The sequence below is a fragment of the Larus michahellis genome, chromosome 13 (genome assembly GCF_964199755.1).
Source record: "Larus michahellis chromosome 13, bLarMic1.1, whole genome shotgun sequence".
Classification (NCBI taxonomy): Eukaryota; Metazoa; Chordata; class Aves; order Charadriiformes; family Laridae; genus Larus; species Larus michahellis.
The window spans coordinates 417,849-556,355 of NC_133908.1; the positions used below are offsets into that span (position 1 = coordinate 417,849).

The following is a 138,507-nucleotide window of genomic DNA, read 5'->3' on the forward strand; positions in this document are numbered from 1 at the left end:
GCCAGCCCCCGCCTCGGGCCATCTCCGTCCGGGGACCCCCCGGCCTGCCCCTGCCCGGGGCGGGGGCTGCTCCTGCCCGCGGGAGAAGCTGCTGCACCTCCAACGCGCGGGGAGTGGGGTGGAGAGTTGACCGGCACCTCTGGCACCGGGCCCTCTCCCCACCGCGCCCGGGGGGAGGTGACACCACGGGGGACACCCCCGCGGGCTCCTTACAGCCGCTTCCTGGCGCCACCTGAGCCCCCCACCGCACACGGGCTGCCTGGGCACACGGGCGTGTTGCCCCACATGGTCCCAGCGCTCGCCCACGCTCAGGAGCTGCGTGTAGCGTCCTCAGCCCTTCCTGGCCCTGCGCCGTCCCACAGGAGCCTGGTTTGTCCCTTACCTCTGGCCATCCGACTTGTGCCGCCCGGGGACAGGGTCGTGGCCACCTGCGCCACCCACAACAGGCCCCTCTCGCAGCCAGAGGTGGGAGCAACGGGGGGTATAGGGGTTTAGGCAGGTGTGTATTCCTCCAGGCTCCTGTCCCATCCCAGATGGCGGTGCCAGAAGGATGGCCAAGCCTGGGTGTCAGGCTGGGGGGAGGATCCCACAGAGTCCCCGAGCTCCCCACCTGCGAGGCTGCAGCCCAGCAGATGACTTACTCGGTGGGGCTCGGTCTTGTTCTGAGCAAAGGCCAGAAGTACTCCCTGGAGAAGACCAAGCCTGACCTGCTCCTCCAGAGGTGCTGCGGGCTTTGCAGAGCACCCGCTCCCAGCTCCCGGGAGAGGGGGAGAGGTCCCTGTCCTGCAGCCCAGAGCCCAAAGGGCTTGCCCAGGGCAGGTCACTAAGATCCAGTTCACTGCTCCTCTAAGAGCTTCCAGCTCTCCGGGGAGGTGCGTGGGATGGAGCAGGACCACAGCCACGTCTGCCACAGGGGAGGACCCACTGCTGCGGGCCAGAAAAATGGGATGTGGTGGAGGTGCCTCGAGGGTCCTGCAGTTTCCATGCTGGGAGTGTTGTTGGTTCAGACGTCCCACTCCAGGCCCGTTTGACAGCGTGGGTCTCCAGATGGGCTGGCATCCCAGAGCCCTCTGCTCCCTGCTGCCCTCGGCTCCCTGGCAGCTCTCCGCGCTCCTGCCCTGAGCAGCATTGGGCTCCGCTGGAGCATGATGGCACCTTCCCAAGCAACTGCGCTAAAGCCATCCCCTCTAAGCATTGTGCCACCCAACAGGTCCTCCCTATCCCTCTGCCAGTCCCAGAAACGACAGGATCTTCACTTGCTGGACGAGCCCTGTGCTGTCGGGCTGCCCCGCGTGCCACTCAGGGGTCTCCACCACCTGCAGCTCTGCTCATGAGACAGCCCCTTGTCTGAGGTTGTGCCTGGGGAGCAGGCACCGGGCACGCTCCCACCTCTGAGCCCGCGGGCAGCACGGCTGGCAGCAGCTCTCCTGCCTTCGCGGCGTGTGGGGGACCTCGCTGGCAACCTTTGAGCTGGTATGGGTGCAACGGCTTTGTTCCCCAGCTCCTCTGCCCGCAGCAGCACTGGGGCCGCTTCACTGGATACTGGTGCATAGCTGGCAGCGTTGATGCTGGGCTTCCCGCACAGACCACCCAGCTGCAGAAGCATGCTGAGCTATGCTGATAAAGCAGCCTCAGATGCCCAGCTCCGCACACGCAGCGGTATTTATCCTGCCTTTTCTCCCACAGGTCTGCACCTCTCCTGGTTTCATTCACCCCAGGGGATGACCCAGCCACATCCTCCCGGACCCGCCACAAAGGGCCAGCGTGGTGGGGAAATCCACAGCCCCGCTCGGCTCCAGGCAGCACCCCCCGGGGCTCCCCAGGGTGCGTGCGCCCAGCTGAGCGCAGCCTCAGGGAAGCAGACCTCCATATTCCTGTGAAAGTGGAGCGAGGAGAGATTCGCAAACCCCCCGGGGAGCGCGGGGGCTGTGTCTCCAGGCCTGGCTCTGGGAAGAGCAGGGAGGGCCACAGGCGGCTGCCCGGCGTGTCAGCACTGGGCAGGTGAGGGTGTGATCTCACCCACTGCAGAAATCACAGGGCGGCTGTTGTGTGCTGGCGCAGGCGGGCAGGTTGCCCAGCAGACAGGACAAACCGGCACCAGGGAGCAGGGGCCTGGGCAGGCACAGGGGGGCTGTCCCCCAGCCAGGGGACAAGTGCAACAAGGGCAGGAGGGTCGGGAGTCCTTTGGGTTCCCTTTGTGCTTGTTGAATGTGACGTTAAACACCAGTGATGGGATTTCATTGTGTTGCCTGGGAGTGGTCTGGCCCAGGGGCTGGGGACACCTGCCTGACTCAAGGTGCAGGACAGGGTAGGGACCTGGCTGCAGTGCCAGGCAAGGAGAATTCCGTGGCCTTTCCCCTGGGCATGGCAGCGGAGAGGAGCACAGGGGCAGGTGTTGCCCTGCTGTCCTGCCAGCGCCACCCCGGCAGCACAGACCCACAGGCAGCGTGGGGCCGCACGGGCTGTTGGAGCCCCGGCAGGGGGGAGGGGAGGGTGCCAGGACCCCTTTCTCCTCCCTGCTTTCACCTGGTTCAGCAGCATGTGGGAGCTTTCCCAGCCTCATCGCTCCTCCCCTGGGAACACTGTGTTGTTCCCGCTCTCCCCACACCCAACAATTTGTGACCACTCCCAGGGTCACAAATTGGCTGAACCTTGCTGGCCCGGAGGAAGCCAGGGAGGGGGAACCTGCCACCACAGGGGGATGCTTGGGCCAGGCACCCACTCCCAGCTGACAAAAGCAGCTGGAGGCTCTCAGGGAGGAGGAGGAGGAGGAGGAGGAAGGTAGCTCTTGGCTTCGCTGCACCACGCTGTTTGCCCATGGCAAGCACACACGTAGCCTGACGCCGCCACTCCTCTGGGTGCAGGGCAGGTCCCACGGAGCCCGGTGCTATCACAAACAGTGACATCATGCCGGATGAGTTTCTGGGCTCTCACACCTGCTTCCCACGGCACCCCACAGCGGAGGGACCTGGCGGCGCCCAGCTTCTGGGCAGGTGAGAAGCTCCTCTGGCTCCCTGGGCTCTCTGTGCCTCCTCCTCTCCTTCCCGGGAATTGTACCTTGGGTGGGAGAATGTAGCAAAGATCTTCCCAGACAGCAGGTTCCTGGGCACCACGTAGCCCGGCGTGAAGACGGGCCAGAGCAGCAGGACCTGGGGGTGAATGTAGAGGTGTCCCCCTGCGGAGAGGTGGAAGGACCTGGGGGTGAGTGCACCCCCCAGAGACATGGCAGGACAAGGGACGGGTGAAGGGCTGGCCCCCAGCTCTCCCCCTCGGGTGTGGATGGAGGCTGGGCAGGGCAGGGTGGGTGGCCAGTGGGGACACACGGGAGGTGGGAGAGAGGAGCAGCATAGCAGCTCTGCTGCAGCCAGACCAGCCGGGACCGTCCACCTGCAGGGAACTGGTGAACTGCTGCCATTTGCTTAGGACAGAGCACTCATGCCTGAGCACTTGTCCCCGTTTCTCAGGGGTGACTCACATCCTGCTGGGAGCCAGGGCAGGATGAGGTGTGATGGATTCCTCACGTCCTGCTGCTGGCATGGGCACTGGGCAGCCTCCTGCCTGCCCTGGGGGTGCCGCATCACCCGGGGTGGGAAAGAGCCGTGTGACAAGGAAGGTCCTACTTCTGTGGCAACACACTGCCCGAGGAGGAGCAACGCTGTTGTGGGCACTGAGGACTCCGGTTGTCATACCTGGCTGGCACACCTGGGAGACAGCATGCGGAAAGCACGCACTGCTCTTGATGAGCTGGAAGCAATTTGCCCCAAGTGTGAATCTCCAGGGATGGATCTCTGCTGTGTCTCTCTACCTGCACACGAGGAAGAGAATGGGCAGGTTTCTCCACCTGTCTCCAGGCTCTGGCCTGTCTGCTCATGCTGCCCGCAGAGGTGTGGGCACCCCAGCCTAAGGCCGGGTGTGCACAGCAGGCGGCTGCGGCGCGAGGGCTTGCTGAGCATCGGCACATGTCCCGCGACTCCGCACCGGTGCCGTGCTGCAAGCAGGAGCAACTGCCGGTGAGCGCTCGGGAGGCTCAGCCTACACTGGGCTCACACCCTTACTCCTTGCCAGGAGCCTCTTACGGAGGGAGGATCCTGCGCTGCACACGCTTGCACTGGGTCAGGCAGCACGCCCTCCCTGCCTGCGCCGAGCCCACCCTTGTGCCCGCAGCCCAGAACCCCCCGCAGCCCGGGCTGCATCCCCAGCAGCGTGGGCAGGGGGGCGGGGGGGGGATTCTGCCCCTCTGCTCCGCTCTGTGAGACCCCCCTGCAGTGCTGCCTCCAGCGCTGGGGCACCAACAGCAGAAGGACACGGAGCTCTTGGAGCGGGGCCAGAGGAGGCCCCGGAGATGCTGGGAGGGCTGGAGCCCCTCTGCTGTGGGGACAGGCTGAGAGAGCTGGGGGGGTTCAGCCTGGAGAAGAGAAGGCTCCGGGGAGACCTTCCAGCCCCTTCCAGTCCCTAAAGAGGCTCCGGGAAAGCTGGGGGGGGACTCTGGATCAGGGAGGGGAGCCATGGGACGAGGGGGAAGGGGTTTAAACTGAAAGAGGGGAGATTGAGATGAGATATTAGGAAAACATTCTTTGCTGTGAGGGCGGTGAGCCCCTGGCCCAGGTTGCCCAGAGAAGCTGTGGCTGCCCCATCCCTGGAGGGGTTCAAGGCCAGGTTGGACGGGGCTTGGAGCAACCTGGGCTGGTGGGAGGTGTCCCTGCCCAGGGCAGGGGGTGGAATGAGATGGTCTTTAAGGTCCTTTCCAACCCAAACCATCCCATGATTCCAGTCCAGCTCACGTCCTGCTGTGGGGCTGCAGCGCCAGGGCAGTGAGCTCTGCCCTGCCACAGCCTTGGCCAGCAGGAGTTAAATCTCCGATGAGTGAATCCATTGCCTGGATTTTTCCCTCTCTTCACCTTTGGCCCTTGTCCTGCGTGGAGTCCCCTGGGGATCCTGTGAAGCAAGCACAGCCTGTCCTGCTCCCTGCCCTGCCAAAGGAGCCAGCAAAGGGACCAGGAGGACCGTGCAGACCCCTCTGCCAGGGTCTGTCCCGCGGCATCACACCCACCACGGGAGCCTGGATCTGCTCCTGCTGCAGCGCCTCTGACCCTGCCTGCTCCTCCCTGGGGACCTCTTGGCCATAAATCCATGCGCCCAGGAAGGACAGGAGAGGGAAACACAGTCAGCCCCCAGCACTGCAGGAGCCTGGCAGCCCCGGGACGGACCAGGGCACTGCACAGCAACCTGCAGTGCAGGACATGGCTGCAGGTGGGACACCATGTCCACCAGGAGGAGAGGGAGCTCGGAGGCAGAGGCTGGAACGGAGTTGGCATCTGCTCAGGATATGGCCCCAAGGTCGCCGTCTACTCCCTGGCAGTGGGCCTGGGGAGCTGGCGTGCTTGAGAAGGGTCAGGGCTTTGGTGTCAGCATCTCCAACACCGACAGGGCTGCCACCCTGTGAGGAAGAGTGGGCACCTCCTTTCCCTGCCGTAGGTTGGCATTTGCGGATGGACCTGCCCGCGGCAGCAAGCACGTCCTGGCTGCACAGCCGCCGCTGCCAGGTGCCCGCAGGGGCACTCTGTGGCCTCGCTCTCTGCAGCACCGGGTCTCAGTTTGCTGCAGAGCTGTGACCCTGCACAGCCCGCACTGCTGGGCTGCAGAGCTTCCCCCTTTGCCCTGCCCAGACCCCCAGATGCCACTTGTCTGCTTTTCCTCCTTCCTCCGAGGGATTATAACCCTCCCAAAGTACCGACCCACAGGGTCTCACCCTGCTGTGCTTTGCACCTAGAGCAGCTGCGGGAACCAGGGCCCAGGGAGACCATAGCTCCTGGCCATCTCAAAAGCCCTACTCGGAGCTGGAGACAGAGACTTTGGTGCTTTCAGACCAGAGGGACGCTCCAGCTCGGCCTCAGCCCTGGCTGTGTGTGATGGGGAGGGAGGCTGCTTCAGCGTTTCCACAGGCAGGACATTCCTAAGAGGTGACCCGTCCCTCGCCAGCAGCTCCCCGCTTCCCCCGCCTTTCAATTTCTTTGTCACACTGAGTGAGCACAGATATTTTTTCCCTTTTTGGGACACCTCTAGAGCCCACAAATCACAATGCTGACATCTGCTGCGGCCAATAAAGGAAGGGTTTGGAAAAAGGACAGGGGTTCAGGAAAGATGCCACTCCTGGTAACTTACCACTGAAAATCGGGCTCCAGACACCCCCAGACATGCCAGCCCTTCCAGGGGCTTCCCAGAAGACCTCACAGCAGCCACCTGCATCTCCAAGGACCTTGCCGGTCAGTTGGGGCTTTGGCCATTGGGATGCTGAGGGGGAAACCAAGGAATCAGTTTTTCAGACTGCCCTAAAAACTGGCTTCATTCACAAGCCGTGTGCTGAGAACAGGACAACTCTTCTCGCAGGGATGGGTTCCGGGAAGGTCCTCAGGCTGACCGAGAAACACAAAAGCAGCACCGCTGTGCCATACGCAAGGCCATACAGTCCTGGACAGAGGTGGCCAAGCCCCATGGACTCCCCAAGTCCTCTCCGCAGACTCGTGCCAAAGCAAACAGGTCGCTTGACTCAAAGCAGCAAAACTGCCTGCGTGGAGGAAAACGCAGCACCAAGCCCGGGGCCACCCCCGGCGCCCCGCTCGACCTGCTCTTGCAGCCAGGCTGCAGGCAACCCCGACGAGGGGCATGGCTTCTCCTCCGGGACTGGGGAGCTGGGGACGAAGCTGCTCCTGCGAACAGCCCCGGACTGGCTGCGGGGCGCGCAGGGCCCCTTCTACCTTGCGGCTCAATGGCTGCTCTCTCGTGGGCAGCGTGGAAACAGTGTCACAGGCACCAGCGCCACGTTGCTGCAAGGAATCTGGAAGCTGTAACGTTACGGCAAATCTGTAACACCCGTCCTGGTATTTCCCGATGAGCCAAATCCTGCGCTGGCAGAGGGCTGTTGGGTGCGCTGCGCTCAGCGGGTCACATCCTGTGCGTCACGCCCCCAGGCCTCCCTCGGCCTGACGGTGGTGATGGCTGACCCACGCTCCAGGACTGTTGCGCCCTTAGGCACGAGCCTGGCCTAAGAGGACGAGCCTTGCTCTGCTGCTGCCTGGTGACAGCTCTGCCTGCTTCAGCCCCCGTCCCAGCCACGGGCCCTTCCGTCTCCTTTGCCATGTGAACTATTTCAAGACCAGGCTCTTTTCTGATCATATTTTCTCCTTCCATTCACCCGATTCTCCACTGGGACAGTCACAAGGAATTAAGAAAACTTAATGAAATATTTCTGAGGTGCGCGTGCTCTTCAGGGCAGCTCCTCCCCAGGACCATCCCTCCCCTCTCCCGCAGCTCGGTACCGCGTCCTCCTGCACTGCCCGAGTCTTGCAGGCTCACTGTGAGGAGATATTTCTTGGCAATGCTGTACCTTCTGTGTGCAAAACATCAAATGTTTTCCTAGTTGTAATAAATCTCACTAGTTACGGTTCTTTTCCATTAATTTCTTAGCTGCTCATAGACTTTTGTCTGATGCGTAGCTGGCTTGGCTACTAACATCCTCCTCCTGCTCCCCCCCTTGCTTTGCACAATCTCAAATACGAAAGCTGTAGGTTGGAGACCATCTATGCAGGGAGCGATAGACTTGTGCCAGGGTTGGCTTCGTTTCTTCTTGTCTGGTCTAGACAGCTTATGTAAGAAAGAACCAAACAGCCGCCCGGTCAGGAGTCTTCCCTGCCCAGCTGTGACTCTGCCAAGTCTTGCGCTGACTCTTAATCCTTGTTGGTATGTCTAGTCTGCTGCAGGCAGGCTGAGCTCCATCGCATTAAAACGTCCTGTCCGCACACACCTTTCAGCATTTCATATGTGGTCTCAAACTCACTTTGGAGATGGAAGATTAATTTATCTATTGCGAAGCCGGAACAAACAGGTCCTTATCCCACAGCAGATGCTCCCACCAGTGCCCCGTGTTGCTCTGCCGGCTCCCTGCAATGTGCTTTCCTACCCTTTTCCTTTTCTGGAGGTCGTTCTTCGAAGTCCCAGCTTTGGGCACTAAATTGGGGTCATCTGCAGCTCCAGCACGTGTGGAGGTCACAAAGCAGCACTGTACTCCTTGTGGTTGGGTTACAGCTGACGGTTGCACCCCGATCCCACGGAAGCTCCTGCTCCAGTCACCCAGGCTGCAAAAAACTCAGATGCAGACGAGCACCCGCGTTCTCCACTGCCCCTACGCGGGGTGTCGCTGCACCCAGTTGCCAGTGCCCCCACAGCACCGCAGCCAGCTGCGTGCCCTCCGGCCGAGCCAGTGACAGGGACATTGGCTGCAGAGCGCAGCCAGCAGCCCCAAGCCTGGCCGTGCTGTGGGGGCTCGGACTTTACCCTGGCAGGACCCCCTGGCCTTCCTGCTCTTGAGCTCGTATGTTCTGTGTCTCAGGGGCCCTTCACTCTCCTTCAGAATAAAGACTCTGCCCAGAAGGGTACTGTTTCTCTGTCCTTTTTCACTACACCATGGGGACGTAAGAGCAGACGCCTCCCATTTGCGGTGCTCTGCAGTCTCTGGCTTCCTGCCTCTGCCACCATCACCTTCTGAAAATCCAGTACTGAGAGATGCAAAGGAGCAAGAAGGGTTTCTCTGGCACCGGGCAGAGGAGCGATGAGTGTCACTGCAGGAGCGCCAGCTTTCCCAGCATCAGTTGCCTCCCAGCACCCTCCAAGGCCGATGGACTTTTCCTAGCCGTATTTCCAGTTCTACTTGTAAAAGCCACTGGGAATTTTACGTTCATAGTTTTGAATGCTGCAGTTTGCTCTCTCTTGAGGAGTTTTGCTATCTCCACATCCCCACAGACACCTCTTGAACACCAGCCGTGTTTCACAGCAAAACACACTGTACAACCCAGCTAGAAATACGTGACCGCCAGCTATCACCTGCCACAACAGAATTTCTTCTCTCTGCTCATTGGTACGATGGCACATGCAGAAATTTTACGATATACTTTCAAAACTCTGACATTTCTCACAGGCCGTGCCTATGTTCGGAGGCCCCTCATGCTCTGGTCCCTCAGGGAAGCTGCTCTGCCAGGCACCCAAAACGTGCCCCATTCCTGTCTCCGCTCCAGCAGCTGTGATGCGGGACACAAAAAACCAGCTGTCACAAAGCGAAGCTTCTCTTGATCCACTTGCAGTGTTTACCTTTCATTCTTACACGCAAACACACTTTTGCCACACTGCAAATCAGCAAGTTACTGTTACAAGCTTCTTTTCTCCCAGTACCTGTTAAGATGTTCCCTGGCCCCAGGTCCACACGGTGAAGTGAACCTAGCAGAGTGGTGAAGGACATCAGCAACATTCACTGAGACCATGCAATGGATCATAGAACCGTAGGGTTGGAAGGGACCTCTGGAGATCACCCAGACCAACCCCTGCCAGAGCAGGGTCACCCAGAGCAGGTGGCACAGGAACGCGTCCAGGCAGGTTTGGAATGTCTCCAGAGACGGAGACTCCCCCACCTCTCTGGGCAGCCTGTGCCAGGGCTCTGCCACCCTCACAGCAAAGAAGTTCCTCCTCATGTTGAGATGGAACTTCCCATGGGCAAGTTTGTGCCCGTTACCCCTTGTCCTGTCCCCGGGCACCACTGAGCAGAGCCTGGCCCCATCCTCCTGACACCCCCCCTTTCAGTATTTTTAAGTGTTGATAGGGATCAGTTGATCCTGATAAGGATCAGTTGATCAAAGTCTATACTACAGTCAGCACTGTAAAACCGACGACGCTTTTGCCAAACCAGAGGGAAGACAAGCCCCTCCACTGGCTGTCCAGCTTCGGAGAGACTCAACAGGAGCTCGCAGGGACAAGTCCCAGGCAAGGCACACAGTCCACACTGCCTGCTCCCCACCTTTCCGTGGGCTCCTCGTGTCGCAGGAGCTCTGGGATTGTGTGGCCTCTCGTGCAAGGCACCTCCTTCCTGGCAAGTGCCCCCTTCCCTGCACAGGCCGCACGGGTGGGACAGGGAGGTTCGGCTTCTGCCCCCAAATTGTCCCATCCTCTTTCCATGTGCACTCTTCCCATCTTCCTTGTTCTCAGTGGAAAAGTCTGTCAGATGAAAAGCTATTTTTCAGGATTAACCAAGGATAAATTGCCTTTTCTCTCCCTTGCTATGGCAATGGTTGGATTAAGACCTCAGTCACGTGTAAACAGATGGCAGAGCGGGGGGAAGCCCTCGTCATGCCCAGAGCTTGAACCACGTAACCAGCAAAGAATCAAATCTCTGCGAGCGGGGGAAGGAAGTACTGTCTTAGAGCAAAATATTTAGATTCTGTGGAATATTGGCCAATTACAATATTTTTCTTGAAATAAAACATTTCTAAGAACACTGAAATAAATATTTGAGAACATAATATACCAAAGCCTTGAGTCACTCCTGATGCAAAAGTTTTCCCTCATTTTTCAGACAGCTTCCCCATGTAGGGCTTGGAGTCAGGATGGCTTCTGGTGGCACCAAGGTGCACTGACAGATCCGGTGGCACGCGTCCCTGCTGCCTGGAAATGGCAGAGCTCCTCCTGGCAGGGGTCACCTCCCAGTTTGAGCCAAATGCCCGGGTGCGCCGAGGAGCCTGTGGCGGGGTCTGTGAGGAGGTGCGCTGCCTTGAATGCAAAAAGACACTGCCAGCAGCAGCCTGGGGAAGGGCCTGCTGGCAGCTCTCCCCAGGAGGTGGGAAGAAGGGGCACTTCTTGACATTCCTCCTTCCTCCAGTCCTTTTGTATGGAGGACTCTGCAGAGGGATGTGGACACAAATTAAACTCCTTAGAAGGTCTTTTCTGAGATTCAGATGAACGGAGACGCTAATTTGAGCCACACACGCTTACTGCAGACACTGTCAGGGAACTCGTTCAGCGGCGCCAGGGGCCGCATCCCATCCGCTGGCTGCAGAAGCAAGGCAAACCCACCCAGCCAGCCACCGCAGATTTACTGTCCTGCTGCTGACTGCATCCGACCTGATGCGCATCCCGGCCCTGAACGGCCCTGACCACACGTGCTGCTTTGCCCTCTGTTTTGCCCCCATTTACCTGACCAACCCACCCCAGTTCTTTCCCCCTGCAGGCTCGAGTTTTGCTGATTTTGCACCCTTATTCAGTAATTACAGCCTTGACAAGTGATCCCAGTCAGGCAGCACTGCCCTTAGGCACTCTCTGCCCAGGGCAGGTCTGACCTCTCAGCCCTTTGTCTGGTTGTTTCTTGCTGAGTTTGCTTGGCCCCGGGTGAGGGTTGGCCTCTCTTTAGCCTCTCAGGGCCAGCCATCTGCCTGCGACTTTGCGCTACTGTCATCAATGCTGGTATTTTTCCTATGTTTCGAGTGCCGCCACGGCTGCTGTGGCATCTAAGCGGACCTTCAGCACATATTGGAGACAGTCTTTTTCCACTGGCTTTCGCACACCCGCTATCCCACATGCCTGTGGGAAACGTGCCACTACCACACTCCTCGTGAGCCTTTGCTCTTCCTTGTCAGATCAGGTCAGGTGGGGAGGGAGGAGAGAAATGGTTTGGGAGAGGCACACAGGCAAAGCCACCGTTACAGAGCAACGGTCTTTGTCTTTTTAAAATATTTAGGCTCATGTGAGAAAAGAACACGGACTATCCAGATCATCAGCACAGGACAAAGCCGGACCCCCCTGAAGAAGGGGAGCTCGGGATGTACTGAACAAGCATGGTGACATCTCCACGCATCCTCCAAACTGGACACTGATGGGATTACAGGATTGCTGAAGACTGGTCAAACCATCAATGCAATGATCCAGCTGTGCTGCCAAAACCTTTCCTGAGTTGCTTTCTCTTAATGAAAATAACCATGTCTGGGTGAAAGACCCGAGTGACAAGAACAAACAACTTCAGGGTGAAGTTCCTGAAAAAAAAAAATGCCATGGTCACCCTGTTAAGAAGCCTGCACACCTCCTCATGTTGGTAGAAGCCGCTAAAACTGTCACGCAATCACAGCTTAGAACGAAGGAAGCGTCCAGGCTCGGGTCCTTTTCAGCATCCCTGTGGAAAAACATCAAACCTGTAAATCTCTGGCAAACAATCAGTTCATGCCATTTGTAACTCTTCCAAATTTATCAGCTAAATTCTTTTAAGATGCCACCATCGCTCCTCTTCAACTAGCTTCTTGTGGGCTCTTCTGCATGTCATCCTCACACAGACAGAGACCTCTGGTTTAGGCCCCAGGTGGTGAAGTGATGCTGTACTGACATTCTGCTTTTTTTTCATGTTTGCTAATTCCATTTTTTGCTTAGTTCATTAATCAAGGCTGGACTCAGGACGGGGGGAGCCTGACTGGTGGTGGAGGATCCTCACCATCCACCAGTCCACTGACAATTTCCTGGTTCTCACGTCAAGATGGCTCCCCGCTCTCATCTGTTCTCACCCTTTCCATTCTCCTGCAAACTCATTCACAAAGTCGCTGCTGGCAGCCAGTGTCAGACTAAATAATGAATTTAAACCCATGGTGTGACTTTTCCTGGAGACAAAGAAGCAGGAGGCTGACACCTGGCACTACAGAAGAGGTCCCTGAGCTTTATGCCAGCGCCTCCCATACGCATTTCAGGGACTCACATTTGAACACCTTGTCTGCGTGTCCTGCAAGGACTGACTCACTGCTCACTAAATGACTGTTCCCAAGAGAAGAAAGGCGGGATTCAGGCCTCCCAACACAGCAGAAAAAGATATGTCCATGAAGAGAGGCCTCACTTCACGACTCCTTTGCATGTAGTCAGCAAACTGCTCTGCTACTTGACACGAATGACGGAGCGGCTGGACAGACGCGGCTACGAACACACGGAACAGGTCTACCCCAGGTCACATCAGGCAGAATTCCCTACTAGGAAAAGCCAAGGGGAAAACACTTCCTTTTTCTAAATTCTTGACTTCGTGGCTTGTATTCTTGTATTGCATTGAGTTGACCCCGAGATTTAACTCACGCCCAAGAAACAGCAGAACGCTTTGATGAATAGTGCAGCTCTTCTCTGTGAGCGAGCCAGGCACACTTCATTTAAAAATACCTCCTGCTGTTTTGAGGGAGAAGTGCATTTCCTGGCAGGAAGTTTCCGTTCTGTGCAGGGAGATAACCCGAGCAAATGACACGGCAGAGCCAGCGTGTGGCACAACACGAAGGAAAGAACCAAAAAGCTGCGAGCCAACATCATGACTCCACAGCTCATTAAGGGAAGGTCATGTGAAATTCCTACTAGAAATCCAGGGCGATGGAAAAGAGATCCACGCCGCTTCGGTTACCAGGGCCTGTAACTGCACCCAAACTTCTTAAGAGAAGTGTCTCAAAAGCGAACGCTCAGCAGAATAACAGCACGGATCAAGAATTTCAGCAACTTCCACCACAAGCCTTGGCCCTTGTACCCAGAGACAGTGTTGGATGCTATTTTTTGCTTGCAGAAAATGGAAGGGTAAAGTAAGGACCGGTAAGTCCCTGAAGATTATTGGTGATCTCGGACTTATTTTCCACTGCCTGCAGTGATTATTTCATTCTGACAGTGAAAACCTCGTTCATACAATGCAAAGGTTTACGTTTCTTCATGTGCATAAACACAGAATAAAGCCACTAACGGGTGACTCCGGAAATCTAACAGGAGTGTGAAAAAGACACTGCTACGCTCATGGCACTTGTCTGGCGCAGAATACAGCAATTACACCTATGGCAATTCACCCACTAAGTACTGGCTTGGCAGTCTGGTGCCTCAAAAATTAGGGGAGACAAAGAATAACTGTTGATCCAAGGCCCACACAGGTGTTGGAAGCAGTTATCTCCAATTTTCACAACAAGGGCCACATAAATAAACCGTTCAAGGACGTCAGGCTATGGCCCAGCGGAAAGAGGCTTAGCAAAATACTGTGCCAGACGAAGGACCCAGCAAACACTACAGCGGACGGCATGGGAACTCTCACTCCCCAACCTAGGAACACAAAATTTGACCAGTGTGGAATCAAAAGACTCATTTTACAAGGGATTTGGGGATTATTTCAGAGTAAGAAACTCAAGACACTGCTCTTAAAGAAGAGCAATATGGTTTGCCTCAAGTTCCTTGCGGACAGGCTGGACAAACCACCAATCCACAGGTGATTTATCAGGAAAGTTCCGTGCACCAGAGCAAACTGATGCTTTCAACTGCAACAAGAGCCCCCCAAGGGTGAGAGGGTATTGCCCGTGACGCTTCAGAAGCCAGACTTGTTCTGCTCCTACACATAAGATGGCTGCGGAGATGCTGGTGCTGCAGAGGAACTCGAGGAAACGGTGCTGGTAGCCGATGGGAAAGGAAGGGAAGTCACCGTGATAATCAGCATAAGAGAGATATAGAACTATTTAAACAAAGTCTGGAGAGGGAGTTTCTAAGATAAAATAGCTGCCCCAAAAGAGGATAAATGTGGATGTGCGGTGGGAATACTACAATCTCAAAAGCACTGAGGCACTCAGCAGTTTGCAGCGGTGGCACACGGGCAAAAAGAGCGTATCATCTCTCCACCTACCGACAGACAGGTCCCCACCAAAGAATAGCTCTGCTGTGGCCAAGCTGTGGTGTCATTCAAATGCTGTTCTGCAAAAGGCAAATTCATTTCCTTACTCCTCGGGATAACGTCTGGCAGCACAGAGGGACGGTGAATAATGATATAATCCTTTCAAGACTTGAGCAAGAGGGACCAAAGAGCAGAAGTCAGAAACATGTCTGAAACCTACTTCAGAACAGCTACGGAAAGCGTAAGAATTAAATTTTCATTTCACTTCTGTCAAAGAACATGAAAAGGACATGGAATGCAACACCACCAAATGGTGGGATAGGAAAGAGTAATAATAAATAAATGGCCAAATAAAATGGAACTGCAATGTCGTGCTCTTGTCCCAAGGGCCAGGCAGCCAGGACTGCCACCCAGCCTCAGGAGCAGGTCAGGCCCCACAGGAGCAGCAGGAAGGTGTCCCAGCTGCTCCGTTCCAGAGCGTTGCGGTACTCTGTCCATGTTGCCAACCTCTCTGGCATCAGGAAAGGAACACTGGTTCCTCCCCGAAGGCAAGATGGTACAACAAAGTTCCCTGTTAGGAAAAGAGGAGACACCCAAAGAGGGCTGATGAGACACACAAGTGCAGGTTCATGTTCCTTAGGAACACGTATTCTGCATAGTTACTTTGCTGGGATTTGTATTGAACATCTACTTCTGATATTGACTAAAATATGATGAAACAAAAGCCGAGCACAATAGATGAAACTACAATATTTAAAAGACTCAAGCAGATGCATTATATTCTATCATAAACTTAATGACACCTAAACACAGCTGTTACCAGTAATTTTCCTAATTCCTTCATGAAGCTTTGATGTTCTGGTCTACATAGCTTTTCAGAGACATGGCCTTCAAGAGTCGCTCCACGCACCTATGCAGCGACTTTCTGATGACCAGAGATGTACACAGAGCAACCCCTGTCAGCGGGAATGACGTGACTTGCTGGCTTGAAGGACTCTTTAGGCCTGAACAGGTTGAACTGAGGATAAACAGAACTAAATCCTGTGCTGGGAGGTGAAGTTCTCAGGTCAAAGCTGCAGGCCTGTCAGCTCTGGCTTGCGTACTACCGGGGTCACAATTCACACAAACACGCAGACAACGAGGTACTGCAAACGAAACCAGAGGCAACTCAAACACAAAGCTCGGACTTCAGCCATTGACCAACAACGATCATTGCATTTATCTTTGCACTGCATAGCTTGGATACATATCAGTCTCTGCACAGACTGAATTAATTCCTTCAGATTTTTGATCTTTAGTTCAGATTCCTATTATCCGAGACACAGGGGATGCTTTAAAACACAGGATGTTTTAAAGTCCATTTCAGAAGGAGAATTTGGTGGTTTTCCTCTGGGCAACTGAAGTGCTCGGCAAAGCACTCCCGGCCTTCAGGATCCCGGGGCCCAGTTTAGAGGGCGCCGAGGCGTGCGCGGGGTACGAGGAGAGCCCAAATTTGCTCAATCCCTTTGGATTTCAAGCTGAATCAAAGGCATGGGATTGAAGCAAGAGTATCTGTGATCTCACGCACCCCCTGTTCATATATTTGACAAGTGCGGGAACATCCAGCTGCTCTTCCGTCACGATCCCCCAGAGCCTCCCTGACCGTGGGCACCGCAAGCCGCGGGGCCGACAGCCGGTGGAGTCCGCGCCCCCCTCGCAGGCCGCCGCCCCCTGTCTCGGCCCGGTTCCAGAGCGGGGGCAAGCCGCCCCCCGACGAAGCCGCCGCCGCGGGGCACCGGGCGGCTTCTCCCGCTCCGCCGCGGCGATGTACTGTGAGCTGGAGCCCCCGAGCCCCGCTCGCCGCCGCCGCCGCCTCCCCCGCCCGAGAGGCGCCGGGCCAGGCCGCGCTGCGCGCCCCCCTCCCCGCTGGTGGTCGGGCCCCACCGTTCTGGCGGGGTTTCCTCAGGAGGCGCGGGCTGGGCGCTGCTCCCGCTACCGGAGGACGTACCCGCTCCCCCCGTCCCTCCCCTCCCCTCCCTCCCGCCCCCCCCCGAGGAGGCCGCGCCGCCGCTCCCGCGGCGCTGAGGCGCGCGGCCGCCGGGAAAGGGGCGGGGTCGGGGCCGAGTCTCGCGGGCGGCCGCGGGGCCCCCGCGCGCGGCGGTGCGCCCGGTGCGCCGTCTGCGCGCGCGGTGGCCTCCCGCTCCCACCCGCCTCTCGCCGGCCCAGCGCGCCCGTCACGCGGCCGCCGGGAAGCCGCAGCGGCCCGCGCCATGGCTCTCCGGTCACGTGCCGCGGCCCGCCCAATGGGCGGCGAGCGCTTCGGCCCCGCCCCCCCGGGCGGGGGCGGCCGCGGGCTGCGGGGGGGCGCGATCGCATCCGCGGCGGAGACAAAGCGGGGCCGGTGGGCGAGCGGCACGACCGGCAGCGGCAGCCGGTGACCGCGGCGTGCGCCCGGCGGGGGCCTCGCGCGGGGCGCTGGCCTCCTGGCGGCGGTGACCGCCGGCGGTGGGTGGCGGGTGGGGAGGCCTCGAGGCGCGCGGGGCTGCCGGCGCACGCGGAGCGCGGCCCGGCCCGGCCCCGTCCCGGGCGCCGCCGTCGTCGCCACCGCCATGGCCTTGGCCAATTACAGCAGCCTGAACCGGGCCCAGCTCACCTTCGAGTACCTGCACACCAACTCGTGAGTACCGGGCCGCGCCGCGACGGGCCGCGGCCGCCGGGCAGGGCTGCGGCGGGGCGGTGCCGCGGCCCCCCCCTCCGTGTGCCCCGCCCAGGTCGCGGCGCCGGCGCGGCAGGTGAGTATGGGCGCGCCCGGCCGAGCCCCCTCGGCGCCGCCGGCCCGCATCTCGTGGAGCGGCCCCGGCGGCGGCGGGCGGACAGGCCCGGGCAGGGCTGTTGTGCTGTGGGCGGGCCTGCGGCCCGCGGGGAGTAACGGTGCGCGGAGGGGACTGGCCTCCGGGGGGACTCACCGGGGCGGGGTAGCCCCTAGGTCAGCCGTGCCCCCGCGGCCGCGCCTCTCCGGGGAAGCGCCTGCGCTGGCCGCGGCGGCTGCCGTCCCTCCACAGCACCGCGGCCCGCCTGCGCCTGGGCGTTTTGTGCAGGTAAATTTGAAGCAGGTATATGACATTCTTCTTCTGATCAGCATTTTGGAGCTGCTGTGGCTTTTGCACGTCACTGATGAATCGCCCGAAATAAGATCTCCTGAGAAGAGCCGAAGTTCTTTAAAATAGGTTACTTTTGAATGCTTGTCTAGAAAATGGGAAGGGCCGCCAGGAAACGGTGCTTAACGGGGTTAAGCACCCATCTGTGACCTGACTACTGCCTATAAGCCTTGTAGTGCCACGTACGGAAGAATTTAATGAAAGAGGTTGTTCTGGACGAGCTGCCCTGGAAGAACAGTGTGAACCACGCTTGTCACTTCTTCATTTTCATCAGCTGGTCACTGCCATGAGATTGTCTTCCAGTATTTTGTGGAAGAGCTGACTCTTACCATCGATAGAAGAAGAAATGAAGTGCAGGCTTATCTCATCACCCTTTTCCGTGTGTGAAGGCGAACTTGAGAGTGAAGGATTGGAAACTGCAGCAGTCTAAAAACTACTTATGCACAGAAATACAGGTGACTTGATTTCAAAGTAGCTCTGACTGCTTTTGCTGGTAACACAAAGTACATCTGCAAGAGCAACTAAGACGAATCTCACTTATGTATGCCAAGAGTGTTATGATCCACTTCTTTTCAAGATCAAGAAAGTAATGGGTTTTGCACAGGAGAAGAAACCTAGTAACAGCCTGGTGTCATACTTGGGTCTGCGTTCTGTGGCTTGGCTGGTAGCAGTTGTATGTAGAGTGAACAGCCTGGTGCCTGAAGGTGATGGAGAATACTGACTCACATTCCTGGTGCTCTCTCTGATTTGTGAAATTCTTATGTCCAGCTGCAGAAAACAAACCTTTTTACAGCTTAGAAGACTGTATGGTAGAGCTCCGTCAGCAGTTTGTGTTTGCCTGCAGAACACCAGAACTCTCTCTGTCTCCATAAGAAGATAATGTCGGTGCTGCCCTGAAGTATTAAGTGTTAAAGCTACTTCACATTGCCACTGTAGTTTCTGTTCTGCAAATGCTGCCGGTCTACTTCCAGTCTGCTACATGTCTGCAATGCATAACTGCATCATGAAATTGTTAGGAGGAGCTGGAAGCTAATGTGTATGAATAGGCCAAAGCCAGGTATTTTGGTCCGTCATGAGCGAAGAGCCTTTTGAGATTATGGGGATCGGTGCATAAGCCAAGCATTTCCCTAAGAATGGGAATGGAAACAGTGGAAGTCGTTTTTAAAAGCAAGGAAAAAAAAAAAAAACAAACAAAAGACCACAAAGCAACTTACAACAAATAATCAACCCCCTGCTACCCCAAGAAAAAAATGAGGACCCCTCCCCGCCCACCCCACCCCCCCCCCCCGCAGACCACAGCAATAACAGCATAGGGCTTTTGATAATGGAGACTCCTGTCTTTCAGACTATTCCCTCTTGCTGAGGAAAACCATACCATCTCAGACAAATTTCATTTTGGTGCTAAAGATGTTCTCATAGTCATGGAGGGAGAAGGTTTTTTTTTAAATTGCATTCAAGTTATCCGTCTAGCTGTTGAGGTGCAGAAGGAAACTTATTTTTCCCTCCTTTTTTAAGGCTTTCTTTAGGAACAGTTTTAGTATGTCTAGCGCAGAGTACTCGGTCTGAAGTGCTTTGCAGAAGCCAGTTTATCTGGTCCCTGAACTTGAGGACTTGCAGCAGATATTTTCAATAGCTTCTTAATGCTTCCATGCCTGATGGCAATTTTCACAGCGTGTACCTGAATCACTTTGGTTACCATCTTTTTTTAATAAAAATACCACTGTGCTTTTCCAAGTGCTTTCTCGATGAAGAGTTGAGTGGGTGAGTGGGGACAGACTTCATGGTAAGGCCGGTAGTGATAGGATGAGGGTAAGGGTTTTAAATGAAAAGAGGGTAGATTCAGGCTACATATAAGGAAGAATTTTGTTACGATGAGGGTGGTGGAACACTGTCCCAGGCTGCCCAGAGAGGTGGTCGATGCCTCGTCCCTGGAAGCATTCCAGGTCAGGGGGGACAGGGCTCTGAGCAACCTGATCTAGTTGAAGACGTCCCTGCTCATGGCAGGGGGGTTGGACTGGATGGCCTCTAAAGGTCCCTTCCAACCCAAACCATTCTGTGATTTTATGTGAAAGTTCTTTTAGATCCTAGAATGAAAATCACTGCGCATGAGCACGTAAAAATTACCTGTGCGTTGTTTTTATGTCTTCCCAGAGCCACCTGCTTGCCTTCATGTTGTTTTTCCTTAAATGGTGCTACTTTAAGATACTTCCAAAAGCATTCATTGAGATGATCACAAAACCACACCTGAGCCCAACCAACGTGTTTTTGCATATTTTGAATACTTGTAATGCAAAATTGAAAGAGTGTGTTAAAATTTGAACAGCTGAAATTGTCCTCTAACAGTAGGTAGGATTTAGCTTATGATTGAACTTGAGGTTTTTTTCTGTGACTAGAAACGTCCTGTTGAATACAGCTGTAGTGGAAGAAGGTTGCTCGAATAGAAACACGTTAAGATGACTGAATACTGGACTGGAGGGATACTAGCAATAACAGACCCACATCTCCCCACCATGCAAGCTCTCCTGTTTCTTCTTGTGTGTGTTTTCTGTTCTTGCCTGAAATGGAGTGCAGTATTGAGAGGAACTCGTGTTCTTGACAAGGATTCCAAACTTAAAGATTTTCCCAGATGTGGCCTCCCTCAGAACAAAAATGAACTCTTATGTCTTTCACTAGTAGTTAGGTCCTTGTCTGACTATGCAGGATCAGGAGTCCAGCCGAGTTCAAACAGGGGTGATCCTCTAAGAACTGCTTACAAAATAATTTTTTCTTCCCTTGGGACGTGACTCCACATGGTTGTTTGTAGACATGTTTGGAATTGGTCACGTCCTACAGAGTCATCTAACTTGACCTTTTGTAACCCAAATTTCAATAAATTGGCAGCATTGGACTTCCCTGTTTTGTGCCTTGTCAAGGCTGTAGTCCTGTGTGGAGCTGTCTTGAATGAAAGTTGGAAGCTGTAGAAAGGTCCAAGCCAGTCTGCTTCTGCCAAGATGAGTTGTCACTGAGACTACGGATTTTGATAATGCTTCCCCCCCTTTTCATGTGTCATTTCATCAGTTGTATTTCGATTCTCTGACTAATGGAGGTTACCGTTGCCTCTGATGATGCCCATCTGGCTCATGCTCAAGTGTTGCCACGTTATGGGCAAGCTCTGATAGACTCCATTTTGCCAACAGCTTGCCTCATGTTTTTTAAACTTCTGTTGCAAGTAAAATAATCCCAAGGTTTTTTTGGGAGGTGGAGGAAAATTGTCGCTGGTTGATAATGGTGGATGTTAATTAAGTATTTCAGGTACTTTTGGCTGTAAGGCAAGAGCATGGTTTCTGTTAAAACTGATTGAATCAGGCCAAAGCACTTCATGTGACTTTAATCAGACATTGACAAGATGAGTGCAAGTGTTGAGTTTAATATACTGAATAGAAGGTATTTGTAGTGTATATAAATTTTTCTTAGTGATAAATAGCTGGAGTGGATTTCACTTGCTTTCTAGCAAGGTTTCATTTTGCCTGTGTCAGCACAAGAGGTTCCAGTTTTGGTAGATGTTCAAGTTGAGTCTATGTGGAAATCGTGTTTTCTCTTGCCTCTGTTCTTATCACCTGCAGCTACGTTTTCAGCTGTTTTGTTCTGTTATCTTTCTTTGGAAATCCCTCTTTGTATCTTATTTGCATCTTTTCCTTAGTTTGAAGCATTCTTTAAATTGTAGAATGAAAGCTGCTAATGAAGTATAGTTAGTAGTGCTAAAGCATCCATTTGCTTATGCTTTTTTCCTGACATTGGTTACTTCCTAAATAAACTTCTGGGATGTTGATTTGTGGAGCTGAATAGGGGCTCGTAAACTCGAGGGAGGGCTTGAAATCTGTGCCCAGGAAATCCTGCTCAAAGAAAGAACACCAGGTGCGTTTGTGGAATTTTCCTGGTTGGGAAGATAGTCTCCAAAACACCATTCCTTTCTCTCTCCTCAAGAATGGAAATCTCCTTTCTCATGGTTCTAGTGATAACTTTGAAAGCGGATGTGTTTTACCTCTGACTGGAGCTGCGTTGATGGGTTTGCCTTGGCATTGAAGACGGATATGAAAGTTAGTTTTGTGATTATTAGCATTATGGAGCGCTATATATTTTATGTGTGAGAAGTATCTATATATCTGTTCTTCGAAAGCTGAAAATATGAAGAAGTATCACTGTTTGGTCACCTGTTGGCCTTTTCATGTAGTAGTGAAAGCAGGTTGTATGTGTGAAGACGCTTCATACAAACTGAAACATATTCATAAAAACAGTTCCTGAGGACTCAGTCTCTTCATCAAGCATCCTAGAGGAGCAACAAATTCCAGCAACTGTTTCTCCCGGTCTCCCCGCTGCTGCTAATATCGGGGTCCATGTGGCTCATCTACGTTTGAAATAATTGTTAGATGTTGAAGATAGGTCACCACACTAGGCGTTCAGTGGACATATTAATGTTGGCAGACAATGTATTGTAATGATTTCATTATCTCTTCAAGGTTTTCTCACCATGTATCTTCTTTCAAGGGTGAGGCACATAACTAATGGCTTTCAAACGGGTGCTGTTTATAAAAGGTGGCAGTGAAGAGGCTGGAAACTAAAGATGGCTGTTGAAATCGTGCTGAAGTGGCACCCGGCTAGATGATCTTAGGGCTGAGTTTGGAAGGTGGTGTGGAACAATGGTGGCAGAAGACTGTCTTTCTCTGGATTAGGAGCATTTGCAGCTATTGGAAATCCGCCAAGATCTGGAAGCTTCTTCCTGTCAGAAATAACTTCTGCAAAGGGAAGATGGCCCTTATGCGTAATCCTCGCCTGTCTGTGTTTGGCATCTACACAATGTTTGGTTGCCACGAAGAGACCTGTCAGTGTGGTGAATAATTGAAGATTTATATGAGTTGTTGACTGGTTCATAGGCTGGTTCATTAGCTCAACGATTTTCTCTGTTGTGTCTGTTGGCCATGCGTTGTTTTTTTAGACGGTAGTGAGCCGCGGTTTGTTGAGTCAGACTCCACGGAGTGGCCTGTTCGCTGTGAGTCTGCCTCTGGTAGACAGTAAAACGCTCATTTCTAGTCTGCTGCTGGCGGCAGATGTTAGTATTGTAGACATACAATTGGATATGTTTGAAATGTGGTTGAGATCGTGGTTTATTTAAAGGTCTCTCTTTTTAAGTGTCAGTGTAACCCTGCTGATTCTGTGTTTCGTTGCAGAACTACCCATGAATTCTTGTTCGGTGCCCTTGCTGAACTTGTAGATAATGCCAGGTATGTCCCTGAGACTGCGTAATGCCCCAGGTAAATGCGGTTAAGATTGTCTATTTGTTGATCTTGAGCGATTTTCACTTCTAGTAGACTTTACAAAAAATACAAACTGGAAGACTTTGCTGTAGTTTAGTATTAATATTTTCCTTGGTTGTCTTATGCTGCCACATCCGCCCCCTTGGGGAAAAAAAAAAAAAGGAAAAAGATATTATTCCTGAAAAGGTAATTTTGAGCGAATCATAGAACAACTCATATTGGAAGGGAAATGGTTAGAAGACACAAGATAGATTTAAAGAAAAAATAAGTCTGCTTTTTTCTTTAAATAAATTGGTAAAATAATAATTAGCGGAGCCTGGGACTCTTAAGATACTTAGATAATCCTTGACTCTTAGTATCAAGCATGGTGATAGGATGAATATGAAATCAGGAGTGGGATGCTGAAGCAAGAACAGTTAGAGCAGTTGTGACACTTGAGACACTTGGTATTTGGAAATTGCAGGTTTTGGGCCACACTGCTCGTGTCTGCAGTCAGGAGTCCGGGCTGTAGCTGTGTCTCAAACCTTGCGTGCTTAACCGCTGGAGCTTCACAGAGTACTCTGATGTGGCATTATGGAAATGTTTTGAGATCGTTTTCTATGAAGCGTGAGTTGTTGCCCTGCGCGGTTCACAGCGAGAGAAGATTCTGTGCGGGGAACCAGCCCTGTGCGTGCACGCTGTTGCTGCTGTCGCTTTTGCTACAACGTAGTTAAATGTGGCATCTTTGGGATTGGTGGGTGGCTTTCTCTTCAACTTCTTGATTCCTCCTCTGGCAAAAGAGAGGTTGGCTGCCTGGGGAGGAGGTACCTGGATTTGGCTGGAGACACAAAGACAAGACAAAGCGACTTAGGCATCTGGGAAGTGGGGTTTTGTTACAGCACTGCAGCTGCGCACTTCTGATCAGCAAACCAAGGGTTTGTGATGGTCTACATGGGGGGGGAAAAATAAAAATTGGTTTTGAGAAAAGGACGTAGTGCTCTGTATGGTGCTTTTTCAAGTACCGCGGAGGATGCACGGTGTACGAAGGGCTTTACTTAAATGATCCGGTAAGGACGCAGTTTCGTATGGCAGCCTCGAATGTGTTTGGCTGGGGTTTTATGTGGAGTTACTGAGCTTTTTGTAGGCAGCTTGCCAGAAAAAATGTAGGGATTGCTTGTTGAATACAGGAGGGAGCTCAGAAGCGTTTGCTTGTTGGATCCCCCGCCCCTAATGTGACTTTTGTTAAAAAGCCTATGATGCTTGCTGTAGAGAGGTCTAGTTGTGTGGCAGCAATGTTTTGTGCTGGAGTTTGAGTTCAACTAGGCAAAAAGTAAAACAATGTGTCTTTTAACTTGTGGGTTGGTGCTGACTGTGGGGCCTTTGTGGCCTTCGATCTGCGCAGCCAGTTAATTTTGGAAATTATTGCGTGTATCCAGATTTTAGCTTCATTTCTCTTTGAGATTTGAATACTGATTGTGTTTTTATTGCTTTGTAGGGATGCAGATGCCATGAGAATAGACATTTATACTGGTAAGTCGCTCCTGCTGCTTCCTTGCATGCCAGTAGTTAACTTGGATTTAGGCTGTGAATGCGTGTTGTACTTGATAGAATAAGAGTGAGGGTGTTTATGCCCGATACAGTGGTCAGTTTTGGGCCCTCTCACTCCAGGAGGGACCTTGAGGTGCTGGAGCGTGTCCAGAGAAGGGCGATGGAGCTGGTGAGGGGTCTGGAGCACAAGTCCTGTGAGGAGCGGCTGAGGGAGCTGGGGGTGCTCAGCCTGGAGAAAAGGAGGCCGAGGGGAGACCTTCTCGCTCTCTGCAGCTCCCTGAAAGGAGGGGGCAGCCAGGGGGGGTCGGGCTCTTCTCCCAAGGAACAGCGGATGGGACAAGAGGAAACGGCCTCAAGTAGCCCCAGGGGAGGTTTAGGATGGATATTAGGAAAAATGTCTTCATTGAAAGGGTGTCCTTGTTTCAGCTGGGGTGGAGTTAATTTTCTTTGTAGCGGCTGCCTTGTTTCAGGTTTGGAGTGAAAGCAACGTCAGTAATGCGTATTGTTACAGTTGCTGCTAGTTGGTATTTACAGTGTTCAGGGACTTTTGTCAGCTTCCTCTAGAAGCGGAGAAGGAGCACAGACGCAGCAATGGAATGGCCGATGGGATATTCCGTGCCATAGATGTCATGCTTAGTATATAAATGGGGGTTGCCTGAGGGGGTGGGAATTGTGATCGCTGCTCAGGACGGTGCTGAATTCACCACTTTACTGGGTGGTGAGAGTGACTTCTGTCATTATTATTGCTGTTTTCCTTTTCTGAGATCGTCCTATTAAACTGTCTTTATCTCGGCCCGTGAGGTTTTTGTTCCCTTTCCTTTCCCCTCCTTTCCCCCCTCTTCCGCTTCTGAGGGGAGGGGAGAGAACTGTGCCGGCTGTGCCAGGCTGCCAGCTGGGGTTGAACCATGGCAAAGGGTTACCAAGCACCGGAACGGGCTGCTCAGGGCAGTGGCTGAGTTGCCATCTACATGTATGTAAGAGACGTGTACGTGTGGTGCTTGGGATGATGTACACGTGGTGGACAGTGTTAGGTTTATGGTTGGACTCAATGAGCTTAAGGGCCTTTTCCACCCTATGGTTCTACTTTTTATCCTGTGCCCCAGTGCCTGTTGTCTTTCAAAAAGACAAATACAAATATCTGGAGAAAAGAAGGCTCCGAGGAGACCTTCTAGTGGCCTACCAGTATCTTAAGGGGGCCTACGAGAAAGCTGGTGAGGGGCTTTTTAGGGTGTTGGGTAATGGTAGGACTAGAGGGAATGGACTAAAACTAGAGATGGGTCGATTCAGACTGGACGTTAGGAAGAAGCTCCTCACTGTGAGGGTGGTGAAACACTGGAACAGGTTGCCCAGAGAGGTGGTGGAAGCCCCATCCCTGGAGGGGTTCAAGGCCAGGTTGGACGGGGCTTGGAGCAATCTGGGCTGGTGGGAGGTGTCCCTGCCCAGGGCAGGGGGGTTGGAACTAGATGATCTTTAAGGTCCCTTCCAACCCTGATAAATCTATGATTCTATGATCACAAATATTACAAATGACTTGGGCAAGGACTTAGATCAGCCTTCAGCTGAGGCTGGGTAAAGTGTGCAGCTGTTAATGCTCGACGCTTAAGAAACTTGCTTTTACAATGTACTCTTGTAGCATATATTTACATACAGTTTAAAGTGCAGGAGAAGTTCTTAGTCATTCTGTAACAAAAATCTGATGCTCTTTCTTACAGCTTTGCCATATTTGGGTTGTGAAAGCCTTGTTTGTTATGTTACTCTTGTTGTGAACGCTGATTCCATTTTATGGAATTTTTAACTTTTGCTTGTGGGAGTAGTGAATAATTCTTCTCTTGTAGAGCGACGGGAAGACCTACGAGGTGGATTCATGCTGTGTTTTTTGGATGATGGAACGGGAATGGATTCAAGTAAGTGACAGGAAGTTACACTTGCATTTTCAAGCTGAGGTTTCATGTTATGGCTTAAGCTGAATTAACAGCTTGGTTGTGTTGAAAGGGGCGTATTCCATGCCATGTTCCTGGCTCTGCACTGGCTCTTTTGCACCGTATCATGTATCAAACTATTCACCTCTTCAGTTGCGGAACGCTAATCTGGCCTAAAGAAAAATGTTTTGCTGCATTATAGAGTTGAGTCAGCCTGGCCTGTGTCTTTCCAGCACACCGAAGTTGGCCTTGGGGCTGGAGGGACAACAGCGTAGCCAGAAAAGGGAAGGAGCACAAGCTTTGTTGGGCGTAAGTCTCTTCCCCATGAGAGGCTGCCAAGCAGTTCGTGAATCTCAGCTCTAATGAGAAAGCGTGCCGTGACAGAAATTGCAAACTTAACTTTGGAAGGATTTTGCCATTGTTTCATTATTGGCATTGTGATGGAGATCAATACCTGACAATATAAAATCCTAGGAGTATGGGAAGAATATATCGAATGTGCTTCTGCCCTGTTGTAAGGACTGATGTAAATCTGTGATGTATCTAGCAGGAGAAAAGCCTTCTTGCTTTGCTTTAGCATCAGTGAATGGCACTGTCAACCCACACCACCTTCTTTGTGTCTCAAAGGCGAGTAAATCCTCCTGTGAGGAACCCTCTGCCGGGCCGAAAAGTTGGGCTAAATTGGAAGATTTTGGAGAAGGCAAGGGAGATGGGTAAATAGGCATCAACTAACATTTTTGTTCTTATGCCTTAGTACTTTAAGATCCTCTTGTGATATGAAGCGCTCAGTTCCATTTATTAATGCTTATAAAAACATGTTAACATCTTTGATACTTGGATTTGTGACCTGCATGAAGGAATTTAGTTTGAACTCTAGGTATCTTCTGGGTATTCTCTGGAATACAATTAAGGATGCTGAACAGGTCTTCTGAGAGTACTTTTCTGTCTCCAGTGGAACTGAAGGAAGCAATTAAGCCTCATCCATAAAACAAGTTCAGAGACTTAACCTGTGGCGTTCTCATAAGCCTTTGGATCGGGGAGAAGATTTTCTGCATGTCTTGAAAACTACATTGTTTCTCTCTGGATCGAGAGCAGAAGGTGACGAATGTCTGTTCTAATGCCGCAGAGTCCAAATAGCAGCTTTTACGCTGTTGTTGCTCCTGTATTGCTGATTTTGTGACAAAGCGGGATTTAAGTACTGGCTGAGTATTAAGTTGCTTCTTTTGACTGATTTTTCTGCTAAATCTTGAAGGATTTTGTCCTGAGTTTAGTAGTCTGAGATACTCTGTTAAGGAGATGGGCAGATACTGTGGGTTGTTGTGGTATGTCATGGTGCTATACATCGTATACAGTAAATACCATATACTTTATGTCCTTTGACTGTCTTGATGCTTCCATCAAAGTATGGTTCATTCCATATCTGAAATTACTATTTTTTTTTTTTATTTTAAATAGGCTGTGAAGTTATCTTTACCCCTTTCCAGGACGTTGCTTTTCAGTACGTAAAACTGGTGTGCAACTCTGCTTGTACAGAAGCCCTTCTTCATTTTCGGTAGTCTGATACATACTGTTTTGGTGCGGAGTCTAGCTCTACCGATCACATCTTCATGGCGTCAGTGCTGGATGGTCATAGTGAGCTTGGTAGGCGTTTGAAAGTCACTCGACTGAGGGCAGCCAGGTAGAAACTCCGCTGGCTGCCCTGTTTGCCTGTCGACATGGACAAAAGTGGCTGGGGAGCATCTGTTATTCCAGCTCCCTACGTGCACCTCCCTCTGTTTCTGTCCCCGGCTGTAGGGGTCTGAGTTTTAATTTCTCATAATGCAGGATTTACCAGTTTTAAAGACATCCAGAAGATCTCTTATCTGAAAGCTGATTTTAGGAGATGTCAGCAGAAAACCTTTATTGGCATTTTTTCCCTTCTTATTTTGAAAATAGCATCAACATCCACACAGACCTTCCTTCAACAGAAACCATGGAGTTTGGGAGTGTTTTATTTTTCCGCGTGATAATTTTAATTACGGGTTATTTCCGTTGTACATAAAGCTGACACGTTAAAAAGAATAACTGCGTGACTTGCCGTAGTGCTGTTGGAGCCCGCACTAGCGCGTGATCTTCCCGAGTACGCTGAAAGGACAGTGGGGAGGGCTGGATGAGGCACCGCCTGGGAGAATGAGTAAATGAACCCAGGCATCCCTGGGCGCTTCACACAGAGGGAGGAGCAGAACGGCCCAAGTGAAGCGTTCCGTTAACACATTCCCTGTGTTACGCTGTCCTGTCGCTGTTCGGGCTCATTGGTCTTGTTCTGTGCTGGACACCTCTATCTTGGTCTGGCAAACTGTGAAAACAGAGAAGCGTGTAGTGAGGCAAAGGGCCAAAATTGAGTGCTCTGTCTGATAGCTCCGGATTGTCAAACCGAATGGCAGTTCCTCAACTGAAATTAGAGAAAGGTGTAAGCGATCGGCGTTTCTTGAAGTGAGGTGTGTTTGTCAAGTGACTCTTACCACGGTTCCATTCAGAACTTGCTGGGTTGGCCCTCTGGATGATCACAATATGTTTGTACTCAAGCTGCAAACGTCTTATGCTGTAGAGTCATAAGTTCTCAAAAGATCTGAGGATTCGGTGATGCCACAGTACAGATCTCTTCTAAGAAAGCATTGCGTCCCACAGGGAGATATTAGCGTACTAGTACTAGTTCAAAAGTCTGGCTTTTCCGTAGGGGACTGAATAGGAGTCAGTTAGAAAAACAAACAATAGATCTCATGCAGTATATCTTAGGTCGGGATTTCACATCTTGTCAGTAGCATCGCTACTGAGGATACTTAGGCTTGATAATTTTACCTGCTGCTTGGACTCCGAAGGTGCTGCATGAATTTAGTGAATCAAAATGTTGGTTGAATGATTCAATGCATCGACTTGTAGGTTGAAAAAGTGTGACTACTAATGTAGAAAGGGATCTGTAATTGTATTCTTAAAAGACTGAAGAAAATAAGTCTTTAATTTGCATTTTAGACTCGGGGAACAGCCGAGATTGGAAATATCCAACCTTAGCTTAGATGAGATGGCTTAGCACCCTGTCCTGTTGTGTCTTGAGAACCTCCAGCGATGGGGACTCCGCCATATCCCTGAGGAGGTTGTTCCAGTGATTGATTGTTCTCACTCTAAAAATTTCTTTCTCCTATTGAGATGAAACCTCTCACAGTGCAACTTGTACCCGTTGACCTTTGTCTTTTCCATGTGGCTCCTCGTGAAGGGAGAGCCTTCATCCTCTCTGTAGCCGCTCTTTAAGTACTGGGATACTGTGATGAGATTCCCCCTGAACCCTCTCCTCTCCAGGAAGAAGAGACTTAGCTCCTTCAGCCGTTTCTCACAGGGCAGGTTCTCCAGCCCTTTGATTGTGTTCTCCTGTCCAGTCTGTCTGTGTCTTTCTTGAGTTGAGGAGACCAGAACTGAACACAGTACTCCAGTTGCGGCCTGACGAGCATGGAGCAGGACGAATGTCCCTGTAGTAATGCCTCTGTGGATGCAGCCCAGGATCCCGTTTGCCTTCATTGCTGCAGCGGCGCACTGCTGACTCCTCTTCAGTTTGTTGTCTAAGAGGACCCCCAGGTCCCTTTCAGCAAGGCTGCTCCCCACGCAGATCCCAGCCTGTGCTGGGCTTTTCGGTTACTTCATCCCTGCTGTGGGACCTTGCCTTTCCCTTGAACTTCATACAGTTCTTGCTTGCCCGCTCTTCCGGCCTGTCCAGGTCTCTCTCTAAGGTGGCTCTCCTTGCTCACCACCGTCAGGAAACTGGTGAGGGTGCTTTCGATCCCATCATCCGGATCCCTCATGAAGGTGTTGAACAGTGTGGGGCACAGCATCGGTCCCTGGGGGGCCCCACTTGTGACAGGCTGCCAGCCAGAGTAAAAACCACCGACGATCACCGTCTGAGCGTGACCTGTGGGCCGGTTCCCCAGCCGTCTTGCACACCACCCATCCGGTCCGTGTCTTGCCAGGTTGTCCGGGAGAAGGTTGTGGGAAACAGTGTCCAACGCTTTGCTGAAGCCCAGCTAAACAAGACCCACAGCTCTCCCCCCACGGACGGGGAGTCCTGCCTTGTTGTAGGAGGTGACCAGGTCAGTCAGGCGGGACTTGCCTTTGGTAAATCTGTGCTGCCTTACCCCAGTCACCTGCCCTTCGGCTCATAGCACTTCTTAAGAGGACTCATTCCGTTGCTTTCCCAGACTGAAGTAACTATATCAGTTCTTGCTCCTTTAAACTGTATTTTTGAAGTCTGGAAGCTCAAAAGAGCTCTTGTTTTACTGGATGCAGCTTATTAAGTTCTAATGTCTGAGTTACTTTATTAGATCTTATATTTTTAAAATGCTGTTTATCCAAGGCTCGCAATGGTGAGGAATGATGTTTAAATGTAACTGGGATTCTAGCACTGATTTTAAAGCGTGTGTATGCACTTTTGTGTGTAGGCAGTGACGCTCGGGGAATGCTTGATTTTTCTCTCAGGGGGAAAATGTCACTTTAACCTTGTAACACGTTGACGTTTCCTCTCAAGTTAACAGATTTTTTTGAAGTAAATTCAGCAGGTACGTATATCAGACTGATCAGTCAAATCACTAGCTGTGTCCAGCCGTTTCCTTCAGGTGGCTGGGTGCCTTGTGTTTGTTACCGTGATGAACGACATTGGAGCTTCTCCGCTGTCCCAGGGAAAGTTTGACTGGAAGTAGTCTTGGTTTAGGCTGATTTTTCCACCAGGTAGTAAATTAGATACTTCGGCCCTGGAATATTTTTTTGAGGATGCTGTCAAGTCCACTGCAGGTACTCTACCTCCTGCAAATACAGCAGGTGAATTTACAGAGAAGGCACGAAGGATAACTTCCTGCGCTCAGATCGGGACCTTCGTTAGTGTATTCTCAACTGGAGAACTTGGAAATACGAGCGGACTCCCCTCGAAGGGTGAAGCCGTGTCTGACTTCGGTGGCTGCCCTGTGACCTGGAGCAGGGTGGCGGGGAGCTGTGGCGTGTGACCCTGAGCGGGGCGGCGGGCAGTTGCCTGCAGGGACGTTTGCGGTGCGCTGTGTGCCAGCCACCGCGTGTGCTGTACCAGCCCGCCTGTCCTTTGGGAGGAGGCTCTCCTGCTGTCCCGGAGGACAAACAGCTCTGTTGCCCGGTTCTTTGTCCCAGGGGTCTGATGTTTCTTATTAGGAAACCTTTTATCTCTGCCCTTGATGCCTTTTCTTGGGATCTTGGGATTTTCTTCTGAAGATCAGCCTGCCATCTTGAGCAAATTCCTTTGGAGTGCTTTTTTTCTCTCCTCTGTTTGGCATAGATCACGTCGCTCTCCTTTTTGTTGCTAGGGAGTTTGGGGTTTTTTTTAGGTCTAGTAACTCTGAGACACGACAAAACAAAAACAGTGTGACTAAAATAGCCTTGAGTGAAACTCCCTCCAGAGCCTTAACTCAAAAAAGCTGGGGAAAAAAAATTCCTTTGTACCTTGATTCTTGGGAGGAGGTGGAGAGTAAGTCTCTCCCAAAGGCAGCAAGCCTGGTGCAGAGAGGAGCTCCCGCAGTCCCCGGTGCTCCCCTCGGCTCTGTATCGTCTCCGTCCCTCTGCCCAGAAAGAAGAGTCTTTACAGGGTGGGTTTGGACATCCAGCATTGAGTGATAAACCATATGGTCACCTTTTCTGAGAGAGGAAATGCTTTGGACAATTACTCTTCACCCTTTTTAGGCTTCTCAAAGTTTTCTTAAAAATAGTTGTTGATACAGCTTTTTGTATAGCAAAAGGGTCCCAGCCGTTGTCTTTTCTGACCAGGCTTTAAAACTAACGCAGTAATAGCAATAATATCATCATCAATATCCTCACGCAAATCTCAAATATGAGATAATCTAATGTTTTCTCTTTTTGGCTAGAAAATACTAGAGCAGGCTGAAGAAAAGGAAGGGGTGCTCTCATCCAGTCAAAAGTTGGTTTTGAGATACTTGTGGACCTCTGTTATCAACGTACTGAATTGGGGCAGCGAGGTGCTTGCGCAGGTGTTCTGCCTTTTTGCCTTGTAATTTGTGGCTTTAAATCCGAATGGCATTTCAATGGAAAAGAGCGTTCTGTCGCCCAGCTTGGTGACTTCGTGTTGCACCGGTGGCGTTAGTACTAAACATCTTACTGCAGAAACTCGCCGTCAGCGCTGGCGGCGCTGGGTAAGTCTCCTGTGTGCTTAAACCCAGCTCGTCCGCACGCTCGGCTCCCGCGGAGCTGGCTGGTGGGGCGAGCGATGTCCCGCGCTTCCTCGCAGCTTGTGTATGCATTTGAGGGCTGTGATTGTTGTTAGCATTCCTGTCCAGGCACTTGGTGTTCCTAGCCTCTGGAATTGCATTTCATTTCTCCCAGTATAGTGCACGGTGAAACAATCGCTGTCCCTGGGCGGAAGGAAGAGGAATTGTTCTGTCCTATGGATGATGTTAAAAGGCTTTATCCCTCAAACAATAGAAAGGCTTGAACTAAAAATGACAGGCCCTCTCAGCTGTAAAGCCATCACGTCCTTTCACTTTGCCCTGTGCTAATGAAATACTCCGTTAATTGCTGCAGTGCTTGCTACCACCGCCTTTTCACCCACAGCTGACCCGCTGTCAGTAGCCCAGCGATCTGCTGTGGAAATTAGCTTTTGTCTTACTAGTGCGTTAATTAATCATAGTGTTCAGTTCAACACCACAAAGAAAAAATAACGTTTATCCCAAATTCAAGACCTTTTTTACAGTACTGACTTACGCTCTAGCGCCAGTGGTTTGGAGTCTGTGGTGTCAGCAGTGCGCACAGGAAAGCAGAGCCGCAGTGTCCCGGGGTGTATTTTGGTTTATGAGTGTGTTTATAATTACGGTGGACGCAACAGATCATCTCGTAAGACCTTTTTTTGTAAAAAGAAACATCTTTTTGTGGTTCGAATGAGGCACCGGGCTAGTCGGAAACTTAAAAGTCTCTTTGCCAGTGTAGTGGCACCTGTACAAAGGTTTTGATAACGTAAATACCATCGAGCAATGTGTATCTTACAGGGCTGTACGGTGGAGCTCCAGAATGAGATTTTGGCTTGGGCTTCTGGCCTCTTCCATGCTATAGTGTTTCTGCGCTATTTGAAGCGGTGAATAAGTTTATCTAAAAGACGTGTGTGTCTGTATATTAAAATAAGCTTTTTTTTGTTCCCTGTCTCTTCTTCCAGATGAAGCTGCAAGTGTTATTCAGTTTGGGAAATCAGCCAAGCGATCACCTGAGTCAACTCAAATTGGGCAGTATGGGAATGGCTTGAAATCGTAGGTATAACAAACGCCAGCCTCCTGAGATTACGGAGGTTAGAGTTGAGATAGTAAATGTATTTTGTGCTTGGAGGTGTATATCTTTTTTTCCAGGGGGGCAAAAAAAAAAAAAGGCAAATGAAATCTAAATAAAGATACCATGGTTTGGTAGACAGGAGCTCACTGAAGGTCCGCTGTGGTTCTTCAGTGGCAGAGAAGTCTGCCAAAGCTGATGACAGCGTTTTGCCATAACGTTTGCGTGATGCAGAGTGTACAGATCAGAGCTGGGGAAAAGCACGAAAGAGCAGGAAACAAAACCCTCACGTGCCCGTGACAGGTAGATAGTAAAATTGGAGCAACTTAGTGCTGCAGCCTCTCGCTAGGAAAGCTGTCTGGTGCAAGTCAGACGGACGTAAGCCTTTTCTTTTTTTCTTAGACAAAATGCATGGAGAAGAATGGGAATGATGAGGAGGAGTGGGATTAAGTAGCAGAGGAACAGAGGCAGTAAGGACAGCTTACTGGTTGGAGGGGATTTGCTAGGGAAGGCAAAGGCGTTTGCTGGGGTGAACTGGTGTCTTCAGGAAAGTTGAAGAGCTTTCGTGGCTTACCGTGATAGGCTCTTCCGCTTTATGCTGCTCCACGTGGCGTGGTTGTTTACGTGCATCCTACCGGGGAGAGCTGCGGGACTCGATAATCTGGAGGGATAGGAAAAAGGGGATGTAAGGGATCTTGGGATGCTGTTGATCGAGCTGCAGTGCGGGACAGATCCCAGGTTCTGCCTGTGCACTTGCAGGACAGATTTCTGTCCTGTTCTTAACCTCCAGCAAGAGGCATACTATATTACCGCTGAGAAACGCAGACTGAAACCTGAACGTGCGAAAGGTGAGCTTGGGTATCACATTAAGCCAGTCTGGAGAGAGCTGAGCTAACAGGACACTAATCCTTCTCTTGAGTTAATTATTCTCCCTTAAAGTTTTTTGGACAACTTGGGTAATAGGGTAAAAGAGAAGATGGGGAAGGCACTATTGGGATAGGAGAGGGGGGAGGGAGATGGGACTCTCCCCTTTTGTGGAACTCGCTGCTAAGTCGCATTAGCTGAAGTGTCAGTGGGTTTTCCGAGTTAGACATTAGGAAATAAATTGTCTGTCTCCCAGAAACTTGTCTGCTGCTCCTCAGTCTGTCTACAGCGAAAAGAAGTGTGCATTCACTTTCTCACGTTTCTGCTCATATATTTGAAGGTTATTGTCACATCTCACCTTAGTCACCCTCTTTAGATTTGAGGAAAAAAAAAAAAAGACACGTTTTTTCAACCTTTTTACATAGTGTGAGCCTGGAAAGCTGCCCTGTACTTCTCCACTTTTTAATTGTGACTAGAATTAAATGTTTTGAAACGTCATTGAAATGTCCAGACTGAGATGCCTTTTGAAAGGAATGAGGCATTTAGAGAGAAACGGTAGTTGCTGTTTAAGCCCTTCTTCTGCCTTACCTGGTTTTGGCATCTCGTAATTGAACACGATGGGAAGAAAACAGTAATGTGCTCTGCTTTCTACAAAGTGTTGTGCATCGGGTGTAACATGCAGCCTGAAATCTGTCTCCAGGGGTTCCATGCGGATTGGGAAGGATTTTATCCTGTTCACGAAGAAAGACAACACCATGACGTGCCTCCTCTTGTCACGGACGTTCCACGAGGAAGAAGGCATTGATGAGGTTTGCACGTAGTTTGTTGTAATGGGCTAATGTGGTGAATGCTTTCTCGTCTGAGCTTCCCCAGCTCTCGCAGGGGGGGCCGTGTCAGTGTTGGTTACGCTCGGTTTAGGATTTTCTCAGTGTATGATTTTTCTCTTGGTGGTACACTTGGGGGGGTTCTGCAAAACCATCAAAGACTTTTATTTTTTTTCCTTTTGATTTTAATTTTGTTTGGGAGGTCTCTCTAAACTACAGCAAGTTTGAAGGACTTGTTTCAGTCACTTAATGTTGCATATGCTGAGTTCAGGACGTGCCCAGACTTCGTGCATTTTCCTTTTCCCACAAAATTTGAGTCTGAGATGTATTTAAATTTGTTGCGCTGATTTGATTTTCTGTAGAGAATTAAAGGTCTGATTGAAGCAGTGGCCCACAGGTCATAAACACCAGACATGTCTTTCTGTTTTGTTTTTTTTTTAATAAACAATGTGGTTCTACCTATTGATAATTTATGTTAGTAGATAACTCTGGCATTGTTGTTCTGTATCCACGCTCTAAACGTGGAAGTATTTTTGTGCTCAAGTGCAAGTATTTTCCAGGCAAGGCCGATAATGAAAAGCTTTAAATTTCCCCTGGGATAGTGTCTAAGAAAGCACTTCCCATGGTGATAGCGGAGGGAGCTCGACAAGGCAGCTGTTGGGGAAGCAGTGCTTGCTGGTGGCCAGCTGATGGCTGAAGCAAGTTAGGAATAGTGATGTAGCTCCCACAGCGGCTCTGGAGCCGGAAATTCTGGCTTCATCTCAGTTCTCGAGCGAGGATGGGATTTGCTGTCCTTGATAGGCAGCTGCAGTCCATAATTCTGTCTGTGGTTTCGTTCTAAACGACGGAAAAAACCAATAACCGTGCTGGAATCCTATAAAAATAATGAAGAGCGAGATCAGGATAAAGATAAGGGATGCATATTTGAGTTCAAGGGAAGTTAGGCACAGAGGTTGACGTTCTTTAAGAAGCAAGGTTTGGGTGGCTTTTTAGTATTATGAAAGTTGTTACAAGAGGAGGGGAAGAAAGACGTTGGGTGTGTGAGTAGCCAGTACCGTACAGGTTACTTGGGAATGGCCCAGTCTAGGGCTAGGTGCTGTAGGGAGGCGACTCGGAGGCTGGCCAAGGGGGGTCCTCAAGCATTTGACAGACATACAAACTGCTGAAAAGCTAGGAGGGACTCTTGCAGTGACTTAGGGGACGGTTGGAAGGGGTGAGTTGCTTGGCTATGGTCCGCAGAAGGGGCTGACTGGGGTGGGTGAGTCTGAGTCGCTCCTCATGCAATGCAATTTGCAGGTCATTGTTCCCCTGCCCACCTGGAATGCACGAAGCCGGGAGCCTGTGACTGACAACATGGAGAAGTTCGCTATTGAAACGGAGCTAATTTACAAGTATTCCCCTTTCAAATCAGAACAGGAAGTGATGGAGCAGTTTAATAAGATCCGTGGGGAGAAAGGTATGTATGGACGGTGCTGGTCGTGGGCAAGGTATTTGGGGTTTGGCTGGGATTCACCTGATCAACTTGTTACTTGCTCAGGCACCCTGGTGATCATCTTTAACCTCAAACTAATGGATAATGGAGAGCCAGAGCTGGATGTGACTTCTGATCCCCGAGACATTCAGATGGCAGAAACACCCCCCGAGGGAACGTAAGTGTGAGGAGTGTTACAGGCCCTTGGACTCTGATCAAATTATGTGTAGACTTTGGCTATATACTGTGTGCATGTGTGTTTTAAAAGCTTCTCTTCTATGGTGAATTGGAGAATTTAGAAGATCTTTAGTTTGTTCTTTAGCAGTTTGGAGTTTACGTGTGTAGACGGCCTGTGGGCGTTACGGTTCCGTGTTTGGCACGAGTGCCGGCGTTGGCTTGTCTCAGCTTAGTCAAAGCAGCAAACTCGATGCACTTCCTTAGGCACCCTAAAACAGAGGATGCCTAAGGTATATTTCTCCACTCATCAAAGGTGTTTTAATTGAAATGGCAGCCGATTGTGGGTCTGTGCTGCTCTCAAACTGATGTTCAGTTTTGTGATCAGATGAACCCTGGCAAAATGCGAGGCGCTGCGCAGGTCAGTCTCCAAGAGCGAATGGTGCGGGAGGGGCATATCACCGCATCGTACTGGGAGGAGGGGGCAGCTCCTGGCCTTCCCCGCAGAGGGAGAAGGAGGATGGGCCCTGTTCAGGGAGAGCTGAGCGTTTGCCGAGTTGTTCACTTGTAGCCTGAAAAGGAAAAACTGAGCTGAACTGAGCCAAATGCTTGATTAAATCCTAGAGCTTCACGGGAGCAAACTTTACTTTTTTTTATGAGATTATACGCTTCTTCCCTCAAGTGCTTGAATTTCCTGTAGTAATTGTTTCAAAGTGTAAACCTAATTATTTCTGTAAGTATTAGCTTGAGGTTATTGAGTACGCAGGTGCAGCAAACTCCTTGGGGACCTCCAGGGATCTAATATGCTTCTCAGTTTCTTTAATGGTGAGCTTTCATGATTATCCCAAGGGGCAACTGGGACCACGCAGCTGTTCACTCGGTCCCTGCCCCCCGAGTGGGATAGGGGAGGAGAACTGGGAAAAAAGGAAACCTGGTGGGTTGAGATAATGACAGATTGATAGAACAATAATGGAAGAGAAGATAATAATAAAGATAAAAGAATATACGAAATGAGTGGTGCGATACAGTTGCTCACCACCCAACGATTGGTTGCCCAGCCCATCCCAAGCAGCCATTGCAGATTCCTGTCCCCCAGCCGACCCCCATTTATATACTGAGCATGATGTCCGTGGTACGGAATATTCCTTTGGCTGGCTTGTCCTGTCTGTGCACCCGCTCAGCTTCTATGGGAAGCAGAAAAAGTCCTTGACTTAATACAGGCATTACGTAGCAACAATTAAAACAATACGTGTTATCAACATTATTCTTATATTAAATCCAAAACACAACAGCTACTGGGAAAATAGACTCTGTCCCAGCTGAAACCAGGACAGCGCTGATGAGTGGAAGGAGCTTCTTCCTCCTGACCTTGTGATACCATTCCTTGTGTGATCCGTGCAGTTTGTTGGAGCAAACTCCTGACTAACCAAAGGGTAAGAGGACGCACTAGTGTCATGGTTTAGGCTGGGCCGTCACTAAATGCCCAACAGTGTCCCTCTCGCTTCCCAGAAGGGGAAAGAAGAGAGAATAAGGGAGAGAGACTTATGGGTTAAAAAACCCCAAATATTGTTAATGAAATATAAACAATAAAAAGAAAAAAAAATAATAACATTAATGAGAAAATAATGAAATATATGCAAAACCTATCTGGAGCTCCCAGGATGGTGATCACCTTGCTGGCAGGCCCTGGGAAAGTCCCAGACTGGACTCAGTGGCAGATGGGAACTGGATTCAGGAACGCATGGATCTGGATCAAAGGCAGACAAACAGACAGCGTCCTCCTCGGACACCGGCCACTGAAGAAAGAGACTGACTCTTTGATCCCTCAGCTTTTATACTGAGCATGGTGCAGACAGGATGGAATACCCTGTTGGTCAGTTTTGGGTCATCTGTCCTGTCACTCATCCCCACAGATGTGACCCCGCTACACTCTTCTACCTCTGTGTCTGGGAATATCATGGAACAGATCCTCCTAGAAGCTATGCTAAGGCACATGGAGGACAGGGAGGTCCCATGGCTTCACCAGGGGCAAGTCCTGTCTGACCAGCCTCGTGGCTTTCTACAATAAAGTGACTGCATCAGCGAACAAGGGAAGAGCAACGGATATCATCTACCTGGACAAGGCCTTTGACACGGTCCCCCCATAACATCCTTCTCTTTAAGTTGGAGAGATACGGATTTGGTGGGTGGACTCTTTGGTGAATAAGGAACTGGATGGATCGTTGCATTCAGAGGGTAGTCGTCAATGGCTCAATGTCCAGATGGAGAGGGGTGACAAGTGGTGTCCCTCAGGGATCCATACTGGGACCGGTGCTGTTCAACATCATCAATGACATAGACAGTGGGAACAAGGGCACCCTCAGCAAATTTGCTGATGACACCAAGCTGAGTGGTGCAGTCGATGTGCCAGAGGGACGGGATGTCATCCAGAGGGACCTGGACGAACTAGAGAGGTGGGCCCGAGCGAACCGTGTGAAGTTCAACAAGACCAAGTGCAAGGTCCTACACTTGGGTTGGGACAATCTTCGTTATCAATACAGGGTGGGGGATGACGTGATAGAGAGCAGCCCTGTGGAAAAGGACTTGGGGGTCCTGGTGGATGAAAAGCTGCTGGACATGAGCCAACAATGCGTGCCTGCAGCCCAGAAGGCCAATGGCTTTCTGGGTCGCATCAAAAGAAGCATGGCCAGCAGATCCAGAGAGGTGACTCTGCCCCTCTGCTCTGGTGAGACCTCACCTGGAGTACTGTTGTCCAGCTCTGGAGTCCTCAGCACAAGAAGGACATGGACCTGTTGGAGTGGGTCTGGAGGAGACCACGAAGATGATCCAAGGGCTGGAGCACCTCTCCCACGAAGACAGGCTGTGAGAGAGTTGGGGGTGTTCAGCCTGGAGAAGAGAAGGCTCCGGGGAGACCTTCAAACCCCTTCCAGTCCCTGAAGGGGGCCTACAGGAAAGCTGTGGAGGGGCTGTTTGCAAGGGCATGTAGCAATAGGACGAGGGGCAATGGTTTAAACTAGAGCAGGGTGGGTTTATATTAGACATTAGGAAGAAGTTCTTTACACTGAGGGTGGTGAGACACTGGCCCAGGTTGCCCAGAGAGGTGGTGGAGGCCCTGTCCTTGGAGACATTGAAGGCCAGGGTTGATGAGGTTCTGAGCAACCTGATCTAGTTGAAGATGTCCCTGCTTACTGCAGGGGCAGGGCTGGACTAGGTGGCCTTTAAAGGTCCCTTCTGACCCAACACATTCTGTGATTCTGCTTCCGACCCCCCAACTTTGTGCGTAGCAAAGATAACTGACCTTGGTTGTTATAGCCATAAGTATAAGCAAGAGCCTCTCTGCATACCATTCCTGGGTATTTAGTATAAACATCAGACGTTATCAGTCTGGGAGCAGACACTGTCTGAAAAACATACTCTTAATTTCAGAGAATGCAGTTAGTTACAAGAGGATTAACTGAAAAGTAAAATTACTGAAAAGAAGGTTGGTTTTGTTCTATCTCAAACCAGGACATTCAGCTCCTTATTCCATACCATTTATGTCGTGTTCGGGTCACTGCTCCTTGTTGTCTTCAAATATATGTACAGATCACTAATTTATGATTTATCTTTCTACAGAAAAGTTCATGAAGTTCATTTAGTCCATGATTGCAGGTTTCCATCTATCACGGCAGTTTCTAAGGGCAGGACAAATAGGATGAAGCTTATCGTAGTTAATGCCTATGGGTAACACGTCTACCTCGAAGAGGTTACTGGACACCATTTGATAAAGCTGGTTCCAGTTTCATCACCACTATGTTATCCTGAAAAACACTTAATGAACACTGTTAGTATTATGTAGCAATCAACATCATACAGCTCAAAACTGAGGATTCTCACCCAGGGTTAAGTTTCCTTGAGGTACGCATTGGACTTTTCCATTCCTCACCATCACCCACCAAGTACATCCAGATCCTTGAGCAAGAACAGTTCCACAAATGGGTTTGCCTTTGCCTGAAGTGGGGAAAAACCGAAATGTTTTTCCCCAGCATATTCCTTTCATGCACCAGAGGGACTTTATCCCCTTCTGCAGTATGTAAAAGGTCTGATTGAGCAGGACCAGCTTGACTGATGGATCCCCTGGTGTTAACTAACCAGGTGGCTTGTGCTAATTCTTGTCCCAATTTTTAAAGGTTCCACCCCCCATTGCTTTCAGGGTAGTTTTTAATAGTCCATTGTATCGCTCAGTTTCCCCAGAAGCTGGGAAAGGGAGCTGCATGATAGGGGATATGATATACCCACTCAAGGCTGTGTTCTTTGGTCCAATTACTTACAAGATTGTTTTTAAAATGAGTGCCATTGTCCGACTCAATTCTTTCGGGAGTGCCTTGTGGCCATGGGACTTGCTTTTCAAGGCCCGGGCTGGTATTCCGGGCAGTGGCGTGGGGTACGGCATAGGTTTCCAACCATCAGGTGCTTGCTTCCACCATTGTAAGCACACAGCGCTTACCCTGGTGGGTTTGAGGGAGTGTGAGAAAGTCAGTTTGCCAGGCTGCCCCGTGCTTGTATGTTGGCCACTGTCCCCCATGCCACAGAGGTTTCAACTGTTTGCCTTGCTTGGTTGCAGCATGTATTTCACAATCCTGGACAACCTGGGCAGTAGCGTCCGTAGTTAAGTCCGTGCCTCAGTCACGAGCGCATCTATATGTTGCGTCCCTTCCTTGATGGCCTGCAGTGGCATGAGCCCACTGAGCTAAAAATAGTTCACTCTCGGCGGTCCCACCACAGAAGGGTCATCAGAAAGGCCAGGTAAGGCAGACCGCTGTGTGACGTCCTCAGTCTCTACAGCTGCTATACCAAAAGCCCACCAATACCCTTTCGGATCCTTAAAATACCCTCTCCTGAGGCAGTCTGTGCCAAGGGTGCACAGAGCGTCTGGGCCAGTCACAATGGGGTGCTTCTCCCATTTACTCCCAGTTAGGCTCGCTTTGGCCTCCAGTACAGGCAGCGCTTGAGATCCCCTCCATTACTGCAGAAATAACGCCAGATTCTGCCCTTTCATGATTTGATGGCAATAGGGTACACTGTGTGCCAGTGTCCATCAGGGCTTTATGCTTTTGTGGCTCTGAGGTGCCAGGCCATCAAATAAATTCACACAGTCCGATAAACGTGGTTGTCCCTCTCCTCCTCCTGGCTGGAGATAGGGCCCCTCTGATGTTGAGCATCGTACCTGCGATTAACAATGTGTTCGCGCAACTTGTGTAGCTATCAGTGAACGGATTCGTACTCGAACCGGAGAACCACTCCCTGTAGTGCTTCGTCGATGCCTCTGTCTCTGGGCAGGTTTCCCAGCTGCCTGGCTTCTCTACCATCTCAGTCGCTGGTACGGGCCCCGTTATCCCAGGATCAGAGCCACCAGGTGATAAGTGTCTCACCTTCATGACAGCTAAAGTCCTTTCTCATGTTTCACAAGTCCTTCATAGATAAGGGTTGAATGGTTACCTCGGCGTCTGATTCCTCCTCCTGCGTTGACGCTGCCTGAGAAGGACCCTTTCCCTGATCTCCGTGACCTGACACGAGTCACCTGGTGACTCTTCCAGGTCACTGGAAGGAGCTTCTTCCTCCTGACCTTGTGAGGCCATTTCTGTGTGTGGTCAGACCGTACTCCTGACTGACGAAGGGGTAAGAGAGTGCACCAGCAGGTGAGGCACACAGTGTTAAATGGTGCCGTGTAGAGGTTTGACCTTTGTTATCCAGCTGTATTTAAAACATCCTTTTCAAGCTACGGTAATACGTGCATCAGCGTTTTGTAACAGTATTTAAAGTGTACAGCTCGATAGAAAATCTCTGTAGAAGACACAGGCAGAAGGAATTTAAAAGAAAAGCCTCCCTTAATGTAGCTGCATGGCAATAAAATAGAAAGGCCTTTTCTTTTCCTTAGCTTTCCTGCTGAAGGTTGTCTCTCTGGCATGTTTTGAACTAGGTGGCTGTGAGCTGGGTTGGTAACGGTTCCATTTGTGTGAGGTGTGAATCCTGCCATAGGTGCTTAAAACCTATGGGGCTTTAAGGGTTAAAGGGTTTTAGTTTTTAACCTAAGGGTTAAAAACTATAGGGGTAGTGCGGAGCAGCGTGGGGAGGTGCTTCCGTTGATCGCTTGGCTCCTGGGTAGCAATTTACTGGGAAATGAGAATCTTACAAGTTCTGTCTGTGGAGAAACTCGTTCATTTGGTTTAGATGGAGGAGAAGGCTTTGTGGCAGTAGTATGTCATGGCTCTTCTTAATTGGGGGTGAATAAAGGAGCAAAAACTGCAAAGGAAAGAGGAAGCGGAATGTGGACTGAAAGAGGCTCCAAGAGACGCTGGTTGCTCGGGGTGGGAATTGATGGAGTCGTCTTTGGGCTCCATGGACCAGACTGGGAGAACATCTGCTGATGGTCCGACAAGGAAATGCTGAACAAAGTGCTCAGTCTCTAAGCATCCCTCTCTTGCAGAAAGCCTGAGCGCCGCTCCTTCCGTGCCTATGCTGCTGTGCTTTACATTGATCCCAGAATGAGGATCTTCATAAATGGACACAAAGTACAAACCAAGCGACTCTCGTGCTGCCTGTACAAGCCAAGGTAAGTGTTGGACCCAAAGTCTGCAGGCGTGTGGGACCTTGCAGAAAAGGTTTAGCATTTTTCTCTCCAGGTGCGTCCTGGAGCAGGACAAGGAAATACACGTGGTGGGAGTTGGAGTTTTTATGAAAAGGAGCTGGAGTGAGCGCTTTGAAAATCAACTTCTATGCGTAGCTAATCTAGGCTTCAGTAGAGATTGGGAAATACCTTTCCTTAACTTCCTTTTAAATTCCCTTAAACAAAAAATTTGAAAGTGATCGGAGATGTGCTGGCAGTCGGTTTAACAGGATTGGGAAAGGTTATAAGGATGGGAGGAGAAAGGGTATTTAAGTCTGTATTTAAGTCATGCTTGAGGCAATAGTCGTCTTCTGTCCCTGGGAGCACACAGGCTGCATTCGAGATGCCTTAACATGATTTGTCTTAATGAAATAGTAGTAATTTTATAGAGTATTTCCGGTTGTTTTAGTTGAGTATTTCGGATTGCAGTAGCGTGGGCCCACTATCAGCCCGTCGGGTACTTGTACTAACTGCGGTCCGATGCCACACCGCTGATTGCTGCCCTAAGAGCCTGGCCCGTTTTCAGCTTACAGCATCGTCTGTCCGTCAACTTGTACTTCCTCAGCTTCTTAAATGAAAATGTGGGAAATGGTATGGAAACTTGACCGAAGCCTAGGGAGATGATATCCGCTGCTATCCTCTTGTCGCCCGAGCCAGCCGTTTCATTGCGGAAGGCAGTGGGTAGGTGCAGCCTGACTTGCCACTGTAGATCCTGGTTTGCCGGGTAGAGAATCTCTGAATTTCTGGCTGCATTTTACCTACACGTGAGTGCCATGTGCTCCTTTGTCTTGTGCCACGGTCCAATAAAAGCACTTGGGAGAGAAAGCAGAGGAGGAGGGCACGGGCTTTTATGTCATCGGAGACCAGCTTCTTGCGGGACTCAAAGGCAGGATGCCATCGCTGTGGGATGGTGCTAGCATTGTCATGATAATATAGCACGGACCAGGTCTCCCCAGATGTCCATTCGCCTTAATACCTTCTTTTTCAAGTGGTCAGTAGTCAATGCCTGGAGAGGGATGTGGGAATTTTGTTCTATACCGTAGGACTCTTTTCTGTTGAAAAGAGACTGGGTTTAGACAATTTAGACAGCAGCTCTTCTGGGTCCCGATCACCAATCCTGTATCTGCTTTTCATTGATTTTCGGGGAATAGTTGCAGCTGTAGAAGGGGAAATTCAAATTGTAACTGCTCAGAAATGGTAATTCGTGACCAAGGAACGGTCTGGCATGGAGGGCAAGAAAGCCCAACTGCTGAATGAGTGGATTATGCTGGCTGATGGGGTAAGAAATGCTGTGTTATTGTCTCGTAACAAGCTCGAGGGCTGATCGTGGTAAGTGGAGCTGGTGCTGGGGGATGAACCCGGCGCTGGGCTAAGGTGCTGAGTGCTCACGGGGTCGGTGCTGGCGCAGGTGTATCTAACAACTCTGCTTGTGCCACATCTTTGCAGACTCCTTGCGGATGTGCATAGAGAGGTAGGCCAATAAAAATTCCCTGACACCGTAAAGACGTTTACATTTAAAATCCCCACTCCTGCAGCAGAGTGGTAAAGACTGTGCAAACGAGGCCTTCCTGTAGAGCGGGAATCTCCATGGACTTGGGGCAATTAAAAGCCTTACAGTGTCTTTCCTCAGAGTGTCCAGACTACTTCCTTCTGGTCTCAAACTCCTGACACCAGGTTTGGGCTCCAGAAGCTGCATGGCCATGGGGACGAGCCATCGAAGCCTTCGCTGTGGGTTCTGAGAGCCAGCACAGCCCTTAGGGTAGGTGCCCACGCTACGCCCTGGACGGGTTGTGGAAACTCACTCTTTTACTCAGGTACCTGAGCAGAGCTTGGTCTGCCCCAGGTGGCTCTTTCCCAAGGGAAAACCAGTACTTCAGTCCATTCTGAGTTACTCTGTGTTTATAGCTAGAGGTGACTTTTTTCTTTTTTTCCTCCCTGAAGCTGCTGAAAAGGGTTGCTCATTCCCTGGATTTTCTCTTTAGAGTTGGAGCCAGCATGTTCTGCAGATTGACGCTACTCCCCTGCACTTGTACGGGGACTCCGCTTTGTAGGGGGCGCCCGGGCAAGGGTGTACCACCGTTAAGGTGTTCCTTTAGCGCAGAGTTGACGCGGCAGTGATGCTCAGCTCTTTAGCACAGGTGGTTTTTGCAGAGCCTCGGAGGCCAGGTAACTGTTGAACTTTCCTGGTCCGGCAAAGGGACGGGTAACAGGCAGTGAAGGTGCTCCTGTCGCACGGCCCAAGGAGATGGCGTGCTGCGTGTGGTACGTACTTAAGGGCTCTTCGCTAGTCTTCGGGGAAGCGTCATGATGCCTGAGCCAGGTGTTAATTTTTATTCATATCCTCCTGGTAAAGGCCAGTGAACTCCTGTAAGGGAGCGCCATTCATCTGTCAGTACGGAGAGGAGACACCTGTGTTCATCCGTGTTGTTGGTTTTATAAGAAAGTCTGTTATAAACCAGCCTGGCGTGCAAAGGGCAGGCCATTACCTGATGGTGAGCTGGCAGATGGCTCCTGATTGCAGTCTCTTTACATGCTTCTTGGTGAACTTTGGGCCAGGTGTCTTTGTTTGATGCTTTTGTGCCTTATGTTGGACATCGGTAGGTACAGCCTTCGGCTTGCCTCTCTGCCTTCTGGTCTACTTTCAAGACCTGCTCAGGAGGACTGCCTTCAGCAGGCGGTGGCTCCCCTCCTACTGTAGGGCTGTAAGTCAGATCGCCTTCATCTCTGAAGGAAAAGCTTGTACAGGGGCTGGTCAGGGTTAATGTGCTGGTATTAGAGAAGAAAGAATGGAAATCCATCATGGGCTTCAGGGTACAGAAGTGCCTTTACTGAAAGCTGGGGTTTTGCAGCCATTGCACCATTCTTCGTCAGGAATAACAGCTTGCGTCCCGAGCAGGGCCCTTGTTTTCCTTTTGTTATCTGCCCTTTCTGGAAGCCGTGTTTCTTTGGGTAGAGGTTTCTCCATACCGTTCTGGAGCCTGTAACGCCCTGGTGGCAGGGGCAGGCTGGTTTTCTGCAAATCCTTCGCCAGCGTTGGCAGGTGTGATACCACAGTACCAGCCTCCCTGGGAAAGGCTTGTGCATCCCGAAGGATTGCTTCCATCGCGTCCCTCCCACAGTAACTATTCAAGCTGGTGTGGCAGCACGGCCTGGGCAGACAGGAGGAGCCAGGCCTTGTGCGAGGAGCTCCCTTCACGAGGGCACTCCAAGGCAGTCGTAAAGAACGTCTTGGTGCTGAGAGAGTGTCTTTTACCGTCGCATCCTGCAGAATTCTTGTCTGTCTGACCTGTCTCCGTACGTCTTTGCTAGATACACTGCTCCAGACCGCTTGAAGAGGTGCTTTCCTGGCTGTGACTGAAGTCATTTGATGTTGGAAAAGGAAGCGAAACAGGAGGGCAGCCACAGTGGTGGCGCACGGTGCCTACCTGGGACACCTGCAATTGCACTGCACCCTGCTGCAAAGGGGGTGCTGGCTGTAAGGTCCCCTTCGGGTACTGCCCTGCCTCACGAGCTGGGCCCGTTGAGACAATTCAGCTTTGCTCTGCTTCTCTCCTTTTTTCTTTTTTTGGTGTTTATTCCCTCGGGAAAGTCAGGCGGGTTGTGGATGAGATAATTTAATTATGCCAACATGTTGAAAGCAGTCCGGTTTTCAGAGTGTGTTCTCTCTCTGTCTCAGCCTCGGGTAGCTTTAATTGCCCTTAAGTCGATTTGAGGAGGTGGTGCCACCAAAAACCTGACTCTGCGCTCTGTGTCTCCTAGCATGGTTATTGGGTGATTTCTGGAAGAGTTAGCACCTGCCTGCTTTTTCCACAGTGAGGAGATACTTAACGAATAGCAGAAAATAAATTTAGTAAATACAGAAATGTGTTTAAGTGGACTGTGGTTCTGGTGTAAATTTTCTGGATTGGGGAGCGAGGGTTGGTGAGTCCATTTCCAACATCAGTATCAACATCCACACGTGCTTGCCCACAGAAACGTACCTAAATGAATTTATTCATCTGTGCAAGGTGATTTCTCATGGATCCTGATAGATTATCTGCCATTTGTGGGGATCTTGTCTCTCACTGGGGTCTAAATGTGGTTCCTCCTGCGTTAATGAGTTGGTCAGTCAAGCCTTACATCCATACGTGTTTCCACCTCTCTGTAAAAACAGCATTTCCAGTGGCTTTCGCTTTAGCTAAATGCTGGAGAGGTTTATTTTTTCATAAAGAGTTCTTTGGGATGGGATTTTCCCTCTCAATGCATCCAAAACCTTGTGTTTTAAGGCAGTTTGAGTTCCTGCAGGCCGTGATCATCCTTCGTGGTGTCGTGTCTCTCTCTCCTTCCCCAATTACATGCCTCTGCACAGAGGTGATGCATACCCACGAGCTTCTGCCGCTTACGCACGCCTGCCTCTCCCCTCTGCAGTCTCGCTCGGGCTGTGATCTGCATTTGGCATATTATGGTAAAGGGGAGGTGAAACAAGCCGCTGCAACTCAAGCCCAGTTTACAAGGTCGTCAGTCAGGCGTGTAGCATAGAGAAGTATCCTGAAATTTGAAGCTCCGTTCAGAGAGTTGCTCTGCCACTTCAAGGATTTGAGCTGGCCCTCAGAGGAGATGGGCCCTGTCAGACTGCACCCCTGGGCAGCTGTTTGCAGGAGAAAGGAAGGGTCATTTGTCTGTAATGGGAGGGTTTTGAGTAGCTTGCCGTATATATAATTGCTCCTCCTTTCTGCTTCTGAAGACGTTATTCCTCTAAACCTTGTGGTTTCCTCCAAGAACATGGATATATTTTGCCCCCATCAGCTAATGCAGAAGTGGGTATTGTGGTTGCAGCTACTACTAAAGCATCTCTGTTTTAAAAAGCTTCTGCCTAATTGCATCCAAAAATGCCCAGTTCCTGATACGTAAACCTCCTTTTCCATTTATTGAGTCTATTGAGAAGGGTGGAGTAGCACATGGCGACCTTATATGTCATACAGTGATGAAATCTTGGTTTGACCTTACTGCTGAGTTTGCTAATTAATAAGTTTTGATCATCACAGGATGTACAAATATACTTCAAACCGTTTCAAGACCCGTGCAGAGCAAGAGGTGAAGAAAGCAGAGCACATGGCAAGGATAGGTGAGTCCTCGGGTATGCACGCATCCTGATTTTGCTGTAGCAAAGGAAAGGACGAAAGAGGCTGCCTTGTCGGATATGACCTGAAATTGCTTGTTTCTGTGATCATTATGGTTGCTCAGGATGTTAGTTAATACAGCGAATACAGTTGACCCAGGCTTACTTCCATGCAATGGAAGGAACATACACTGTCCCTAAAACCACTTCCTCTGGGGAATATACGTACAGAACAACCCTTGGAGTCACAGTTGTCTGCCCTGGCTCCATATGAAGCCTGGCTAAGCTGCTGCCCTGTTACAGAATCGCAGAATGAAAAGGGTTGGAAGGGACCTCTGGAGATCACCCGGTCCAGCCCCCGGCCAGAGCAGGGTCACCCACAGCAGGTGGCACAGGAACGCCTCCAGGCGGGGTTGGGATGTCTCCAGAGACGGAGACTCCACCACCTCTCTGGGCAGCCTGTGCCAGGGCTCTGCCACCCTCACAGCAAAGAAGTTCCTCCTCGTGTTGGGATGGAACTTCCCATGGTCAAGTTTGTGCCTGTTACCCCTTGTCCTGTCCCCGGGCACCACTGAGAAGAGCCTGGCCCCATCCTCCTGACACCCCCCCTTTCAGTATTTATAAGCGTTGATAAGGTCCCCCCTCAGTCATCTTTTTTCCAGACTCAAGAGACCCAAATCCCTCAGCCTTTCTTCACAAGAGAGATGTTCCAATCCCCTCAGCATCTTGGTAGCCCTTTGCTGTCCCCTCTCCAGCAGTTCCCTGTCCCTCTTGAACCGGGGAGCCCAGAACTGGACCCGGCGCTCCAGGTGCGGCCTCCCCAGGGCAGAGCAGAGGGGGAGGATGACCTCCCTCCACCTGCTGGCCACGCTTTTCTGGATGCCACCCAGGATGCCATTGGCCTCCTTGGCCACCAGGGCCCATTGCTGGCTCATGGGCATCCTGTTGTCCCTCAGGACTCCCAGGTCTCTTTCCACAGAGCTGCTCTCTAGCGGGTCACCCCCACCCTGTCCTGGTGTGGGGGGTTATTCCTCCCCAGGTGCAGCACCCTGCACTTGCCCTGGTTGAATTTCCCCAGGTTCCTCTCTGCCCAACTCTCCAGCCTGGCCAGGTCTCTCTGGATGGCGGCACGGCCTTCTGGGGTGTCAGCCACCCCCCCCAGCTTTGTGTCATCAGTGAACCTGCTGAGGGTGCGCTCTGTCCCTTCATCCAGGTCACTGATGAATGTATTGAAGAGGTCTGGCCCCAGCACTGACCCCTGGGGAACACCGCTCATCACTGACCTCCAACCAGACTCCGTGCCCCTAATCGCGACCCCCTGAGCTCTGTCTTTCAACCAGTTTTCAATGCACCCCACTGTCCCTTCATCCAGCCCACACTTCCTAAGCTTCCCCGTGAGGATGCTGTGGGAGACCGTGTCGAACGCCTCACTGAAGTCAAGGCAGACACCACCCACTGCCCTCCCCTCGTCTGTCCATCCAGCCATGCCGTCATAGAAGGCTGTCAGACTGGTCAGACATGATTTTCCCTTGGTGAATCTGTGTTGACTGCTTCCGATAGCTTTCTTTTCCTCCCCATGCCTTGAGATGACGCCCAGAACGAGCTGTTCCATCATCTTTCCAGGGGTGGAGGTGAGGGTGACCAGCCTGTAGTTTCCTGGGTCTTTCTTCTTGCCCTTTCTGAAGACTGGAGTGACGTTGGCTTTCCTCCAGTCCTCAGGCACCTCGCCTCTTCTCCAGGACCTTTCAGAGATGATGGAGAGCTGCCCAGCAACGACTTCTGCCAGCTCCTTCATCCCTCTTGGGTGCATCCCATCAGCTCCCATGGACTTGTGGATATCCAGTTTACTTAATTGATCTCTAACTTGGTTCTCCTCAACCAAGGGGAAGTCTTCCTTTGTCCAGACTTTCCCTGTTACTTTCTCCAAAGTCTGGGACTCCTGAGGGCTGGCCTGAGCAGTAAAGACCAAAGCAAAGGCGGCATTCAGTAACTCTGCCTTCTCCGCATCCTCTGTCACCATGGCTTCTGGCTCGCCCGGCAGCAGGCCCACGTTTTCCCTAGTTTTCCTTTTGTCTCCAATATACTTGTAGAAGCCCTTCCTGTTGACCTTGATGTCCCTTGCCAGGTTTAATTCCAAGGAGGCCTTGCCTTTCCTCGTTTCATCCCTGCATACTCCGACAGCATTCTTGGAATCCTCTCAGGGGGTCAGTCCCTTCTTCCACTTACTATAAACTTACCTCTTCCGCTTGAGCTTTTTCAGGAGCTCCCTGCTCAACCATGCAGGTCTCCTGCTGCCCTTGCCCGATTTCTTGCTCTTACGGATGCCCCGATCCTGATCTTGGAGAAAGTGGTGTTTGAATACCAACCAGCTCTCTTGAGCATCTCTCTTAACCCCCTGGTTACCCCACAGTTCTGCTCTCACCTTGTGTGTATCATTAGCTTTTGGTTCTGTTCTCCTTCTCCTTCCCTGTTGAGGCAGTTGTTCAAAATAAAGATTTTTAATCTGTCACTTGACATAAAAGTGATTGACCTGGATGTACAAGGGAATCCTGTTTCTTGTTTTATTTTTTTCCCTTCAAGACATACCTTTTGTCTGTCTAGTCTTCCCTTCCCGTTAAGTCCTGTAGTTCTCAGGAGAAACCCAATTTGACGTTATTGGATATTCGGCATATTGAAATTACATAAGCGTATAAATATAGCATATAACTTCATTAAATTTGCACAGATTCAACATACAAAGCGGTCTCCGTAAACCCTGATGAGGAAATGCTGTAGTGAAGGAGGAATCTTGGAAGCTGTAAGACATGTCGAGATGTATCTTCTGGTGGGTTTCATCAGTCCACTTCATAAAACAGTGGGAGGCGTGTGTCCTCTCTCCCTGCGTACTCTCTCGTGCTGCTCTAGGCGCGTATGTGTGCAGGTCAGATACTCAAGTGGCAGCGTCACGTTCAGCCTGTGCAGAGCCGTTAAAGGGCAGAGCGTGATCCTGGCCCTGCCCAAAGCAAAACAGCCAAATGAAATCGTGTAAATTGCTACGTTCCCTGTTCCTCCTCTGTCAAGTGCAACCTAATGAGATGGGCTGGAAACTGCGAAGTTTAAGCAGATTTTATCCTGTGCCTCAATCCTCATAGACGAATTTATTTTTTAGAGTGAGTCCCATAGCCAGAGCAGATGTTCAGCGCGCACTTGCCTTGCCTTCGAGAAGGTGCGAGTAGCTTGATTAGAGAGGCTTCTTTCTTGCAGCAGTCCCCGAGGCCTCCGTGGTGTTTAAAAGGTGAGCTTTAGTGTCTTGTCACTGAAGAACACTGCCATTCCGTGTCCCAGTGCTAAGAGCAGATACCATTGGCACGGAAACACGGATGCTGGGCTTTGAACGTGGTGGTAAAAACTCACAGCAGACCTCAGACTGTTTTCTGCAAGATTTGATCACAGGAAGCCTCCAGGACTAACACATTCTTGTAGAATTAGCCTCAGTGTCAGTGGCACACATCTCACTGCTTCTAGGAAAAGGAACTTAATCCGTAACAACCAAGTTCTCTTGTTCTGCTGTCGATAGAAAAGATTAACTTCTCATCTCCGGCGTGCCTTTTTCTCTTGAGAACGCACACTGCTCTTAGGAGGCATCTTCACCAGGGAGTGGTTTGCAGTTTTCCCCTTTGAAACGAGGGGTGCGCTGTGGGAAATGGTGGGTCTTAGCTGAGCTACGTGCAGCTCCAGTATGCCGTGGCTGCCTGCCAGGGACGCATTGGAATCCATTGTACTGTAGAACTCACCGAGGCATTGATGAGTCTCTGGAAATGGCTTATGAGCTTCTGGAACCAAAACTTAGGATAACCGAAAAATATTGGAGGGGGGGAAGACGTATGGGCAGCTGTGACTATTGGTGACATGGCTTTGACATCTGCAAGAAGAAACACGGCTCAGGAGTGAAGACATACATATATGTAAGATGAGGAAAAGCCACTCTTCTTTCCCTCGAGCTGACTTCCTGCCTCATGCGATAAGCTGTAGCATCCAGATCCCTAAGTGAGCAGATGGAGACAGGAAAAAAAGTACCCTTCCTGCACGAGGCGAGAGACCAGTGGCTGCTTTCTGCGTGTTTCTGAGCCAAGACTGAGCGCTGCACCCAGGCGTCTCGGTATTGCCGTTGCCTGGTTTCAAGAAATCCTCTTAAAAGTTTGAAAAGCAAACAAACAGAAAAGGCGAGGAGTTCCGTGGGTGTCCAGTACTGACGGTCATTAGCAGCTGTGTCTTGCACTGGATGTTAGTCCGGAGCATATTAGTGCATCCAGTGACTTGCTTGGCCGTACCATGGGTGTGTTGTGCCCCTTGTCCCCCGGGGGGACATGAATGTGGATTCTGGCTGCTGTATGCTCGTCGTCCTGCTTAGGGCATGCATTGTTGCCCATTAGGGCCTCAACCCTCAGACCTGTAACGGAATCCTTCCCTGTCAGCCGTGCCTTCTCGGTCGTCATTGCATCATTGGAGCAGGTTTGACCTGTGTCCTTATGGGTCACCGCTGTGTTCTTCCCTCTAGACACAGTTGCATTTAGCCCACCAGCTTCTACCGTATGAGCTTAGATTTAAATGGACCAAGTTTTTTAAGTGGTCTCCAAACTCCTGTGTCTTCAAGCTAAACTTGGCCATGATGACTTGATGATGAAGTTGGTCGCACAGAGCAGTTCTGCTGTGACTCGCTCGGTGAGCCGCTGTGAACCTCAGAGGGTGCTTCTGTGGGAATTAGTGCAACAAAAGTCAAATGTAACACCGCGCAGAAAGGGAAAGTGATTTTTATTGTAATGGTCTAGGTAAGTTGACTCTGTCCGTTTGCATTCCTGCACACGCCAAAAAAGTGCATCTCAGCAAGTAACGCTGACGGTGGCAGGGAGGACAGTGCGTACCGGTTATCAAACACCAGCAACAGCATCCGGATTCCTTCTGGCTGGCAACAGTGCTGCTTTTTGGAGAGATGCTCGGTGATCTCTTAAGAACCAGTTGCGTTCCTGTCATCTTCTTGCTTACCTTATCCTCTGCAAATCTTAGTCGAGGCCCTTCCTCCACCGTTGTGTTTCCTTGTTTCGGGTATCTCACAGCCGCAGTTTGTCTCCCCGTTGGGAGAGAGGTGGCTCGTAGGGTGTGCTGCAGCCATGCTGCCGCCCTCCTGCGACAGGGTGCCCACCCGCTGCTCGTCTTGCTGTGAGCCACACCGATCCCTCAGCGTCTACCAGTTTTATTTCCAAATCGCGTCTGTGCCTGTCAGCGCTCTTTAACCCGTGCTTTATCGTTTCTTCTAGTCGTCTTGCACATAATCATTTCTGTTCGTGCTTCAATTGTACAGGTCCGTTTCTGTTAGAAATCTCTGCAGTCCACGAAGGCTGCGCCGTCGCCGCATCCTCTTGCAGAAACGTCCGTGCTGGAACACGGGCAGAGGGAGCGTCGTGACGAGGGCAGCGCTGCATCCCCTCGCGTGCCCCGGGCGGGTGCCTGCAGGGGACAGCTGCGGCTCCGACCTTCCCCGCCTAACCCCGGCATCACCTGCCAGGGCACGTTCACCCCTGGGGGCCTCGTAGCCTGTGGGCCAGAGGAGGATCAGTTCTTGCACATCTGTGAGCAGAACGGGCTTCTGACCCGAAAGGGTTGTAGACATGGATGGAGAGCGCGCGGACGCAAGGTGCGCGGTGCCAATTCGCCAAAGCGCCTTGTGTCTCAATTTTAGGAAGGGGTCTCCTCACTGAAAATCCAACTTGTTTGAACGAATCTTAAGCAGCGTGAGGTTGATGTGTTCCCGTTGCCCCGCAGTCTTGTTGGTAGTCTGGGAGAGGAGCAAAAAAGGGAGTTTCTTTTAAGTGGCAAACAGTGGCAACCTTGTGCATGCAAAGATCACGTGTAGTGGTAGGTTTTCGGAACACTGCCTCTGATTTTGTGTAATACAGGTTTGTCTTGTTCCAGGCAAAATTTAGCAATTATCGAAGACAAAACCATTTCCCAGAGTATTCCTTTCCCTTCATCCCTGCAAGAAAATGACCTCTTTGTAACTCCTTTGCCAGCCTGAATCAGTCTTCATTTTGTGAGAGCCTTTCTCTGCCTTCGTGCGTCTGGGCAGAGCAGGCAGGGCCACTTGAATGCTTACGCTTTCCAGTTCCTCACTAAATTCCTCATGGATCCTTCCTTTAAACACACTTTTGCAGAGTTTATCCCTGCTATTATGCCAGGGTTGACTGTGGCCTCTGAGCAAGTTACAGATGGCGTTTCGGTGATGCCCTTCCTTACGTAAGGTTTTATTCTGTACCTTTTTGTGTTACCCTTGTACGTGTCAGTCCAGCAAAGGCTCTGGAAATCGGTCTTCTCAGGTGAACACCTGACGGCGCGCTGCCTGTACTGAATGGCTGACATCTTCCTTTTCCCTGTGTGTTTCAGCGGAGGAGAAGGCTCGTGAGGCGGAGAGTAAAGCACGCGCCCTCGAGCTGCGCCTGGGAGGGGATCTCACACGGGAGTCCAGGGTGAGCCTCGCGGTTTGGGCGCTGAGGGGCGGTTCAGAGCGCCGGGGACGGGGCTGGGCCCGGCTGGTCGCCGCCCCGTCGCAGCACCCGCTGTGCAGGTCAAGCAGGCGGCGACTTGAGTGGGTGGTGAGTTGCCAGCAGCGCTCTGTGGTCTCATGGCCACTGGCCGCGCTTCAACACCTACCTGTGGTTTCCAGCCCGGGCGGGAAGCTGACCCTCCCCTGCCCACAAGCTCCAATGCATCCCGCGTGGGAAGGCAATCCCCAGCCCCCAGGCACTTTTTTTTGACGTCAGCGTCTGCAGAAGAGTCCAGGGGAAAGTGAGGGTTTTTGGACAGAAGTGAAATTGGGTGCTTTTTGGCTGTTCCCCTTCCCTGCCGGCACCACTGGCCCCCGGCTGTGGGAGAGGGGCTGCTCTTTCCCTGCCGGGGGGGCTATGGCTCTGGACGGGGGGAAGGGCTGGGACCCGCCTGGGTGGGCAGAGGGCTCGCGGGGACGCCGGGTGGGTCAGAAATTGAGACCAGCTTAAAACCACTGTACTTCCTATTGGCATCTAATGGGAACAACAGGATCCAGGCACCCTGGCCGTTTCCCTGTGCCTCCGTTGCCCTCTGGTTTCAGTTACCTTAGACATTTAGGTACGTTTACACGCTATCTTCCAAGAACTGTGTAGCTACTTAAACAAACCAGCAGCAAGTACTGCCCTAAGTGTAAAGGCATGCTTATTTTTGCCCTCCACCGCGAATTCTTTACGTTTGAAACATTTCTGAGATCTTCCTGAAGGGGGAAGAAATCACAGAAGTGAGTTAACTTCATGAATTTCACGGCAGCAATTTTACTGTGCGATGCCTGTTTGCAGGTGACGCTACGTCAAGTCCAAAACTCCGCGATAACCATGCGCCGGGAGGCTGACGTCAAGAAAAGGATCAAGGACGCAAAGCAGCGGTGAGTGCAGGGTGGTTCAGAGCTCTGGTTTTCCCCGGCTCTTCCCTCCACGTGCCCATACGTCCCTCCTGCTTTGCTTGTGTGGTGGCGGGAGCAGTTCAGCTCGAAGCTCGGGCGCCTGTGGGTATCCTGCGTGCCCTGGCTGCTAAACGAAGGGGACTGAGCTTGCAGTCCTCGTTGCTTCTGCTGTTCCCTTCTCATTGCTGAAAGAGATCTTTGGATTTGGCGTGTTTTCTGTAGGTGTTTACTGGGTTTTCACATCAGCTTTTTTCACTCTTCTACTTTTTCTTCTGCAAGTAAGATTCAGGGAGGCAAACAAACATTAGCAACTTCCAGCGAAACAGCTTTTAGAGTTGCAGAGATGTTTTCTAAAACCTGGCTGAGTTCTGTTATAGTCAGTGCCGTGAAATCCCAAGACATTGTTCTAACTTTGCTCCGGTTGCAATTAACTTTTGCAATGTACTCGCAGAAATATTTCACTCTCTGTACACAGGTGTGGGCGGGTTTTTTTTTTTTTGCAAATTTATCATATGCATTTCACAAATGAAGCGGTAACCAGAAACAAGGGCTCTTACAACAAGTGCTGAGTGTAAGAAAGTTCAAGATCTGTCTATCCCCAGTCTCCATTCGCACTCGGGTGGTGTGCATGCTAGTTTACCTGGCTGCTTAGGTCAGAACTATCCCAGGCTTGTTGCCAGAGATAGTTCTAATGTACCTTAAGATGCTAAAAATAAAGAAATAAAACCAGCTTTAATTTAAAAGTGCTAGAGCTGTGATCTGAAGAATGCAGAAACTCCTGGGAGAATCGGTTTTCTTCAACTTCCGGGCACACGTACGGCTTGTCTTTTTAATTCTTGGGTTTGATGACATTAGCGCACAAAGTAAAATTTTGTGAGTGGCCTTCTGGCCTTTCCGCCACTGGGTAAAATACTTCTTCCTTTTAAAAAGCTGAACGACAGTCAAGGAACTTGGACAATACAAGTTTGTTTGAAAATAGCTTCTCTGCGCCCTTTATTGGCTAGTCGGAAATTACAGATTCCAGACTTCCTTAAGCACTTCTTTCTGTTTACATCTAAGAAGGCCACAAAACGTAAATCAGCTGTTTTGGAAGAATGCCTCCGTTGTAGATAACGTCAAAAGGTTATCTCTAGTCAGGTTTCAAAGATGCGATGACGAGGAAAATAGATGTATGTGAGAGCGAACCAGCAGCAGAGGAAAAGGCCTGTTGTCGGGTTTTCTGCGCAGACGTGACCGTGTGCGCTCCCAGGCGAGAGCTGCCGGGTGCTCAGCCCCTTCTCCACGGGCGTATGACTTTCCCTTTGTCCCAGCATTCGTCACCGGTGACCAGAGACAGTTGAGAGGGCCAGGCTATTCCATAATCTTGTACTCCATCCGGAAAACAGAAGAAATTCCTGGAAAAATGTGTATGATAGGAAACCTTCTGTACAAAACAATTTCTGTAGCCTCTCGGAAAACTCTTGAGTTCTAGAGTATGTTCTAGGACAGTTTGCTGCTGTTTCTCTGGTGCTGGGTGCATCAGTGAAAGAAATGCGTTCTGGTTTCCAGAGCCTGTGTAAGGTCAGGTTATAAATCCAGCAGGTAGGACAGATTCTAAAGTCCTAGTTGTAAAACCTTGGATTTCTGGCCCACCACTTAATTTTCCACGGTTTGGTTTACTTCCAGTCCTCTCTGATAAAAATGAGGAGATGCCCTTCCTATTTTGTAGGTGGGTGGACGTTGTTATTTAAAATTTAAGGCTCTGCATCCTTCTCCAGAAGTTAGAAAGAGAAGAGTGATCCCCGAGATGGGTACTTAGCCACACCTGCTCGTGCTCTCAAATAGCAGTTGTCCACCTGGATGAGATGAGACCAAAAGGGGAACGTTGTAGCCCGGCTTCTATGCTGGCAATGTTCAGAACACCTCTTGGCAAGGGTTTGGGTTTAAAATTACTGAAAGCTGCTATAGCAGGTCGTTTCCTAGTAACTTTTTAGAGTCATCAGTGGGAAGTTGTGTTACAGGGTAGCTATACACCTTGTGCAGGGAAGAGGATGGCTTTAAACAGAAAATGAACCTGAAACGAATTTAGTTCAGGGCTTTATTTTGAGATGCTTGACTGTTAAGACGGACTTACGTCTCATATCTGCAGTGGTCGTGCAGACACAGCTCAGGTTCTTTTAATATCTGATGTTAGTAGACAGTCAACAGATCAGTTTAAAGAATTCCACTATCTTCAACTGATTGCTTAAGGAGAAGTCAAATTCCTAATTGGGATAAAGCCCATAAGTGCTAAGAGTTTGCTGTGGGAGGGAAAATAAGGGAGGTCAAAAATGAGAGGGGTGGGTAGGACAGTGGTAGAGACTATGCCTTGTTAAACGTTTGGACCTCATCTTTGATGATGCCTTCAGCCTGAAACTAAGGATCCTTATTATGAAAAATCCTCAGCCTGGATTTCATGGAAGCCGTGGAAACTACTTAATTCAGCTCATTAAAGAGCAGTGGTTCTGTTTGTGAGACGCAGGGATTTCGTTTGAGTTATAACGCAGAGACGGCTAAATCTCTCGAGGCTTTCTGCATCACAGGAGACACCATTCCTGATAATCAAAGATTCCGATTCAGAAATCCGTATGTGCTCACAAACGTATTTGAGGCCAACTTTTGCTGAAGTCATCTGCTGCATAGATAAAGTAAAAATCATGCACATCGCTATGCTGTCATTTCCAGGAAAAAAAAAAAAAAAAAAAATCTCTGCTTGGGGCTGTGTGTTGTGTCTTCCAGCTTTTGGACTTGGAGTAATAGCATTGTACAACTTGCAATTACAGAACCTTTCCCAGAACCTGAATTTCGGAACTGTAGTTTTATATCGAAATCTTAATTTACATGCGTTATCTGACATAGAGATCTGCGTCTGGAGAATACAAACCCAAATAGCATTGGAGAAGACCAGTCTGTACCTGACAGTACTCTCATAAAACTAGTTAACTGTAACGTTTTGAACAAGCAGATCTGAAATAAAAACCAGAATCCATTCCTGAAGGAGAAAACATATACAAATGAAGAGTTAAATTATCTGAACAGATGCTGTCCAGCCTAAATTGATACCTGTATCGCAAAGTTTCTGTATTTTGTTCGTCTTTAGTTGTAATGCACGTTCAACAAATGCTTCTTGGTTTTTAGAAATAGCAGACGACAGGACAGGTATTAGTAAACCCATGACGCTCAAAGGTGCTGGATTTCCGTACCCCCTCTTTAATGACAGCAACTAATTAGTTTGATTTTTCAACATCTCTGAGGCCGCGTTTCATTCTCTTACAGGGCACTGAAGGAACCCAAAGAACTGAATTTCATTTTTGGGGTCAATATCGAGCAGCGCGAATTGGACGGCATGTTCATTTATAACTGCAGTCGCCTGATAAAGATGTATGAGAAGGTGGGCCCGCAGCTGGAGGGTGGCATGTGAGTTCCTGGATATTCTTCAGCAACCTTTTTGCTTAGGCCTGGCATGTCCCCGCGTGTGACTTGGGCTGCTCTTCATGAGTGAGGCTTACTCCTTTTGTCAACCTTTAGTTTGGATTCTGACAAATAAGTTATATTTAATATTGCCCAGTATTTCCTTGGTTTCTCGATAGAGAGTTCTCTACGCAGATTTTGGTCATACCTGCAGCGGTATGAGGCTTTGGTTCTCAGTGCTGGCATTTGGGGGTGATGAACGCTGACAGCAATAGTGCCTCCATCTAGGGACAGGGAGGATGGGTCCTGAAAGCAAATACAAACATTTGAGCCGACCTGACTTTTTGCATGCCGGCCGGAGCCTGATTTAGAGAGCTGATAAATTAAACCCAGTCCTGCTGCAGGAGGGGGGGTGGGTGTGTAATCTCCTGTTTTCAATACTGTTCCTCTCAACAACGACCTTGTGGTTTAATGATGTCTGTGACTGCGTGTCCCTCTTCCAGGGCATGTGGTGGAGTGGTAGGTGTGGTGGACGTGCCCTATTTGGTTCTGGAACCAACCCATAATAAACAAGACTTCGCTGATGCCAAAGAGTATCGACACCTGCTGAAGGCCATGGGAGAGCATTTGGCTCAGTATTGGAAGGATGTTGCTATAGGTAACGAAGCTTCACAATTACCAGGGGCTGGAAGGTGAAACTTTGGTGGCGGGAGGGCAGCCGAGAGTGCAGGTGGTGATTTTCGTTGTAATGGCTCCGTACTGAGCCGGGGCTTGTTTGTTTTCCAGCCCAGAGAGGTATCGTCAAGTTCTGGGATGAATTTGGTTATTTGTCAGCAAACTGGAACCAGCCTCCGTCTAGTGAACTGCGCTACAAACGCCGGAGAGCCATGGAGATCCCTACCACCATTCAGTGCGGTGCGTCCAGCCAGGCTGAGATTAGGAGGCTGCTCCTCCCTGGGGAAGGGGGGAAGGCTCCTGGCTGCAGTTGGGGAGCAGCTAAACGGGTCGGGGATTTGAGATGAGCTTTGCTATCATTATCCCCTTCTAGGGTTTGTCTCCTTCTGTGAGTTGCCTTTGTCTGCACTTGATGGTACACTTGGACATCTTGGTGTAAGGTTCCTTTCCTGCACGGTTTACTAACCATGATGTTCTTCGGGTGCCCTTACAGAACAAGGCAGGTGTTGCCAGTAGCAGTGTTGAGAATGGGCTTAGAAATGTCACTGGAACTGGCCCAAGCCACCAACACTGGAGTAAGATCTGAAACTTGCCTGTAGGCAATGCAAAGTAGCCAAGTAATTTGGGTTCTGATGCACTGGCCTGCTAATAGGTACTAGGTGTGAGCACAGAGGGGAACCATTTACAGTCGACTTCCAAATTTAACGCAAGTTCTCTTCTGTGCACCTCTAAAGCTCTGGCTAAGCCCTTCCTGGGGTAAGGGAGATCTCAACACAACCGCTTTGGCTCTTAGTAGAGGGACACCAAACTCTCTCAACCTCACTTTCCCCACAGGACATGGGGATGAGGATGTGGCAAGGAATATGAGGCCGGTCTTGTGGAATTATTTTGTTAGGCTCTTCTGCCTGGACAGTTTTCTCAGTCCTTTCCAATTTCCTCCCAAGGAGGAGGGGCTTTCCCGTCATTCTTCTTGTGCTCTGTGGTTGACATCCCTTCCAGAGCCTGATTTAAGAACATTTGCTTTTTTGTGGCAAAACTTGATTTTTTTTTTATTTTTTTTCTTAAGCTGTGGATTTCCTGGTAGGCCAGCAATAGTCTGGAAGCTAAATCTGTCTTCCTGGTTCATCTAAAATTTATTAGATTATAATAATTTTTTTTTTCAGTGGATAAATCTCTGACTTGTTTTGTGTTGATATCGGTACCAGACAGCCTGACTTCTGAGATGAGCAGTGATTTCAGGGCTGGCAGTTCAGTTTGGTTTGTACACGCTGTCATTGCAGCAGTGAGCGAGGTCCTCTAGTATCAGCTGATGCCAGGCTCCATCAGGTTCTTCTTACGGATGCCTTGTACAAGATTTGAGGTCTTCCTCCAAGCATTTTGTGAGCATGAAGCAAGAATTCATTCAGTATATCCTGTGGCCATCTCACTTTTCTTTTTGGCCGCTAGTCTTACTGTTGTTGGATATACTTTGGAAATTGGTGGGGTCCTTGGGCATTAAATGGGCTTGAGAAGTGCTATGGAAAAAAGTGATTTTGCTGCTCAGGCTGTATATTTCTGACTTGCAAATTGTTTCTCTAACAGATGTATGTCTGAAATGGCGGACTCTCCCATTCCAGCTGAGCTCAGTGGAGAAGAATTACCCTGACAGCTGGGTATGCTCTATGAACCCTGATCCTGAACAGGACAGGTAAGAATCACAGAGTGATAAGGGTTGGAAGGACTTCTGGAGATCACCCAGACCAACCCCCTGCCAGAGCAGGGTCACCCAGAGCAGGTGGCACAGGAACGCGTCCAGGCGGGGTTGGAATGTCTCCAGAGACGGAGACTCCCCCACCTCTCTGGGCAGCCTGTGCCAGGGCTCTGCCACCCTCACAGCAAAGAAGTTCCTCCTCATGTTTAGGTGGAACTTCCTATGGTCAAGTTTGTGCCCGTTACCCCTTGTCCTGTCCCCGGGCACCACTGAGAAGAGCCTGGCCCCAACCTCCTGACACCCCCCCTTTCAGTATTTATAAGCGTTGATAAGGTCCCCCCTCAGTCGTCTTTTTTCCAGACTAAAAAGACCCAAATCCCTCAGCCTTTCTTCATAAGAGAGGTGTTCCAGTCCCCTCAGCATCTCGGTAGCCCTTTGCTGTCCCCTCTCCAGCAGTTCCCCGTCCCTCTTGAACCGGGGAGCCCAGAACTGGACCCAGTGCTCCAGGTGCGGCCTCCCCAGGGCAGAGCAGAGGGGGAGGATGACCTCCCTCCACCTGCTGGCCACGCTTTTCTGGATGCCCCCCAGGATGCCATTGGCCTCCTTGGCCACCAGGGCCCATTGCTGGCTCATGGGCATCCTGTTGTCCCCCAGGACTCCCAGGTCTCTTTCCACAGAGCTGCTCTCTAGCGGGTCACCCCCACCCTGTCCTGGTGCGGGGGGTTATTCCTCCCCAGGTGCAGCACCCTGCACTTGCCCTTGTTGAATTTCTCCGTTTTCAATGCACCCCACTGTCCCTTCATCCAACCCACACTTCCTAAGCTTCCCCGTGAGGATGCTGTGGGAGACCGTGTTGAACACCTCGCTGAAGTCAAGGTAGACACCACCCACTGCCCTCCCCTCGTCTGTCCATCCAGCCATGCCGTCATAGAAGGCTGTCAGACTGGTCAGACATCATTTTCTCTTGGTGAATCTGTGCTGACTGCTTCCAATAGCTTTCTTTTCCTCCACATGCCTTGAGATGATGCCCAGAACGAGCTGTTCCATCATCTTTCCAGGGATGGAGGTGAGGGTGACCAGCCTGTAGTTTCCTGGGTCTTCCTTCTTGCCCTTTCTGAAGACTGGAGTGACGTTGGCTTTCCTCCAGTCCTCAGGCACCTCGCCTCTTCTCCAGGACCTTTCAGAGATGATGGAGAGCTGCCCAGCAACGACTTCTGCCAGCTCCTTCATCCCTCTTGGGTGCATCCCATCAGCTCCCATGGACTTGTGGATATCCAGTTTACTTAATTGATCTCTAACTTGGTTCTCCTCAACCAAGGGGAAGTCTTCCTTTGTCCAGACTTTCCCTGTTACTTTCTCCAAAGTCTGGGACTCCTGAGGGCTGGCCTGAGCAGTAAAGACCAAAGCAAAGGCGGCATTCAGTAACTCTGCCTTCTCCGCATCCTGTCACCAGTTAATACAGAGAGTTTTCTGCAGCATGCCTTATCTGCACATATTTTTTTTTTTTTTCCTGGTCATCTCTTCTTTGAGAAGACTGGAGGCACAGGCAGTAATTCTGTACCCTTAAGCTGTGCTCAGAGTCAGTGAAAAAGTAGTGATGTGTGTATTTGGAGCCAACACGTTGGTGGGCATTTGTGCAATATACAGACTGCAGAGTGCACCCTTCACAAGTCTGTAGATGGGACTAAGCTGGGAGGGGTGGCTGATACTCCAGAGGGTTGCACATCCATCCAGAGGAACCTGGACAGGTTGGAGAAGTGGGCCAACAGGAACTTCATGAGGTTCAACCAGAGGAAGCACAAAGTCCTGTCCTTGGAGAGGAACAATCCCAGGCACCAGGACACACTGTCCAGCCTGGAGCAGAGAAGGCTTGAGGGGATCTCATCCATGTATATAAATACCTGAAGGCAGGCTGCAGAGAGGACGGAGCCTGGCTCTTCCCAGTGGTGTCCAGTGGCGGGACCAGAGGCCATGGGCACAAACCGGAATGCAGGAGATTCCCTCTGAACATCAGGAAACACATTTTCCCTGGGAAGGTGACTGAGCCCTGGCACAGGGTGCCCAGGGGGTTGTGCAGTCGCCATCCTGGAGGTGTTCTAGGACGTCGTCCTGGGCAACCAAGCAGTTCCAAGTGGCCGTACCTGAGCAGGGGATTGGACCAAGTGATCTGCAGGGACCCTTCTAACCTCAACCAGCGATTTGGTTAAATTGAGTTCCTTTAAGGTTTTTCTGCACTGGAAATATGATTGTAGCCTTGGTTTTGTGCATGTTAATTTTCATGTAGATAGCTTAGACAGGACTTGAAGAACGGTCGTAAGCACGGGCTGGCAGCGCTGCGTGCGCAGTGGGGTCTTTGCAAGGGTCTTGGTTGCTGCTGTAGCTGCAGCCCATTGGGCGCGCAAACTGCAGCAACACCCCTGAGCTGCAGTGAGCCCGAGGGTGACGTTTCGCACACTTGAGCGAGCAGCACGTCAGGTCATTCGCCAGCAGTGTGCTTCATAGTTACACAATTTAGGTAGGATCTAGTAATTTATTTGAATGAAGAAAATGATTGCTCTAGGCTGCTTCTCTATGAAGAGAGACACTGCTAGAAGCTGGTTCTTAATTGTGTAACGAGGGAAGCTGCTCAGCTTTAATTCAGGGCTTAAAGTGCTTAAGGACAATTCAGGTGGTGACTTTTAATTGGAATAAGAATTTCAGCATCTGTGGCTGCAAAGGCTATAAAGAACTGTTGATGTTGATATTTGGAAAGTATTGATTTTTTTCTGGCTTCTTCCTTTTGGCACCTGTCACTGGAAGGGTACCGACGCTAACTTCCCTGTCGCTCCACGTATTTGTGCCTTGGTGCAGAGCTATGACGAGCGTGGCTGTGCGGAGGATGTCCCCTGACTAACCTGCTGGGGCAGGGACAAGCCTGCGAGCCCCAGAAGAAGCTGCCAGACACCTCCAGCCCCCTAGCTGGAAGCGGGAGCAAGGCTGGGAAGGTGTCACTGGTAGACACACACAAACACAGGTAGACCATGCGTGTATGCCCATCCGGCCACGCAGGTCAGCGCAGGCGGACGCACACAGCGCTCACGCAAACCGCACCAGCAGCCTCATCCTTTTCCCTCTTGGCTGATTAGGGTGAAGGACCACTGGTGGAAATAATCACGGGCGTATCTGGCCCCTGGATCCCGTCCCTCTGGTTACTTGCACTGGGATAGATGAGCCCTGAGGGGGTTGGTGGGTACAGGACACAGATAACCCATGCACACCATAGACCTCCCCGTGTCTCACCTTGGGCACGCTCTCCATCCCATAGCGGATCTGGATCCGTGCTCTTCCCTGTTTATACAGCCCAGGTGCTCCTGGCGCTTTTGCTGCCAGGGCTGGCTCGTGCTCAGCTTGCTGCTCACCAGGACCTTCACAGCAGAGCTGCTCCCTGCCAGGCAGTGCCCACACTGTTTCATTCAAGGGACTGCTCCTTCCCAGTGGCAGGACTTCAGACTCGTCTCTACTGAACTTCAGAAGGTTCCTGTCAGCCCATTCCTCCTGCCTGTCGAGTTGTTTCCAAATTACAGAGATGGGGCTGTCCAACTCTTCACTGCTATCAGCGTGGTCAAAACAAAACCATTTATAGCCTACTGTAAGAGACGTTTTCTTCTCCTGCCTCGAGGCACCCACAGCTCTGCCTACACTCCCATACCCACCTCCAGCAGTGGGGCAGGAGTCCCTGCTCCCTCCAGGAGTCAGCTCCTGCGGGCTCATCCCTTCACCGCCCTCTTCCCTTGCTCCCAGGCTATGTCCTTGGTGGCCTGTCTGGCCCGACACATGCTGTGAATCACATGTTCGTGTGCACACCTGCGGTCACTGCAGCTGGTGGCACGCAGGCACCCCTGTGAGCAGTGACCCCACTCCAGCTGCCGGTACTCAGACCCCCATACACGCGTGTGCGTGCAGAATAGACCCCTTCGCCCAGAAAGAGAGTTAAACGGGGAGTTTAGTACAAAGACAAGTGTACTGATCAGACAGCTGTTTATGTAGAACCGGCCCTTTTTAGCCATTTCAGTTCTGTTTTCACACATTTGTTCCTCCCCAAATCATCTCCGTCCCGTCTTTTACCTGCTTTTGATTCCTCCCATCGGTCCAAAACTGCTTCGACGAGCTGCTCTGACTGACTGGGCGCTGGGGCTGAGGCTGCCCTGAGACAGCCCTGGCAGGAGCCCAAACCGGGTATCTGTTCCTCTAAGTACCTAATTAGCATTCTCTGAGCTGCCTTTGGGCCTCTGGGCTTGTGGAAATGGGCCTTGGATGGGCTGGTGGCTCCTAGGATGGCCTGGGAGTAGCCAGGGAGGGGTGTTGCTCAGATTCCCCTACCTGCCGTTCTCTTGGTGCTGGTTTGTGCGTGTGCAGACAGGCGTTTTTATCATGTAGCCTAACGGGAACTTGATTTTACTAATGAAAGAATTTAAATTTTTGTATTTGCAGTAGCTTGAAAATTTGGACGGGTTTGGCTGCATTTTCTGTGAGGCCATGTTGGGACGTTGGTTGGGAGCGAGTTAGAGTGCTTCCGCAGCGTGCGCACGCGTGGCGGTATCCCACGTTCCCCTTGTGGGGAGGTGGGAAAGGGCAGGTGAAGCGCTTTGGACGGGCGATCCAAACTTCTGGTCATTTTGGCTTCTTCAAAAGGGACCTCAGGAGCCTTACTATGGGAGGAGAAATAACTGTAGAAGATTTTTGGATTGAGTAGGCCTACAGCACTTTGCAAGAGCGAGCGCAGTTGTGTCCTTTAACAGGAGGCAGAAGGTTTCCTGCAGAAGTAGCACTAGCACTCCTCTGGCTTGCTTGGTGCCAGTAGAAAGCAGGACTTCCTCGCAGTCACTGCATTTCTGAACTTCCCTTCCAAGTGCTCTACAGCCTGATGTTTCCTGCTGTGCCTTTGCGCCATGGCTTTGCACACCTTCAGCTCTGTGCCTTGATCTTGTGCCCCAGCTGTTCCATCCCAGGTATTTGTACTGTCTGAGGGAGGGCTGAGGATTTGGGAAGCACCGTTGTTGCCACCATGGGTGGGGGACTTCAAGCTTGTGCACCATGAGGGTCTGTGAAGAATCTCATCCAGACAAGTTGAAGATGAAGCACTGTCAGAGCTGATGACCAGGCGCTCTCCTGGTGTCAGAAGAGCGCATGGTGGTTTTGGCTACATTGGCATTGTCTGCCTGCACTGTGTCTGCTATTGGCACTGAGCCCTTCTGATTTGTCCACCTACACCTCAGTTCCTGCTGGTGGCGCGTTGTCCCGGATCATGGGAGCTGGACGCCCTTCCCCATCTCTGTCATGTTAAAGCAGTCACCCCTTCCGATGCCACGGTCTATGTTAGGGTCAACGCTAAGCAGCCCCATTGCTCACTTTGTCACAGAGAAGGCAGCGTGTCTGTCACTTCAGTGTCAGGCTCGCTCTCCTCCCTTTTCCTACCTAAAATCCAGTTGGGTTCTAAATGGCGTTTGGACTCGTGGTTGAGACGCCAGCTGAAGATGACTCTCTGTCTCAGCGCCTTGAACATCGCCAAAGCCTTGGTGATGAAGTTGCAGACTGTTCTGACATCAAAGACAATTCCTTTTTTTCTGACCTGCCGCCTCTAGCGATGCAGTCTGTGGCTTGGAATGTCGTGAGTAGTCTCAGTTCTTTTGCAACGGCAGAACTAACAGGTGCTTTCGTACTTTCTTGCGCTGTGAGATACAGCCTAATGTTTGGAGCCTCAGTGCGTGGCACAGGAGATGGCATTTCTCTGCTGGGAAACCCGTGTGTGGTGCCACTTGTTCACCTTTATCTTTGGGAATTGCGGCTTTGGTGTCAAGCAGGCATTTTGCGGTTATGACAGATGTTTCTGGGCCGAGGAAGTAATCGCTCTCTGAAAAACTCCCCTGCAGGGCTTCAGCTGAGAAGAGGCTGATGGAGAAACTGCTGCTTTTGCTCCTTTCCACTGACAAAGCTGATCACAGCGTGTGTCTTGCACACTAGGGGGTGTCCCACCAGTTGGCAGATTCAGGATCAGTGATCTTGATAAAATAAATCATCTCTCATCAGCCTCTTGGCGCTGGGATCCTCCCTTTATCTGTAAGACTCAAACTTTCAGGAAGTTTCGATCGGCTTGGCTCCGAAGCAGAGCAGGAGTCGGCTGGATCTCTCGTGTCGTGCAAGGGTTGTGGTGGTACTGCTGCTTTCCTGGTTCGCGTCGTTCTGCATGACTTTGCCCTGCAGGGGCTGATCCTGGTGCGTCTCCCTGTGACCCGGCTCTGTGAGGGGAAATGAGCCTGGGAGCCCCTCGTCCCCTCTCCCTCCTGGCGGTGCTCCTGCCGGCCAGCTGCTCAGCCACAAGTTTGCAGGTGATGCCAATCCGCTTCCCTCTATTTTCTGCCTGCGGTTTCCTCCTCTCTCAAGGACTCTGCTGGGGTTCTGCATCTGAGGGGGCCTGAGGGAGCAGGATGGATGCTCGCCACTGTGTTAGAGGCCGTAAGCTGAATAGGATGAGAAAAGCAGATAGTTAAAGGATATTGCAAAGGAAAACTTTGTGGCCTTGGGCGGCAAGGCGAAGTGCATCTTCTGTTCACGTAAACAATGGCTTAGTCGCAGGTTACTAGTAATAAGCTGTCCTTTCTAAATGGAAAGGAAGTCTGCAAAAAGAGGAACTGGTCTGAAGACAGAAGTTGATAGGAGAGAAAACTGCTGTAGAAGTCCAGAGTACAGAAACAGCATAGACAACCAGTCGCAGCTGTTCCTGAGCTTTGTTTAGCTCCCGGGCTCTGAATTGGTAATTCCCAGCATAAATAGCTTGGTTTTTAACAACTATGCTTTTGATCCTGTTGTGGTTTAACCCCAGACAGCAACTAGGACCTCGCCGCGAGCCTTGCTCGCTCTCCCTGCCCCAGTCGGGTAGGGAGAAAAGGAGGGGAGAGGAAAAGACCTCGTAGGTTGAGATAAGGACAGGTTTAATAGAACTGGGTTTGAGATTGGGGCTACTGTGGAAAGAAAAGCGGTTTTACTGCTGCATTCGGGATGGGATATGGGGACAGTGCAGGTCCTGCTGTCGGTGGTGAGGTTGTCTTGCGTTCTCTTTGTGCCAGGTGTGAAGCTGCAGAGCAGAAGCAGAAGGTACCACTGGGAACTCTGAAAAAAGACTTGAAATCACAGGAGGAAAAGCAGAAACAACTGTCAGAGAAAATCCGCCAGCAGCAGGAAAAGCTGGAAGCTCTGCAGGTAAATCTGGAGGTCTCCAGCTAAGCCCAGCAGGTCTGAGAGATCTCCTAGTGCAAATGGCTGATGCCGAGCCGCGTCTGTCTCGGCCTCTGATGCCACCCACACTCCTTCATGGGGGAGAGGTTTTTTTTAATAACAGAAAGCAAGCATCTCAGCTTGCATTTCACTTTCTGCTAGGAAAATGGGAGCGACTGCCGGTGTTCAGATGGAGGGGTGTCTCTTGAAGGATACAGAGCACACCTTCTTAGAGTTGTTTATCTTAAACTGGAAGACTGTTTGCTGGGGTGGGTTTAGATAGGCCCTGATGGCTTTTAAAGATGGACTTTCTGATTTATTTATTTATTTATTAAATAGAAAACCACTCCGATTCGATCTCAAGCTGACTTAAAGAAACTGCCTCTGGAAGCGTCCACGCGGCCTGCGGGGGAGGTAAATGGGCTACCGTAGGCTTGTACTCGTCCGTGCCATCCCTAGCTGCTCTGACAAGCAGTGCCCAACCCTTCTGTCCTTTCTGTACCCTCATTTGTTTCAGAGCACCCAGCCACAGACCCGACCTCAGCGCCCGCGATCTCCTCCTTTACCTGATGTAATCAAGAACGCTCCCAGCAGACCACCGCTACCTCCGCCTCTTCCCAAGTCCGTCAGTCACCTGAAAAAGAGCTCTTCGGCTTGGACGAATATCAGCACTCCCAAACTGGCAAGCGTCCTCTCCAAGGAGGAGGCCAGCACTTCCAGGACGTGCCAGCACACTGTGACAGCTGCAAAGTCTAACAGCGCTTTAAAAACTCTCGCCAAACCAAGTACAACAACGAAAACGCCCTCTTCTGTCGTGCAGAACCCCAAAAGCTCACGTGAGACATCCAGTCCAAAAGCTGCCAAGATGCCAGCACTAAAGAAATCTGCCACTGTCAAATCCCCGCAGGTGAGACCTGGTGGGATAACAACTGTCAGCTCCTGACCCGCTTTTCTGCGGAGGCTGTCTCGCTCTGTCGCGTGGGGTTTGCACCGTAGACTCCGCGTAGGACAAGATAACTTTTGCTTTACTTCTGGGCTAGGATGCCGTTCTACACCCCTCGTGAAGACTTGTTTCATCTCTTTCCTGTTAGACTAGGGTGTTTTCCCAGGGAAAAAACAAAACTGGAGTGGTGAGGTGAGCGTCTGCATGATCACGTAGCACCTGCTAAAACCTTCCAGGAAAGCTAATGAACTATCAAACTAAATACTGGATGCTGAGCATTTTTTTCTTAACTTGGCCGAAGGAAGGTTTTTGGTTGGTAGCGTGCTGGAATTGTAGCTAAAGCTTGTTTGCTCTCCCGACAGGCCTCCACCACTCGGAAGAGGACCTTGAACAACACAGAGGATGGGTCTGAGGAGGAGGGGGAGTACAAGAAGGAGAAGACAAAACGGGGCAAATTCGTGGCAGTGAAAGAAGAGAGAAAGGATTCCAGTGAGGTGGTGGTAGAGGTAGAGTGCACTGGTTTCCCCAGCAAGAAGGTATTTGTCAAGTGTTTCTAATTTGGTTGGGAGGCAGCTAATCCGAGCTCTCTCTGCTCACAGCTCACAGACAGCGCTGGGGAAGAAGAGCTGGCAGAACTGAAGAAAGCTCAGAAAGGTGAGAAATGAACCCTTGAACTGCCTCTGGTATCTGACACAGTGGAAAAGGACTGCTGCAGAACTAGAGTTGCTGGTTAAACATGTGATTTCGTTAATGAGCTTTTTCAAATAAAAATTAGCGTAAATTTGGGTCCCAAAACCCTGAGATGACTCTAACTCGCATTAAACGCTTTGGTCAGGAACGTCTTGATGAGACAAGAGGCGATTGTGGCATGGGAAGGTCTGTAAGCTGAGGGCTGCGTCACGTTTACGGGTGTGATGCTTGGCTGGGTGGTGTGGGCTGATGTTGTGCTCGCCCTTCGTAACCGAATGGAAAGTGGAGCTACGTTAGCTGCGAAATGGAGACCTGCTGCGCTGCCGTGAGAGGAGAAGGGCCGAGAGACCCCCAGGAAAGACGGTAGCCAGGACGACATTGTACCTGCCAGAGCAGGGCATTTCTTCAGCTTGTTCCCAAGGAGCTGTCTGGAGAGTGACCCACTAGGAATACGCGGCAAATTGTCCTACCTGGAAGGCCCGTGTCAGACAGCCTGGAGAATGGGAGAAACCTTCTGTCTGAAAATGCCATATAATTTGCTTGCATCTTAAACGTTTCCGAGTAGGAGTTGAACTGTGCGGCAGTAGTGTTTTTATGGTTTACGTACCATTTGAAGGGATTGTCACAGGTTTAGGGTTTGCTCCCCACTGAGGGCGTCTGTCTTCTCTAGAGCTCGAGCAGAATGTGCTCTCTGGCATCGGAGTGTTTGCAAACATCTTTGCTGTCGTCCTCCTTGCAGATAAAGGGCTGCACGTGGAGGTGCGTGTGAACAAGGAGTGGTTCACAGGCCGTGTCACGGCTGTGGAGATGGGCAAGCAGGCAGTACGCTGGAAGGTGAAGTTCGATTACGTTCCTACAGACACCACACCAAGGGATCGCTGGTAACTATCTCCAGCTACTGAATTTTGGGGGCTTGTTCTGCTTTCAGGAGACAGACACCCATTTTACTTCCATAGATGCTGAAGAGGAGTGTGTTGCTTTGCCGTGTCAGGGAGCGTTTGTGTGCTCGGGACTGTCCGGCTGCTTCATAAGGAATGAGCGTGACAGGCTCCACACAGTCTGCCCATTGCTTTGGCGTGGTGCTCCTGTGGAGGCAGCTGTTGTGCTCATCTAGAGGTCTCAGGGTGACAGCTGGGTACAGGTTCTGATGAAGCTGGTAACAGCGTTTCAGGTGTGGCCAATGTAGAAAAAAAATAAATCTGACTTTCCCTTAATATCTTTTTTTTCCAGGGTAGAGAAGGGCAGTGAGGATGTGAGGTTGATGAAGCCTCCCTCTCCTGAGTACCAGGCTCCAGACACACAGCAGGAAGAGGAGGTTGTTGGAGCTGAACCTTCTACCTCAGACTGTGTCAGAATTGAGCCAGACACCACCGGTCCCAGCAGCGGCCAAGAGACAGTAGACTTGCTAGTCCAGATGCTTCGGTGGGTTCACTGCGGTTCTTGCGGGCGGCTGCAGTCTGACCGCTTTAGTCTTTCAAACTCCCAGTTCTGGCTTTGTGTTTTTCTTTCCTGCACAGAAATTGTTTGCGGTACTTCTTACCTCCGAATTTTCCCATCTCCAAGAAGGAGCTGAGTTCAATGAGCTCAGAAGGGTTGTTGGCGTTTCCTTTGGTGAGTTCAGTATTTCTAGAAAACTAAGTTTGGGGTTTTTCCCCCGCACGCATTCCACTTTTATGGCAAGGGTGCATCCTGTTGATGCAAGATCGCGCTCTGCAAAGGGTTCTTTGGATCCTTAGCAGACTGACGTAGCTGAGAAAAAGAATGAGAGCCTCTGAAATATGCCTTAGGTCCTTTGACAGTCGTCTGAGGATTTTTTTAATTACCATACACCTCTGTGGGAAAGCTGCTGGCTGCTGCTATCTTAACCTTTAGTCCATTGCTGTTAAGCTTTTAAAAAAGAGAGGCCAGGTTACAGGCTTGTGAAAATAGGATGTGGGTATACCTGTTCGTTTTGCCCCCAGCCTTATGAACCTAACTGAGGCGGATGCAATCTTGAAAGTGGGGGAGAACGCAGTAGCCAAGCCTCTCACGCTTCTCCAGGTGAGCAGAATGACTGCCTGTGAGTCAGCTGTTCATCTTCAGGCTCTTGGTGTGGGCTCCGTTTATTTGAGCGAGGAACAGATGGAGCTGAGCTTGCACCAGTATCTGCGTGCTGCTGTTGGAAGGGCCAATGCGGGCTGAAACGCAGAGAGATGGTACTGGCTCCTCTGGCTTCTCTCTTCTTTGACATACCACAAAGGAAGAGCTTCTCAGGGGGCATCTGTAGGTGGCTTGTGTCACCTACAGATGACCAAATGACAAAAGCTACTGCTTTTTTTCAGCAGCTCTGAGGAGAAGGACCTGGGGGTCCTGGTAGACAGCAAATTATCCATGAGCCAGCAGTGTGCCCTTGTCGCCAAGAAGGCCAATGGCATCCTGGGCTGCATAGGGAAGACTGTGGCCAGTAGGTCGAGGGAGGTCATTCTCCCCCTCTACTCTGCACTGGTGAGGCCACAACTGGAGTACTGTGTCCAGTTTTGGGCTCCCCAGTTCAAGAGGGACAGGGAACTACTGGAGCGAGTCCAGCGTAGGGCAACCAAGATGATTATGGGACTGGAGCACCTCCCTTATGAGGAAAGGCTGAAAGAGCTGGGACTCTTTAGCCTGGAGAAGAGAAGGTTGAGGGGGGACCTGATTAATGTTTACAAGTATCTAAAGGGTGGGTTTAAGGAGGACGGAGCCAGGCTCTTTTCAATGGTTCCCAGCGACAGGACAAGGGGCAATGGGCACAAGCTAGAACATAGAAAGTTCCGTTCAAATACACGGAAAAACTTCTTTACGGCGAGGGTGACAGAGCACTGGAACAGGCTGCCCAGGGAGGTTGTGGAGTCCCCTTCTCTGGAGATTTTCAAGACCCGCCTGGATGCAGCCCTGAGGGATGTGCTTTAGGCAATCCTGCTCTAGCAGGGGAGTGGGACTAGATGATCTCTAGAGGTCCCTTCCAACTCTGAAGATTCCGTGATTTTGTAGTCCTCAAAGTGCCCTGCTCCTTCACTCGCAGTGAAGGCCGTCTCTCCCTCTTTTCTCTACGTTAATTCAGGCGTCTGCTTGAGTTACCGGTCCTGCAGCTTCCGCAGGACGTGTTGGTCTTGTCTGGAGTTTTCTGCAGGTGTAGATGTTCCCACCTCACAGGAATAAGCTGTGCTGTCTGGGTGATCTATAATAAGGAAACTCACGACGTACAGAGGCTGTCAGATCTTTCTACAGCATAACTGTGGTTTGGGGCTTTTTAAAACATGCTGCATCCTTAATCTGAGTTCAGGCAGCTTTTGTTGCAGTTCTGGTCTTTGAGGAATGTAAAAACCCGTGTGATTTTTGTGCCGCCTGCAGTAGGCAAATCAGAAATGTAAATGCGAGCGTAGCACTGCCTGCAGGCCGGGGTGCGGGGGCGCGCTGTCGGGCTGGCGGTGTTCAGTCGCGGCGTGCTGGTGGCTGGACTCTTCTACAGGCCGCGAGTGCCGGGGCTTTCTTGATGCTCGGTGCTTCTTCATAACGTGTCGTTTTCTTGCATTTTGTCTTCTACAGAAAGAATATTTCAAACAGTACGAGGTAGGTCTGCAGAACCTGTGCAATTCATATCAGACCCGTGCCGACACCCGGGCCAAAGCCTGTGAAGAAAACCTCCGCAACGCGGAGAGAAAGCTGAAGGAAACAGAGGAGAAACTGCAGAAGCTGAGGACTAACATTGTGGCCCTTCTGCAGAAAGTGCAGGAGGTGAGTGAGGAAGGGCTACGAAAGCAGAGCTGCCCCACGAGTGGCAACCTTCCCCTGGCCCGGGCCTTTAGAGGCACTTGAGATGTTTTAGTCCAGCATTTAACTGGGCTTCAGCTCTTTCCCAGTTGTGTGCAACTTGGGTTCGGACCATCGGAAGCAGCTGAGCGCACGGCTGTGTCACTGCCCACCTTTTGGGATCCAGGCCTCGGGGGTCCTGGCGAGCGTTACTTTTCACGGATGGATTTTTTGTAGTGCACAGCTCCCGTTTGTTTTCTGGTTTCCGCTGTGACACGCGGGGCTGCGGGAGAATTTCCCTGGGTGTAGGCGGTGTTCTGCGGGGAATTCCTGGCCCGTTCTTGGGCAGAAAGGTGGTGCTAGGTTCTGAACCCCGTGCATACAAATGCAAAGCTTTAAACAAATAATACCTCAAAGAAAAAAAATTATGTTGAAATCTATTTATCAGTTATGCTATTAAATTAAAATAGGAAATAAATATTTAAATAAAAGCTTTAAATAAGTGAACTTTAAATAAAAAAAACGACTTCAAATAAAATTAAGACGACTCAATGGAAAAACTGCTGAAAGCAGATGACGGCAGTTGCTCCCTGCCGGGAAGATGTGTGTTAAAGCTATAAAAAACCCCTGACTTGACCCTGATCGGCACAGTAAATCTATTGTTCGAGCATCAAGTGCCGACTGGTTTCCAGGCGTTGTCCATTAGGCTCTGAAAAGTGAAGCTGGTGGCGCGTTCCCAGCGGATGTCAGCAGCTGGAGAGTGCTGGAAGTTGGGGCGTAAAGGCTGACCGGGACGGATGCTGCAGGGCGTGCTGTGCTGCTCGGCCTCGCCCCTTCTGGCCCTCTTCTTCCAGATTCACGTTTCACTGGTATTCCTTGTGCTTTTGGTTTCAGGACATTGATATTAATACAGATGATGAACTGGATGCGTATATCGAGGACTTGATCACGAAAGGAGATTGAGCAGACCCAGGACGAGTCCGAGGGAAGCGCAGAAGAGCTGGTTGCTGCGATGGGAGATGTGGGTTCCTGCAGCGGAGGACTCTGGCAGCCGATGAGGAGAGAGGGTTTTTAGACAGTACTTATGTTGTCTTGGTGTACAACTTGTTCTTGTGACTTCACATGAAAAAGACATTTGTGCTGCTGGCAGGAAAATTTTTAACATTGTAGTTCTCTGAATCTCTTCCTTTATAAATATTTATTTTTAAAAGAAATAGGGACTGTGCCTGATGTGATGGGAGGGTTGCTGTGTGCTTTTAGTGAGGTAAAGGTGTGGGTACCCTCTTTGCATCTAGGGTACGTTCACACGCTCGACCTGGAAGACCAGAACATCCCGCCTAGCAAGTTGCCTCGAGTAAGAACCTGGCAGCAACTTAAAAATAAGCCTTGAGTTACGGAAGAGGAGGTCAGGACTTAGACTTGGAAGACACTGAACTTGTGCTAGAGAAATGCAAGTCAGGAATTTGAGCGACACGGGGGAGGGCGAGCGGAGGGGATGAAGTCTTGGTGGTTTGTGAGGGTTGAGTGTACGGGATTGGCATTCGCCCGTGCAGTGAGGTTCCCGAATACGAGGTGAGTTGTCACCATGCTAACATTCAGAGGCTGAGGATCCTTTTGGAAGAGGATGGCCTCCTAGGCTGCTCACAGGGGGTTGTGATCATCAGAGGGAGAAAGCTGGAGTTCAGATTCTTTTCTAGGAGTCACCTTATTGCACACTTTTGCTGCTGTTTCTCTGAGACGTAATTGCAATGGCAGAAGAACTCCTCGACCAGCTGAAAATAAAGTGACCCTCTGGTCTGTTGTCACTCCCTCAGGTTTGCATTGCTTTGATCAACTTGCTCTTCCAGGTAATTTTTTTTTTTTCTTTAGAGTGCTGGAATTTGGAGCCTTGCATCACTGAGTCACACCTGGCCCCGGGTCAGCAGCAAGGACAATTCCTTTCTTCCGTCCTCCCAGCTGGAGGCTGCACCACAGCTCCTGGCAGACCACCTGTGGCCAAGGTGACTCGGGTTGAGTCCGCTGGCTAGCCGGCTTCTCAGGTCTGCTGGGACAAGGGGTCCGTGAACTGGGTGCTCAGAAAACTGCAATCCTCTACAGCCCGGCGGGTTGAAGAAATAGAGCATGACCAAGAGGCGCCCGCCTTCAGGAACATCAAATGAAATGGACCGTTGGGGTTCTTTGGACAGCTAAAAGTATAATAGATGTTTTGCAAAAAATATTCCAAATTAAACATCTGTTGCACAGAAAAAAAATCTTAAGCATTAATGGTTTGTAGTCCTGGAGAACTCCCAAGTTCTACATACCACAGGACAGGGGGGAGACTTTTGCTTATTACCTGAATTCCAGGTCCTTGTAACAGCACGCAGCGAGACCAACTGCTTTCATTCAGGATCTGGGCCCCGACACCCCAGTATAAACGAAGGTAAGGAGCATCCCCCCCGTCCCCGTACGCCTTCCCGGAGAGACAGGCTGCGTTCCTTAAACGTAGGAGCAAACTCCACCAGTCTCCTCCGTTCCTTACACCCACTGGAGGTTTTGTCAATTGTGCTGGCACGCCGGTGCTTCCGATTAAAACCATCCTTCTGTAGAAGCTGGGGTTTTATATTAAGGCGAAAGAAGAAATCTTTGTGCTTTCCACGCAGGGACAGCACAAAGTCTAAAGAGCCAGATTTCATTAAAATACAGTTCGGAGATGCTGCATCTCCCAGGCTTTGATTTGTAACACCCAGAGGCCAAGTAGCTCTTACGCGTTTCTTGAGCGTCCTTACACAGTCTGATCCCCTCCTGCTGCTCTCCTCTTACGAAGGTGTTACTCAGTTTTTTCCCCTCGGTTCTCTGGAAGCTTACCGTTCCCAGTTGTAGCTTTGGGGGGTTTTTTATGGCATTTTTTTGATCTTGTACCAAGTGTTTTTTTTTGAGTTACATTTTGTCCCTGGAATTACTTTCATCAGTACAATTGATGTGGCCTCTCTAAACTTCCATTTTGCTAGGGAAAGCAAGCCAAGAACTTTTTTAAGTGCCAATAAAACACGTGTTTCATTCTTGGAACCTTCCAGGTAGTCCTCTGCTTCAGTTTGACTTTTTTTGGTAACCTTGTCAAGTGGACCTGTGTGTAACACGAGGTTTTAGTAACACCTTTAAAAAACGTAGGAACGAAATTACCTCTGGAGGTCGTGTAACCAACCTGTGCCAAGCAAGGCGTGCTCAAAAGCCACGTCACGTCGCTCGGGGCCTTTTCCGTTGGAGCGCTTAAAATCTTCAAGGGTGGAGGTTGCAGCGCTTTTCTGCCTCGCGCACCTCCCCAGTGAGCGCGTTCCTCCCTTGCGCCTGGCGAGGGTGTCCCTGCTGCAGCTCCGGGGGCCGTTACAGCTGCCTGCTGAAAATCTCGCCTGCTGCGGCCTTGGCAGTCAGACCTCCGTGTCACCGTTCAGACTGTTGGTACCACATCCGTGCGCAGTTCCCTCGGTCTTCGTCTCTGCTTCCAGCTGTGTCTTACAGCAGAAATGCTAAGAAGTCCCCAAGTTGCATTTTGTACAACGTCCCCTCTCTGCAGAAGGGCGCCTTAAGTCCCTCCTTTATGCCTATCATTATAGTCATCCGTTTTGGAAATTCCTCCTACAGCTGTCTACCCGGACACTTCATAGCGTACACGTTTCTGTTGGTAAGGTTGCTAGTTTATGTATTTAATATTGAGGCAGGAAAATAATTTTTTTAACATAAACTTTTGTGTCTCGTGACGATTATTGTCCCAGGCCAGCTTTGCCTCAGCTTCTCGCCTGCTGCAGGGCACAGCCTTGGGGGGTCCTGTCAGCAGGACCGTCACCGTCCTTGCTCTTCCCTTGCTGAAATGCCAGCCTTACCCTGGAACCCAAGGTCTCTGTCAGCGATCCTCCACCTCCTACGGATTTGCCTGGCTTCTCCTGCAGACTAGAACTGATACCGTGAGCTGGCGATTAAGGACTCTCTAAGACTCAATTTTGGAGTGTCAAAGCAGGCGTTCTTTATGGCAGCGCTGGGCGCACAGGGGATCACTCCGCCTCGTGTGCGCCCCGAGTTGCTCAACTACAAAGGTTATAAGCAATCGGAATATATGGATTCATTGCGTTTCCCAGAAATGGTTCACGTATTCGTTCATACTATCCCCTAGAACTCATGAATATATGTAAACGTCCTTGAGGCATGGGCATCCCTGTCCGTTGCTGGTCTTCCAGGGCCCTCTGCTGGTCGTCCATAGTCTTCCTCCCCGTGTCCGCTGGTTGGGCTCGGCCTTCGCGCACACTCAGTTCGTCTTTTGGCTTAGTCTGCGACTCCTGTTCTCGCCAAACTCGCTTCTTCCAGCATCTCTCCCCATCTACTCTGCTCGAGGGTACAATGTCTCAAGGCTTCCTTCTGTGCAGCTAAACCCAGCAGATCTCTAACCCAGCCGCTCCCAAAGCATTTCGGACTCAGCGACGTTATTGCAGTCAGGAGGGACCCAGGTGTTCTTTTTAACTCGGGACCAGTAAGGCCTGAGGGACCTTCCTCCCCAGCTGTGTCCGTGTCCTTTCGTGCTCTTCGAGGCTGCTCTATCACCAGCGACGGTATCGGAACAAAAACACCTGAGCTGGTGGCAACCAGTCCCTCTCCGGGTGTGAGAGACACGGTCCGGCCTGCATGTCTTTCAAGGGTTGTGTATTGCTGCTCTTCCTCGAGCAGGAACTCAACCAGTGCCCGCTGTGTGGGATGAGACCAGGCGGGTAACTCTTGGATGATCTTGCTGTCCCCTTTCTCATCAGCAAAGCTGCAGCTGCACGGCAGGAGCAGAGGAGACCCTCCTCTAAGCCTGCGCTGGAGGGAAGGCTCCAAGAAAGCTCTTCAGCACCTTTGGGACGCCTGGACGCCTCTGGGCACCGACCACATTGGTGCAAGGAGAGACCAGGTTCCTGGGGACGCCCAGGAGCCCAGGCTGCGTGTCCTGCCCCGTCCTTTCAGCGTGTGCAGAAACCAGGCACTTTGGGCCGCTCCAAGCCCTCAAACGCTCCCTCTTCTCCCTGGGCCGCAGGGAGAAATTCAGCGTCCCCTCAGCCTGGTGGGAGCCCCCCACCGCGGGTGCCACCGCCCTGGCTGCCCTGGAGGAGGGCAGGGGCTGGGGCTGTGGAGGCCCTTCCAAGGCTGCTGTTACTTGGACACTGAGCAAAGCCTCTGAGCGGGGAGGGACCTGGTGAGTCGTGTCAGTACGGCAGGAGCACGGCGCTGCAGAGCCCCTTGCTCTCTGGGAAAGGACGTGCCTGATTCCCAGTGTCGTGGGCAGGAAAAAAAAACAAAACAAAAAAACACCAAAACAAAAATAACCCCACAGAAGCCTTGGCTCAGCCTGGAAGGGTGGGTACCAGCCCAGGGTGTTTGCATGGTGCCCCCAGCCCACAGCCCTCATTTTCTCTGTCCCTTCATTCTGGGAAGCTGTGGCCACCCCCAGCTTGTGGTGGGGGTGCTGTACTGCCGCCGGCAGCGTTGCCGTGCCCGGCTGCGCCTGTGCTGTGGGCGCAGGTGATGGCGTGGGCTCCGCACGCTGCTGCTTCAAACCTGCTGCAAGAAGCCAGGCAGGGGCCGGTGCCACCACGCGGGCTCCTGCTGCCGGCATCCCTCTCTGATGTCCGAGTGCGTGGCTTTGGTTTTGCTTGCCAAGGAAGGGCGCGGGCAGCTGTGGCGCTGCAGGTCTGGTGGCCTCGTGCCCACCTCGCCCAGTGTGGCTCTGGCACCAGGGCCATTCCCTGTCTGCCTCCCCCGGGCCCCATTCGGCCGGGCTGAGGTGAAGCTGCCGGCTCGGCTGCCGGCTCGGCTGCCGGGCATGGTCTGCACGGCGGGACCCCTCAAGCGAGGGCACTGCCACCGGCTCATCAAGCGCCTCTTTGTGTGTGCGGGAGCTGCCAGCGCCTGGGAACACAGGACGCGTGTGGAGGCATCAGCCCCTGGTGCTGCCCTGTCTCCAGGGAAACATCCCCCAGCGGGGGAGGCATCCCCGGCCCCTGCCAGGGCACCCCTACCCTGCCTTTGTTGGCTCCGACGCAGTTCTTCGGGAGACGAGGGGATAAAGTCTTCCCTTTCCTGCCAGCCTCCAGCTCCCGCTGCAGCTGCCTGGAAGCGGCTCCCCTCGCCCTGAAAGGGTCAGCTGTGGCTCCCCGCAGCAGCGAAGGCCGGCGCTCAGCGCCGCAGACAGCACCGGGCCAAGGCGCGGCAGCACTCGGGGCTGCCCGCGCAGTGTGGCCCTTGTCAGTACTGGCAGCTGCGGGCGGCTCCTTGTCCTGGGCCCTGCGGGCAGCTGGGCATCCCCTGCCCAGCCCGGGGAGGAGCTGCTGGGGCGCAGCGGTGGTGCTGAGTGCGGCACCATGGTGCCGGGGGGCAGGTGCTGGCTCTAGGCCACTGAGACTTCCATGTGCCCTTGTTTCCCCTCTCTTGTCTCTGCCCCTCCTGAGCCTGCCCAGCACAAGCCGCTGCCCAGACACACTGAGCCAGGGGACGGCTGTGGCAGGGTGGGCTGTTTTTTTTCTTAAACCCTCTTCCGCTCTGCAGCACCTGAGCGCGACCACAGGAGGTTTCTCACATTCCCCCCGCCACCGTCAGCCCAGCTCCCTCCTGGAGTACTGTGGAACAGGGATGTCCCTCCGGGGTGCCGGGGGAGGTGGCTGCAGCGGGATGGAGAGGATGTGACCGAACGCTCGGTGCAGGGGGGAGCTCTGTTCCTACTCGTGCAGCTGGGCCGGGGCTCTGGGTACCTTGGGGCCCAGCTCCCAACTGCTCCTCCCGGGTCCTGCTCTTGCCTTGCTGTCCTTCGGCTCAGATGGGGCCATGGCCTCAGCGCTGTCGGCTCCAGGTAGCCCTCCACTCCTCGGAGCTGCTCGCCCGCCTTCAGGCACCACGCTAGCTGGAGAGGAGCGCTGCTCTGCCCCGTTGCGTGGGCAGCACCAGCCTCCCACCTCGCAGTCCCCCCCAAACCCATCCTGCAGCGCGCTGTAGGTCCAAATCAGCCGTTGCCCAGAGAGCCTGAGCTTTGAGAGCTGGTTTTGCAGCAGCGCCCACAGGCAGCAGGAGCACAGATGCTCTGGATGCATCTTCCAAATGCAAAGCAGCAGATGCACATGGAGCAGAAACCCTAGAAGGATGCAGAGCTGTCTGCTCCTCCTCTGCCCAAGGGCTTGCACCCCAGAGCAGGGAAGGCATATGCCCTGGCTGGCATGGCTACTCCTCGTATGGCTCCAGCCTGTCCCCATGCTCACCCCACACCTGACCCGCCAACGCTCAGGGGCTGTGTGGCCACCAGCCTGGAGGACAGATGGGTCTCACGTGGCTTCACGCAGGGCAGGGGCTGTGATGGCTGCAGCGGGGCCAGCCCCGGTCACCTCCGCACGGGCTCTGGCCCTGAGCATCGCTCCAACCTTTCACTGGGGGAAGCCCTGGAGGGTGGTGAGGGTGACAGCGGAGCCCACTCTGTCCCTGGAGCACAGGATGAGGCCCTGCAGCCCATGGGGCTGGTGTGGGGCAGGTGCCCCGAGGCCGGGGCTGGAGTACAGCAAGCGCATCTTGTGCTGGGGTGGGACGCAAACAGTGGGGCTTCCAGGGGACAGAGCGGGTGACTGGCACAGATGTAAGGTCACTCCCGGGGCAGCGGGGCCGTGAACGGTTCCCTTTTTCCCAGCCTTCCCTCCAGGGAAAGTGGTGCCTGTGGTAGGATGGCTCCCACCTGCCAGCCCCATTGTTACCGTCTCCTCTCTGCTGCGCTTCTGCAGAGGAAGGGGGCTGTGGTGGGTGCTTGCCCCTCCTGCAATTTCCTCCGCACCCTCAGCCCTTCCTCAAGGGCCCTCCTTACTGGGATTCATGTTCCCCTCATGCAACCTGGAGCCATGTCTGTGGCCGCCCTGGCAGGTGTTCCAAATGTTCTGGTTTGGGGACATTTCACAGGGAAAAAGAAGTCCGCAGCCCTACGGAAGCAAGGTTTGGGCAAGGGCAGGCACTGCCCAGAAGGAGAGATGGGCAGGATTTGCCATTTTTTGTCATGCCGTTGGTTCGGTAGAGCTGCGCGGTTGAGCTGAAGGGGAAGGAAGAGCATCAGGAGGCTATGGAGCGTGACGAGCCTGCCCCAGTTTGGTGCTGCTGCCCTGGGCTGGCATGGGCATGGAGGGGCGGCAGCAGGGACTGCTGCAGGGAGGGACTCTTCACCAGGTGCCTGGGGGGGACACTGCCTACAGCCGGTGTTACGCTGCCCTGGTGTCCTGTCCAGACATCTCACGACCCGTGGGCCTGAGGACCTCCTACCTACATCTGTGCTGCCTGGTGGTACTCTGTCTCCCTGCACACGTGGCTCTGAGGCAGCCAGCCTGTCGCTCTACGCGACTGCGCGAGGCTCAGTTCGGTACGGGCTGGGCAGGCTGCGCCCGCAGAGGTATGTGTGGATGCCGAGACAAGACAGCAAAAAACCCAGCAGGATTTGCAGAGCTGGGGGAGGAGGAAGAGGAAAGCGCATCCACCCACACGTGCAGCACTGCCAAGCGCGGCACCTGCTCAGCTCAGACCCAGCTGGCTCTAGTGCAACCTCTCTGGTGGGGTGGTGTCCCCGCCACAAGGCTTGGCTGGCCCCGTCCCAGCTCCCGCAGCGGCACTATCGGCAGCTTGAGAAGCTCACTCAGAGGCGGTCGTTAGACTCCATGGAAGGGCTGCCCATTGCCGGGCAGGAAGGGGTGACACATCTGCGGTCTTCCAGAAATACCACCACAGCCCAAAGTAGTACAGGCTCCCGCCGACAGCAGTGTGGGACGGGTAGCTCTTCTACCCAACGCAATGCTCCAAAGACCCTGTGCTGCCTGCCCGGTGTCAGCACAGCAGGCAGACACCCAGGGGCCCGGGCATCACCCCTTGGATTTGGGAAGGGTTTTCCTAGAGGACCCCTCCAGCACCAGATTGTGCCTGGGGAAAAGACTTGGCTCACCTGAGCTCAAGCCAAATGCGCCCAGCTCCCAGCGCGCCGGGTCCAGCGGACCACTGGGACCCTCTGGGAAAACCGTGCCCAGAGGATGCAGCACCCCCGTGCCCCCACCCAGCTGCCTGGGACAACCCTCACGAAGCTTTTCTCCGGGAAGGAGCCGAGCAGCCTCCAGACATGGCTGTACGCACCTTGGCTGGGCCCCGAAGGCAAGCTGGGCAGAGGGGACCGCTGCCCGGGCGACCGTGAGAGCGGGGGCTCGTAAAGGTGACAGCGGCCGTGCCAGAGCCCCGTCGCCGCCGGCAGCGCCGCTGGAGGGGAGGCACGTCCCCAGGCGGCGGCGGCGACGGACGACCGGGCCTGGGGCTGGCGGCGCAGGGGCTGCCCCCGGGCCGGCAAACCGGCGGTCCCGGCCGGAGCCCCGCGGGGAGTCCCGGCGCCGCACAGGGGGGACAAGGCGGGGAAAAGGGGGGCGGTGCGAGGCCGCGGGCGCCGGGCTCCAGCCCCGCCGGTGGCCGCCCTCCCGCGCCCAGCGGAGCAGCGGGAAGAAGGCAGCGGGCTCCGGCAGCGGAAAGGGCGTTTATTGCGGGGGGGCGCGGGCCCTAGAGCTTGGTGGTGGCCGGGGGCAGCTCGGAGCGCTGCGGGGGGCCGCTGAGCGTGGGGCAGGCGGCGGGCGAGCGGCGCGGCCCCAGCGGCAGGCGGCAGCGGGCGCGGAAGCGGCCGTCGAGGAAGGCGCAGAGCAGCGGGTTGAGGCAGCTGTTGCGGTGGGCCGGGCAGGAGGCGTAGGGGTGCAGGCGGGCGATGAGCCCCAGCAGCGCGCAGGGCAGCCCCAGCAGCCCGGCGGCCGCCAACGCGAAGAGGCTCTTGAGCAGGTGGAAAGGCAGCCAGCAGCCGGCGAGGACGGCCACCAGCGCCGCCAGCAGCCGCAGCAGCCGCCGCCGGAGGTGCCGGCGGACGGCGCCGGCCACGCAGCAGCAGCAGACGGCCACGAGCAGCAGCGGGGCGGCGAAGCCCAGCGCCGTGCCGCCCAGGCTGAGCGCCGCCGCCCGCCCCGCGCCTCCCCGCCGCCAGCTCGCACAGCGTCCGGTTGTGCGGCCGCGACGCGGCAGCGCTGGGCGCTGAGGCCGCCGAGGCAGAAGGCGGAGGCGAACGTGCCGAGCAGCCCCAGGCAGCTGCTGGGCTCGCAGAGCACCGCCCCGAAGGGCCAGCGGAAGCGCAGCGCCGTGGAGGCGGCCCAGAGCGGCAGCGTGGCCACCAAGGCCAGGTCGGCCGGCGCCAGGTTGCCGATGTAGGCGTCGGCCGAGCGGCGCCGCCCCCGCGGGCCGCGCCACACCGTCAGCGGCACCAGAGCGTTGCCCGACAGCCCCAGGGCGAAGACCAGCAGGTGGAGCAGCGGCAGCAGCGAGAAGGACGCCTCCCAGTCCGCCTGCCACTCGCACGCCTCCCCCGGCCCGTTGCCCGCCGTCTCCTCCCCGCAGCAGTAACACTCCGCCCCCGCGTACTCCATGGCCGCCCCCCGCGCCCCGCCGCGCCGCTATAAGGGAGCCGTCGGCCCCGCCGCCACCCCCGCCCCGGGGCGGCCCCGGGACCCTCGCTCCGCCCCGGCGCCACACATCCCCCCCCCGCCTCGCCCCTCGGCCGGGTGCTGCCCGGCACCCCCCGGCCCGAGGGTGCCTCGCAGCATCTGCGCATCCCGCGGCTGGACCTGCTCCAACAGGTCCGTGTCTGTCTGGTGCTGGGGGCTCCAGGGCTGGACTCCAGGTGGGGTCTCCTCAGAGCGGAGCAGAGGGGCAGAATCCCCCCCCCTCGCCCTGCTGCCCACGCTTCTTCTGATGTGGCCCAGGATGCGGTTGGCTTTCGGGGCTGCCAGTGCACATTGCCAGCTCATTTCCAATTTTTCACCCACCAGTACCCCCAAGCCTGTCTCCTCAGGGCAACTGTCAATCCATCCATCCATCCCCAGCCTGTATTGATACCGGCGAATGCCCCGACCCAGGTGCAGGACCCTGCATTTGGCTTTTTTTAACTTCATGAGATTCACATGGGCCCACTTCTCCAGCACGTCCAGGTCATCGTGTTGCCCGTAACTAGGAAAAGATTAGTAACAAGTAGCTGAGAAAGCGTAAGCTACATACTTGTATTGGAACACCACGAGTGCATAGAGTGAAGAGCTTCAAGACTGTAGCAGGGACTGCTGGCAGTGGAAAATATCCCTGCCTGGTCCTAGACCCCTCTGGGAAGGTTCTGCCACCAGAAAGCACGTGAGCAGGATGGCGAGAGGAATCTCTCCCTCTGCACAGCATAGGCATGGGGAGATTTGCTGCGGTCCCGTTCACGGAATCACGGAATCACGGAATCTTCAGAGTTGGAAGGGACCTCTAGAGATCATCTAGTCCAACTCCCCTGCTAGAGCAGGATTGCCTAAAGCACATCCCTCAGGGCTGCATCCAGGCGGGTCTTGAAAATCTCCAGAGAAGGGGACTCCACAACCTCCCTGGGCAGCCTGTTCCAGTGCTCTGTCACCCTCGCCGTAAAGAAGTTTTTCCGTGTATTTGAACGGAACTTTCTATGTTCTAGCTTGTGCCCATTGCCCCTTGTCCTGTCGCTGGGAACCATTGAAAAGAGCCTGGCTCTGTCCTCCTTAAACCCACCCTTTAGATACTTGTAAACATTAATCAGGTCCCCCCTCAACCTTCTCTTCTCCAGGCTAAAGAGTCCCAGCTCTTTCAGCCTTTCCTCATAAGGGAGATGCTCCAGTCCCATAATCATCTTGGTTGCCCTACGCTGGACTCGCTCCAGTAGTTCCCTGTCCCTCTTGAACTGGGGAGCCCAAAACTGGACACAGTACTCCAGTTGTGGCCTCACCAGTGCAGAGTAGAGGGGGAGAATGACCTCCCTCGACCTACTGGCCACAGTCTTCCCTATGCAGCCCAGGATGCCATTGGCCTTCTTGGCGACAAGGGCACACTGCTGGCTCATGGATAATTTGCTGTCTACCAGGACCCCCAGGTCCTTCTCCTCAGAGCTGCTTCCCAGCCTGTCCGCCCCTAACATATACTGGTGTTTGGCATTCTTCCTTCCCAGGTGCAGGACCCTACACTTGCTTTTGTTGAACCTCATTAGGTTCTTCTCTGCCCAGCTCTCCAGCCTGTCCAGGTCACGCTGGATGGCAGCACGGCCCTCTGGAGTGTCGGCCACCCCTCCCAGCTTGGTATCATCAGCAAACTTGCCGAGGATACACTCTGTCCCCTCATCTAGGTCATTAATGAATATATTGAACAAAATTGGACCAAGTATTGACCCCTGAGGGACACCACTGGTTACAGGCCTCCAACTGGACTCTGTGCCGCTGATCACAACCCTCTGAGTTCTGTCACACAGCCAGCTCTCGATCCACCTCACTGTCACTTCGTCTAGCCCATACTTCCTCAGCTTCCTAATGAGGATGTTATGGGAGACAGTGTCAAAAGCCTTGCTAAGGTCAAGGTAGATGACATCTACGGTTCTCCCCTCATCCAGCCAACCCGTTATAACATCATAGAAAGCTATCAGATTGGTCAGGCATGATTTGCCCTTGGTAAATCCATGCTGACCACTTCCAATAACTTCCTGTTCCACTATGTGTTTGGAGACGACATCCAGAATGAGTCGCTCCATTACCTTCCCAGGGACAGAGGTGAGACTAACCGGCCTGTAGTTCCCTGGGTCCTCCTTCTTGCCTTTTTTGAAGATTGGAGTGATGTCAGCCTTCCCCCAGTCCTCACCTTATTATTCTGCCTGAAAGGGGAAGTTGTTCTAGTTTCTTTTCTAGTAAAACCTGGCAGTAGACATACAAAGCTTCCTCAATCGCCATCTGAACTAGCAAGACCAGACCACCCATCCCACGCCCCAGTCCCTGGCCATTCTGGGGAACCATCGCAGAGGGGTGGTGTTGGCGTGAGGAGGGGGACCAGCCCACGGGACAGGTTCAGGGACAAGCTGATTTCTTGCATCAGATGAACTTGGAGTCTCTTCTCCAGCTTCCAGTTCACGCCGAAACCCACTGACCTGCCGCCTGTGCAGCACCTCCGGTGAGGAGGCAGCAGCTGGGAGCTGACCTAGGGGACGGGTGCAAGGGTGCTCTGGCTGGTGGAGCCCGCTGGGGCCAGCGGCACAGCCCGCGTCCTCCAGAAGACTCAGCCTCCATCTTGTGGGGACTTACACAGCCATGGTGTGAGGCAGACCCACGGCACAGCTCTGGTTCCTCCAAATGCCATCTCAGGCCTCCCAAGAGGATGGCACACGGCCACAGGAGCAAGCAGGTGATGCCACCCACCCTCTGTGTGTGTCACCCAGCAGAGATAGTGGCTTTTGGGAATCACCTGTCATTCTTCGAGCAGCAAAAAGCCACCCCCTGTCAAGGTGACACTTTCAGTTCAGCCACAACCAGCGCAGGGGGACAGGGAGCGCTCAGCCAAGAGCCCCAGCAGCTCTGCGGGGCCGGGCACTTGCAACAGAGCTAATGGCGAAACAGTTCCCAGCCGCAGCAGGAGAGCCCCCTCCCCCAGCCGCCCGGCCAGACGAGCCCCCCGCCCACGCCTGGCTCTATGGGGTGCCTCAAGCCCCACCTGGGGACACCACCTGCAGCCAGGCTGTGTCGGGGACAGTGAATCGCACCTGGAAACAACACAACCCTGCCCTGGGCAGCAGGGCTGGGGCAGTGCGAAACCCTTTGCATCCTTGGAGCACCACCTCCCGGCGCCCATCAAAGCTCCCCATCTTCTCCAAGGGTCAACCTCATCACTCTGCAGCGACGAGGGCTCCGGGAGCCTTCCTGCGAGCGTGTGCAGCACAGCTCCAGGATATCCTCAGTGGCACCAACGTGTCCTGACAACCCGCAGCGCCCCAGGACAGACACCACTGCCCACTCCCAAGCTGTGGGGCACCCCTCCTGTGACCCCCAGCTTCCTGCAGCATGGCAGCTGAGGCTGAGGGAAGGCAGACAGCACAGAGGATGAGGAAGACCCAGAAAGGTCCCTGCTGCCCAGAGAGGCCCTCTTGCCTGGCTCCCAGGTACTTACTGGCTGTGGTCCAGGGTTCAGCTCGCCCAGTTCCCGCTGTGGGACAAGAACCGCTCCCCTCCCAGCCAGGCAAAAACCTCTGCTGGGAGTGAGCAGCCCACCACAGCCCAGCACTCCCTGCCTGCTCCTGGCAGCGCCGCAGCTGGCCACCTGCCACCCTGAGACCAACACAGGGGGAAGTGTCTTCTGCAAGGCTCCCCTCGAACAAGGATGTTTTTATGGTGCATCTGAGGAAAGGAAAGGAAAGAAAATTTCTCTGAAATACAGAGACCGTGATCTGTAGGAAACCAGCCCAGCAGAGAGGGAACTTGCTTCCGGAGACCTTGCAGATGCTGCTCACCCTGGGGCTCCCGACAATCCTGCCTGTTCCCCACCCTCGGCGCGGCTGGGGAAGGGGAGAGCGAGGATGCTTTGCGGGTGCAGTCTCACTGGGGAATGCGTAAACACTTGACAAGGGACCCTACTGCCACTGAACGCTGTGAACCAGGGGGTGGCCCAGCATGTCCAGCTGCCCCAGCTGCAATTTCAAAAGGGAGTCCACGCTCTGAGCCACAGACTCAGCCTCTCCTTCCCCCTTGCCTGAGCCGAGCGGTGCTAAGGGCTCCTTCCCCTGAAAATTTCACTCTAATTTTCACCCACAGTGGAGCAAAACATGAGTCTCTGTTCCTTTCTTGGTCCCTTTCCGAGGCCGCTGCTGGGGTGGCTCAGTTTGTCCCCCCGCCTTGGGGTGGCGGGTCCCCTGCTGGGATCTCTCGGGCGCTGGGTACCAGATGCGGACGGGCGGGGAACCTCTCCCAAGTGTATCTGCTGTTCTGTCCTTGGTAGAACATTGCCTCGGGGGACCCCCGGTCGCCGTCCTTCCCCCCCCGCCGGCCGGGGAGCCCTTCGGGCCCGCTCCCGGGCGGAGGACCGCAGGAGCGCTGGCGTCCTGCTGCTGGGGACGGGGCGGCCGAAGGGGACGCGGTGCCGTCCCGCAGCGCCTGGAGGGGCCGCCACCCCCTCCGCGGGGCAGCCCCCGGGCTTGGCGTGAGGCGGCTGCCGCCCACTGCGAGGGCAGCGCGGTCACGGCGCCCAGGGGAGGCGGGAGGGTCCCCCCGGGCCCCCCGCCGAAGGGGGGTCGCCGCCAGGACGGAGCCGGCCCCAGTCCAGCGCCGGGGCTCCCCCGATGCCCTTCCAGGGCACCGGCGCGCCCTGCCCGGACAGAGAGGACCCGCGGGACACCGAGCGGCTGCCCTGCCACGGCCGGGGTACCGGAACCGGGACCTCGGGGCAGCGCAGGAGGGCGACCCGAGCCGAGCGGGACCGAGCCGAGCCGAGCGGGGCCGAACAGAGCCGAGCGGGGCCGAGCAGAGCCGAGCGGTGCCGAACAGAGCCGAGCGAGGCCGAAAAGAGTAGAGCGGGGCCGAGCCGAGCCGAGCCGAGCGGGGCCGAGCAGAGCCGAGCGGAAACGAGGGGAACAGAGCAGGGCCGAGCAGAGCCGAGCGGGGCCGAGCAGAGCCGAGAACAGAGCGAGACCGAGCGGAGCCGAGTGCGCCCGAGCAGAGCCGAGAGGAACCGAGCGGGGCCGAACACAGCCGAGCGGGAGCCGCTCAGATCTCGCGAGAGCCGTTGGCGAGGTCTGGGCGTTGCCGGGGCAACGGCGGGAGGCTCAAACGCGCGGTACCGGCGGCAGCGGCCGGTCGCCGAGGGAGCCGCTCCGGGGCCGGGCCGGGCCGCGGCCCAGCGGGTCTCGGCCACCCTCCGCCCCTCTCCGAAGCAGCCCGGGGAGTGCCAGCGAGCAGCAGCGCCGCGAGCGGAGCGGGCACACGGAGCGCGGCGCGGCCCTTGGCCTGGCGAGGCTCCAGAGGGGAGTCCGGCCGGTGGCCTCCACCCTCGCCGGAGGAGCTCAGCTGTGGGACCCGCCCGCCACAAAGGCACGTCCTCCGCGCTCCACTCCGCATGTGGGAGGCCAGTCCGTGGGTGATGTGGATGAGGAGCCATCTATACCAGAGGTGTTGCCAAGGTCAGAAAGGCCTGTCCCCCTGCCGCAACCACCTCTGGGAGGAAGAAGAGACGGGTGACAGTTGTAGGCCAGGCCCTTCTAAGGAGAGCAGAGGGTCCGACACGCCGGACAGGCCCTCCTCTCAGGGAAGGCTGCTGCCTCCCTGGGGCCCGGGCTAAGGACACCTCTAGGAAACTTCCCAGCCTGGTTCGGCCCTGGGACTAGTGCCTATTACTGCCCTTCCATGTGGGTGGCCGTGAAGCCACACTGCGTAGTCCAAGGGCAACCAGAAGAGGCTTCAGGGCCCTGGGGCGGTTGGTAAGGGAATCTGGAGCACGGGTTATTTTTCCCTGTCTCCTTCCAGCTGCGCGCAGCAACATTAGAAGAAACAGGCAGTCCCAGCCTAGCAATACATGGCTCCAAGGCTGGTGTCACCACTGCAATTTTGGGTTTTTTTGCAAATGGGTTGGCCTACACTGTGTCAGGCTTGCTGGTGTCAGATGGGATTCCCCTTTCTGAACGGGGGAAGAGGGTCTTTGCTCATGAGCTGTCAGGGCCCGTTGCCAGAGCTTTAAACTGGGCTTGAAGCGGGAGGGGGACAGTATCAGGCTTGCCCATGACGAGCTGTGGGAACGTGCTACGGGGAGAGGGACGGGGTGCCAGCGAGGGCCCTCAGCCTGTTGCTCCGAGACGTGCTGGGTGCAGCGCACTTGGAGCCCTATGGAGACGAGCCGGGGCTGCTGAGGTCATAGGAGCCAACAGGGAACCATCAGTGAAGTCACAGAAGAGTTTGGGTTGGAAGGGACCTTTGGAGGCCATCTAGTCCAAACCCCCTGAGATGAGCAGGGATGGGGCATCTGGGAAGATTTCTTTTTTTTTTATGCTGAGGGTGGCGAGACACTGGGCCAGGTTGCCCAGAGAGGTGGGGGCTGCCCCATCCCTGGAAACATTCCAGGTCAGGTGGGACGGGGCTCTGAGCAACCTGATCTAGTTGAAGATGTCCCAGCTCATTGCAGGGGGGCTGCACTAGATGGCCTATAAAGGTCCCTTCCAACCAGAACCGTTCTATGATTAATTACTGCATGGAAGAAACGGACAAAGGAAAAATCAGGCAGAATCAAGTTAGACTGATTCTTACAGAGACTGGACAGCCAAAGAGTGAGGAAGCGCCTCCCATTGAGTCACGAGGTTCAGAGTGGGTCCCCTTGCTTTCTAAACTCCTTATGGAGCCCAGGCGTGGCTGGATGGGGTCTTAGCCTCAGACTTGGACAAGGGTTTCTCTCAATAGTACAGACGAGACAGATGTCTTTGTTTTAGCTCTAGTGTCTTGTTCTGTACTTTGGTTATCTTGCGTTTTGGGGTTTTGAAACCACCTTTAGTTCTTAGAGCAAGCAAACAAATAAACATCTCCTGTACAACAGAATTCTACACAGTGTAACAGTTCTTTGGTTCCTTTTCCTTTCAGAATTCCTCCAAAGAAAAGGAGTGTGAGTTTAGTCCAGCATCCCTTAGCGTGGGTGTGGAATTTGGATAATTAGGTGAAGTCTCTGTGCTCAAAGAGCAATTCAGACTGGCATTGCTATCTCTTGTGCAGCCCAGGGGAGTGAAGGCTTGTCTGGCTATCACAGGATACATAAATGACGGCGTAGTCTTGGGGAGCCAGGACAGCCCTGCTTTTCATCAGCAGAGACAGTAAAATCAAGATAACAGAGACCTTGTGTAGCTCTCTGTTTCCTTGAGAGGCTGCCGTGTCTGGTAATTGACCTTTGCCTCATTACCTGTGAAATGCATATTAAAGTTGACATCCCTGTATATGCTAATGAAGATTTTAGAGATCATGCTAAACATATATGACTATAGCACTCATCTCTCCACCCAAATCATACTACACGTCACCTAGGGGAGGGAAACCTTGTAATTTTGGGGATAAAAGGATGGAGAAAATGACTGTTAAATTGGGAGAGAAGAAACTTGATACCTGACGGACCAGTCCATGGGCTGTGTTCTCTCCCTCCACCCCAGGCAGGGACGCCTTTCTGGGTGAGCGCTGCGCCTTTCACCCTCTGGGGAATGTTACCCCGGGTTCTTGTACTATTGTTATTTTTGCTAGCAATATTAACCTTAAGTAATGAGCGCTATTGTAGTCAGTGAATTTATCAACGGCAATCTCGAATCTGCGACTGTCGCTCTCAATAAAATAACTAATTTCGATTATTTGTGAATCTGATTCAGTGGAAGTCCTTTGGTGGGACTCTGATAGTAAATCAGTGAAAGTCCTGGGACTCTGACAGACAAATATCGAAACTACAGTCCTTTTAACGCGACAGTGGGCTGTAACCAAGTGAGTTTCTGTAAGTAAGGAATTCCTGGATTGTTCCATTCAAATTGGTCACATTAAATTGCTTGCCCTCACTGTCCCGTGGCAGCGCTTTCACAGCCCCACCGACACCGGGGCTCTGTGCTTTCCTTGCCACGTAACGGTCCCCTCGCCCTCTCCCACTCTTGCCCAGCTCCAAAATCAAAAATGTCCAGCGATTGCTCCCACACGGAAGATGACTGAAAGGGGGTCCTTGCCCCCATTATCCCTCGGCAGCGCTTTAACAGGCTCACTAACACTGAGGAGCTGCGCTTGCAACGGTCCCAACGCTCTCTGTCGTCCTCAGCGGAGTCAAGGTCCAAAATCGAAACCGTCCAGCGCCTGCTCCTACACTAAAGGTGCCAGGACTGGGAGCTGCTCTTGCCTTCACGATCCCGCAGCAGCGCTGTGACAGGCAGTGATGGCAGCTCGGGCAGAGGCTGAGGTCCCCAGGACCATGGGTGGCCCGGATGAGAAAGGTGTGGAGGGAGCAATGTTGGTGAGGTCCTTGCCCTCCTTGGCATGGCTTTTCCAGGCCCGGGGTCCCTGGAGCTGTAGGATTTGTGCTCTCGGAACCCTAACCGTAATGGGAGGTGTGGGCTGAGGAGGAGCTCCTCAAGACCATGGGTGGCCCAGATGACAAAAGTATGAAGGGAGCAATGCTGGTGCAGGGCTTGCTCCACGTGGAATGCCTTTCCCAGCCCCTGTGTCCCTGGAGCTGTGGGTTTGTGAACTCACAGAAGAGAACTCAAACCCTGACCTACCCCAAATGGGAGGGTCGGTGGGTCCTGAAGCACACATCACTCTGCAAAAGAGAAGGAAGGTGCCTTGGAGAGTCTGGGGTCCGAGAGATGCCTGGGAGGAGTCAAGGGTGGGTCCCGGAGCAGAGAGCATTCTCTTGAAAGGAGGAAAAACATATCGGGTATCTCACTTGGAGGCATCCGGGGCTGTAACCGGGATCTCAGGTCCCTAAAATGAGATCAAAAGACTCCAGGAGATGCCTGGGATGAGTCTCAGGTGGATCCCAGAGGAGGGAGTTTTCCTCTAAAGAATAAAAATCCCCTGGGGTACCTTCCCTGGTAAAAAAGAGGAAACAAAATCTCAGGAAGATTCTCTGAAGGAGTCCAGGGCTGCCATCTCGGATTTCAGGTCCCTAAAGCAGAGGTCAGAAGAACCCGGGATGTGCCTGGGAGAAGGCCGAGGTAGATCCTGGAGGATTAACAATTGTACAAAAAGAATTGGAGGAGTCTGGGTCTTTTCCCTTGAATATCAGGACTTTAAAGCAAAGGTCGAAACACTACGGGAGATGCTGGGAGGATTCATGGGTGGATACAGGATCACAGACGCTTCTGAAAAAAAAATATAAAAATCATCTTGGGGATATTCCTTAAAGCAGCCAGGGGCTGCTATCCATAATCTCAGGTCCCTAAAAAAGAGTTCGTAAGAATCCAAGAGATGGCTGGGAAGAGTTTCAGGCAGTTCCTGGGGGACGGAGCTTTCTGAAAAAAGAAAAAACCCCTTGGGAAGCTTCCCTGGAGGAGTCTGGGGCTGCTCCCTGGGATCTCAGCTCCCGAAACCAGAGGTCAAAAGACTCTGGGAGATGCCTGGGAGGAGTCTCAGGTGGATCCCGGAGGACAGAGTTTTCCCCCAAAATAAAAAACCATAGAATCTTCATGGTTGGAAAGGACCTTTTGGATCATCGAGTCCAACCAAACAACCTACAATCTCTGCCACTAGAGCATGCCCTGAAGTACCAAATGTAACTGTTTCTCAAATACCTCTAGGGATGGCGACTCAACCCCCTCCCTGGGCAGGCTGTTCCAGTGCCTGACCACTCTTTCAGTAAAGTAATTCCTCCTAATGTCTAATCTAAACCTCCCCTGCCGCAACTTCAGACCATTTCCTCTGGTCCTGTCATTATTCCCCTGGGAGAAGAGGCCAACCCCCACCTCTCTGCACCCTCCTGTCAGGTAGTTGTGGAGGGCAATGAGGTCTCCCCTCAGCCTCCTCTTCTCCAAGCTAAACATGCCCAGCCCCTTCGGCCTCTCCCCACATGCCCTGGTCTCCAGACCCCTCACCAGCCTGGTAGCTCTCCTCTGGACACGCTCCAGCACCTCAATGTCCCTCTTGTACAGAGGGGCCCAGAACTGAACACAGCACTCGAGGTGAGGCCTCACCAGTGCCGAGTACAGAGGCACCATCACTTCCCTGCTCCTGCTGGCCACACTATTCCTGATACAAGCCAGAATGCTGTTGGCCTTCTTGGCCACCTGGGCACACTGCTGGCTCATGTTAAGCTGGCTCCACCAGCACCCCCAGGTCCTTTTCTGCTGGGCAGCTTTCCAGCCACTCTTCCCCAAGCCTGTAGCGTTGCTTGGGGTTGTTGTGACCGAAATGCAGGACCCAACACTTGGCCTTATTAAACCTCCTACTGTTGGCCTTGGACCATGGATCCAGCCTGTCCAGGTCCCTCTGGAGAGCCTTCCTACCCTCCAGCAGATCAACACTCCCACCCAGTTTGGTGTCATCTGCAAACTGACTGAGGGTGCACTCAATCCCCTCATCCACATCATTGATAAAGATATTAAACAAAACTGGCCCCAAAACTGAGCCCTGAGGGACACCACTGGTGGCTGGCTGCCAAGAGGACTTCACCCCATTAATCACAACTCTCTGGGCACGGCCATCCAGCCAGTTTTTAACCCAGCGAAGAGTACACTTGTCTATGCCGTGATTCGCCAGCTTCTCCAGGAGAATGCTGTGGGGGACAGTGTCAAAGGCCTTACCAAAGTCCAGATAGACAACGTCCACAGCCTTCCCCGCATCCAGAAGGTGGGTGACATGGTTATAGAAAGACATCAGGTTGGTTAAGCAGGACCTCCCTTTCCTAAACCCATGCTGGCTGGCCCTGATCCCTTGGCCACCCTGCACTTGCTGTGAGAGCTCAATCAAGATGATCGTCTCCATGATCTCGTGAAGCTTCCCTGGAGGAGTCTGGGGCTGCTTCCCGGGATCTCACATCCCGAAACCAGAGGTCAAAAGACGCTGGGAGGTGCCTGGGAGGAGTCTCCGGTGGATCCTGGAGGACAGAGTTTCCCTAAAAAAGAAGAAACCCCTCGGGAAGCTTCCCTGGAGGAGTCTGGGGCTGTTAAGCAGGATCTCAACTCCCTAATTGTTGTGTGAAAAGGGGAAAGCGGTTTTGGCAGAAAATAAACCCCTTTGCGTTCTAACACTCCTCTCCGAGGCGGGAGGCCAGGTGCGGCTGGGTTTAAGTTCTGAGTGATGCCCAGTTTAGCACTATCAGTCCAGTCGCGTTTAATATGTATTAAACTGTTACGATTTGGATACACTAACAGTGGGCTGCACCTTCAGTCTAGTCGTGCTCCTGAACTAGCACGGCCACTCTCAAGTCTTTGGTCACGTTCAGTGAGAAAACAAAACGACCAGCTACTTAAACAGTGCAGTTAATTTAAACAACAGATATACAGGTTCTCAGGATTGCCCTTGAGAAATACACTGTCTGCAAAGCACGTGCAAATGAAAGTATTGTTACATATACGAAACGAGCATCAAAGTTATATAGATACAGCCTGTCTCTAAATGTAGGAAAGAGATTCTCTAGAGAACTTCCGAAGTTTCCCAAGAAAGCACTCGGTATAATCTAAGTCTTACCAAAGGCGTCCCTATGGGGGGGAAGAGGCTCAGCCCATTGACTGATCCCGGAAATCAGTGATGGAATTCTTTGCGATGGTGTCTTCCCCGGGTATCCCCCCTCTCTCAGACTATTTTTATACTATTTGTTATCTTCAAAGTGGAGTTTGAGTGACTTCAGTCACACATACTTTTATCATGATTGGTGTAAAATTCTCTTGCTTCACAATTAAAGGTATCGTTTACAAGAAATTCAGGGCGCAGACTCAAGGAGTGGTCGCACCTTGGAGGCAGGTAGCCTTCGGGATGGAGGTGTGTTTTGGTATTATAATGACATTACAATGAGCGAAGTTCGCACAAAGGACAGCATCTCATCAAAATTTGACAAAATGTTGGCTCCAAGTATCGAGCGGGCAGCTAATTGGCAGCTTATCTGTTTCATGGTATCATCCCATTCCCGTATCTGCTATACATCATAAGGTAAAGCTGCGGAATAATTGCATCCCGCCCCGTACCTCATGTAGCATCCTTATCACAGAACCACAGGTGTTGTATTCTTCATGCCAGCTGCGGCTGTTTTCTACCTCAGAAGCCTCTTAATTTTATACTTCTCCTTAATGTGTGAACAATGCTGTACTTTTGTATTTTTTAGCCAATTTAGTAATTATTCCACACTAAGACAGGGGTCAATGCACTTCAGGAGATGCCTGGGAGGAGTCTCAGGTGGATCCCAGAAGAGCGATCTTCCTGTAAAGAGAAAAAACATCTTGGGAAGAATTCTTGGGGCGTCTGGGGGGACCTACACAGTATTTCAGTTCAGTAAATCGGAGGTGAGAACACTCCGGGAGATGCCTGGGAGGAGTCTCGTGTGGATCCCGGAGAACAGAGTTTTCCTAAAAAAGAGAAAAACCCCTCGGGAAGCTTCCCTGGAGGAGTCTGGGGCTGCTTCCCGGGATCTCAGCTCCCCAAAACAGGGATCAAAGCACTACAGGAGATGCCTGGGAGGAGTCTCAGGTGGATCCCGGAGGACAGAATTTCCCTAAAAAAGAAGAAACCCCTCGGGAAGCTTCCCTGGAGGAGTCTGGGGCTGCTTCCCGGGATCTCAGCTCCCGAAACCAGAGGTCAAAAGACTCTGGGAGATGCCTGGGAGGAGTCTCAGGTGGATCCCGGAGGACAGAGTTTTCCCCCAAAATACACAAACCCCTCGGGAAGCTTCCCTGGAGGAGTCTGGGGCTGCTTCCCGGGATCTCAGCTCCCTAAGTGTTGTGTTCTGGTCCAACTACATTGGGCCCGGGAGAGTTTCGCAATGATTCCAACTGTGAAATTAAGACGCAAACGAGGTCAGACACCACTCACTGCAGGTTTATTGTCATTACCCAGCAAAAGTCACTAAGACACGTGATAGAGTAAAGGCAGAAGTAGAGGAAAGGCAGAAAAGAGAAGCAGTATTACAGAGCGTAGCAAGAGTATAGTGACCACCATAGGCCCGACAATGTCTCAGCGGTCCTCTGGAAGTTCAGCGGTGTCCCGTTGATCCGTGGTTGATGGTGGTGGGGGTCTCGGTCCTGATTCCCCAAATTGTGGTGGGTCGCTGCACCAGTTTTAGTCCAGGTAGCCCAGGTCGGTCTGTAGCTTGACCAATCAGCGTGACGGCGGCCTTTGCCCAGCGAATTGTCATTTTACACGTAGGAGTAAGGAGCCGTAGGAGCTTTTCCTGCCCCCTTGGTGTTTGGGCAGCGCTTGGCACAGTCATTGTGCTTCAGCACTTTTGGAGTTAACAACACAGGCTCAGGTGGGCGCCGGGCTAGGCAGGGTCTGGCCACTCTGAGAGCCAAAGGCCCTCCTCAGCCGATGGCAGTCCTGGGGGGTGGCTGGCAAGCAGGAGGATGGATGGTCTGCAGAAGGTGCTAAATAGATACAAGCAAACTTCCTGTCGGCCTGCAAGCCTGCTGTCAATTTGCAGAAGCTTAAGCAAGCTTTGAGACAATTATTTTAAAGTTCCAGCCTCTCACACCACCCCGGGTGTGGCTCAACTGTTGCTGTTGCTGTCTTCAGGGTCCGAGGTGGTGATAGAGAGAGATAGTAAAGCAAGAAAAAAGCATTTGGTCACAAAATTTCTACAACTGAACACTTCGGCTGGTACGCTGCACGGATATATTTGACACCGTCTGGTGATGGAGCGGCTACAAACTGCGTATTGGTTACAATGCACTGAAGTAATTGTATTAAACATGGAACAAGGCATGGTAAAAACAACACCACTGCTATACCACACAACATATAAAACAGGACATGCTTAACCCACGGGGCACCTGGAAGCCATGAGAAGGGATTAATTTCCCAACCTTTCCAGGTTTGAACAGGGACATGGGCCAATTTCCTTATTCCAAAGGTTATTTGTTTAACAACTTGACCATTATCATCAATTTTTAAACGACAGTTTGAATCATTTAATTTGCCACAAACGCCTCCTTCCTCAGCTCGCAGGTAATCGAGAACCATGCGGTGTTGCAAAATTGCAGTTGGCGTTTGCGTGGTCTGGTCTGCCAATAGATCCAGGGCGCGAGCAGTTTCATTAGTAATAAGTTCTAAAACAGCGTGGAGTCGAATTGTACAGTTTAGATTATAAACGAGTCCTCGAGCACCGCTAATCCACTCATGGGGGCTCCAGGTGGCTGCCCCGTAATGTTCAATGATTCAATTTCTGTGGTAATATGTAATACATCCTAAAAACACAAACGCAGCAATTGTTACCAATACAATGCAAAATACTGATATCCACGTGTATCTTCAGTATGGTCTGCGATGGCGTCCCCGGTGGGCTGCTCCTAGACAAACAAGAAAAAAGAAAAACTGTCCTCGGATCAGTTCAAGAACCGGGTTTAACTGTTACTAAAAAGATGGGACAATCCGTCTTGTATTGATTTTATGTTCTTTGCCGAGGGCATCCTTCGCTACCCAGACATGCTTATTAAGAGGCGTGCTTAACACTAGGGGAACTGCCCCTACAGTAGGTAGCTCTACCAGGACTGGTTGTCCAGGGTAACATGAAGGTTTAGTGGGGTGGTCCAGGCCAGATGTCACCAGGACTATTGCAGGAGCTTGTGGGCAGAAGGCTGTAATTTTCGGACACCCATTTGTCTCCCATCAACTATTGACATGTGTGACAGCTTCCCAAAGACGCTCATCCCACCTTGACTCATGGGGTTTGAGGAATCGTTTGAGAAGACCATTAGCGCGTTCCACTGTTCCGTTGGCTTGAGGATAATATGGAGTGTGGAACATCCATTGAATTCCTTTCTCTTTTGCCCAATCTTGTACAACCTTGGCAGTAAAGCGAGAGCCATTGTCTGACAGGATAGACTGAGGCTTAGGGAAAGTACTGATCCACCGTTGCAAGGCCTTAACAGTGCTTTCTCCTGCGGCACGGGAAGAAGCCTCAGCTTGCACCGGGCCCGACACAATTTCCACCCCTCCTGGTACATAATATTTCCCGTTAGACCTTCGGAATGGGCCAACGTAGTCTATTTGCCAGGCATCCCATAGTCCTTTACCTGTTTGAACAGGTAACGGGTCGTCTTTAAGAGGGTGTTTTTCTAACCGCATACAGTACTGGCCACAAGCAGAGATACAAGTCTGGCAGTGTTCTCGGTGGCCGGACAACCTCTTGATTGAGCTTCCCGATACAGGTCTTTAACCCCTGAGTGCCCTCTTTTCACATGTAACCACTCTAAGAGTCGTTCCCAATTCTCCACCACTGGTTCATTCCGCAAACGGGCAAGTTGGGCCAGCTCGTCGGCTCTGTTATTCCATCGGCTAGCTGGGGTTTCATTCGCCTGGTGGGAGGCGACCCATGCTATTGCGAAATTCCCTTGTTTAGCAATAGTTAGAATGTCTTGCCACTTTTCTTTTTGCCACACGGGCACCCGATTGACCTCCCACCTGTTCTGTTCCCAGAATGGAAGCCACTCAGTGCGCCCTTTAAAAACAGCAAAAGAATCAGTACAGATATAGACAGGAGAGGCAGACAGAGCTTCATGCTGAAAAACACTCCACACAGCCTCTGATTCTCCCACTTGGGCACTGCCTTCCCCTTCAGTAACTATTTTTTGATCGGTGTCTACCTGTACTGCAACTGCACGATATTTCCAGCTCTTGCCTCCTCGTTTGGCAGAAGCGTCTGTAAACCAGACATTTTGCAATTGTTCCAAAAGTGTGGGGGGGGCTACTTGCACGACAGGAGGGGGTGTGTCATCTTCCCGATCTGAGGCTACTTCCTCTTGAGTAACCAAATTCTTGATAGCGCCTTCAGGCACCTTAAAGATGTCACAATACCTCTCTATTTGTGCATACCGTTTTCGTACTGAAGCTCTTTGTGCCACCCCGTCAGGGGGAGGTGTTCCAGCTAAAACACTGTTAATTACATCAAAGGGGCCTCTAAGCACTCTCAGCTGTTGGTGGATGGTACGTTCTGCCTCCCGCCATGCTAAGCTAACCACAAACAGTCCCTTTTCCCATACAGTATACCATTTCTCTGCATCCTTAAAGCTGCGGGAGTAAAACCCGATGGGACGAGGGGGTCCTTCAAGGCCTTTTTGCCAGAAGCGCATTGACCATCCCGACTGGGCAAATCCCCGCTCCATTTGCATGGGGTCAGCAGGGTGTATTGGGCCAAGGGCCTGGTGATGAGCTGCCTCAAATAGCAAAAGCTGCAAAGTTTCCTCGTGGGCTGGAGTCCAGTCGCGGGACGTGCTTTTTCGCAATGGATCATATAGTGGTCTTGCAATGATAGAAAAGTCTGGGATGTGTTTTCTCCAGAATACAAGTAACCCTAACGCATGCTGCAGCTCCTTCTTTGACTCAGGCATTTTTACCTGATCTGGTGTGGAAAGGGTATCTTTAGGGATGCACGTTATTCCCCCTTTCCACCAAATTCCTAAGTATTTGACCTCATTAGAGGGGGTCTGGATTTTTTTCAGGTGGGATTTTTAATCCCAAATTCTCCAGATAAACGATAATGTCATCTTGTGGTTTTTGAACCTTTTCCACCTGGCTCCCTCCTATTAACACATCATCTACACATTGGTAAATTCTAACTCCTTCCTCTGGTGAGATTTGTTCTAATTCTCTTGCTAAAGCATGATGGGCTAACGTGGGTCGTGTAAAAGCGAACTGCCGTCCTTCCCAGCTAAAAGCAAAACGATTTTGGTCCTCAGGTTGCACAGGGGCCATAAAAAAACATATCCTTAACATCAGTGGTTGCCATAACAGGGTGTTCTTGCTCCCAAATAGTGGCAGATACCTACGTAAAGGCTCAGGCTGGCAGCCAGACTCAGCCAAGCGTCTTGGCGTAACACACATACTCTGAAAGGCTGTTAAAGCACACGTGCCTGTGGCAAAACACTGCCAGAGGTATGTGGCCGTGACAAGAGGCAGACACAGACCCACATCCCTTAAACCGGCGCAGAGTTGTTGTGACTCTTCTAACAGTGGTCGCAACAATTACAAATTAGATCATAGATTCGTGCCTGTCTGGCTCTTCATGTTTCGTCCTTATCACAGGGTACTGACTTACTCTTTGCTCAGTTAATACCCCTCTCTCGATTTTTTCAGGCTTGCTTGTCCCTCACCAAAAGGCCCTTCTCACCCTTCTGGGCCAAGATCAAGAAAGACAAAAAGCTGCATTTACCCACAGGGTGCCACATGCTCTAAAGTCTACAGCTGAGACTGTTCCACGGCTCAGTTCCCCAGTCTCAGGACATTTTGCTTCAGCTCTGTTACGGGGCATCTGTGACCCGCGTGGACAGCTAAAGCTGGTTTTGGCCAAAGCATCATTCAGTGGCCGTTCGGAGGGAGCACTGAAAAACACCTTCTTCTTTTGCAGCTCTGCCTGGGAAAGGGTTAGATACAGCTTTTATGGCCAGACCTTCAGACCGTGGTTTCTACTGACAGCATCCTGGTACCTGCACTTCATCATGGTGCTGGGTTTCTGCATGGTGCTGCCTTTGTGCCACAGGGACTTACACGAGCTCCGAGCTTTGCTGATCACGGATATCCAGCAGGGTGTGTGTGGGGGGGTGTGAGTACGGATGTGTGTGCGTGTGTGTGATCGCAAGGTGGGGAGATTCTGCCCTTGCCCGCCTCTGCTGCTGCAACCCCCTCACCCTGGCAGTCTGCTTGGAAACGGGGCAGGCTGAAGGCTCAGGACAGTGTCTTCAATAATCGGGTGGTTTCTTCCCAGTTACAACTCAGCAAGCATTTCTCTTCAGTAAACATTAATGAGAGGCCTGAGTAATGGCTATCCATGTGATGCCAGTATGGTGCGGCTCTTGCAGCTCCCTGCTCATGCCAGCCCAAGCCATTTATTCCAGGAGTTTGTGTAGAGTGTTGAGCACCCGAGTCCGAGGGGCTCACCTGGAACAGAGCATGAGATCACTGTCCTGGCAAGGCATGAGATCACTGTCGTGGCAAGCAGTGAGCAGTGGCCATTTCTCCTTATTGCTCATAAACAGGTGCAGAAAGCTCCCCTAATAATATTTATTTGTGGGTTACAGACTTTTGTGCACCAGAAAGTCATGATCCTGCGTAGAAAAGGAGCCCAGAGTTGTGTTTTAAATGCAGCCTGGTAGAAGGGAGAGCTTTTTCCAGCTTTTGAAGGACACCCAGAAACCAAGTTGTAATCCCATTGGTTTGGATACAAAGGTTAGTTTCCTCTAGTGGAAAGATGCATCCAGGAACAGCACTGAGACGGGCCGTTGTAGCTCCTGGGTGGAGATGATGCATTCTAGGGTTGGAGTAGCGTGAGTCTGATCCATTCCTAGGACTGCCAAAATTGCAATAAGTTCTTGCTGGTCGCTGTCTGGACCAGACCGGGAGAGGCTGAGAACTGAGTCTGTAAGCAGCACTCTGCACAAAGCGCTTGGTTTTGGGGATGAATTGAGAGCTGCTGTGATTTAGGATATTGTGCAGCTTCACTCATATCGTTGGTAAAGCTCCCCTTCATTTTCCCAGTAGCGAAATGTGAATCACATCCAGGGTTCTATTGCCATCCCCCCTGAGAAATCAGCAATGTGTCCTTCTGCTAATGAAGCGCAATGGTAGCAGCATCTTCCCTTTGCCCTCTGCCTCGCCCCTCTGGACCAGTTAGAACTTGCAGTTTCCCCCTCTTCTCCCCAAGCTCTGTAACAGCCCCGCGGCCATTAAAAGGCAGACCAAAAGGACGGGTGGGTAGAGTCCAAACGATTCTGGCCCTCCTCAGAAAAATCTTTGCCCCCGTTTCAGACCTGATCCCTGAAATGTCCCTCCATTAGGAATGGACACAGGGGAGCGACCCCCAGGAAAGGGTCCCTCAGGCCCCCCTGACCCTCCTCTTCCTCGTGCAATAGGGTACCTTTAAGGTCCCAGGCCCCCCAGCTGCCAGAAGAGCCATATATGGTTATTTGGATAGCCATCACAATGGCCTCCTGATGCCACGAGCTACCTCACCTTGTTCTGTTCCGGACCCTATAAATATGGGACCCCCAGCAGTTGGCCTGCTTTCGCTGAGCTTCTGGGCCCTCGACCTCTACAATGGTTGGTGGAAAGAGGACTCACAGCAGCAAGGCGAGCGGGTGCCCACCTCTGCATGGGCAGCGAGAGGAGCGCTTGTGGGAGGCACCGAAGAAGAGGCAGTGTCAGAGGGGAGGCACCATCAGCTACTTGGCCGCAATGGCCATCACTCATGTAGCTGATGGTGTGGAGCCCATGGAGGTGGATCCGCCTCCAGATGAAGAGGAGCCCATGGAGGTGGATCCGCCTCCAGATGAAGAGGAGCCCATGGAGGTGGATCCTCCTCCAGGACGGCTCCCCTGGCACCACTCCATCGTGCCCGGGCTCCCCTCCACACCACCATCAACACGGGGCCGTAAGAGCACCCAGCCAGCACCCTACCGGCGGCCCGACCTCCGCACCCAGCACTAGCCGAGAGGCCCACCCTCCATGCCTGGCTTGCTTGCTGGCTCACATATTCCATCTCCCCGGCATCAGCAATTAGTCTGATGATGGCTGTGGGTCTTGTGAGCCTTCCCATCCCCCCACCCCCCTTCTGAAGGGGTACCATCTCCTCTGCTCTGAGCCTCAAGAAAAGGGAACAATACAACATGGCTTCTGCAGGCTGCTGCGCCGGGAGAAGTCCCTCTGAGGGCCACTATGGTCCCTGGCACCTGGAGGTGGTGTTTCTTTGGCCTGAGGATGAGAAGGCTGCTTGACGGGAAGTTGGAGATGAAGCTGATCCTCCATGGCAGCACATGGAGAACAGCAACAGATCATAGAATCACAGAATCAGAGGGTTGGAAGGGCCCTCTGGAGATCACCCAGTCCAACCCCCGGCCAGAGCAGGGTCACCCACAGCAGGTGGCACAGGAACGCATCCAGGCGGGGTTGGAATGTCTCCAGAGACGGAGACTCCCCCACCTCTCTGGGCAGCCTGTGCCAGGGCTCTGCCACCCTCACAGCAAAGTTCCTCCTCATGTTTAGGTGGAATGCAAATGAAGCAAATTAGTTAGGATGAAGAAAAGACGCCAGAGAGACAGCTGTTCCTCTGGAGAAAACCACCGCAGGCCTGCCAGGAGGAAGCACTGGCCTTCCATACTAAGGCCCGTTCTATCTGCTTCCTCAGTTCTTTTCAAGACTGGGCAATCAAAAATTTCAAAAAAGAATAAAACAAGAAAGTCACAGTAAAAATGCTTTCCCTCTCTCTTGTTTGGTACTTTGGCAGCTGCGTTTGGGCTCCTCTGTCCCTTGTGGTCTCCCCAGCCCAGGAGAGACATGGGTGCGGGTGGTGAGGACCCAGCCCCAGGCCTTGGGGACAGTGAGGGGCTGGGGCACAGGAGGGCAGGCCAAGGGGACACGTCCCATGGCTCCCCTCCCTGCTCCAGAGTCCCTCCCCAGCTTTCCTGGAGCCCCTTGAGGGACTGGAAGGGGCTCCAAGGTCTCCCCGGAGCCTTCTCTTCTCCAGGCTGAACCCCCCCAGCTCTCTCAGCCTGTCCCCACAGCAGAGGGGCTCCAGCCCTCCCAGCAGCTCCGGGGCCTCCTCCGGCCCCGCTCCAACAGCTCCGTGTCCTTCTGCTGTTGGTGCCCCAGCGCTGGAGGCAGCACTACAGGGGGGTCTCCCCCGAGCGGAGCAGAGGGGCAGAATCCCCCCCTCGCCCCCCTACCCACGCTGCTGGGGATGCAGCCCGGGCTGCAGGGGGTTTCTGGGCTGCCAGCGCACGTTGCCGGGGCGTGTGGAGCTTCTCATCCACCAACACCCCCAAGTCCTTCTCCTCAGGGCTGCTCTCAATCCATTGTCCCTTCACGACCCAGCACATTTTATTCCTACATTTACTCTGAGCTCGACATGGCCGTACATCAGGCGATACGTTTGGAGTGCCATGTTGCTGTAGTCCATCATGAATGAATGCGTACTGGCATCGCAACCACAATCAAAACCTTATTAAACTGTTCTTCAGCTGAATCTGTGATGTCAGGACAGCCAACACCAGACATATCTTGGCAAAATGTCCTCATTGTAGAGTCGAGTCACATCCAGTCCTAGAAATTAACACATTCCAAGGCTTTATTCTCCAAGTGACCAATTAACAAAAAATTAATGCCTTCAAATTTGTGGGTGGCAAATAATCACAGGCATCCCTCTGCTATGCCAAGTTGCAATGCTCCCCCAGCAGAAAACTTCTCGTGAAACTTTTCCTATCTACTTTTTGCAATTTCCAGAGAGCTTTATTCTTGTCAACAGGCTTTAACTTGACCAAAAAGGAATGTACTTGCCCACGGATTCTGCAGGGTGTCTGCTAGATACCAGAATAACACCTTTGCAAATGACTAGGTTTGGCTGAAAATCAGAAGGGTTGTAGAGATGCTCAGAGGAAAGCTATAATTTTTGGTTTTTTTAGCTATGAGAAAACAAAGTATTCAGCCGGAGAAAAGGGTGAACAATATTTTTATGTTAGATAAAATAGGTAAGTAGCAAGGAATTTAGAGAAAAAGGTTTTAGGAAAAGAGTTAACCACCTTAACTCATACCCATCCCTAGAATCCCAGCTGAAAATAACTTATTTTGCTATAGTTCTAGTAAAATATTCTTTTTACACATTTTTCCAGTGGAAAATGGCTTTGCAACCAATAGCAAAAGCCCAAGTGTGCTTCATTTTCTTCCTTTTTCTTTTCCTTTCTTCTACCCTTGAGAATTTATTTACTGTGGGGGTGGGAGAGGAGGGGAGCGGACTAAAAGTCCCGGGGTTTTCAAGCAGCTGAACCAACATTTTAAATAATATGTACAGAAAACACTTTGCTGATGAATACTAGTATGTCAATAAATTCAGTCCAGCAAAACTGAGCGAAGTGGGGCTGTGCTCATTGTCATCTTTGTGCTTTTTGCTTTTCCTTTTTCAGCTTGTAGCCTCTTGTCAGGACCTGCCTGGCAGGAGCAAGGGCTGGGAGCAATTTTTAGGGGCCTGCGGTGTGAGCCCTGACCCAAAGACCTGGCCGGAGGTAACAAACCAGCCTGACACTCGGGTGGGGGCGTAGGGGCTCGGTGGGGGTTATCAGCTGGAGCCACCGGCAGTGCTTCACGGAGGGGAGCGGAGGCAGACGACGGGAAAGCGGGGCTTTCATACAAGAACCGAACTCCCCTCCCTGCTGGGGCGCGCTGTGTTGGAAGCGGGGATCAAGCAGGGCCTGGGAAGGAGGAGATGCCTCTTCTTCGCTGGCAGCCACCAGACCTGCGGAGGGCACGGTGGGGCAGGGGGTGCGCGGAGCGCCTGAGCTCCCCACGTGGGCAGCAGTGACCCAGGGACAGCTGGGGACCGGGGAGCGGAGAGCACACACGGTGACCGCCCTCCAAGGTGGCAGAAGCAGCAGCTCTTCCTAAGGTCCTGCCAACCCGCCTGGAGCTGGTGTGGACACCTGGAAAAAGGTGCTGGAAGCAAGCCTGAAAGGACACCGTGTCAGGAGACAAATCTATTTACAGACTCTTTTTCTGGCTCATTTTGTCTCTGCTTTGAGAAGATGCCTATTCCAGTTTCTATTCCAGTGAAACCTGCCTTTATTTCTAAACTCCCTCACTCCTTTTTTAGGGAGTGTCTTTGGTAGGAAAAGGTGAAAGAGAAACTTTCCCCATATGGGAGAAAGGAGCATGTGTCATCTGGATGTGTTTCAGGACTTCCCTTCACCTTCCGTCCTCCAGCAAAACCTTCCTGCGGAGGGGATCCCTCCCCACCGAGCCCTCTGGAGGGGCTGCTCCCCCCCACTGCCGTCTCGCACACCAGTGGAAATGTGGGGCAGAAAAGTGCTTTTGATGGACCATATCTGAAGTGTTCTGAACAGATCGTATTTTCTGCCTCCCAACAGAGGAGCAACTTATGAATTTTTCTGCAGGATGCAGAAGTAGATCCGCTGGGAATGAGATAGCCCAGGTGGCCCATTTTTCATCCTGGTGTGACTGCTCCCATGCAAGGTACCTTTGCTTTCCCCGTCTGTATCTCCCAGAGCCTGCCGATTCCTGTCTGCAGGGCACTTCGCTTTACATCAGTCACCGCATCAGAATATCCCATCCTAATTCCCTACCCTGTCAATCACCAGCTACTACCCCGGAGGTCGGGTATTTCTGGTCAGAGCTTGGGTATTTCTGGTGAAAACTGCCAAGCAAGCAGCAAGGGCTGGACCGGGGAAGGAGTCGATAAATCGCTTTACAGGGAATTATCGCAACAGCGAGCTCCATCAGTGCGCCGCAGGCGGTACAAGCACACAAGATTTGGGTCTGTTTTCGCTGCACCTCGCAGGGCTGAGCGCGTCGCTCCAGGGGAGGGACAGAGAGACACTGTCAGCACTGCGGGGCTGAGCTGCCCAGGGAACAGCGGGAGACGGAGCTCTGCCCGCGGTGGGGTGACCTGGGCTAGGGCAGGGACCCGCCACAGCAGGGCGTGCGGGCAGCCCCATAAATACCCATAAATACCACAGAGCTGCTGGGCAGCGCGTGCCCCCGTCGTCACCGTGCAGCCCTGGGCTACGGGCACTGACTCCATCACCCTGACGCTACTCCCACGTTGGGCACGGCCTGGACCACAGGGGCGGTCGCTGAAATGTCCTCATTCGCCCTGTGCCAGGGCAAGAGGGAGCCCTGAATGTCGCCAGCAGATCCTGCCCCTCCTGCCCGGCTCCTGGGCTGCCCTGGGGTGCGTGGCAGCGTGCTCAGCCGTCCTGGGGCTGCCGGTGGGGCTGGTGGGTGCTGTGGGGCAGGGCCTGTGGGCCTGCCCTGAGGGGGACAGCGGGGCCGTGACAGCAGGGGCAGGCAGCTGCCCGCCACGCTGCCTCCCCCTGCCAGCTCTGCAGGGGGCAGGAAGGTGACAACACACAGCCCTGCAGCTCCCGCCACCCCCAAATTACCCCCCCCCCCCCCACGCCACTGCCGCAGGGACGGGGCCGCGCTGGCCCCCCGTGCAGCCTGGGGCAGGCAGAGCCATCCTGCCCAGCCGGGCACTCGCAGTGCTGCCAGGAAAGGGGGGGCAGGGATGTGCTGGGGAGAGGGCGAAGGGCAGGCGCTGGGGTGACCCTGTAACCCGGCGTGGGACGCGCTGGCACCCCCAGACCTGCTTTCCGGGCTGGATCCAAGCCTCCGCCGCACCATTCCCTTGGGGAAAAAAAGCACTGCCCTTGCCTGCACAGCCCTGCCCTGCCTTCCCCGGGGAAGGGAATCCTGGAAAAGGAGCTGGGTTGGGGAAAGGGGGAAAGGGAAAGTAACAAGGGAGGGAGGTTGTGCGAACTGAGCAGCCCAGGGGACACGAGGGGCCGGGCTCGGGCAGGGAGGGGCCGGGCGCGGGCAGGGAGGGGCCGGGCGCGGGCAGGAGCGCGCAGCCAGGCGCGAGGGCGCTCTGATTGGCGGGACGGCCCTGACGTCACCCCCGGTGCTTTCGGTTTCTCGGGAAGTGCCGGAGCCGAAGCCCCGGATGTTCTGAGGCGGCCGAAGGAGCCGCGATGGCGGCGCCCGAGGATGACAGCCCCGGCGAGTTCCACGTCTTCATTAAGACTTCGACAGGCAGCACACGCGCGGTGAGAGTGTCTCTGGATGACACCGTGCGGGAGGTTAACGCTAAGCTGGAAGCGTGGGACTTCTTCCTGAGCCAGGAAGGGGGAAGTCTGACCTACCATAGGATGTGCATGGAGTACGACCTGGCCCTGAGCCGCGGAAGGGGAAGGCTGATCTACAATGAGAGATACATGAAGGACGACCTGACCCTGCGACACTATGGAATCAAACCCAACTGCTTTTTGTACCATGTCGAATGTAGGTGCGGTGTGGCTCGGGAGAGGTGGGAGAGGATCCGTCTGGAGGTGGGAGAGGGGGAGTGGGTGCAGACCAGGGTGTCTCCCGGGGAGGGACCCTGGCCGGGACCGCAGGCAGGAGCTCCCGCAGGGACGGGGCAAGGCGGCTGCGGCTGTGGCTGTGTGCACACCAGGGAGCTGCCAGAGCACGCTTGTGCTGGAAGGCGAGGGCCCAGGGGCGCGCCTATGCAGGGCGAAGGCAGGAGGGCAAGGAAGGATTCTGCTCCTGGAAGCTGCTCTCATGGCAGCGGTGAGGGGTGGAGAAGCGGAGGCTGGGAGCGTGTTCTCAGCCCCGCGGTGTGCACTGTCCTCCTGGGACGGGCAGCTGGGTGGGATTCCTGGTGCCCAGCAGCTTGGTGTGAGTGGGCACAAACTGGCAGGAAGAGGTTTCGTAGCGAAGGCGTGAAGAAGAGGGAGAGGACAGGTAGAGGATGGAATACTGCTCTAGACATGACCTAGCTCCTGAGCTCTCCTCTGCTTTGTGTTTCTGTTGCAGTGCAAGGTCCTGGTGGAACTTTCAGACCTCGAGTTTCACGTAAGGTCATGTCCTGGTGCTCACTGACCACCTGGCTCCTGAGCTCTGGATGTATCCTGGCTCCTGAGCTCTCCTCTGCTTTGTGTTTCTCTTGCAGTTCAAAGTGGTGGTGGAACTTTAATAGCTCAGTCTTCAGGTAAGGCCATGTCCTGGTCCTCATTGACTACCTGGCTCCTGAGCTCTGGATGTATCCTGACTCCTGAGCTCTCCTCTGCTTTGTGTTTCTCTTGCAGTTCAAAGTGGTGGTGGAACTTTAATAGCTCAGCCTTCAGGTAAGGCCATGTCCTGGTCCTCATTGACTACCTGGCTCCTGAGCTCTGGATGTATCCTGACTCCTGAGCTCTCCTCTGCTTTGTGTTTCTCTTGCAGTTCAAAGTGGTGGTGGAACTTTAATAGCTCAGCCTTCAGGTAAGGCCATGTCCTGGTCCTCATTGACTACCTGGCTCCTGAGCTCTGGATGTATCCTGACTCCTGAGCTCTCCTCTGCTTTGTGTTTCTCTTGCAGTTCAAAGTGGTGGTGGAACTTTAATAGCTCAGCCTTCAGGTAAGGCCATGTCCTGGTCCTCATTGACTACCTGGCTCCTGAGCTCTGGATGTATCCTGACTCCTGAGCTCTCCTCTGCTTTGTGTTTCTCTTGCAGTTCAAAGTGGTGGTGGAACTTTCAGACCTCAATTTTCACGTAAGGTCATGTCCTGGTGCTCACTGACCACCTGGCTCCTGAGCTCTGGATGTATCCTGGCTCCTGAGCTCTCCCCTGCTTTGTGTTTTTGTTGCAGTGCAAGGTTCTGGTGGAACTTTCAGACCTCAATTTTCATGTAAGGTCATGTCCTAGTCCTCATTGACCACCTGGCTCCTGAGCTCTGGTTGTATCCTGACTCCTGAGCTCTCCTCTGCTTTGTGTTTCTCTTGCAGTTCGAAGTGGTGGTGGAACTTTAATAGCTCAGTCTTCAGGTAAGGCTGTGTCCTGGTCCTCGCTGACCACCTGGTGCAGTGAGGCTGGTGGAGCTGCGCGGTGGCGAGTGTGGGACCTCAACTCTCTGCCCGGTGGTGAGCGCGTCCCTGCTGCGGTTCATGGAGGCGGATGTGGAAGTTGCAGTGTGGGAGGATGTGGTAGTACACGGGGGGACCAGGGCAGCCAATGGGATTGGGAAGGTTGAGTGAAGGCTGCCTGAGGATGGCTCCTTCTCTCAAACGTGAGCCAGAAATGACGATGTCTTCCAACTTTTCCACTCGCAGGCTTAGCCCTAAGGGAGCTGGTGCCAGACGAGGCCTCGACGAGCGCGGAGGTGAGTTCTCGCAGGACGTGATGCCTGAGGCTGGGGTGCCTGAGTGAGGAGGAGCAGCATGGGGCTGGGGAGGAAGGCACGGCTGCAGCGCGCGGGCTCACAGCCAGCCCGGCAGACGGGGGGAGGTCCGGCACTGCCTGGTGCCACCACAGCACCAGGCTGGGTGGCAGGAGCTGCTGCCCCCGCGCCCAGGAGAGGACCTCACCCCGCCAGCAGGCCAGGCGGGCACAGCTCCCATGCCGGCCTGTTTCCTCCCTGCAGGAGCGGGGAGCAGGGCCAGCACTGCACTGATGCAGGAGATGTTGCTCGTGCTCTCCGAAGACCTCTCCTGCTGCCTCCAGCAGGCAGGCACGGCTGGAGGGGAGAAAGACAGCTTGTGAGCGCTTTCCCCTATGTTCTCCTCTGCAGGTGAGCTATGATTTTGGACAATTCCATAGCAGTCTAAACATGGACTCACCATGGAAGGGAAACTGCCAGGACTGCCTGGGGGAGGTAAGGGCTTTGCCGGTCCTGGCAGGGCACTGTTGCACCCGAAGGAAATGGCACACCAGGGAGCCTGGGACTGACCCTGGCTGTCACCTGGGAGGTTGGGTGAGCCTTCAAAACCTGTTATTCACAGCAATTCTTCACCTGCCAGAAAAGTCCGGTCCATTTTGCTGTGCTAACTCAGCACGGGCTGCCCCAGCTTCCGAGTTCATGGGAAGACAAATTCCACTTGCTCACATCCCAGATTTATTCTCGCTGCTAAACATTTTGTCTGCCTGTGGCCACTGTCCTGTCTGCTGGTACCCCATGGCAGAGAGGGAAAAGCCCAGGCTTTACTCCCAAGAAAGTCAGCAGCCAACACTTTCTCTCTTGGGAAACAGAAACTTTCCTATCTGGAATTCCCATTTGCAAAATTCATCCTAAAAGTCAGTGGGTGAAACATGCAGAGCAGCTCCCAGAGCTCCAAACTACATGTCCAACATGCACGTCCATCTTTCCTACTGATGCATGGGGGACGCGTGGACTAACCGATGCCTTCCTTACCCCAGTGGTGTCTGCCCGAGTGGGGTGAGCGTTCCGTCCTCCTTGCTGTGCCTGCACGCGGGATTTCTCTTGGGCACCACTACAGGCATCCGCATTAAAGGGGTCGTGAGCCTCAGATGTGGCCGGTGCTTCTTTTGGCTCCCAGGGCAGAGGAGTTGCCAGGCAATGACTCTTCTGGCCTCTTCACTGGTGAGAGTGGTGCCTTTCTGGGCACCAGGCAGCAGCTGCTGATCCCCTGCTGCTGCTTGTGAGGCTCCAAACTCCCACGCCAAGCTGCATCGTGCTTCACTGTAAATCCCAGCACTCCTCCTGCAAGCAGCACCCAGTGCACAACATGCCGTTCAGTCCCAAACTGGCCACGCTTGTGTTGCAGGATCTTCCAGAAGTGACACCGAGGAGAATCCGTGACTTGCTGGGACACCACACTGCATACCGGTAAGAGCTGTCGGGCGAAGCGGGAGCACCTTCCAAAAGCCCCGTCCCAGGTGGCATGAGCCTGTCGTCCCTCCCACCTGCAGAGCTCACCTCCCTGGTGCAGGCATCTTCCGGTGCTCCATCACAGGCCTCGGCTTCGAGGTGAAGTCAGCAGTGACCGTCACCTACAGATACGACACCTGGACCACGCACCTGAGCAAGGCTGACCAGGAAATGTGGATGCCTGCCGGACCCCTCTTCCACATCGAGGTGCAGCCCGGGGTTGTGCAGGCAGTGCGTCTCCCCCACTTCATCTGCCTGGCAGGTACGGCAGCCACAGGGACCTGGGTCTCCCGAGCCACCATCCCTCAGCCCGTCTGCCCCCAGCGACATCTCTGGCTCCTTGGAGACCTCTCTCCAGACAGAGCCAAATTCTCCCTTCCCTCCAAGGTCCTGTGTACCCCCTTGTATTCCTCCGCTTTGCTTTCGCGTCCTTCATCCTTCCCTCGCGTTCTATCAAGCCTTCAGCGGTCCCTTCCCCAGCTCCCGCTCCACACCACCAGCCTCTCCTTGCCCACCCTCTCCTCCCAGCTGCCGCGGTGACCCCTGGGCACTACCCCAGCCCAGCTGCACACCGGCCGCCGGGCTCCCCCGCAGAGCTTCTCAGCTCTTTGCACCTCTGGCAGCTGTGGATGGCGACGGCTGTCCCCGCTCTGCCCCAGCGGGACGGGAGCCGACCAGCTGCACCCACCCGCAGGCTGGACCACCCCGGGTGGGATGCAGTGGGTCGGAGGTGGCCTGGGCAGAAGAATAAGTGGAACAAAATAGTCCATTTTCACCCAGGCAACACGAGGAGCCACAAGGCTTGGATCTGAGCCCTCTCTCTTAGTGAGCCACTGTTAATGAGCAGAGAAAGAGCATCAGCACCCGCAGCTGGGCTGCAGAGCATGCAAAGGAGTCCCAGTCCCCCGTGCGGGGATGCCCTGATGCAGGCACTGGGTGTGCTGGCCGAGGGACTCTTCCTGGCAAGTCTGCAACAGAGCGCGCCGCGAAAGAGTTTCTTGTTGCGTGGCTCCACCTCCCACCCAGGGCCCAGCAAGCGCAGTCGTGTCAGCTGAACCGTGGTTCTGCGCACTCTTCACTGGCACGGCTGCGCTAAGCAACGTGCTGCGATTGTATCAGTCTGTCGGGTGAACAGCAAAGTGTGCTCCAGAGATAACCCGGGTGACTGGACGTCAGCAGAGCTCTCTGACCCAGTAACCCCTCGGGATGTCACCGCGGGATGTTCAGGCTGCCCTGCTGATGAAAAACCATCACGCAGCGACTGCCTCCCCGGTATGTGGTGGTGTGGCGCTTGTACGCAGGATGCTGCACGGGTGCAGTCTGACAATTTTCACGGTCCCAAGCTGCCACCTTGAGATTTGCAGTTTCCTGAACCCACAGGAGGGCTGCCAAAGGCCTGCCACTCCCTGCTGAACCCCAAAAGCTCGGGGCACACATGGGACCTAAAGCAGAGCATGTCATCGTGTGGGGGCACACGTCTCCTTTCTGCTGCTGAAGCCTTCAAGAGAAGGAGGCGGCCTGAGAGGGTGCCAGGAAGAACAAACAGAACCTTGTTGCCTTTGCCGTCTCTTGCAGAAGATGTAAATACCAGCCTGTGCTCCATTGCCCACTTTGAGTCTGGGAAGATGACCCTGGAGAGTCCGACCAGACTGATGGCTTTCTCTGCCGTCCTGGAGAATCCCAGCTTCTCAGCGCTCGGGGTGCTTTGGAGGAAGATACGTTCAGCCTTCTGTTCACTCCCTGTGCACTCTTTGGTGTTGATCTTCCAGCAGCTCAATGCTGCAAGTACAACTCTTCACCTCTACCTGATCCCAGATGACAAGTCCGTGAAGCGGGTAAGGTGGAGGGAGCTTGACCAGGTTAAAAAAGGACGACATCTGGGGCGGCTGCAGTAGCAGGGCCTGGATTTGATAAGCAGAGATGCCTCCCAGTTTTTCTGCCACCAGCCTCTGACTCACACGCAGTCCTGTGCCCCCATCTCCCGCCGCATCTCCCCCACTCTCCTCTTTCCCAGATGCCTCCAGGAATTGTGTTTCTGGCTGGCGCAGCGTGTCCTAGCGCGAGCGAAGCCATGGCACAGGGTGCTCTGCCACACGGAGCAGGTGTAGGACTTGCTGGCCACTGCCGGTGCAGCAGTCGGTGGCTGCATGCCAGCTGTTCTCCCGAGGGGTGCGAGCCCTTCCCCCTTTCTCAGAGGGACAGGGCACCACCCTGCCCCGGTTCCTGCCTGCACACGGGAGGTTCCCGCCTGTGCCGAGTGGGAGCTGCCTGCCCGCAGCACTGCCTGCAGTCCACCCAGCGGTCTCTCCTGACTGCGTCGGTCTCTTCTCTTCTTGACTTTCCGAGGGCTACCTCCAGTTCACAGCTCTTGGGTTTTCTTCCTCTCTCAAAAGCAATGCTTGATGTTTACAGGCCATTGAAGAACAAGAAGTGAATTGGAATTCAAAGCTTATTCCCAAGCCTCCTCCATTCAGACCTCTGTTCTTGGGCCGCAATTACCGTGTGACCAGTACAAAGCAGGCAGAGATAACACCTGAAGTAAGTGGAATTGTTCCTTTTTTTTTTTTTTTTTTTTCACTGAAATAGACAATACAAGAAGTCTCTGTCTTCAGCCATATTCTGCTACCAGAACGTGTCTTACTGGGTCTCAGAGCCAGAGGTGCAGGGAGCTGTACTGGGTACAAGTGGCAAAGGTATTTCATGACGCACGTCCCCAGGAGGAGCATGGAGCCCACCCCAAAGCCGCAAAGGGGCTGTGTTTGTTTTTCCTTATGGCAGAAATCGCAACGTGGGACTTGTTGGACTTACCGTAGCTGCATAGCAAGAAGGGATTTCAGAGCTGTTGGCTCAGGTGTGGTCCCAAGTCCTTAATCCTCATCTCCTCTGCAGTGACTTTCCTTCAGCTTAGGAGTGGGACTGGAGAGAGACTTTCTCTCTATGCCATGATGTGACATAACTTCTTTCTCTATGGAAGATCCATTTGGGAATTTCTGATTTTGAGCACCGTGCCCTGTGGCAATCGGATTGCAATGTCTGGGAAAATCTGGGAAGGTTTGGCCATTTAGTCCTTGTGGTTACTTGCTTTGTACAGGAGTTTGTGACATCCTGGGAGCAGCTGATGGCAGTCCAACAGCGCGTTCGTGGCTGGTTACAAAAATCTCCTTTCGTGGGTCTGCACTGCACCATAATAATGAAATGGGAGCCAGAGAAGCTTAGGTTGGATGGGGTCTCTGGAGGTCTCTGGTCAAAGCATGTGAGTTTTAAAGTTAGATCAAAGTGCTCAGGGCCGTGTCCGGTCAAGGTTGAATATCTCCAAGGATGGAGACACCACAGCCTCTCTGGGTCTCTAGTCCCCTGTTGTAGCGCCCTCATTGTGATCCCCCCCTCCCTTATCTGTTATCTAATCGGAGTTTCTGTTGCTGCAGCCTGTGCCTCTTGCCTCTCATCTCATCGCTGTGCACCTCCAGGAGGCTGGCTCTGTCTTTTCTTTAGTCCCCCTTCATGTAGTTAAAGACAGTGATTAGTTCTCCCCGTTACTTTCTCTTCCTCTGCCTCTGCGTATCGTGCACGCCAGCCTGGAGCTCCAGGATGTCCACATCTTTCTTGTACTGGAAAGCCCCGAACTGGACCCAGCGCCCAAATGCGGCCTCGCCAGTGCTGAGCAGGGGGAAGGAATCCCTGACCTCACTGTTTTGGCTGTGGTCTTGCTAATACAGACGGGGACGTGGCCAGCTTTGCTCCCCGGGCACAGTGCTGACTCCTGTTCGACTTGCATGCCCACCAGGGCTCCCGAGTCCTTCCCTGTGAAGCTGATTTCTGTGTCCACCCAGTGCCCGGGCTCCCGTCTGATGTGGGGCTATTCCATCCCAGATGCAGGACTCTACGTTTGCCTTTGCCAAATTGCATGAGCTTCCTGCCAGCAAGTTCTCCAGCCTTTCCGGGTTGGCATCCCTCCCCTCCAGCTTATTCATCATCTCCCCTTCCAGCTACAACCCTGTTACCGAGCTGAGCGCGGCCCCAGACAGCCAGGACCTTCAGCTTAATTCAGACACAGTCTTAAACCCATGAATCGCGAGGAAGGATTTGGTTTTCCCGCTTCCTGGAATGGCCAGGGAGTAACTGGGCCCTCTGCCTTGAAGAGTGGTTGTAAAGATGACGGAGCCAAGCTCCCGGCCGTGTCAGGTAAAAGAGGTAAAAGCCGTAAGCTGCAAACTGAGAAGTTTGGGCCAAACGTTAGGAAAAACTTCATCACTCGGTGGAGATGCAGCCATCAGAGAGGGCCAGAAGGTGGTGAATCTCTGCTGAAAATGGAGGTTTTCGGTACCCAGCTGGACAAAGCCCCAGCTGAGCAGATCTAGACTTGATGTTGGTCCATCTTTGAGAGGTAGGTCAGATGAGACACTCCAGAGGTCCCTTCCAACCAAAATTTGGTTGGTGCAGTGCAGCAGAGCCCTGATGTGCATCTTCCCTTGTTTTTCCTCTTGCTGGTACGGCCAGGAAACGCAGGATGAAGCACGGGAATTCACTGCAGCTCCCCACGGTGACAGAGACTCAACTTGCTTCCTACCTTTGCAGGAACACTTGCCACTTTGCTACAAGAGTCCAAAGAAACAGCAGCCCTTTGTTGAGATTTACATCGCGGACATGGGAGGGGGAACTAGGCTCCGCATGACAGACACGCGCGATGGCACTAAGGTCTGGAAGGCATCACTGAGATCAGGTAGGAGCAGCAGGTCCATCTGGGTCTCATTCACCTTAGCAAAAGCGGAGGGGCACCACCGAAGCAGGTCTCACACATTCTGTGGTCGCAGTCGTCCGTGCATCCCGCAGGGAAAGCAAACCTGCGTGGGCAGCAGTTGGCCGCTGAAGAACAGGGACCTGAAAGGACACCCTGATGGCAGTAGAGCAGAGCTTCAGATTTAACGTGGAGTTTCAGATGCTGGGGTTTAAGAGAGCGTGACGGAGCTATTGGTGTCTCTCTGCTCTCTTGACTACTGTTTGCATAGAAATCTTACTTATTTGTAAAAGTCCGTTAACCCCCACGGCCGTGCTAGTGCAAGCACTGTGCGATGCAGAGCAGGTAAGGAGAATGCCACGATTTTAGTGAAAATCAACATCTTAAAAAACCGACGTGTTCCAGCCAGCACTAACTGTTCCAGGTCTGCTGGTGCGACACCAACGTGCGAAGCAAGACCCAGAGCCACAGGATGGGGGTGAGGCCAGGTGGACCAGAGCCTGCCTTCACCACAGGCCTCTGCTCACGGCGGCGTCACAAAGGTGGCACGCAGCAAGCCTGCTGGTGGCGTGGGGACTGCTCTGGTGGCATCAAGAGACCGTGGCTTACAACTGCTCTGCTTTAGGGCTGACTGTACTGACCTGAGTCCCGTGCAGAACTTCGGCCGGGACAGCGGGTGGTGGAGGCAGAAGGAGCGGGGTTAGCAATGGCGGGTGCCAAGACTCGTGTTCGCGTGTCCTCTGGCAGGACAGAGGCGCACCCAGCTCCAGAGCGGCAGGTTCCTAATCTCCTTGCCTCTCTGCCCAGCTGCTGCCGGGCCAGCTCAGCAGCCACCACATGTGCCACTAACGTCACGTAGCAGCACCCACCTGTGGGGAAGCTTGGCAGAGGAGCTGCGGGCAGCAGCATCCCGCAGGCGTGGGGTACGGTACCGCTCTGTGGGCCTCGGCACCCCGTCTCTGTTAGTCTAATGTGGCACCTCCTAAAAGTAACCCCTGCCGCCGTGCAGAGCCCAGGACCTTGGCCGAGTTCAGAGACGGGCAGGAGCGGGTGACGGCTTCGTGGAGGATTAGGTACCTGGGGAAGATCTTGTGGAAGATTAGGCACCATCATTTCGGTGATGGCACCTGCGGTGATCTCTCTCCTTTCTCTTTCAGGTGATATTGACCACTCTGCCCGTGTCTTCAAGGCCTCGTCAGGTCAGTACCGTGTTTCGGAGCTGCGCCTCTGGAGTCTGAATCTCTTTCTTTGGAGCTCTCTGTCCTCTGGTTTATCAGCCTCTTTTCCCAGCCTTATGATAGTTTCTAGACAAAAAGCCGTAAAGCTGCAACCTCAAACTTCTATTCCCGCCCTGTCGACAGCACATTCTGTGCCGCGCTGGTGGGTAAAGCGGCGTAGTGCAGGTGACCCTCCTAACTGGTTTGCCTTTTCTGGGGCCAGACGTGCTGCTGTGACGGAGAATGAGCTGCAGCTAGTAAAGTTCCCGGTCCGTAGCTAACGTTCCACTGGAGTTGCAGTGAGTGGTCCAGCTGCCGCGTCCCATACAGCCAGCTTGGGGGCTGGCAGCCCCTGTGCCAAACGGGAGTGTTTTCCATGAGAGCCGTGCCTCTGGGGAGGAGCCCGCGGCCGGGCGTTGGCAGAGGGGACAGCAGGGCCGGGAGTTTCTGACCAAGGGGCTTTGCTTTCTACTTGCTTCAAATACAGTGACAACAACCTGCTGCCCAGCGGTTTTCAACGTATTGTCCCAGCCGAATCTCTCCAGGGCCACAACACTTCATCATCGCCTCTTGCATCTCGTCTTGCTGACAAAAGGCCAGATCCAAGAGGACACCCAGGCACCTCAGCCACAGGTTGAAGCAGATAGGCCTGGCTTGCTTAGACACAAATTTGGAAATTTCAGCTTTATTCTTTTTCCTTGCCACGCGTGTGGAATCACCACGCTGGCCTACAGCCTGCCCAAGAGTACCAGGAGAGGGGGGTGGCAGACAAAAGCAAGGACAAGTCACGGGGCAACAGCTCTCAACTGAGAGAGGGCAGGTTTAGGTTGGACATGAGGAAGGAATTTTTCACTCTGAGGGCGGTGAGCCCCTGGCCCAGGTTGCCCAGAGAAGCTGTGGCTGCCCCATCCCTGGAGGGGTTCAAGGCCAGGTTGGACGGGGCTTGGGGCAACCTGGGCTGGTGGGAGGTGTCCCTGCCCAGGGCAGGGGGTGGCACTGGGTGGGTTTTAAGGTGCCTTCAACCCAAACCATCCTGTGATTCTACAAGGAGACGCCCGTCTGGGTGCCCACCTCAGCCTCACGTAGGAGGGCTGGGTGGAGCTTGGGAGCAGAAGCCGGGCAGCGCTGCCCACCGCGCTGACCCGCGGCTTGCTCAGCACTCCGCTGGCATCGGCTGCCTTTCCAGGCTCTGTTTCTTTACAAACCACTTGGAATCCTCCGAGAGTTCAGAGCTTTGAGGGACCTGTGCTCTGAGTTAGGAGGTCCTCACCTTGCAAGGCAGGGGGTAGGACGGCAACTTCGTGCCCAGACGCTGTAGGAATCCCAGAGGGGACAGTTGCTGGCAGCTGATGGGGGCTACCACCGACCTCACCTCCCCCAGCTCTGGCTTCGCATTCCTGCCCCCTTCCTTGCCCTGCCTCCAGTGCTCCCACCGCTGGTGCACAGGGGGCCCATCCTTTTTGGTGGAGGGATGGAGACAGGTGGCTGTGGGACAGAGTGCGTAGCCGTGGTGTCCGCTGGCTTAGGGTGCCACGTACCACAGCGTGGCACTCGCCTGCGGTTGCCTGGCCACATGCAGCACAGTAACGTGGGCTTGGTGTCTGCTAGGTGCAGCCTTCCTGATGGAGTACAAAACCGCACTTTGCTCCAGGATGAGGCAGCTCCCCACCATTCTGCTGCACTTACGGGATGCAGATGTCATCAACAGCGACGAAGAGGAGGAAGTGCTAGGTCAAGGTACAAGTAAAAGGAAGAATCAAGTTTTGCTGGAGCTAGTTAAGAAGAAAGGGGTGCGGGCCCAGGAGCGGCTCTACCAGATCCTCCAGGTGGTAGACCCATACCTCATGGAAGACCTGGAGTTCAGCTAGGCTGGGGAAAGCGGTCTGCGTTTGCTCCCGTTACTCAGCTTACGGGAGTAAGTTTACCACTGGTAAGTTTACCAGTGCCTGAATTCTGACCTCTCGATGCCAAATCCATGGTGCAAATCAGCAATAAGCCTTCTGAACCACCCCGTCTCAGGCCTGCCTTGCTGGGCTGACTTGGTTGCCACTGGTGGGAAGCTGCTGGAACAAGAGACCTTGGTTCCCGATGCAGTGCCAATATCTCGGCCCTGCCTACCTCCCTGCCACAGGCAGCTGTTGGCAGAGGACCTCCCCTCAAAACAGGTGCCTCAAGCTCAACCTCCCCACCCTCAGTGTCCGTGGGCGCTTCTCACGGCTGGAAGGGGGGAGCCGCTTTTCCCCGTAGCGCTGTCTGCAAAGGCTGGTTCTCGCATGCGAGCCGCGGCAAGCCAGAGATGGTGATAGGAACCCGTATCAACATCAAACTCCAGCCCAGTTTACCCAAATGACCCAAATTCACTGAAGGAGCAAACGAGCATCCTGACCCCAGCAGCAGTGGGTGAGGGACATCCCCCCACCCAAAGAAGCCATGGAAAACAGCAAGATGAGAGATACAGGTTCACGCAACCTCAGGGAAGGTCCGCCTCAATAGCAGCTCCTTTACGCTCAAAAGAAAGCCAGCGGACTGTTTTTAAATCCCATCCGTAGTGTCCATAACGTCAGTTCCTTTCTGGGTCGTGTGGATGCCTTCACTGGTGGTGTCCTCCTGCTGCTGAACACGCCGCTCGGGGCAGGAGCAGTCTGCTCTGGTGTCCAGTGGCTAAGAAGAGATTTTTTTTTTTTTTTTTTTTTTTTTTTTTTTTTGTGTCAAGCTCAGGTGAAATTCAGCCTTGCCGAAGTGGAGAGAGCAACTTCTGGAAGCTCAAAGGAGCTTCCAGGGAGTGTTGAGTGGAATGGTCCCACCACACGCTCTGGGGCTTTGTGGGGTGGAAATGAGACTGCTGTCTCCAGTATTGCTTTGTATTTATTCCTTCTCGTAAACGCCTGGAGAACATGTCGCTGCTGGAACGTGCGATTGGAGCGTGTCTCTGCTCCGCTGAGGGTTGAGGACCTTCAGTGCAGTCAGGGACAGTACGAAGGGGAGCCAGGAGGAGCAAAGGTGAGGCAGAAAGGGGGGTAAAAGGGGCTACTCAAGTATAAACTGGGGCCAGTGTGGCCGAGCCCTGCGCCTGGCCGCTACGCTCTGTCCTATCTCTTTATAAGCACATATATATATGTAATATATTTATTATATATATATGTAATATATATTTATATTGTGGAGGAAAAGAAAGCTATCAGAAGTACTCAACATGGATTGACCAAGGGGAAATCACGTCTGACCAGTCTGACAGCCTTCTATGACGGCATGGCTGGATGGACAGACGAGGGGGGGGCAGTGGGTGGTGTCTGCCTTGACTTCAGCGAGGCGTTCGACACGGTGTCCCACAGCATCCTCACGGGGAAGCTTAGGAAGTGCGGGCTGGATGAAGGGACAGTGGGGTGCATTGAAAACTGGTTGAAAGACAGAGCTCAGGGGGTCGCGATTAGGGGCACGGAGTCTGGTTGGAGGTCAGTGAGGAGCGGTGTTCCCCAGGGGTCAGTGCTGGGGCCAGACCTCTTCAATACATTCATCAGTGCCCTGGATGAAGGGACAGAGCGCACCCTCAGCAGGTTCACTGATGACACAAAGCTGGGGGGGGTGGCTGACACCCCAGAAGGCCGTGCCGCCATCCAGAGAGACCTGGCCAGGCTGGAGAGTTGGGCGGAGAGAAACCTTGGGAAATTCAACCAGGGCAAGTGCAGGGTGCTGCACCTGGGGAGGAATAACCCCCCACACCAGGACAGGCAGGGGGTGACCTGCTGGAGAGCAGCTCTGTGGAAAGAGACCTGGGAGTCCTGGGGGACAGCAGGATGCCCATGAGCCAGCAGTGGGCCCTGGTGGCCAAGGAGGCCAATGGCATCCTGGGGGGCATCAAGAACTACAGGCCAGTCAGTCTGACCTCGGTGCCTGGGAAGGTCATGGAACAGATCCTCCTCAGTGCCATTACACGGCACGTGCAGGAGAACAGGGTGATCAGGCCCAGTCAGCATGGGTTTGTGAAGGGCAGGTCATGTCTATCAAACCTGATCTCCTTCTATGATAAGGTGACCCACTTAGTGGATGAGGGAAAAGCTGTGGATGTTGCCTACCTGGATTTTTGCAAAGCTTTTGACACTGTTTCCCACAGCATTCTCCTGGAGAAACTGGCTGCTCATGGCCTGGACAGGTGTACTCTTCGCTGGGTAAAAAACTGGCTGGATGGCCGTGCCCAGAGAGTGGTGGTAAATCCAGGTGGTGTCCGGTCACAAGTGGTGTCCCCCAGGGCTCGGTGCTGGGGCCAGTTCTCTTTAATATCTTTATCAATGATCTGGATGAAGGGATCGAATGCACCCTCAGTAAGTTCGCAGATGACACTAAGCTGGGCGGGCGTGTTGATCTGCTTGAGGGTAGGTTGGCTCTGCAGAGGGATCTGGACAGGCTGGACCGATGGGCTGAGGCCAATGGTATGAGGTTCAACAAGGCCAAGTGCCGGGTCCTGCACTTGGGACACAACAATCCCATGCAGCGCTACAGGCTTGGGGCAGAGTGGCTCGAAAGCAGCCCGGCAGAAAAGGACCTGGGGGTGTTGGTTGACAGCCGGCTGAATATGAGCCAGCAGTGTGCCCAGGTGGCCAAGAAGGCCAACAGCATCCTGGCTTGTATCAGGAACAGTGTGGTGAGCCGGACTAGGGAAGTGATCATCCCCCTGCACTCGGCACTGGTGAGGCCCCACCTCGAGTACCGCGTTCAGTTTTGGGCCCCTTGCTACAAGAGGGACATTGAGGTGTTGGAGCGTGTCCAGAGAAGGGCTACAAAGCTGGTGAGGGGTCTGGAGGACAAACCTTATGAAGAACGACTGAGGGAGCTGGGGTTGTTTAGCCTGGAGAAGAGGAGGCTGAGGGGAGACCTCATGACCCTCTGCAACTACCTGAAAGGAGGGTGTAGAGAGATGGGGGCTGGCCTCTTCTCCCTGGTGACAAGTGATAGGACGAGAGGAAACGGGTTCAAGTTATGTCGGGAGGTTTAGATTGGATATTAGGAAACATTTTTTCACTGAAAGGGTTATTAAACATTGGAATAGGCTGCCCAGGGAGGTGGTGGATTCACCATCCCTGGAGGTGTTTAAAAAAAGGGTAGATGGGGCACTTAGGGACATGGTTTAGAAGTGGCTTTTGTCAGGGTAGGTTAAAGGCTGGACTCGATGATCTTAAAGGTCCCTTCCAGCCTCAGCAATTCTATGATTCTAAGAGCGTGGCCAGCAGGTGGAGGGAGGTCATCCTCCCCCTCTGCTCTGCCCTGGGGAGGCTGCACCTGGAGTGCTGGGTCCAGCTCTGGGCTCCCCGGTTCCAGAGGGACAGGGAACTGCTGGAGAGGGGACAGCAAAGGGCTACCGAGATGCTGAGGGGACTGGAGCATCTCTCTTGTGACGAAAGGCTGAGGGATCTGGGTCTGTTTAGTCTGGAAAAAAGACGACTGAGGGGGGACCTTATCAACGCTTATAAATACTGAAAGGGGGGTGTCAGGAGGACGGGGCCAGGCTCTTCTCAGTGGTGCCCGGGGACAGGACAAGGGGTAACGGGCACAAACTTGACCATGGGAAGTTCCATCCCAACACGAGGAGGAACTTCTTTGCTGTGAGGGTGGCAGAGCCCTGGCACAGGCTGCCCAGAGAGGTGGGGGAGTCTCCGTCTCTGGAGACATTCCAACCCCGCCTGGACGCATTCCTGTGCCACCTGCTCTGGGTGACCCTGCTCTGGCCGGGAGCTGGACCGGGTGATCTCCAGAGGTCCCTGCCAACCCCAACCATTCTGTGATTCTGTGTGATTAAATATTTTTGTAACTATTCCTCTGCGTCGTCTCACTCTGCCCCGGGTGAGCGTGTGCTGCAAGGACCAAGTGCCGGCTACTGGTGGGACCTGCGTGTTCGTCAAGGGATTTGGCGTCACCTCCTGGAGTGAGTGGGGGTCTCTAACCTCCAGCCACGGGGTGGGAACGGTGTCCCCAGAACTAGCTGCTGGGGGGGGCGGTGTGAGGTGAACGAGGGGCTCCGTGTGTCACAGCCTGTGACGGGCGGGGGTGGGGGCTGTGCCTCTGCGTTCGCCAGCCTGGGCCTGCTGGTGAGCCGAGGGCCCACGGCGTGGGGCTGGGGGCTGGGGGCTGGGGACCGGGCAGGGAGCTGGGGGGACGGAGGGGCCGTGCCGGTGCTCGGGGCCCCCGCGAGTGTGTGTGCGGCTGTGACCCCCGGGGGTGCGTGTGCTGCACGAGTGACCACCAGCCCCGAGGAGGGGGGACGGGGCTGGTGGGGGAGAGGGGTCCGGTGCGCGGGTGCTGCTGCTGTGGGTCCTGTGGTGGTGTGACGGTGTGGGTCCTGTGACGGTGTGGGTCCTGTGACGGTGTGGGTCCTGTGACGGTGTGGGTCCTGTGATGGTGTGACGGTGTGGGTCCTGTGACGGTGTGGGTCCTGTGACGGTGTGGGTCCTGTGACGGTGTGGGTCCTGTGACGGTGTGGGTCCTGTGACGGTGTGGGTCCTGTGGTGGTGTGATGGTGTGGGTCCATGATGGTGTGGTGGTGTGGGTCCTGTGATGGTGTGGGTCCCGTGTGCGGGCGCTGATGACGGCAGCGCCTCTCCAGTGCCGGTCTGTCTGTGCGCCCCGTGTCTGTGTGTCCACCCCGGGACACGTCCCTGTGACCCTGGGACACGTGCGCAGCTTCGCTGCTGGTTGAACCCACAAGGGGAAAGGGGCAGACGCATCCCCCGGCCCGGGCAGGGACCCCGGCTCCGTGGGCTCCCGTGGCCGGGCGGGGGGGTCCCGGCGGGGGGGTGTGGGAGGCGGCCCGTTCTGTCCCCGCGCACCCACCGGCAGTGCGGGGCTGCTCTTCCGCCCCTCGGTCTGCGGGAGGAACCCTCCGTCACGCCTCAGCCCACCGAGGCCCTTCAGTTTTGCGGCCGGGAGCCACCGCTCCGCCCCAGCCCCCCTGACCGCCGCCTGGACCCGTGGAGGGCAGCTGTGGGATGTGCTGTTTTGTGGTGGTACCTCTTGCCCACCAGTCCAATACTGGGAGGCACTGGGCACCCTTACTGTGACTAAAGGGGAAAAAACTCACCCAATGTTTCCTATGAATAAAAAGCCAGACAGGTGTTCACAAGATTGGAAACGGGTACAGGCAGAAAAAAAAAAGCAGAGAAACTCTAGTTTTTAACTCAACCAGAACATACACGTGAAAAACCAGCCCCTCCCTCTGCTTTCCCGGGCACGAAGTCTGATTTTAGTCAAAACCCGAGGAAGAAGAATCAGGGAAGACGAGCGCTCCCGCGCTCACCTGGGAGGCGCGCTGTCCCTGTTCAAAGCGCTCCCCAGGTTGCCTCGCTGCCCCCAGGCTTGTTACCAGACTTCTCAGCGCGATGCCGTAGGAACCGTTGGCTACAGAGGCAGGTGTGGGTCGTGTCTGCGGTACCTCTGAGCAGACGCAGCTCCCAGACAGGGGAAAAGGGGACTTTAGACGGGAGCGAGGGGACCGCGCGTGCTGCCCTGCCCGGGGATGCCTCTGCGAGCAGGGGGCAGCTGCGTGGCGGGGAAGCGTTTCCCCTTCTCCCCTCTCCCGTCACGGGCTCCTGCTGCCGGGCGTCCCTGGCGCCGGCGGCTGTCCCTCGCGGCCGCGCCGGCGGAGGCGTGCGCTGGGGTAAGGGCTGCTGGGCTCCACTCCCACAGCGCCCTGAGCGGAGGCAGCCTGAGCACGGATGAGGAAGGGGCCTCCAGAAAGGCTGCCAACCAGATGGACAACATCGTGGATATGCGGGAGTACGACGTACCCTACCACGTTCGCCTCTCCATTGACCTGAAGATCCACGTGGTGAGTAAGGACGAGGGAGGCTGGAAGAGCTTTGCTTTGCTGCTGCTGCGCTCCTGAAGCGCGGGCGCCGGGGGGAAGCCCTTTCTCTCCGGGACCTCTGCAGAGGTTTCCGTGACGATGAGTTCCTCTTTAAAGCGTAGTCCCAAACCGCCGGGCCTTCTCCTGGGTAACGGCCCGCAGCGTAGCGAACTGCTGGACACGCAGCCACAGTTCGAGCCCTTCTTCGGGGCTGCGTTTACCCGGCGCCGCTCTGGCCCCAGCGGCCGAACAGAAGGGGCGCCAGGAGCGGCCCCGCAGCGAGGCGCTGCCCGCCCTCCTCTCTCCGCAGGCTCACTGGTACAACGTGCGGTACCGGGGCAGCACCCACCCCCCTGAAATCACCCGCCGAGACGACCTGGTGGAGCGGCCGGTGAGCGTTGGTCGGGCAGGTGTGGGTCTGGGGGTGCGCGGCTGGCGCGTCCCCCCCGAGGAGCCGCCGGTGTCCCGCGGTGTGCACAGGGGGAAAGCTGTTCCTGGGCTTGGGTAGCGATTTTGGGGTTGATGAAACGGTAAAATGATTACTGGGGAGGGTCTGGTTCTCTCGCTGGGCTTAGTGGGAATCGCTCTTTAACTTCAAGGCAACTGCAGACTGTTTTCTAATGGATTTGGTCCTGCTCAGGATCCCGTCGTTCTCGCCTTTGACATTGAAACGACCAAACTCCCTTTGAAGTTCCCTGACGCGGAGACAGACCAGATCATGATGATCTCCTACATGGTCGACGGGCAGGTAAAGGACAGCAGCGTAGGTTCCCGCCTGCCCCAGCCGTGAAGCCGGGGGCAGGCCAACGTTCCGCCTCCAGACTTACCTTGCTGCTGGGGGGGGCTGGGGAAATAAAACTCAAGCCCGAATGACGCATGAGATACTTGGTTTGATGGTGCCCAGCTCGGGTTCCCGGTGCTCCCGCAAGGGAGCCGTAGTAACCCGGAGAGCACCGGGACGACTCTGCTGTCCCACGTTGACGCCCCGTGGCCTCCTTAGGCGATAGCCAGTGGTGGTTCAGCAGACGGCTCCCAAACTCCCTTGGCGGAAGCGCTGGCTTTCAAGGGGAAAGCGTCCCATCATTTGGACGGCATTTTCAGGTTGCCTGCAAGCCACGTCCTCCCCACTGACTCCTTGTCACCTCCCCAGGGCTACCTGATCACAAACAGGGAGATCGTCTCTGAGGACATTGAAGACTTTGAGTTTACTCCCAAGCCCGAGTACGAGGGTCCATTTTGTGTCTTTAATGAACCAGATGAAGTAAGTCAGTTCTGCCCAGCAGACTTTTTACCTGCCGGGGGCCCTCGTTGGCCAAAGGGATCTAAAAGCTTGGTAGGCGCCTTGCTGGGGAAGGTGGTGGGTCTGGCAGGGCTGCTCCTGCTTTCGTTTCTTGGCCGTAAGGTAAGAGAGGTCAGGTGTGGGCCAGGTGGGGAGGGGAGGGGAAGGGTGGCGTAAGCTGCATGGTGTCCACCATACAGGAGATCAAGTTGCTTTATATATGTATGTCTTTCCGGCTCTTCTGTTTCATCCCAGGCTCATTTGATCCAGAGGTGGTTTGAACATGTCCAGGAGACCAAACCCACCATCATCGTCACGTACAACGGAGACTTCTTTGACTGGTAAGGTCAGGAATGAAAACCGAGCTGGCAAAGTGTCGCCTGAGCTGTACCAGCCTCGGCGTCCTTCCGTAGCTCACGCCGTGGTGGCAGCGTGTGGTCCATGCCGACTCTGGCCAGCTTGAGCACCTCGCCAAATCCTGTACTCACTGGCTTGGAAGTATGAGCTTCTGTAGAGTCGCAGCCGCTTGGCTGAGCGGCTTTAAAGCCCTGTCAACGCGGCAACGTTGGCGTATGGGTGAGCGCAGCCTTGGGGAGTGGGGAGAGGGTCAAAAGAGAGCTGGCAGATGATCAGGGAGAGGGGCGCAGGCGAGCCTTCGGGAAGCGAGGGGAGAGGGATGGCGTGCTTCCCCCCCCGGCGCAGGGGGTAAGCGAGCACCTTCGCCTCTCGGGTCGTGCTGCCGCTCTGTCCTGCACGAAGTCTTCCCCGTGGGCCGATGTCACAGAGAAACTGCCAGAAAAATTCGTCGGGTAGTTTGTAGCGAAGCGGCTGTGAGACCGTTGTGGGAGATGAAGGGAAATGGCTGTTCCGTCCCTTCTCCTCTCGTCGCCTCTTTCCCCAGGCCCTTTGTGGAAGCAAGAGCAGCAGCTCACGGCATCGATATGTATCAGGAAATTGGGTTTCAGAAGGACAGCCAGGGAGAGTACAAAGCATCCCAGTGCATCCACATGGACTGCCTAAGGTAGGAAATGCTGCCCCTCTCCCACGTCACCGCATCTTTCTCTCTTGAGTTTACGTAAAACACCCACAGTTGTATTTGAATACTGTCCTCCTCCTGGCTGTTGGGAGCCTTCACGTGTCGCACCTCCCTCGGCCGGCGTGACAGTCCCTTTGTTTGACGGGCTGCTTCCCCTCGGCACTTTGCCTACGGCAGAAGCTGCCAGCCCGGCCCCGTGAAGGGCTCTCAGGGCCGTCTCTCTCCCTGCTGGTGGCTCTCCTCAGGTGTCTGAGCTCCGATTTGGAGAGCGGAGAAAGGCCGGGCCAAGGTCGGGCCATTGGGGTGGGGGAGGGACCATAGCCTAACCCAAGGGCCCCCTGGCACACCCAGAAGAGGAGAGGACACGCTGTGCGTGCACGAGAGAGAGAGAATTCGGGGCTTTTGGGTGGGTTTCCTCCACTGGAGCGGCGTCTGGACTTTTGAGAGCCCTTGCAGTCCTGGTGGTGTCTCCTCCGGGGGTTAAACGTGTATCTTAAAGCCGCTGAGGGCGTTGGAAGGTGGAAGTCCTGAGCAGCGGTGATGGTTTGGATAGCGGGGCTTGTCCCGATGGGGATTTCAGCGCGTTGGTAGAGATGCGGAACAGCTAAAGCTGGGCAGCCTCTTACTGCACTGTGCGTGGATGCTCAGCTCTTGGCTGCCCTCAGGGAGAGGTGCCCTTTGCGATCGAGGTCCCGTTTGCAAGTCGGAGCCCCTTTTCGAAAAGCGGGGCTGGTTTCTCTGCGCAAACCGGTATTTCCATGATTTTTCCCAGGTGGGTGAAGAGAGACAGCTACCTCCCAGTGGGAAGTCACAACCTGAAAGCGGCAGCTAAAGCAAAACTGGGTTACGATCCAGTGGAGCTGGACCCTGAAGAGATGTGCCGGATGGCTACGGAGGAGCCTCAGGTATTGCCTCCCCGCACGGTGTCTCCTCAGAGCAATTGCAAACCAAGCCCAGAGCAGCTGCGCTACGACCGAACATTTAGCTTGAAGCGTTACAAAATGGTTTTGCTTAACGCGGTGGGTTTGGAGACGCTAACTCGATCTGCCTCCCCAAATTGCCGGTGCCTTAGAAGCACGTGAGCTTGTGAGAAGGAAGAGCAGGATTTCTTTGGAGCGGTTCTAGCGCTGGCATCGCGCTGGGCGTTGGCTGTATGTGTCGCTGTCAGCGGGAGGTGGCAGGCACCACCTAAACCAGCAGCACCACAAAGACCCGTGATTCGCTGGAGGGACAAGAAACAGGCTTAGTGTCCAGGTGTCGCAGGCAGGGGGATTCTCCTGAAGTCCTGGAGCAGCCTCCTGATTCCCGGGCGGGGTGACATCTGGGCCGTGAGCTCATCATCCCTATTTCTTCTCGTTCAAAGCTGAGGTATCGCTGTGCAATTAGAGCCGGAGCACGATGTGCTCAGAAGCAAACAGGTTGCTCTTTACATGGGATATGGAGAAATACACCCTTCCCTCCTTCCCGCTGCTAGGAGCGTGCCCAGCAGGAATCGATGAAAGATTGTTGTCATTGAGCTGCTCTGTCACGTGTGATTGGGATTAATTTGCCTCTCGCCCTTCCTCGACAGACCCTGGGTCGCCTGAGGGCAGTGAGCCCTTGGCCCAGGTTGCCCAGAGAAGCTGTGGCTGCCCCATCCCTGGAGGGGTTCAAGGCCAGGTTGGACGGGGCTTGGAGCAATCTGCGCTGGTGGGGGGTGTCCCTGCCCAGGGCAGGGGGTGGAACGAGATGCTCTTTAAGGTCCCTTCCAACCCAAACCGTTCTGTGATTCTATAAGGTGGTCGAGCGGTTTGCCCAGAGGGTTGTGGGGTTTCCGTCCTCAGAGATACAGAGAACCCAGCTGGACACAGTCCTGGGCAAGGAAAAATCCATCTTGATCTTTAAACGCCTGCAGTGCACTTGTGAGCACGGCCTCCAACAGCCTGTAGCAGGACAACGCAGGAGAATAACGAGGGGGATGCGAGGGAGGGAACGGTTTCCTCGAAGGGATGGGACTTAAGGACGCGGGAATGCTGATGTACTTTAAGAAGGTAGAATGTACTTTTAAAAAGGTAAAATATATTTTAGGAGGTAGAATCTCTCATGGAGTAAGAATAAAGAGCTGTAAAAGGTCACAAGGCCCTGTGAAACCAGACACTTGGTACAAACAATGAATGCCTTACTATTGAATATACCCTTGAAGAAGAACAGAAGGCTGATAACGAGGAACATCCCACCCCAGGAGGTGCCAGAACCGGCTGAAAACCAGACGGCTGCTGGATAAGGCATAAAGTCAGGGGAGGGGGGACAAGCAGGGGTCCCTGTCTTCTCTGCAGCGGTGCTCACCCCGGTGACCGTTCACCTCCCTGTGCCCCAGGTACTACCACATCCCCATTGGGAACCTCCCTGATGACATCTCCACCTTTGGCTCTGACCTGTTCTTCTCGCGCCACCTCCGTCGTCACAACCACTTGCTGTGGCTCTCATGGGGGGTTGAGCTGTGTCCTCGCTGGGCAGGAAGGACCAAGGACCTGTCCCCGTCGGATCCCTGCCTGCCTGGGGGCAGGAAGGCTGCAGCCGGGCAGTGCCCCCCACATTGCCCCCTCCAGCTCCAGGGGAAAGGGCTGCCAGCAGCGGAGAGGCGGTGCTGGCCCCTGGTGCTCCCTGCCATCGCGGGCCGTCGGTGCCTGGCTCTGCCCCACCGGGCAGAGACCCCAGGGCTGCAGCTCCCCTGCGTCCCAGAGGCTTGGCTCTGCTCTGGGACAAGGGCGGGGATGGTGCCCGCAGGGGGCTGGGGGGACCCTGTCCTGTTCCCACATCCCTGCAGTGGGGCGAGCGGCCCCAGGTCCCTCCAGCTCCCAGCGAGGGTGGGACAGGAGGGCTCGAGGAGGGGGAGGCAGCCACCAGCTGTGACACCCGTGTCCCCTCCATGTCACATGCAGCGAGCAGCCCCAGGCAGGGATGCCAATACTGAGGTGCACTGACAGGCCCAGGACTGGCAGCAGCGACACGTGGCTGTAGGACACGTCCCAGCCATCCGTGGGCACGACTCGCCATGGGGACAGCAGGTCCCTCAGAGATGGGGGGAACTCGGACCGTCTCCGGCAGAGCAAGCGTTATCCCACCTGCCCCTACGGCCCTTTCCAGCTCTGGCAGTACCTGGGGAGGGACAGGGTGGGCTGGCCTGAGGCTGGAGCACTCCAGGGCCATGGGCCCCTACCACAGACCATCAGAGGAGACCAACGGGCGCCGTGGTGATGGGGAGACAGGGCTGGAGACGGACACAAGGCCGTGGGGCCGGGGCAGGGCCAGGGCCATCACCTGTAGTTGTAGCCGGGGGAAGCCAAAGTCCTGTCGGGGCAGAGGCGGTGGAAGGAGCAGCGGGGGTTGCGCTCGCTGGTGGACAGGTCGAGGTTGCGGTTCCAGCTGATGGTCACCCCGATCACCCCACCCTGCAGCAGGGACGGGCAGACCTCGCACAGCACCAGCACGCCCTGGGCACAGCATCTCCATGGGCACGGCACCACCGTGGTCACAGCATCCCCACGGGCACGGCATCTCCACGGGCACGGCATCCCCATGGGGGCAGCACCCCAGTGAGCGCAGCACCCTCGCAGGCCCAGAATCTCCACAGACACGGCAATCCCAGAAGGACAGCATCTCTGCGGGCACCCAGATGGGCATGGAAACCCCACGGGCATGGCACCCCGGGGGGCACAGCACCTCCACGGGCACGGCGTCCCTGTGGCACGGCGTCCGCCACGGGCACAGCACTCCCCAACCCCCACTGCTCTCGCCCAGCCACGAGCACAGCCCCATCCTCAACCCCCCCCATCAGCACGGGGCTGAGTCGCCATCAGTGTGGGGCCACAGGCCCTCGCCGGGGACGCCGTGGGCACGAGCGCGGGCTCGGAGACCTCCTGCCCAGGGCCTGCCCGTGCGGAGCGGGACGAGGAGCTGCAGCGCCCGGTGTGCGGGGCCCAGGGGTCGGTTCCTGCCCGCGGGAAGCGTTGGTTTTGCAAGGGAGAAAAGCCGTTTTCCGTCAGAGGTGACACGGGAAGGGAATGAGGAGACACAGGGGCTCCAGCAAAGGCTCCTGGAACGGCTCTTCTGGCACAGACAAAAGGACGAACTGATTCCCAGCGGATCAGTGCCCAGAGGGGTGGGCTAATGACATTGAGCCATTTCACCAGAAAAGGAACCAAATAAACAGCTCAGCCGCGCCCTCCACGTGGAGAAGGAGAAGAGAAGGAAAGAGCGGCGGGACATCGGGAAGGGTTTGAGGCGCTGGGACAGGCCGTGAGCCCTGGAGCACCGAACCGAGGGGAAACGGGAGGGGAAATTGGGCCGGGATCAGGGGATAGAAAGGTGTGCTTCAGGCACCAGAAGTGGGCCTGCTTGCTAGGCCGCCCGCTCGTGCAAGAACGTGAACAAAAGCGTGCTTCACAGAGGATTCTGCCCGAGCCCATTTTATTCGGACCGAAACGCATTTCTCACACCGCTATCACACGGCGCCCGCGGGCCCCGGGTCGGCTGGGTTCGGCTGGGCTCGGCTCAACTCGGCTGGGCTCGGCTGGGTTCGTCTGGGCTCGGCTGGGTTCGGCTCAACTCGTCTCGTCTCGGCTGGGCTCGGCTCCGCTCGGCTGCGAGCCCTGCGGGCCGGGCTGGGCTGGGCCGGGCCGTGCGGCGGGAGGCCCGGGGAGCGGCGGGGCAGGTCTGGGCGCGGAGGGGGCCGGGGGGTCCCGGTGGATGCGGGCGGGGGCTGCGGGCAGCGGGCGAGTGGGCCTTGCTGGGCGGAGGCCGAGGAGGCGGCGGCGGGGCCCGAGGGCGGGAGCACCGCGGCTCCCCGCGGGAGCAGGCGGAGGCGCAGGCCGAGGCCGGGCCGGCGGGTGCCCCCGGGTGCGGGGCCGGGCCCGAGCGCTCTCCCGGGGGGCAGCTCCTCCTGCCGCCGCCGGCCCCGACCGGCCCTGCGGGCTGGGCCGGAGCGCGGCCGCGGCAGAGCCTGCCGCCGCCCGGGGGAAGGGGCCGGGTGCGGGCCAGGCTGGGGGCAGCGGTGCTCCCCCCGCTCCCCGCAGCCCCTGCGGAGCCCCGCGCGCGGCCCTGCCCCCGCCCGCCGCTGCTGGGGCCGGGCTCTGGCAGGGCGGCAGGCAGCGGGCTGCCGGCTGGGCAGGGGGGGTGCGGAGAGGGGCCGGGCTCTGGCGACAGGCCAGACAGCAGGGAAGGGCTGTCCAGAAATGGCCGCCAGGAGCCCTGGCGAGGGGCCGTGCTCAGTGCTGCAGAGGAGGCAAAAGACCCCCGGGGCCGTGTGCCGGTCGGCCCGGGGGAAGAAATTCCTTCCTGAGCCCAGAACCGGCGACCGGCTGCTCCCGGAGCGTGTGAGCGAGAGCTGGCGCCCGTCCCCCCGGGGCTGCCCTGGCTCCAGGGGACACCAGCACTGCCCGACGCCTTCCCTCCTTCGGCTGGAGGCATCTCGGGGACTTCCCAGCAAGGACACCTCAGACGGGTTTCTGCCTCTGCCGGCTCTCTCTCATCCCAGATGGCTACCAAGAGCTCCTGCCAGGCAGCGATGGGAGCTGCTGGGCGTCCTTGCAAGGAAAGCGTCCTCCAGGACCTACCCGGAACTCCTGCCAGGGATGCCCCAGAGTGTTTTGGCCTGGGTAGCAGCCCCAGACTCCTCCGAGAAAGCATCCTTACCTGGTGGTTTTTTGTGGGGGAAACTCTGTCCTCCGGGATCTACCCAAAAGCTCTGCGGTGCATCTTTCAGAGTCTTCTAAACTCTGGATTCGGGACGTGAGATCCCGGGAAGCAGCCCCAGACTCCTCCAGGGAAATTTCCCGAGGGGTTTCTTCTCTTTTAGGAAAACTCTGTCCTCCGGGATCCACCTGAGACTCCTCCCAGGCATCTCCCAGAGTCTTTTGACCCCTGTTTTCGGGATGTAAGATCCCGGGAAGCAGCCCCAGACTCCTCCAGGGAAGCTTCCCGAGATACTGTTTCTCTTTTACTGGAAGACTCTCTCCTCTCGGATGTACTAGAGACTCCTCCAGAAATTCCTACCAAGATGTTTTTTCTCTATTCAGATTCTAGGATCCAGCAATGGCTTTTCCCAGGCATTTCATGGATTCTTCTCTGCTCTTCTTTAGGAAACGGAGATACTGGGTAGCAGCCCCAGACTCTTCCAGGTAAGCGTCCCAAGGTGTTCCTTGTTTTTTAGGAAAACTCTGTCCTCCGGGATCCACCTGAGACTCCTCCCAGGCATCTCCCAGAGTCTTTTGACCCCTCTTTTTTTCGGACGTGAGATCCGGGGAAGCAGCCCCAGACTCCTCCAGGGAAGCTTCCCGAGGGGTTTCTTCTTTCTTAGGGAAACTCTGTCCTCCGGGATCTCCTTGTGGCTCCTTCCAGACATCTCCCAGAGTCTTTTGACCCCTGTTTTCGGGATGTGAGATCCCGGGAAGCAGCCCCAGACTCCTCCAGGGAAGCTTCCCGAGGGGTTTCTTCTTTTTTAGGAAAACTCTGTCCTCCAGGATCCACCCGAGACTTCTCCCAGGCATCTCCCAGAGTCTTTTGACCCCTGTTTTCGGGATGTGAGATCCCGGGAAGCAGCCCCAGACTCCTCCAGGGAAGCTTCCCGAGGGGTTTCTTCTTTTTTAGGGAAACTCTGTTCTCCGGGGTCTCCTTGTGGCTCCTTCCAGGCATCTCCCAGAGTCTTTTGACCCCTCTTTTAGGGAGCTGAGATGCCGGGAAGCAGCCCCAGACTCCTCCAGGGAAGCTTCCCGAGGGGTTTCTTCTTTCTTAGGGAAACTCTGTCCTCCGGGATCTCCTTGTGGCTCCTTCCAGGCATCTTCCGGAGTCTTTTGACCCCTGATTTCGGGATGTGAGATCGCGGGAAGCAGCCCCAGACTCCTCCAGGGAAGCTTCCCGAGGGGTTTCTTCTTTTTTAGGGAAACTCTGTTCTCTGGGATCCACCTGAGACTCCTCCCAGGCATCTTCCGGAGTCTTTTGACCCCTGTTTTCGGGATGTGAGATCCCGGGAAGCAGCCCCAGACTCCTCCAGGGAAGCTTCCCGAGGGGTTTCTTCTTTTTTAGGGGAATACTGTCCTCCGGAATTCCGCTGTGGCTCCTCCCAGTCATCTCCCAGAGTCCTTTGACCCCTGTTTTTCAGGATGTGAGATCCCGGGAAGCAACCCCAGACTCCTCCAGGGAAGGTTCCCGAGGGGTTTCTTCTTTTTTAGGGGAATACTGTGCTCCGTAATTCAGCTGTGGCTCCTCCCAGGCATCTCCCAGAGTCTTTTGACCCCTTTTTCCGGGATGTGAGATCCCGGGAAGCAGCCCCAGACTCCTCCAGGGAAGCTTCCCGAGGGGTTTCTTCTTTTTTAGGAAAACTCTCTCCTCCAGGATCCTCGTGAAACTCCTCCCAGGCGTCTCCCAAACTCTTTTGACCCTGTTTTCAGAATGTGAGATCCCGGGAAGCAGCCCCAGACTCCTCCAGGGAAGCTTCCCGAGGGGTTTTTCTCTTTTTTGGGAAAAATCTGTCCCCCGGGATCCACCTGAGACTCCTCCCAGGCATCTCCCAGAGTCTTTTGACCCCTGTTTTCGGCATGTGAGATCCCAGGAAGCAGCCCCAGACTCCTCCAGGGAAGCTTCCCGAGGGGTTTCTTCTTTTTTAGGGGAATAGTGTGCTCCGGAATTCTGCTATGGCTCCTCCCAGGCACCTCCCAGAGTCTTTTGACCCCTGTTTTCGGGAGCTGAGATCCCGGGTAGCAGCCCCAGACTCCTCCAGGGAAGCTTCCCGTGGTTTTTTCTTCTTTTTCAGGGAAACTCTGTCCTCTGGGATCCTCGTGAAACTCCTCCCAGGCATCTCCCAAAGGCTTTTGACCCTGTTTTCGGGATGTGAGATTGCGGGAAGCAGCCCCAGACTCCTCCAGGGAAGCTTCCCGAGTGGTTTTTCTCTTTTTTAGGAAAAATCTGTCCTCCGGGATCCACCTGAGACTCCTCCCAGGCATCTCCCAGAGTCTTTTGACCCCTCTTTTAGGGAGCTGAGATGCCGGGAAGCAGCCCCAGACTCCTCCAGGGAAGCTTCCCGAGGGGTTTCTTCTTTCTTAGGGAAACTCTGTCCTCCGGGATCTCCTTGTGGCTCCTTCCAGGCATCTTCCGGAGTCTTTTGACCCCTGATTTCAGGATGTGAGATCCCGGGAAGCAGCCCCAGACTCCTCCAGGGAAGCTTCCCGAGGGGTTTTTCTCTTTTTTGGGACAACTCTCTCATCCGGGATCCACCTGAGACTCCTCCCAGGCATCTCCCAGAGTCTTTTGACCCCTGTTTTCGGCATGTGAGATCCCGGGAAGCAGCCCCAGACTCCTCCAGGGAAGCTTCCCGAGGGGTTTTTCTCTTTTTTAGGAAAAATCTATCCCCCGGGATCCACCTGAGACTCCTCCCAGGCATCTTCCAGAGTCTTTTGACCTGTGTTCTACGGAGCTGAGATCCCGGGAAGCAGCCCCAGACTCCTCCAGGGAAGCTTCCCGAGGGGTTTCTTCTTTTTTAGGGGAATAGTGTGCTCCGGAATTCTGCTATGGCTCCTCCCAGGCATCTCCCAGAGTCTTTTGACCCCTGTTTTCGGGAGCTGAGATCCCGGGTAGCAGCCCCAGACTCCTCCAGGGAAGCTTCCCGTGGTTTTTTCTTCTTTTTCAGGGAAACTCTGTCCTCCGGGATCCTCGTGAAACTCCTCCCAGGCATCTCCCAAAGTCTTTTGACCCTGTTTTCGGGATGTGAGATTGCGGGAAGCAGCCCCAGACTCCTCCAGGGAAGCTTCCCGTGGTTTTTTCTTCTTTTTTAGGGAAACTCTGTCCTCTGGGATCCACCTGAGACTCCTCCCAGGCATCTCCCAGAGTCTTTTGACCCCTGTTTTCGGCATGTGAGATCCCGGGAAGCAGCCCCAGACTCCTCCAGGGAAGCTTCCCGAGTGGTTTTTCTCTTTTTTAGGAAAAATCTGTCCTCCGGGATCCACCTGAGACTCCTCCCAGGCATCTCCCAGAGTCCTTTGACCCCTGTTTTTCGGGATGTGAGATCCCAGGAAGCAGCCCCAGACTCCTCCAGGGAAGCTTCCCGAGGGGTTTC

The 138,507-nt window shown here is 53.7% G+C and overlaps 4 protein-coding genes across 15 annotated transcripts; 3 read left to right on the top strand and 1 right to left on the bottom strand.

The window, feature by feature from the left end:
- Positions 1-16,897: 16,897 nt before the first annotated feature.
- MORC2 (MORC family CW-type zinc finger 2) lies at positions 16,898-75,848 on the top strand. Of its 6 annotated transcripts, none has more exons than XM_074606079.1 (26): positions 16,898-17,120; positions 22,806-22,859; positions 24,367-24,401; positions 26,255-26,323; positions 33,543-33,633; positions 35,214-35,322; positions 36,634-36,793; positions 36,875-36,986; positions 43,449-43,574; positions 48,653-48,732; positions 55,144-55,226; positions 56,085-56,170; positions 59,483-59,623; positions 60,121-60,275; positions 60,404-60,532; positions 61,874-61,979; positions 69,086-69,218; positions 69,573-69,647; positions 69,751-70,140; positions 70,539-70,682; positions 70,776-70,830; positions 71,606-71,747; positions 72,097-72,288; positions 72,384-72,477; positions 74,431-74,619; positions 75,529-75,848. In XM_074606079.1, the coding sequence occupies exons 1-26, from the start codon at positions 17,053-17,055 to the stop codon at positions 75,595-75,597; spliced, it is 3,087 nt and encodes a 1,028-aa protein (XP_074462180.1). In that variant the 5' UTR covers positions 16,898-17,052; the 3' UTR covers positions 75,598-75,848. The 6 variants fall into 6 exon arrangements, with proteins under 6 accessions (XP_074462180.1, XP_074462175.1, XP_074462176.1 ...); XM_074606074.1 differs by lacking the exon at positions 16,898-17,120 and adding an exon at positions 17,985-18,056; XM_074606075.1 differs by lacking the exons at positions 16,898-17,120; positions 22,806-22,859 and adding an exon at positions 22,867-22,889.
- An 8,341-nt stretch (positions 75,849-84,189) lies between these two features.
- Positions 84,190-87,773, bottom strand: LOC141750907 (apelin receptor B-like). Its single transcript, XM_074606880.1, is given in 5 exon segments — positions 84,190-84,648; positions 84,650-84,683; positions 84,685-85,098; positions 85,100-85,292; positions 87,635-87,773. Coding segments are annotated over 5 exon segments (1,239 nt in total).
- Positions 87,774-109,602: 21,829 nt separating this feature from the next.
- Positions 109,603-125,076, top strand: LOC141750745 (NACHT, LRR and PYD domains-containing protein 1b allele 3-like). 7 transcript variants are annotated; one of them, XM_074606411.1, is made up of 19 exons: positions 109,603-109,952; positions 110,487-110,525; positions 110,623-110,661; positions 110,759-110,797; positions 110,895-110,933; positions 111,031-111,069; positions 111,167-111,205; positions 111,303-111,341; positions 111,439-111,573; positions 111,763-111,812; positions 112,221-112,304; positions 113,215-113,276; positions 113,360-113,580; positions 114,894-115,153; positions 115,731-115,856; positions 117,894-118,038; positions 119,211-119,252; positions 120,879-121,007; positions 121,984-125,076. In XM_074606411.1, exons 1-19 carry the CDS (start codon positions 109,643-109,645, stop codon positions 122,289-122,291), a joined length of 2,145 nt encoding a protein of 714 aa, XP_074462512.1. In that variant the 5' UTR covers positions 109,603-109,642; the 3' UTR covers positions 122,292-125,076. The 7 variants fall into 7 exon arrangements, with proteins under 7 accessions (XP_074462512.1, XP_074462515.1, XP_074462517.1 ...); XM_074606414.1 differs by having other exon boundaries at positions 111,439-111,477; XM_074606416.1 differs by having other exon boundaries at positions 121,989-122,198.
- Positions 125,077-126,187: 1,111 nt separating this feature from the next.
- Positions 126,188-131,255, top strand: LOC141750831 (DNA polymerase epsilon catalytic subunit A-like). Its single transcript, XM_074606600.1, has 7 exons — positions 126,188-127,086; positions 127,415-127,495; positions 127,745-127,852; positions 128,255-128,365; positions 128,639-128,724; positions 129,285-129,404; positions 130,192-131,255. Exons 1-7 carry the CDS (start codon positions 126,775-126,777, stop codon positions 130,499-130,501), a joined length of 1,128 nt encoding a protein of 375 aa, XP_074462701.1. The 5' UTR covers positions 126,188-126,774; the 3' UTR covers positions 130,502-131,255.
- Positions 131,256-138,507: the final 7,252 nt, after the last annotated feature.

Excerpts from the sequence above, each read along its gene's own strand:
- MORC2 (XM_074606079.1), top strand. The coding sequence starts at position 17,053 with ATGGCCTTGGCCAATTACAGCAGCCTGAACCGGGCCCAGCTCACCTTC. Across the intron at positions 24,402-26,254 it reads GAGAATAGACATTTATACTG|AGCGACGGGAAGACCTACGA; the intron begins GTAAGTCGCTCC and ends CTTCTCTTGTAG. Across the intron at positions 35,323-36,633 it reads AGGAAGAAGGCATTGATGAG|GTCATTGTTCCCCTGCCCAC; the intron begins GTTTGCACGTAG and ends TGCAATTTGCAG.
- LOC141750745 (XM_074606411.1), top strand. The coding sequence starts at position 109,643 with ATGGCGGCGCCCGAGGATGACAGCCCCGGCGAGTTCCACGTCTTCATT. Across the intron at positions 113,581-114,893 it reads CCACTTCATCTGCCTGGCAG|AAGATGTAAATACCAGCCTG; the intron begins GTACGGCAGCCA and ends CGTCTCTTGCAG. Across the intron at positions 115,857-117,893 it reads AGGCAGAGATAACACCTGAA|GAACACTTGCCACTTTGCTA; the intron begins GTAAGTGGAATT and ends CTACCTTTGCAG.
- LOC141750831 (XM_074606600.1), top strand. The coding sequence starts at position 126,775 with ATGCCTCTGCGAGCAGGGGGCAGCTGCGTGGCGGGGAAGCGTTTCCCC. Across the intron at positions 127,087-127,414 it reads TTGACCTGAAGATCCACGTG|GCTCACTGGTACAACGTGCG; the intron begins GTGAGTAAGGAC and ends CTCTCTCCGCAG. Across the intron at positions 127,496-127,744 it reads ACGACCTGGTGGAGCGGCCG|GATCCCGTCGTTCTCGCCTT; the intron begins GTGAGCGTTGGT and ends GGTCCTGCTCAG.